The following is a 124,550-nucleotide window of genomic DNA, read 5'->3' on the forward strand; positions in this document are numbered from 1 at the left end:
GCATCATTTCGGTGTTCCAGATGCAGCGAGCAAGTAATTGCAATGCAGTGATATGGGGTAGTTGATCATAAAGTTCCAAGTCAATGATACTTGTATAGGAAGTAGAAGAAAGAAAGGTCATATCAACTTAAAAGAGTACTTCATAAAAAAGAGTCTGTTTATTGCAAACAAGTTTACTAGAGAAATTACGACCTCAGTTCAAAATATTTTCCCCCAATTGGTTGGGGATTGAGGGGAGGGGGGCTTCTTAATTGTTTAGCAATCTAACACTTGTCTCTTAATTTTAAGAAGTTTATTCATAAGGGATGTAAATCCCATTTTTTTTCTAGAACTTGTGTTTAGTTTTGAATAAGGTTGGATTCAAATCGAACCGAGCTTAAATAAGGTGAAGCTTATTTTCGACTCGTTTTCAAGTAGGCTTGATTCGTTTTCGGCTCAGGCTTGTTGAGCATGGAGAAACACTAGTTCGGGTTTAGCTCACTTCGCGATTTAAGAGTTCCTGATCAGTTTACACCTAGCTTGAATTCGTGTAGACAAATTGAACTTGGCTCGGGTTCATATGACATGTTCGACTCAGCTCTCCTAATTGATGTCGTTCCTTTTAATTTTTTTTAATGTTGCGAGTCATGCTCATCTTGTGAGTCAAGCACGACCTCTATTTGGGTTTGGGTTTGTTTTTCCTACTACTTTCCAACTCATATTTGAGTTTGTGTTCACTTACTTTATATTTGTATTCGGGCTCGTTTCGAGCTTAAACAAACTCCTTTCAAATTCAACCTTAGTTTTGAACATTGCAACCAAAAATGGATGAATTCTTTAGCAAAATGGCTCTCAAATGAGACAGAAGCAACACTTCTATGACTAATAAAATCTTTAATCCAATGCATATAGATATGTTTTTTTAAACTTTTTCCATCATCCATTGTTTAAATTTAACCTAGTTATAATAAATCAAATTTAGCTGGAGCCAAGCTAAAAGGAAATTTAAAAATCATGATGTTTTCTAATAATAAAAAATTGTTATACAAATGATTAACAAAAAAAAAAAATTTTGCACCTTGAAAAGAACAAATGTTCTTATTTCCCATGGCATAATCACACAAACGAAAAATTTACCCTTTTTGTTGAAATGTAAGCTAATTAAAAAGAAGGGCAAGGGGTAATTTCAAATAGTTTGTTCTCAAAACTTATCTTGGTAAAATTTAAAGCTGTAACAAAATGGAAAGGTAAAACCAATGTTTTTATAATTAGAGTAGATATCAATTAGGAGAAGGAAGCGATTTGATCTAATCGGTGGTTTGACCAACTAATTATTCAAAAATAATATTAAAAAATTATAAATTTATAATTAAATATGTAATTTGACTTATTTAACATTAAAATAAGTTTAGTTAAATGGTATATATATTAAAATATAATAAATAAGATCTTAATTCAAGTTTTCATTATGAATTTTTGAAGAAAAATCAATTTTTTATATTAACCAAGTCAAACTCAGTTTTATGCATGATCAAATCAATTTGGTTAACGGTTGATGGTTCAACCAGTCAGAGTAATTGGTCTAATCCGATTTTTAATAAAAGTAATCAATGAAAATAACAAGTGTATTAGAGTAACAACTCTCCTGATACTAAAATGAAAATTCTTATAATTAGTTTAAAGGCCTTAGAATCTGAATTAATAAAATAAGAGACAATTTAAATACATGAAATTAAAGATTAATTTTAATCATTTAGTGATAAAGAAAATATTTTGAGCATGTAACCCACTAAATAACTTATATCAAGAAAATGAAATTCATAAAATCCTTAAATACAAATCGATATGATCAAAAAAATAATAAAATTTTAGAGTCAGGGATTTCACTTAAATGTACATCATCACCTATAGGCTAAAGGAATTGAGTTAAAGGAAATGAATTCGTGAAAACAGGTTGAAGGAAATGAGCTAGAATAACCTATACTTTTCAAAAGTTTTTGAGTTTTAAGGATAGGATTAGGCCTATCCTTAATAGGGTTGGTTCTACTCTTGTTTCATATATCTACAATTTATCATGAAGTAGTCTTTAAATTTTCATCTTGAAAGAACCTTCTTCTTACATAAACCTTAATTTCCTATTTGAAACCCATGGATTCCACCAAAAATCACAGAGACTAAATCTAAATATGATCCAAACCATAAATCCAAAGGTTTAGAGCAACTGACATGACTTATTCAATAACTAACACAACAAATTAAAAAAATAAGAATCTTAGCTTAAAATTGGGGGAAAAAAAAAGATCAATATGGAGATTTGATAAAGATGAGAGGATTAAGTAAAGATGGAGAGAATCGAGTGAAGATGGGATGAATTTAGAGATTAATGGAGAGGGAAATGGTGTATATTAATAGATTAAAGAGCACTCTTGGTGGGTGATAAGACTAATCAAAAGGGGAGAAATGTTATTTGCTAAAGAGGAAAAGTTAAAAGTGTTAAAAGTGGTTAATATACTACCATTAAATACACCAGCGAGACGAAGGTTAAAACCATGTATATTTACAAATGATATACCAATATGTTCAACTCATACCATATAACATATATTTATATGTTACACCTAATTTCCAATCAAACATACCATGTATATTACATGCAAATTATTGACACAGAAAGTTGTCCAAGCACGCTAAAAACAAACAACTTAATGAAGAAAATCAAACCACAACTCATACAAACAGTATTACAAGTGAAATCCAACTTCCTTTTTGCATAACTATCTCCTCTGTTCTTTTTACCATAACACTGCAACCACCATCATGCCCAATATTTTTGCAGATCTGCTACAATTAAAATTTGTCAAAGATAGGTAAAAGATCCGAAATTTCTGCTCATTCCACACTATTGACATTACATTTAAATAGTAGAGGATGCGGAGAAGTTACCTTTGTGGATTGATGGTTGGTAATTGCAGCTATTTGAGAACTCAACGGACTGGAAGTGGGCCTCCTTGCAGATATGCATGATTGAATAAGATGTCGGGAATGTGGGAGATCTTTTTCCAATCCTCTCCTGTTCCCTTTCTGTAACATTCTTCCAAAAGATCACTTTGAATAATCTCCAAATGTTGTAGTTTTTTTGCCCCTTGGAGAAGGCCATCGGGCAGTGCACGTAATTTTGGACAAAAATGGACTGACAAAGAAGCAAGGCATGGCAAGATTGTATTCCCATTATCCCACTCTTCGCATTGGCTTATCCACCTCAAATCAAGAACTTTCAACTTGGGAAAGAGAATAACTGATGTAGATGATGAAAATGCACCATTGCCTTCGATTCCCGTAACTAGTTTTTTCACACTCGTTTCTCCTATCCATAGTGATTCAAGTGATGGCAATTTTCCCAAGGGAGACAAATGCATACAATTTCTGCAAAAGAGAAGACACAATTTCATCAGCCCGGTTAATGACATGAACCAATCAGAATAAAAAGTGCTGCCTCTGTAATCTTCTATATATAATATCTCCAAATTTGGATGCGGTTGCAAAGCCTCAAGAAGTAACTCATCATCATCATTTTTCCTCTCTCCTTCTCCGTCCTTATCAAATCTAAGCCATAAATGGAAGAAGTTTTCCTTATTGCTGAGAATTTGCATTCTTTTAACCTCACTCACATTGGTCACATTTCCTAGCCCTCTAATATAAAGCTCTCCTCTTAAATGTTTCAAATCTTTCAAGCATGCAAGAGTACTACATGCTTTACTACCATCACTGCTCCTGCTATTTTCGATGAATGCACTCAACGTTCGGAGACAAGTTAATTTCTCAATTCCCTTGGGCATGTAACTTAATGATATTGTGAAATAATTAATCAAATGCCGCAAGTTTTTCAATTTCTCCATCCCTTGAGGCAGTTCTTTAAGCTTTTGACACCAAGAAATATCTAAAGTTTGCAAATTGTATAACTCACATAAAGTTTCCGGAAGTTTTCCACATCTTGACCAGACAAATTCAGATATTTCAAATGTATCAATTTTTTTACCTCTTTTGGAATCACTGCAATCAAATTTGCACTTACGAATCCTGCACTTATGTGTAATGCTCTTAAACTTGTCAATTCAGCAAAGAGATTTGGTAGAACATCATCAGGCACCGAATACTTAGAATCTTCACAATCAATTAACAGACTCCGCAAACGTTTGATGCTAGAAATGGAGGTGGGAAATGTAGCCCCGACGTGAAGCGTTAACATTGAATGCTGGGCTTTCTCATTGGAAGTGTTTATGACTAGGTCTTCATTTCTGATTCCCACAGTAAAACATTCATTCTTAGTGAGAAATTGAGTAAAGTCATGAACTATATCATGCATCTTATGATATTCTCATTATCGTCTTTTTCAAACTCTTGGAAGAATGATCGAGATGCTAAATGATCAAAATACTCTTGACCTATTACCTCCATCTCTGTATCAATGTCTAACCCAAGATAACCTTGAGCTATCCATAATTTGATCAAGTTATCCTTATTTATATTATGATCTTTTGGAAAGATAGCACAATATGAAAAACATCGTCTTATGCTCGAAGGCAAATCATTATAACTCAACATTAAAGGTGATAAAAGACCTTTCCCAATCTCTTCCAATGTCCAAATGTCACTATCTAAAATTCGTTGTCATTCATCTCTAGTTCTCTTAAATCGCAAGAGACTGCCAATAGTTTTTGCAGCAAGCAGCAAGCCCTTGCACTTTGCAACAATTTCTCTTCCAATTTTCTCTAATTTTTCACACTCCATAGAAGGCCTACCAAAAAATGCCAATCGTTTAAACAACAACCAACATTCCTCCTGAGGTAATTGCTCCATTATGATAAGAACAATTGACCCCATAATCGATGCAACTCTTTCATTCCTTGTTGTAATCAAAACTTTACTACCATAGGAACCATTCTTTAGACAGTGATAAAATGGTTCCCATTTGTTGTAATCTTCTGACCACACATCATCTAAAATGAGAAGAAATTTTTTTCCTGTAATAGATTGACGAATACATTTGAAAAGAGATTCCAATTCAACAAAATCATTGGTAGGACATTTCAGTCCTTCGATGATTGCTTTGGCAACCCTAATCTCATTAAAAGGATCTGATACACACACCCATATTTTTATGTCAAAATGGCTCATGACCTTATCATTATTATACGCTAGTTGAGCAAGAGTTGTTTTCCCGATTCCTCCCAACCCTACAAGTGAGATGACAGAAAGGTTTTTTTGTTCTTCATTTCTCTCATCTAACAACTTACTCACTAAAGAATTCTTCTCAGATTCTCGACCATATATTTCAGCCACATCAACTAAAGACGTAGTTCGAACTCGTTCAAATGTTTCAGTGCTCGTCTCCTTGAAACTGTATCTATCTTTTTCTTTGGCAATAATATCTAGTTTTTCATTTAATTCTTTTATCTTTAGTGCTATATCACGGCGCAAAACAACTTGTTTGATACCAAAGCAAGAACAGGGGAAGAAGGAAGTTACCTTCTGCTTAGGAGCAGGAGCATCTTCAAGATCTCCTTCAACCTGCAACCTCATGATTTCAGTATTCCACTCATCCAACACATCTTCCATGTCATAGGATGTGTCTTTGAGCTGATCTAACCAATGTCTCACAGCTTGGTCCTTCACTTGCTTCTCCTCTGCATCAAGTAGCACAGCTTGAATGGCTTTAAGATTTCTCCGGAGTTTTTGCACTTCATTTTTGACATCACCAACTAGCCTCACCTCTTCCTTTTTCTTTTGAGCAGTGATTTGAAGCAGCTGCTCCAAGGCAAGATTAACAATTGCATCAGCCATACTCAGAGATGGTAAACAATATTGAATAATTTTCAGAAGAGGAGAAACTGGAATACTAGTTTTATGAAAATGGAGCTCTGTGTTTGGTAATAATCGACAATCCACCGTCCACGCGCCAACTGCTCTTCAAAATGTAAACAAAAAACAAAGTAACACGGAAACTCACAATGGGTGCATTTCCATGTTTCAGAAATGTTTTCGTTTCCGAAACTTGTACAAAACATTTCGCATTGTTTTGAAATTTTTTAAATGCATTTTTTTTAAAAGAAAAATTATGAAATTGATTAAGCACACATCTTTTCTATTTTCAAGTCTGAAATGTCTTTAAATCTCATATTAAATTCATCTCTTCTCTACTCTTCAATGTGTTGTTCATCTTCTCCTCACATGTTATATAGATTGGTATACATTTTTGCTTTTTTTTTTTAAATATCTACATATGTTTACTCAAGAACAATTTATAATAAATTCTATGATTTTATTTTATAATATTATTTCTCTTCATTATTTTTTTATTATTTATTTTTATACTATACAAGTTTATATATTTTTGTTATAAAAAATTTTAGTATTTATAAAAAAACACTTATATTTTTCATATTTATACGTTTTTTTATATATTTTTTTTTAAATACGTTTCCGTTTTCACACAACATAGACAAAAAATAATAATATATTTTTTTTATTTGTCAGCGGAAAGTTATGTTCCCTTTTTCATTCAACTTGATATACAATACCCCTGTAAAATAGTTGTATTTTCGTCTGAAAGTTCCAAGCAGAATAGCTTTACTAATACTTAATTTGAATGACATAAAAATGATAATTAAAAATTCAGTGATTACCTCTAGATATTTCTAGTGGTGGATTTGAGCTATCTCGGTTTGAATGAGTTGCTCTTAAGTTAAAGCTCAAATTCAATAATTTGACTTTAGATCAATTTATTTGTTTATTTGATAATACTATTTATTTTATTAATGATACTGTGCACTTCTAACTAAGTCGACAATCCTCTAATTATATTGCATCAATTCAAACATGTTTGAGCCAAGTATTATAAATGCAATCGAATCTTGAGCAAGCCTCAGGTTGGATCGAATCTATCCCAAGATATTTCAAGTAGGCCAAAGGGCTATTTCCCACCCAAGGTATAATAAAACTTGAAACTCTCACTCTCCAAATTTCAAAAACTCAAACACTCACCCATAGTCAAATTTCTGTTAAAAATCTCAACTATGGGTAAAGGTAAAATTGTCATTTATTTAAAAAATAAAGTTTTATCATATTTTTCTTTCCATATTTAAAACCTTACATTTTCTCCCAAGCCAAAGTTTAAAAAGTGAAAAAACCCCCTAGAGTTTGTTCCTCTTCCTCCAATGTCAATTTCTCCTTCTTCAGATGTTGGTCATCCTCCCTTCCCTCTTATCTCTCCTCCAATCTCTCTCTCTTGCCTCTTCGGTTAAAAACAAAAAGAAACTGTCTTTAGGTTTTATTCCTAATCTTAATTGAGATTTTTAATATAAATTCGGTTATAGATGCATGTTTGGATTTCTGAAAATTGGAGAATAAAAGTTTGAGATTTTACTATGCCTTTGATGGGAATAAGTCTTTTGGCCTCTCAGGTATATAATCAATTAATTTCCTAGGTCAAGTTAACAGGAAGCAGAGGTATCCAATGGAGCCAATCAAATTAACACTATCAAAGAAAATTGGTATGTAAATGACGAAACCAGCAGCCGTAACCAACCAAAGTCTTTGTCGTACGTGTGGAATAATTTGCCTCGTCCAGTTTGGTGTATAAAATGGTTTGGGTTGGATTAGAGTTTTTCAAACGTTTCTTTCTCCGTTCAGATTATAGTTTAGATAATTTTTAAATTGAATCAAACTATAAATTATATTTTTTTTAAAATACACAGATATTGTTAAGTTTAACAAAACTTTTTAATAAATAATTAGGTATATAATTTGTTTTTTTTATATTTATTTTATCATTTTTTTCATATGTATATTATATATATTTTATATTTATTTTTACATATGTATACTATGTTTTAGAAAACTACAATTTGATTGATTTTATTAAATTATAGATATGTATTTAAAAATTAATGATTTTAAAATACTCAAACTATAAGAGTCAATGTGTTATATTATATATTAAAAACTTAATTTACCATATCTTGTATCATATTATATAATACGTCTTTTAAAAATTAAAATAATAAAATATTATAATTGATATGTCATTATTTTAAAAAATATCATAAACATTTTTAATATTTTAAAATTTTTCATATACACCCTAATGCATTATCATTTTCTCTAAAAACATGTATTAATTCATATTAATAATATGTATTATATTATATGATATATTTATTATATAATATTAATTTGATATACTTTATAATATATATTATTTTTTATCTATATATAATACAATATGTCTCATATATTTTAAGATATTAATAATTATGATTCAAATTATAATCTAAACTAGACCGAATCATATTTTGTCAGTTTGGTTTGAAAATTTTTTAAATTATTTTTTAAATTTAGTTTAAAAAATTTGTCAAACCGTATCAAACCGGATGTGCACACCCTTAGCCGTTATTTGTAAGTGTTGACAAGGCATAATTTGTCTGTTTGCAACACCTTTCTTCGAAATTAAAATCGAAAGCACATCGAGATGAGAAGAGTCTTCGCAGGCCCATACACTATGTCAAGGGGCAGGTCAACAGCAATATTTTTCTTACCTACTACTAATAAATTATTTTTTATTATTAAATAGTAAATCTAAATATGTAAAGCTTAACCTATGGGGGTTAATTATTTTTATTACTATAATTTCGTTTGAAGCAGAAGGTACTTAAACTTTTGATGGAAAATATATTTTCAAGATTCAATTGACAGTTTTGATAGAATAAGAAACTAATTTACATTCTTGCACCTTTAATGTTTGGTCAAAATTTTAAACCATTTATCTAAAAATTTCATTATTTAATAAAAACTTTAATTATTTGATAAAAATATTAAGTGTTCATTCAAATTATCTTTTTATTTTTTAATTTTAATTTTTAATTCTACTTATAATAACATTGTCAGAATTATATGAGCGTAGCTTTAATTTCTCAAAAAATGTGAAAATCCACTTCTTGACCTTAATTATTTTATTTTTTAAAATTATTATATCCTCTCACATTAACAAATTTGTCGTATCATCACTTTAAATATAAATTTGTATAAACACACTCTTACCACTCGCACTAACACCATCCACTTTACCCCAACTAATAACCCCATTCCGCCAGTCCTACAAGCCTACCCTTTCTTCCCACCAACCATCTCTTATCTTTCTATCGTATGCCTAGTCATCCAATACCACCATTTCTATTGTCCTCGTGTCATTGTAACTCTTATAGGCCTTAGATCCTTTGTTCTCACTAAAATACTAATGTTTTTTGTTGCATTCTCTCCAAAAAACTCAAATGCTCGGTGGGAAGCATCGCTTGTCGACTAAAACAGAGGAGATGGGTAGAGAAGAGAAAAAAAATCCCTAGAATGAAATGCTAACTTTTCAAATTTTGGTTGGACAAAAATTCTTTGTTTTTTAAATTAAAAGAGGGAAATGAGATAAAATTTTAATTTTTCTTTTTAATTTTTTATCCAAACTTAGTTAGAGTTTGGATAAAAAGAAATTTTAATATCATGATATTTGCTAATAATAAAAAAACATTACACAAATGATTAATAAACAAAAAAATTGCCCCTTGAAAAGAATAAAAGTTGTTATTTCCCATGACGTAATCACACAAAGAAAAAATTCATTCTCTTTATTCGAACAATGAAATTATATATACACATTTTTTATATACGAATGTGTACACATATAGATAAATCATAATATGATTAATTGATTTTAAATTAATGGTACACTCAATCATATAATGATATATCTGTATATGTGTATATATATTTATATATTAAAAGTACGCATGCATAGCATTACTCTTTGTCGAAATGTAAACTAATAAATATAGCAAATTAAAAAGAGGGGCAAGGGGCAATTTCAAAAAATTTATTCTCAAAACTTATGTTGGTAAAATTTAAAGCAGTTACAAAATGCAAAGACAAAAACAATAAATTGATAAAAAATTTTAAATTCCAAAGTAGGAAAGTATAAGCATGTTTAATATCATATACAAATTTAGAAGTTCAATTATCCAAGTTTTTTATACGCAATTAAAAGTTTTTTAGTTTTATTCTACTCTGTTTAATTTTATATACAAACACTGATATATCATTATGTGAATATATCATTGTTTAACCTAATCACTTTGTGATATAACATTGTTTATATATCAAATTGTATTTATTATTTGTACACATACTCTTATTGTTTGCTAAGAGGAAGAGTTATTAAAGTGGTTAAATATATAAATCCTCTTATTTTATTAAGTGTTTTCTTAGCTTTTTTCTGTGGCATTTAATTTAAAAATACAAGTATGTTACTGAACAAAATTACTACTTATAATATATAAGAGCAGTCAATGTTAATTTCTATGATCTATTCAAAATAGTTTAATTTTCTTTTTATCTTTTTAAAGTGATTAAATGGAATTACATGATGAAAGTTCATTCACTAAAAATATTATACTAAACATAACAATCTTCTAAACATAAGTCTTCGCAGGCCCATACGGACAGTTTATGCCAAGAAGATTCCCAAATCCAGAAAGAGCCAAGAATATATATATTAATAAAACAAGCAGAAAAAAAAAAAAAAAAACAAAAAAAGATTTTCAACCACCAACTAACTTTGAAATTTGATTAAGTTGAAATAAAATAATTGTAAATAAGGATTCATTTCATGGTAACATAATTGTAAAATAATTTAATGCGTAATACATGGTGGATTTTTTCATCACATGAATTTGACTTTAGCCAAATGATAATGAGAAGGCATTAAATACCTTGAAAAATTAGCTTGAAAAATTGTCTTTTTTTTTTTACTGAAGGGGCAGCAAAATTCATAGACAATTTTTCATATATATTTATTTATTTATTTATTTGATGTGTATCATCATATGATTGGATAATTTTGAATTAAAGATACAATAATATTCAATTATACAATGACACATATAAATATATACTTATTTATGTATTCAAAGTAGATATGTATAATATTACTTATATCATATTACAGTTACAAGATTTTATTTGTGATGGATGGACCAATTTTGCAGTACAAATTGGGTTCACTTCCATGTACAGAAAGCGAGTACGAGCTAGACCAGTTCAATTCTGTGATGATGTTCCTCACACCAAAACCTATAAATAAAATGCCAAAACATGTGCTTTCTAATTGGATTAACAGCTCCATGCTTAACTATATCATACCTAAATTCTGTCTAATTCATCATAATTTATTAATTGCTCAGGTAGTTCAAAACTGATTCAAGGGATTTCAATTAAAGGAAATCCAATAATTAGAGTAAAAAGCATGCATGCCAGCGCAAGTAAATGATGTGAAGAAGAGGAAGAGGGAGAAGAAGAAGCAGCAGCAGCTCAGGTTACTGTCATTTCACAATTGTTCTCAATCAGGGGTAGATTTTCTCCAGTGAGTCAAGCTTCCCAGATTCCACTTAAATTTTCTTCAGCTCCAACTGGATTCATTGAGAGGAGATGATCAACTTGTTTGTGGGTGACATTGTTCATTGGTTTGGGCAATAAGCAGCAGCAGGGACCCATTACCTGAGCCAACACCTGGAACTGATAAGGGTTCGGACCCCACCACAGTCCTATTAACCCCACTTCTCTAAACAAAACTTAATCATTGATGCAGTAAACCTTGAGATTCATGGCAGATATTAGAAATCACAAACCCTTCAAAAGATACAAGTAAAAAAAATTTGAATACCATCAGTGCACTGCTGTTTCATTTCTTTCACTGCACTAGTTTTCTTGCCTTTCGTCATAAAAAGAGCAATAAGGTTCAGATCTATATTCCGCTGAAATAAGTCCAACTTGAATTGGAATAAAAAATTGTAGCCTGTGTTACTGTTCACTTCTCCAATCTTTTATTATTGTTTAAATTTCTATTCAGCCCCCATACAAACCAAAAAAATTGCAGAAAGAAGATGGATCCAGACATCGTGCAAAAGAAAATTAAAATGAGGAGAAACCCAAATAAAGAAAAATCCTGGGAAATACCCATATGTTGAAAATAAGTAGTTGTTGAAGTAGAAGTAGAAGAAAGAATTCGAAAGAAGAAGAAGAAGTAGTGCTTTTCTTTCTTTTCCTTCAAACCCTAATAAGAAGCCGTACCCAATCAAACTTCACGTGTGTTTCCCATAGATCAAACTACACACAAAGAGATTAAAGGGTTGCTCTTTGTTGTTATGAGTGATGACATTTTGTATCATCTCCACCACCGTGATGGGAATGTGATCCACTTGCTTGCGACTCTGATATTCCGGTGCTGGAAATCGGTCTATACGGATGTAATCCGGTTAACATGTTCAACTGACCACCACCTCCGCCACCGCTGCTAATACTTGACCCTAATTGTTCACTGGGCAATAAGGCCAAAGGGGTTGAAAAATTCATAAAATGTAACCCACTTGACATGGTGCCTCTATACAAACCACTACTATTGACGGATGGAAATGTCCATACTGAGTCACCGCTCATAACTGGATTATTCGAATTTGTAACCATCCAAAAATTAGCCGGAATTTGACCATGACTTGCCGGAATCGCACCAGCACTTGACTGAAACAAGTAATTTCCCATTTGATTCTGTGGCGATAACTCTTGCAATTCCAGCCTTCTCTTTCTCCCTAAACCGTCCTCCGCCTCTAATAACTCCAAGGAATTGTTTTTATCATGATTAGACTGAAAATTGAGAAATGTTGGTGTGGTGTAATCGAGAGGAATGCCAGGAAACAAATTCCGACGTTGTTGCATAGAGAAGTTCGAGTTGTAGCTTAAAGATCTTAACTGAGATGGAACTGAGATGCTGGAGCCGGAGCTACGTAGTGATATATTAAGCGACGTGAAGTTAGCAGGGATAGTGCCAGTGCCGGTGGCGGCAATCACAGCAGGCTCAGCTTGTTGAAGCAACCACTGGATGGTTTCACCGTCCGTTTTGTGACCCAGCTCACGTGTAAGCTGAAAAACCCTAGCTGCACACAGAGCAGGCATGCGAATTCTGCGGCCACGTCCATCAACCTTGGTGTGTCTATCTTTAGTAGAGGCTCTTTTAGAAGGAGATTTTTTGGAAGTGTCAGGAGAGATTTGAAGAGTAGAAATGGGACCACGGTTAGGATGAGGTGAAGCAGATGAACAAGGTTCTTCTTTCTTTTCAAGTAGCTGCAATGGAAAGTTATGAAGATGGTGATGGTGGAGTTGATGATGATGATCATCACTGCCTCCTCCTTCCATGATAGCATCAAAGTAGTAGGTTTTTTTTCTAATGGCTTTTTATGGGGTTCTTTCTGTTCAAATTATAATATAGAAAGGATAATGAGTGGGAAAGTAATTATAAGGGTGAGCTTCAAAAAGAAGATTTTCCGGGAAAAGGAGAGAAAATGGAGGAGAAAATAAATGTTAATGAATGAGAGGGTTTCTTTTTTTTATAATTGTGGTTAGACAGACAGCCCCTTTGGTTCAGAATCCACGTGAGGTGCTCTTTTTATCATTCAAACCATAAAGACAATGGTGGCCAAGATGGACCCAATCCCAAGTCAAAAAATTGAGAGATTTATAAAGGAAAGGTTATCGTTCGGGTCCTATCGTCATTCAGGTAATCATTTCATTTTGCCTTTCTCCTTTGCCTTTTGTTTTGCAGCTTGCTCGGAGGCTTTGGAATTCCTCTTGCCTTTGCCTTTGGGTACCTAATTATAAATTTAATGTTAGGAATCCCAAATTAATTGGGAATTAATTGGTTTCAGTATATGAATGTGAAGAGAGGGTCAGAAACCAATCCCATAGGTATTCCGTATCATATAATGTCAACTCCAACTTTGCCCATCGTGGATGTGGTTTATTTTACTTCCTTTAGGATGTGTAAACTCATGTTTGATCTGGACTTGAGAGTGGATTTGCTGTAAGTAGTGGTAGACCGACGACCCCATGTGTAATTAGGGGAGGATTGTTGGGATTCCCATATTAAATGGGAATTGAAACCTTTATACAATTTACATGACAAGAGGTGTAGGAGATAATATAAATACATAATTGTATATTAAAACATTAGCACAATAAATCTAGACAAATTTGGTTGTTAAAAAAAAAAAGGGCAATTGGGTGCTCCCAACTTAATAATAGGAAGTGAATGCTATCCTATATGTATGAAATAATCTTGGTACTTACACTGAAATGTGATCCCGTAATTGCATAAGATTAAGTTGACATATTTGGGAGATCATTGAAACGGTTTAATTTGTCAACTCTCACTCTTCCTATTATTTTTAGATTCGTATTTTAACTTAACTCGTTTGTAGATAAAATGGTCAACTAATATTTTGTATAACCTGTTCTCTCTTTTAATATTGTTTTCATGAGTTTGAATAATGTATATTCTAACCAAACAATATTATCTGTTAAGTTTTGCAGATTATTTTGGATCATATGAATCTCATAGTTGAGCCCAAAATCCCATTTAAATCACCTTATTATTTATAGGTTTTAAATGATTTAGTCCCTTCACTTGTCTACTTCCTCATCTTTTGTTTCAATTCACTTCCTATGCAAGTAAATTACTCTTTGGTGTTGCTTCATGAGTTTCTTCAAATGAATACTTTTTTATTTTTTATTTTATTGTTCAAAGGAAAATTATTCCTAGTCTTCTTATTCGGTGGATTGATCAATTTAATGGACAGACATTTTCTTATTCTGCATTTGGTAAGGAGTACGTTGTTCAGTTAAATGATTGTGTCAATGGTTTGTCTGATTTAATGGTATGTCTGATCACACTTGTACATCAATTTAGATACATTTGATCTTGTGTTGTACAAATTAAATTGATTGAATCAGTAACCCACATAAATATCCATTTGAAAAGTACAATATATGATAATAATTTAAATTAGGGAGTTATAAACTTCAATTTCCCTCCTATATGCAGGTGTGATCTGGGGTGGATTCGAGTTAGTCAAACCCATACTTACTAAGGTTAGTTCGAGCCCGGTAAGAATTTGGAACAAACGAGTTCATATTAAAGTTCAAATTATGAACAATATGATATTAGAGAAGATTACAAGTCATGGTTGAAGAAGAAGAAAAACCACTAATGAGTCACCGAACTTAAGCTTCAATTTAATCTGCTTGTTGGAACTGAACATAAATTCACTTTGTACTCTGAAGGGTTACTCTTCTCTCTCTCTCTCTCTCTCCTTCCGTTTAAGGGATGAAAAAACAAGTGAGAATAGAAATTATTCTTCTCTGAATGGGTGTCAGATCTACCAGTTCCAGGCACGAAGATGCATGGAAGGGCAACAAGGTTCAGCTTTTCTCATCATTGTGAGAAAAATAATGTTAAAAATGATTTGAACCAGACCTGCATGTAATCGTGATTAAGGTTGAGTGTTGAAAGATGAACAATCTACGTGCATGGGGCGTTAGGTGGCGACAGCATACAGAGACCGATAGTTTCTGTTTTGGTGTCATGCAAGTTGATTGTGGACCTCATCCATCCACCCATCCATTCGCTCAAATTTGGTTGCCATTTCTCAGACCACATCTCATTGCTCTTATGTCTTCCGATACCAAAAAGCCACTGAATTAATGAAGAAGACAGCTTACCATCCTATATGCCCAACACCTCATGGTTCAACATAATTCATCCAATACAGTCCACCGGATTTGACATTAGTTTCCGATTTTGCCAGTCTGAGTAAATATAGCCATCAATCAGTGCCCCCTAATATCCATAAATCCTTTTGGATTATGATATATACATATGTGTGTGAATAAGATGCCCAAGCATCTTTACACCACATAGTTTAACTGTGGTTTTTCCTCATTGTTGGAGCTTCAAACAAAATTAAAAAGAACAAAAATAGTTTAACTGGGTTTTTCCTCATTGGTGGAGCTTCAAACAAAATTAAAAAGAACAAAAACACCACCAGCTGACAAGCATATCCCAAAGGGAAGGGAACCCACAAAAATAAACTTACCAGGAAAACATGATAGAAGGGCCTTTAAAATTAAATAACAGTGAACCATGGCCTGTTGACTATGGATGTTGCTTACACAATAAAGAAAACTATCATGAAAAAAGTCAAAGTTGGTCACCCTCCCCATCACTTTACTAGAGAAACCACTAGAGACAAATTTACAATATGTTGGTACCCAAGCAAAGAAAGCTCATACAAGTGACTGTTTGATTCGACTGAAGATTAACTCAGTCGTCATCCTCGTCACCATCTTCATCATCATCATCTTCTAGATCATCCTCATCATCATCAGAGTCATTGTCTTCTTTTCCCTGTCAATCGATGGAACCCAGAAATCAACAAGGATAATTGTCTGTAATTCAACAAGTTTCCCTCACAGAGGTATAGGGCCTCAAAAGTTATTCTTTGTATGCAACACAAGATTGCACTGTTCCAATGTTACAAGAGATAAACTTCACTTACACCATTATAGAGATTTATAGAGGCATAATTTCTTTAGGCCTAATTGGAGCTCTATACCTAAAGCCCATCTAAAATACTAAACTCAAAAATACATCACATGGATACAGATATCTTTAAGCTTTGATTTTTACTTTGAAAACCAGAGATCAGTAACATGGCTTAACGATTCAGATTAGTAACATGTACCAATTAAACCTAATTTCTTAATGGAGAGATGTTTTAAGATTGAAAAAGGTCCATATTTCTACCTCACTTTCAGTTCTTAATTCTTCAATAACTTGTTAAAGTGCTACAAACATACACTCAATGATGCTAGAAAATATGAATTGAACTTGATAAACAATGAGAACCAGGCTTTATTTAATCTGTTTAAAAAAATGAAAGTGAAGAACTATGAACACTGACTCATAATAAGGCAATACACCAGGCATCTTCAAATGGAAATTCAGGGGAAAAAAGCACTGGTAATATCTTCTTGCTATTCCTATTTTATTCAAAGAGACTTTTCATTTACCTCTTCATCGGCTTCATCCCCTTCAAACTCTTCATCGGCTTCCTAAAACACATAAATTACAATTAGAGAGGGAAGCAGAACAAAATTTCAGGTCGTAATCAAACTTCAAATAACACAAAGGAAAAGGGGAAAAATTGCCCTTAGGAAAGAAAAGAATGTACATTGTTGAAATAATTAAGAGGATTGGGCCATAAATCCTCTTTGATGATCTCTGCAACCTGCAATTTTAGAGGAAACACAAACTCAATTCAAGAATCTCTATAATCAATATAAACATTTGTCATGGATCTCTACAATCAATTTGTAGACGGTGATGGAACTTACATCATCATGCATGCCGTCCATGGTCTCCTTCTCCTGAGTATCACTAAACCAGCTAAAGAAACTGCATCCACAGTTGCAATATCAAAGGTAAGATGCTGAGTACAGATGTGCAAATGTCAAATTCAGAATGTAAAGGTTTGACAAAAGAGATACCAAAGTTATGTATATTCGACAAGAAGAATGTTGCCAATGCACAGCATTCTTAGCTTGACACATACTTTGAAAGCATGTTCTCAATGCACACCATGCCACAGTTATTTCTAGCTTTAAAATTCAATTTACCCATATAAACAAATGAGATATAATAGAAAGATAGACAATAAAAACAATATTTCTTCTCCACAGAAGTGCATGACCAATAAAGCCTATTATTCCATCAACATTAGGTTTATTGATGAAAACATAACCTTAGACAAACATTAAAACCTTGATAACAAATAGTACATACTACATAACTAGTACATTCATTAAGTTAAGGAATGTACTCATCCATCAATGTTCAAGTAACTGAGAAACACAGAAACCTAATCAGACCATTAAGTTAATATCTTAAACCCCTAGCAAACTATTCTCTGCCACATAAAACATTTCTAAAAACTTTGAAATCGCCAAATCAGAAGAGTAATCATCCTTCATCAAACTTACTAAATTCCAATTATAGAAGCAACTAATTACACATGGTTGAATATGTCTTGAGAATGAATCCTTAATGCAGGAAAAACAAACAGAAACTAGAACAATGAAATAGAAGTTCTGAATTAAAAATAATTGCCAATGAATAATAATCCAACCTTTCTTCAGCAAATGGCCGCTTGTTTCCTTTCTTCTCATGATTAACTCCATTTGGTAAACCCTTTATACAGAAGGAGCATAATCAAATCAAAATCAGAGCAGAACAACAAAAACACTTTTCAGAAAGCACTGAACAGAAAAAACACTCACCATTCCTTCTTTCCACTTGATTGTTGTAGCAGTAATTTTCACTGAACCTTCATCATCAAGGAAGGTGAAAGTCTTAGTAAGTTTGGTATCCTCAAAATAAGGATTAGGGTTGAAGTTCTGAGGAAAAAAAAAAACAGATAAAAACACATCAGTACATCCAGCAATCAAGAAAGTGCATGAATTGACATTGCTACAATATAAGCTAACTCAAAAGGTGAGTGTTTAATTGTTCGCAAAGTTAAGAAGGATAGTAGAAAGAAACTCACAAATGTAATAGAGTATCCTGATTTGACATCTTTAAAATCCTCCACCTCCAGAGAGCTCAAGTGCCTAAATATCTATCCAGGTAAAAAAGGTAATGGAAGAAAAATTAAAATTCTTTAGCAGAAGTACAAATCATTGAAGAAATAGACAATTACTTTTCAGGCATCATGGTTAAAAGCTAATGTGCTCAAATAAGTCTAAGAACATAATAGTAATTCAACTTCTTAAGATAACAAAAACCGAAGCCGAAAAATAAAAATTGCAAAAATGCAACATCAATTCATAAGAGAGCAACATTCAAACCTTTTGATCCTCTTCACTCAAAAGTTCACCAAGAGCCGGATGACTAATAAACTGCATAGAGTGAGAAGCAAGTCAGTCAAGCACAACAAACTTTTTATCATGACAGTAAATGAGTTATAGTTCTCCCCAAGTGAAAAAAAAAAATAAGAACAAACTACTCACAGCAGTTAACCAGAAGTCAGGAATGGATTTAATGATGTCATTCCGCTTATCATAGACTGGCTTGCGTATCTCACTATATTTCTGCTCCACCTCTAAAACTTTCTCACTTGCCTCTTCATTGATCTAGATAATGACAGAAAAAAGAAACATTTATAAGATTAAAATTTAAATAGTAATTTTGTGAGTGAATATGTTCATACTCAAAACACATTCCTATAGAAATGGATGTTAACCTGAAGTAAATTGAAACTTCAGGCAATTAAACATATGACAGTCGAGAATGAATAAATGCGATCAATTAGCATGAATCAATCAAAACGTTTTCAGCCATATTATGACATAAACAAAAACCCACTACTGTTTAGGCTTAATGCATCCTAGATGACCAAATCAAATCCACACTCTTGTGTATAATGCAGCAGTTATACATCTTTTCCTCTCAGCACTGCCTAGAAACGTCAAATCAATTTATTTCACAGGCCCTCTAAAAAAGAACTGGCATAGCTAGGCACTTCAAATTATGCTCAAATAAAATAATTTTGTTTCATTCTGATTCACTGAGCGGTTTCATCGGTAAAAAAGTAACTTATAGATCAATCACAAACAAGGCAGAAAGAACCATATACATCTGACGGATAACAAATAAAATGTAAAACAGCAACACATTCAAATAAAATTTCAGAAAAGAAGAAACCAAAACAGTAGCATACTTAAAAAAAAAAACATAAACAGGGGAAAAAAAACAAACGTTAGCATATTTTTGCAAACATATAACCTTTTCAAGCTCATCCTGGATCTCCTGAAGCTTCTCGATGGAAAGAACAAGTTCTGAGTCGATTTGCTCGGCGTTTTCTTCTTCTAGTCTGGTCTTCTTGCTCTGGTCTGCCACCATGCTTTTCTTGGTAGCTAATAACAAAAAAACCTAACTCTAAATCCCCCTCCCGCTCTCTATGACTGTCTAAAACCCTAGTGGGTTTGCTTCACTTTACTCTCCCTTGCCTTTGTACGTGGGTGGAATGAGAAAGTGGACTGAAAAAGTACAAATGGGTCAGGGCTTTGGAAGTTTATATAAGTTATGTGACAGTTTCAGGCAAGTGCAAAGATTCAACCAACCAAAACCTGACAACTGTGAAATAAAGGATAGTATTGTCATCATTGATTCTAAATTAGGGATATTTGAGTAATTTAAATTTGAGATTCTCTTAACATTGGGCAGTATGCCTTTTTTAACCCTTCGAACTTCAAACGGATGAAGTGAAGTAAATTCAAATAAATATCAATTTAAATTCAGTTTTAAGATAAAATGACAAGCTGAAATTGGCTCGAATAGTGAATTATAATATCAAATAAATAAAATTATTGGAAAATAACAAAAATTATCAAAAAAGAAGCAAAAGAAAAAGAGCTGTTGGAGAATGAGAACTATTAAATTAAAATTTTAATTTAAGTTTAATTTATTCAAATTAAATATAAATTCGAACTCTAACTAGTTTAACTCGAGTTCTAACCCTAGGCCGGAATTTGTTGGGAAATGTATAGTGTTAAAAAAGAAGGGCATGCATGAAATTTGACTAAACTTGGGTTTTGCCAATTGGGCTTTAAGAGATATCAATTAGGCTATTACTGATAAGATGCATTCTTCAATTGGTGAGAGGGGCCAATCACAATTATTACATTTTAATATTTAAAGCATTTTATTTAAAATCAATCCAACTCTGTTGGCTCCTTCACAATATTTTCAAGATTTGTGGTTTCATGTAGGGAAAAAGACAATTTTCCATTCAAATTTTAGGTTATTTTCAAATTTATACTTATAAAAGATAAAAAACTCTAACTCTCACTCATACTCAAACTATTGTCCAAAATTTCAGTTAAAGATAAGGATAAAATTATCGTTTTACTTATAAACTTTAAAATATTATCATTTACCCCCTCTAGGTTTTAAAAATTAACACCTCAACTCATCTTCAAAGTTTGAAAAGTTTAGATTTTATCCCTAGGGTTTGCTTCCTTCTCTGACCACCACCGACAACAAACGTATTCTATCGATCTCTCATTTTCGACTACAAAGGACGACCTTTTATTGTCCAAATCTAAATAATGAAGCATCATCCAGATCTAAAAAAACAAACGAAAGACGACGTGACAAAGTGTCATCCTTTGTCGTCTGGGGTGGTACGACGAAGAGATCTTTGTCTCTTTGTCGCATCGTGGGACGAGGAGATAGAGATCTTTTTATCGCACCAAGAGAAAGAAAAGGTCGGAGATGACATTGAATGATAAAGTTGAAGAATGGGGGTGAAACTACTATTTTGAAAATTATGGGGGGCAACTAAGTTTTAAAAAATATGAAAACCCTAGGTTTGGGAGTGAAAATGTTACTTTTTAAAGTTTAAAAACTTTAAGTAAAGGTGAAATGTTAGTTTCTAAAACCTGGGGGGGCGCAGGGAGTAATAAACTTTATAACTTTTTAGTATAAATAGTAAAATAACTATTTTGCCCCTCCCTTTAACAGAAAAAATTAACAGGAGTTTGGCTATGGGTGAAAGTTGGGGTTTTTCATCTCCCGGGATATAGGTTTGAGATTAGTCTAAAATTTGGGTGGGAAATAGTCTTTTTCCTTTTAATGTATTACATCAAAAGTAGAGATTTTATGTAGTTTAATTATGGCAATAACACTTATTCCCGCCTAAGTTTTAGTACATTTCCAAACACTTACCTAAAGCGTTTCAAAAATCCAAATATCTATATATCATCTAATTTTTGTTAAATTTTTTAGTTAGTTATAAGAGTAAAACTATTATTTTACCATTAATATTAAAATTAATAGAATTACGTCTCATTTTCCCCCGTTAGTTTAAAAAACTAACAAATTCTCTTACTTAAAAGTTTGAAAACTTGCAATTTTTCTCCTAAAGTTTGATTTTTTCAAATCTAGAGATTATTCTGGGAAGGTTGTCAACCAACCTTCCCACCACCTTCCTCCTTAATGGTTTTCTAGCGTGGGAACCACCAAAAAGCTAGTCAAATGGGCAGCAACATCACACAGATTTGTGCTATGTCCAGTTGTCTATGTGATGTCCAACCGTTTGTGCGACGTTCAATAGTTTGTGCATCAACCGATGACACACATGTCTATATGTCATCTAATGGACACATAGACAATCAAACGTCCTATAGAGCTATGCATCATTTGTGCAATGTCGCCAACCATTTCAATTAGCTTTTTGGTGGTTTCCACAGTAAGAAACCATTGAGGAGGACGGTGGTGGAAAGGCCAGCCGAGGGCCTTCTCAGAGTGATTATCGAATTTGAAAAAATCAAACCCTAGGGAGAGAATTGTAAGTTTTCAAACTTTTGAGTAAAAAAAAAAATTATTAATTTTTTAAACTAAGATAAGAAAATGAAATATAATTTTATTAATTTTAATATTAATACTAAAATGATATTTTTACTCTTATAATTAACTAAAAAAATTTAATAAAAATGATAAATAGATATTTAAATTTTTAAAATCCTACAGATAAATATACGAAAAAGCGTTAAAACTTGGTTGGGAACAAGTCCTTTGGCCATTAATTATTGATTAGTATCCATCTTAGCTCTCTCTTCATTTTGCATTGATGGCTTAACTATTGCAAATACTTCACAAGACAGATTTTATATAGTTTAGCTATAATAACATATTATTTAATAATTTAAGATTGTAAAATTATATATAAATCTTTTATTATATTTAGGTTTAATTCTCTGTTCTCAACCCTCCGCAATGGTGTTGCCCCATTAACTCATAATTGTTTATTAGATAATGAGATTTAGAGGTGTGTGTAGTCCAATTTGATACAATTTGAATATTTTTTTAAATTAAATTATATATATAGATACAGAGAAAATAATAAAACAAATATTAAAAAAAAAAACAAATTATACCCACAAACCCCCTTGACCCGGGTTGCAATTATGCCTGACAATGACACAATGTGATGGATGGGATAAGAGCCTAAAAAATAGTATTTGTGGAAAAGAAAAGAGAAGAAGAACAGATGGGATCCACCTGGGCTAGAAGATGGTTATAGAATTGAATGTAGCTACCAAACTTGCTCATGGGCATGTATTATCACGAGAACGACATCCCTAAACAGTTCTCATTGTCTTATTTATAGCGCTGCTGAAAGTTGCCATCATTCATTAATTTCCACTGAAATTAAGATAAAAACTAGACTCCGCAATGCTTGCTTGAACTTGTGGCGCTGCTTGACATCCACATGGAGATTGTTGTTTCAAAGTGTGACTCGACTCGAATTCAATAAGTGGTGGTTTGAAATGTGAATTTCCAATGAGTTACGTGCCATCAACCCAATCCCTAAGCCTATCACTAATCTCATATGGGGTGTTGAACTTCTCCGAATACAATTAAGTAAATGCAACAGTTATGACCTTGTTCACTTGATTTAGTCGAACAAAACGGGTATAACCAATGATGAAGCAAGATGACCTGTGTGAGAGGTGCAACCAATAAGTGGCAAGCCTGACTTTGAGCAACCATGGAAATCTAGTCGAAGAAGAGGCATAATACTCATGTCAAGTATCTCGTACTAAGGTGTATACAAAAAAGTTGCACAAGTGTAAGACAGAAATGAGAGCACAGTGTTTGCCAATGACATAAAAGATTCTTAAGCTTAATTGCATTATTATCTAAAAATTCAAAGTGAAAAGAAAATTTTCAGCTCGGTTTTCACCGAATCACCGTCCATTACACTGTGTTGCTTCATGTAAACAGAAAGTATAGCTTCACCTTCCCATAGGTAAAGCCATTTTTTGCTAATGGGAAATCAAACCTTGCATCAGTGTCAGCTTGTAGCTTCCTCACTGGCATGTGGGTGACTGGCCTGTGAGGCTCTTGTGGATGAAACTTGTTCTTCTCAGTTCTGTAAGCGTCTTAAGCAACTAACTGCTTTATGACTCTTGCAATCCAGTAGTTTGATTGAACAGCCAGTTTTCGCCTCTATCTCCGTGGCAACTTTACTTGCACCAGAAGTGGTTCTAAAATTTTCTGAGAGCATTGTTTCATCATAATCTGATATAGCTGAGAAATCAGCAGCACTCGCACTGACAACACTCTGCTCAAGGCTAGTCTCACTTGGCGCATAAGGAGTCTGACACATGCAGCCAGAGACACCATCAGATGTTCCCCTTGTGAAGAATGCCTGTCCACTGCCCGGTATGTTCTCTAATTCAAAAAGATCAGAACTATCATCACTCTCTATATCTTCATACTCTTGACTCCTCATTGAAGATGTTGGGAGCTTTGGGTTCTTTGGAGTTGCATCACAACTTGACAAAGACAATTTTCTCTCGAGACTCATTTCTATCACTTCCTTGTTCAGCTTATGTGAACCAAACACCTCTAGCGATTTTTGTGACTCTTCAATGGTTTTCTTCTTTTCCAACTGTCTTTTAATGGCCAGGTTTTGAACTGGTTTATGGAACTCATCTTTCACCTTCAATCTTGGCTGTAGCTTTATTCCATTCAACATGATAGGACTGTGAACAATTTGAGTAGCTTCTTTTCTGTGTTCTCTTCCCTGAATTGCCACTACATGCTCAACACTTGAACTCACATAAACTGATTTCTTACCAGAACAAGATCCATGGCAGCTAAGACCAGCAAGAAAACCACTCTTTCCATGTACCCTTTTTGGCTTACTTTGAGCTCGAGGTAGGCTTGTCTGATATGATGGCAATGGAGCAGTTTGGCCATTCAAATTTGCTTCAGAAATTACACCTGCTGTACCTGGCTTGCTCTTCGTTTTAGCATGGAGAAGTTCAACCTGGTTTGGTTTCCGGTAGCCATGAGCAGTTGCAGTATCTACAGTAATTGGACCATTATCTAATCTCACATTGCAGTATTTCTGAGCTTCAAAGATGCCAATTTCAGCTTCCTTGGACTTGCTTCTCTCCAAGCTTATTGAAGATGGAATGTCTGGGCTTGAAGTGATAGAATGATGCTGATACTGAACTGATTCTGTAATCTTTTGTATGAATTTATCTTCTGCTATGCCAGAAAATAAGACCTCAACAAGATCATTACTGTTCCTTCCACTGTCCATAATTATGGCTTAACTTACAAGAAGCCACACCACCAGATTTTTGATGCTGAGAAACTTGAGATGACAATCAAGAAATTTTTGAATCTAATACTTATGAACCTAGAACAAACACAACTTTTAGTTCTGAACCGACACAACTTTTGATTCTGAATAGACACAACTTTTGTCTCTAAACGGACACAACTTTAGATTCTGAATTAACTAAAAGCTATATTGGTTCTGAACAGATACAACTGTTAAAAATGAACAGTTACTACCACACCCAACAGTTGTATCTTGGTTTGTTCCAAAATAGATAAATATAATATTAAATCAGCTCACCTCCTGTCTAAATAATATCATTAGAACATACATATACATGTGTGTGTGAGAACCTTTCAAAGTGGGATTTTGGGTTTTATTCATTTCAAAATACAAAAACAATCTTACTATATATTCCTAACACAAACACAGAAAGGTGCAAATAACTTAAAGAAAAAACTTTTGATACTGAGGCTTGAAGATCATTTGGCTTCCTATGAGTAAATTTGTAGGGCTGCATGTCCAGTGATAGGAGTACAAGGTCCTACATGCTTGAAAGCAAGCCATCTTTTTTTTTTTTCTCCTCACTTGAAGAAGTCCCATGTGGTTTTCATTCTCTAACAAAATTTCATTATGAGATTTTATTATAAAAACAGGATCTTGCCAGCGCCTGAAGTATGAATCTTTATAAAATAATATATCCTACCTAGATATTCTATATCTACCTTCAAAAACACAATCAGATCAAAATTAAATGCAGTAGAAGCCATGCTACTGGGCCACTACTGCCGGAGAGACCTATGGTTAACTTCAGTAAAAATTGTTCCCCTGTGGAATCATACCACATCATTTCTCATTTCTCTCAGAGGATGCAGTACTGTTTTCTCCTGCAACCCAGTACTCCTTGACAGCAAATAATATCTTTATGGAGGCGAGAGGGCCATTCTCATGATCAACCATTTTTGTCTTCCACCTCATTGCTTTCACTAGATTCTTCACTTTAGTTAGCACATCCACTTGGTCACGAAATATGACTGCTCCTTCGGGCCGCAAAATTCTATCCATTTCCAGAAGAATATCTTCAGCATTACACCTGCACCAGTTGCATGCAAATATAGGAACCTTAAAAAAAATCTAACCAGCCACAAAAGAACAAAGAGAAAAAGATAAGCTCGTGAAAGTAATTTTGGCTACTTTCAAGGGTCTAGGTAGTTCTGAATGCATAGCATATGTTAACCAATTCTGTGTTCTGCCAATATGCCATGATATTAAATTGATTTGACTTCAATGTTTAATTTCCTTGTGTTATGATGATTAACACTAAATCATTCATTTCAATCAGAAAGAAGATGCTGTCTCAATAAAAGACTTACTTATCCTTATACAAGCTGAAAACATCACTTGCATGAATAAGGTCATATGTCCTGGGGTATGTGGAGAATGCTTCACACCTAGCAAAAGATAAAGTCAATTAACTATCAAAAGAAAAAACAATATTGATGAAAACAAAATAGTGAAAATCCAAGATGCCATAATCTTAAACAGAAATGTTGACTATAGTGGCCATTTATCATGACAATCAGAAATGTCGACTACCAATAGTACAATCATCCAAATCAGCTAAATACAGGTAAAGGCCGAATTAGAAAAGAAAGCCATTACTACCCCAAATCAGCCAAATGTTAATAGCATAAGAAGTAACTATGATCGTGAATTTCCTCCTGGAAAACTTTCTAGAATGACAAAAGCTCAAGCAAGTGTGGCTAGTGACCAAAGAATTTCATCAATGATGAGATAAATAACCCAAAAGATAACAAAATGATCAAAGTAAATATGAAAACTGTGAAAATCAAGGAAAAATCATATCAAAGTGCCAAATTAACAGTTGCCAGCCCCGGAAAAATATTTTTCTTGTATTTTTATCCTTTGACAGTTTAGTGTGAATCTGTCAGAATGAAACATTTTCTTCTTTCCAAAAGAAACAGATGTTGTGGGTTGAAAGAAATGCATGCTTCAATTAGATTAAAACAAGGCCTTTATGAGAGGCAGAATGGTACGAATAGGACTAGTACATAGTTGGCAAACATTAAAAAAAAAAAAAAAATACAAAGGTCATCCAGATGAACAAAATCAGGCCATATCATGTCATTCACATCCCTTGGAAACCCAAATAGTCCGCAAGAACCACACAAGTAGTGCAATGGAAAAAAAAATATGGTCCTTGTTCTTTATAAGTTACCAATCATGATATATGCCAATCAATCCCCGCTCATAAATAACACCAAGAGTGTCCTTCTCAGCTATTGTAGGCATAACATTCATAACCCACAATTTGGGAGATTCAATGGCTGCGGCAAAACTTCCTAAACCAGCATTCATATCCATTATGTTGCGATACCTCCCTGAATCAAGGATTTTGTTAACCCTCTTGTAAGCATTTACATGCTTCTTCCACAACCAATTGTCCTCCTTGTATACCTCAGCAGATACTCCTGGAATAGATCCACTATTATTCTGAATGGAACAGCATTGAGTCTTTCAGGAAATGGTATCCATTGTGCCCCAGCAACTTCATCTTGCCCGGTAGTCTCAGGAAAAGGAGTCAAACAACTCTCAATCTTCTTATACCTACACAACAGCAGAACATTGATATGCAACAAAACAGAACATACTCTGAAGCAAGGTAAGGAATCACAATATATAAACTAATTGATCTCCATATCCTCCCAAGTAAGTTGAAATCCTTTACCACGAATGTACACATAAATGAAATCCAAGAAATGGTAGGCCTTAAATCAGATCATTACTTGGTTCCACCAAGTGGCTAACAAGACTTGAACCCAATTCTCCTATAATTGTCCCAGGATTGAATCCATTTTCATAATAGCTGGGTTCATGCAGTGTCTCTTGGAAACAGATGCAATTAGTCAATAAACGTCTGTGAGGCAAATAAAGTAATTACCAGACATTTTCTGCATTCGTGGGGTGACACATGGTAGGTTGATAATCTTTTTCCTGGCAATTTGCGTAATTTTTTCTTTTTTGCCAGATGGCAGTTTCACCCTTTTCATACTTCTTTTCCCAGCAAAGAAGTTCAGCAATCTCTTCAATCTTTCTTTGTTCCACCTCAAGCTCCTCTTTAGGGCGTTTCCATGCTTGGAAATTAGTCCTCCAACTAATGGGAGGACCAGAAAGCACCCAGTAACCACCTGGTCTAAGAACTCGATCAACTTCCATCATGTACATTCCATCTGCAGAAAGAATTCCCATCCATGTGTTAAAAATCCCTAAAATTAACAGTATTTATGAATCAAATAACAATAATTGCACATGGCTCTTCATTGAATTACTGTGTATTCCACTTTTCAGCTTCGGTTTGCATATAAACTGCCTTATCTATTAATCTGTAAAAGTTATAGTACTCACTATTTGAACTCCAAGGAATCAAGCATCGAGAACAATGAGCCATGTCAAAAGCCCTAGAAGGATACGGTAGCTTTATAGTTCCAAGGACACCAATAACTGCAGGTACACCTCTTTCCAAAGCAAATTGAACCTGTGCTTCATGAGAGTCTCTTGGTGCAAATGACATTGTTATAACATTTTTTTTAAATAGGTATGCACCCAGCTTGCAACCTACTCACCAACCATAAATCAGTTGAAGTAAATGAAACGCTGAATCCATTAATTGTATATTAACTTCACAGACTAAAAATGAGCAAAAGATAAAAGTGGAAAAACAATAAATTCTAAAATCGGAAGAACAGGTCCATAACTATGCAAATTATTCTAATAAGAAAATCATAAATAAAAGACAAATTAATAAAAGGTGTAAAATCCCAACAAGGAAACATGTGTATCTGTGCTGAAGTGAACAACCTTGTTTATAGAATTGAACTTACCCCACATCCAGTATCAAGAGCTGTTCTAACCATCCTATTATCCATTGGGATCACAGATGCAAGTTCATTTATATATGCATCTGCCCCATGAGGAAACTGTGTTCCTCCACCAGGAAATTTAAATATATTGCCTTCATACTGAATCCAGTTCTGAACAGCCTTCTCAACTGTCAAGCTCTTATAAGGTGCATTTGCGTAGGTTACATAGTCACGACTCTTTGGCCAAGGAAATGGAGTTGAATATCCTTTGGGAGCCGGAATAAGACAATTTAACTTCTCTTGTTTAGGAGGACAATGCCGTTCCCTGTAGTTCATGTTTTCCCGGGGAAATGTCATTGCCCTCATTTGATCATGACAGGGTGTGTAATCAGTGTATTGTTCATCACATGGCTTGAAATCCTGGACCATAGATTTTGAATCACCTGTTGCCTCATCATCTCCATCATGATGAGTTTCATAATTCAGATTGTTGAGAATACCACAATCTGTCTGTCTGGTGATATCTATAGCAATTTTGTCACCTTTCCCAAAACCACTTCGCTGCCATGCACCCAGGATATAGAAGAAACAACATAACCCAAATATAATGAACAATGACAGCGAGCTCCCCCTAGTTCTACTGTCTCCTGAGTTTCCTTTACTTGCCACTGTGTATCTGAAATTTTTTTTAATTAAATAATCCCAAAAAGTACGTCAAAGTAAATGACTATAGACATGTGTATAATTCTAACATGCACAGGTAAACGAAATCTCAAGATTCAGTACAAGGATGAATGTTTATACAAAAATGACTACATCAAAATCTCGAAACTCTAATTTTGAAAAACAATTGCAATGTGTCAAGTCAAGAAACCACTCTCTTTCAAAACATCATAACAAGACAATTATTCAATCTTTCGGCATATATAGCATGAATCGATTCACATATGGCTAATCAAATGAGAAAAAAATACATCTTTCCCTCCATTTTAACAATCAAACATGAATCCCATCTCTATAGAATCCTAAGCTAAGATTTCAATGTCACCCGATGATGATTTTAAGATTCTGAAAATGAATAATGCTATTATTCCAAGAATAAAAAAACAACCTTTGAAACTAATCACTGCAAATGTTCAAGATGTAAACCACTCAAACATGGCATAACTGTAAATAAGTCAAGCTCTGCTGTCGATTTTTTATACACAAAGCCAGAATTAAAAAGAAACAAGAAAATAAAATTCCACTTGCATGGAAATGAAATGAAGCTTTGAAAATCGATTCAATTGATGAAGAAGAAATCAAGACATTGATGATGAAAAACGATTCAATAGATCTAAATTAATATTTGAAAAAACTCTTACTTGTTGTAACGAGAAGAGAAATCAAGACATTGATGATGAAAATGAATCAAAATTCTTAGCGCGAAGAAGCAGAGAGTTGGTTGAAAGGTACGATGTTGATGCTGCTTCTTCCAATCAGGAAACGCCACGTAACTTAGAAGTTAATCACCATTGCCCACCCAAAATTTAGCCTGAGATCATTTTTACCAATTAAATATAAAAATTACACTTTCCCACCCAGAACCTAGGAGTGAGTATACACACCGGTATGAACCGGAACTAGTGATGGCATCGGGAAAGGGTGGGGAGGGGATCTAGTTCTGTCTTCAGCTCATCCTCATTATAGAGATGAAAATGATTTATCGTCTTCTCCATGTGAATAATAATCTCCTCCCCATCCTCTCCGTTCTTGCCCCAGTGCCCGTTTTTATCTTAATTCCTATAAAAAAAGAAAATTTATTTCTCATATCCTATAAAAATAATATAAATATATTAAATAATAAAATTAATTAAAATTAAAACCAATTTATTATTTTAAATATCACAAATATTATATATTAACTACTTTAATATGTATAACAAAAATATAAATAAATTTCAAAAACATAAATAATATAAAAAGTATAAAGATATGTTAGTATTTTAAGTAAAGATATTAATATAAATGGATAGAAATAGAGACGAGGGCAAGACGGTAATATATATATATCTTCGTTTTCGATTGTAAAGATTTTTTTTGTTCATATTTTCATCCCTTATTATATTTTTATCAAAAAATCTTTTTTGTTAGGATTAAAAAGCCTAAATTCAGACTAAAATTCTCATTTCTAGCTGAAATACCCAAATACACTATGTTTCAATTTTGGCTTCTACCTCGAATTTGTTTTTCAAAAACCGACCCGAGAACTAGATCCAAGACCATTTTAATTTATTCTACAAACAAAGTAATTTTGTTCACCGATCGTAATCTTTAATCCATATTTCTGAATCCTCTCACGTAAACCAATAACTGTAAATTTTCTTGACTTTCGCCTGTAATACATGAACCCGATTTCTTGCCCTTTGCCCTAGACTCAAGTTCTCGGCTTTTGTAAACCAACTTCATTCAACTCAACAATTTCTCGAATTTCTACCGAGAAACATGATAGTGGCTCTAATACCAATTTTGATAGGTATCCGGTTCTTCTCTTCGTTCTGGTACTACAGCCGAAACAGTCTCCTCTCCACACAATTTTCCTTACGGAGGAAATTGACATGATAACACCAACAGGAACACAAAAATCTCCGAGTAATGAATGATTTATTATTATGAGGCTGAAGCTGCCCAAGCTTCAGTAAACTCATTGGGCCGAACAGATTAAAGCCAACTTTAGCAAATTAATGGGCCTACATTGAATTTTAATTAATTTTAATAAACGATACAAAAAATAAAATAATACATATAAATTATAATAATAAATCAAAATATAAATTTAGAGTTTAAAAAGTTAATTTTATATGTGAAGTGTTGAATTTAGGGTGGAATTCCATTTGAACTATTCAAATTCGGTGTGTTAAGTTTAAGCCAAAGATTGAACTCGTTTTAAAATAAATCGAATTCAATTCGATTTGAACATTTGAATTCAAACTTAATTTAAATTAAATTATTTTCAAACTGAATTTAAAACTTAACTCGTAAATTTTGACATGATATTTAATTAGACCTGATGTATGTTTGATCTGGAGTTGGATAGAATTGAAATTGTATAAATATAGAACAAATTGGCCTGTAGAAAACCTGGCCTTCCCATTTAGAATAAAATTTTCAATAAATAATGAGGAAATTAAATCATTATTCCATCTACAGGAATGGAGTTCTATTGAAGCCAAACTGAGATGGATTTGATTACTTAGATGTGGCTTCTGCATCTTGTGTTGATTTTGGTTCGGGTTCTGGTTCAGATTCAGGTTTTGCAGTGTCTGGTATAGGAGGGACGTCCATTTTCTTCGTTGAAGAACACTTGTTGAGATGAGTGTAGGAGCCCTTCTCCTTGAACAACTGTGTAAAGTGGGGCTTACAGTAAAGGACACCGTCCAAGGCGGCGTAGTTAGAAGTCGTTAGAAAGCAACCACCGTGAGAACACCTGAAGCATGTCTTATGGTAAAATTCTCCTTCCACAGTCACCTTTTGATTACAATCCAGAACTAGAAGCGTCAGAAATCAATCATTATGACAAAATTTACTAATTTTGTAATGATGTGTCTCAACACATGATTGAGCGATTAAAAAAACAAACAATCATATCATCCAATAATATGGTGCATATGAGTTTGTTTAGGCTCATATTCAGTAATTAACAAGCTCTGACCAACCGACCTTCTCAAGAGGGTATACTGTTTTCTTGCATAATGCACACTTGTCTTGAGTTCCAGAGAACTTGAAGGAAAGTTTGCTGGGGCTTTTTGTCTGCAGATTCAAGCAATTAATATTTGAGTTCATACATGCATTAATAATGGGTATGAACAAGAGACAATTTTGATGTGTCATCATGTGATTCTAAATCTAAAAATACATTCGAATTGAACTCAAATCATCTCAAATGAGTTGAACTAGAGTTGGATTGCCCAATCTCAAGTTTGAGTTAACTTGGGTCGCATTTTTTCCAATAACTTATAATCTACTATGATGATTTTTTTTTTTTCTCTATTGATTCTTCATTTCCAATTACTCTTCTTCTCTTGTACTTTTCAGCAACCTTTTTATCACCTCATTGCTAACTCAAGCTAACTTTTCTATAGTCAAGCTCGAGTCGGCCCTTAGATAATATTTATACTCGTATTTATATCTATTGTTAATGCATGAGATATTATAATACAAATATATACAACATATATGAAGTAGTGGGTAGAATTTAAATACCAGGGTTGGAGTTTTCGCGGCTGAACAATCATTTAAAAAAAAAAAAAGGTAGATGTATTAGCCCAAGAATAAAAGAATTGGTGAAAATGTAATCTGTGATGGTACAATTAACAAAGTTAGTTCTTTCTGACCTTGAAATTTATTTGTAAAACTCCCAGTCTCCTTGAAAAGTTGCTCAAAATGAGGCTTGCAGTACAAGATTCCTTCAATGGTTGAATATCTCCCCATCTGTAACACAAATATACATTTTCAAAAATCATGACTGAAATGGAAAAAAACCAGTGTTTTATTTTATAATCCAACCACACCCCTCGGTCGAAACGGTTTAACCAGGACCTGGAATGGAGCGTCATCGTTAGACTGGGAAACATTTATTGTTTATCATCAGCCTACGTTGATTAAGACTTGGACTGGCCATTTGACCAGGTCAATGCCATGGTCTGTTTTGGAAAACATTGGAAAAAAAGGATAAGAAAGAAGAGATTAAGGTTAAACCTGAAGAACTCCATTGCAGTGGCTGCATTTGAAACAGGTTTTATGGTAAGGAACTCCATCAGCTGTTATCATTTCAGCAAAGTAAACAGTCTTATCACAAGCCTTGCACTTGGGATGAGTGCCATTGAATGACATGTTCTCTTTTCTTATTGTTTTATCTAAATTTTTCTCTGAGAAAAAAGATCTAATCCTTCAGGATCATATAGGTAGAAAATTTGACGTCCGAAAGAGATGAAACGTAATAGAAGGTAAATATTGCTGAACATGAATGGAGAATGTGAATTACAGGGTGTGATGTAACTAAGAATAGATTTGAAGAAAAAAGGAAAAGATGATTGAAGATGATAGTATTTCGGGGACAATCCAGATATATGAATGAAGACCAAAATTACAGCCACTTTTCTTCCGAGTTTTATGCATGAAATTAGCTTGACTTCAATTAGAAAAATTACCCTTCTGTTATTCAATTCGGTATTTAATCATAGCAAGACTAAAAAATTTCTATGGCTTCACATTTATTACCCGCAAATGGGCAAACCACTTCAGGCAAAACAAATTTATTGGATGTTAGAAATTTTTATACGAGGATTCAACACAATCAACTATTCCTATAATCCATAATTTTAAATTCAGTATTCTATGATTTATATGTGGATCCTATGAAACTAAATAAATTATATTCATGTATTTTACATGACTCTAGAAAGCAATAAAAATTTATGGATGAGGAAATAAATAACATCACACAAAAAACAGACAATTCCATCGAGTCATAAGCAGGAGTCCTGTACATAAGTTACAGCCACAACATCATCTCATATTCATCCTTTGAATGCAACCTTAGAAGAAACTCAAAACCCTCTACAAACATTATGTAATGTAATTCTATTCCAAGAGTCTAAATTATTCCCCAATATTCTTGTATTCAAAGTCCGCAGTCAAATGAAAACAAGGGCAGATTTTGATAAATAAACACTACCGTCCCAATTATCCCAACAATCCAGCCAAAACCAACCCATCCAATAACTTTGTGAAAGAATATGTGTCAAAAGACCAAAACCCCACCACCTCACGTGTACAGTAAATCAGGACCATTTCGGCTTGTGCAACTCCGTGGTCTGCTTTATAGATCCAGAAATCTTTTCGTCATTGTCTTGAAATTGAGAAGTGAGAACCATGTATATGCCGTTTGTGTTAATCAAAGATTTATTTCGACTTCATTTTTCTCTTATCATCAAGCATTAGCATTCCTCCTATTTTCGAAGATAGAACCCTCTCTCAGAGTTGTCTGTGCCTCATTTTCCCTCCCCGATGCAAAAAGAGCAGCAGCTTGTAAGTAGGCGGCGATATGCCAAACAGGAGATATCACCTGGGCTTGTAATGCATCATTAAGGGCTTCCTGTGGCATGTCACTCATCAGATAAGACAGACTGCGACGTGCAAAAACCGTGGGGGATACCATTGTTCCAACATCAATGAACTGCAAATATCATAAACTGCCAGCTCAACATTGGAACTACTATATTACTGTAGAAAAAAACATGTCTATTGAAGGGCCAAAAAAATATGCTATAATAATCATCAAACGAAACTTGTTGTCAGGACACTAATCTTTTCCCTTCAATTCTATTTAACTTTGAGGGGGAAAAGAAAATAACAAAACAGAACAAAAGTAACTGTGCTGCCACCACCATAACACCTACCATTACTATTTAACCTTTTAACTGACAAATACATGTATAGTGAAATTCTCCAACAACAAAGGACTTAAAGTAAATAAAGAGAAAAAACAATGATGCAAAGATAGAAGCAAATGAAAGGCACTTCTACAGCATGTGAAATAAAGTTTGAAGCAGTTCTTTCCGTTGGGGCTTTACTGTTTGTGTGAATTAGAGCTAAGGTAGGCAACAAAATAATTGGTTAATTTTCGCTGTTATTACTTGGAAAATTAAAGGGCATGTAGAAAAAAGAACAGAGAAACAATTTAACCTGTGTATAGCATTCAATGGAGGCTCTGAAATCTTTGTGCCTAAAAGCAGCATCACCCTTTTTCTTTGCATTTAATGTTTCCTGCATCTGGTTGGTCCACATCTGGAAAGAAAGCTGAAAAAGGAATACAACCACAAGCAGACACCAAAGGCAAAACGAAGTTCATTGATACCAGAGAAACATATATTAGGCTTAGATTTTAAAGAATATCTACATTATGACCATATTAACAAACTGAAATACCAAAAAATAAATTTTTGGCCAAACTGTGGGAACAAACCTCTGTAGCTGCACCCTCATCGTCTTTATATCCAAGCTTTTCCAAGGTCTCATGAATGGCAGTCAAATCCATTCTTAAGCAAGCATCACCAAGTGGTGATAGAGATAAAGCTGCAGCATCATGCTGTATGCCCATCAACACGTGAGAAGGGGCCTGCAAAATGACAATTCCAGTAACAGACAAGTATCATTTGAATTTTAAGAGTCAACAAAGCCAATGAACTATGAAAAGAGAGAGAATATTATATCGTTTTTGGGGAACATTAATATATTCTGGAGCCAGAAAGCTCATAACATTAACCAACTGCCTTTTTGTCCTATCAAGGACCAGTTTAGACAAACTCCACAGGCAGATGGCAGGCCACATAAGACAATATTAGTAACAAGAATCAATCATAAGCTTTTCATAATAATGGCTATACTTCATCATCTTAATGGTTCTAATGACTTTAACAAAGAAGAGGCAGTGTCTTTGAATGTTGAACTGACTTAAAAAATTATTTTAAAAAAAAAAAAACCCAACCTCAGTATCCTTCTGAAGAGGAACCAAAGCAGCAACTAATGACCTCGGATTCGGCCGTTCTCGTGGCTCATATTGTAAACATCTTGAGGCTAAACGCACTAAGTCAGTTCCTTCATCATGAGAAAATTCGCCTTCCAAACAAGAATCTGTCAGTGTCTGAATGTTCCTGTCCCGTATTAGGTCCAACGCCTAAAGGAAACAATGTAGATGAATGTTATATGTGCAATTTTAAAAGCCCTTCATGCTTGCATTAATATCCAAGCAACAAACATAACTATAAAATACATTCAAGTTTATCAGACAGGACTACAATCAGGATGACTGTCACATATATAACTTCTGGAATTGTTGTTAAAATCACATTCAAATCAATAGCCATAGGAATTCGGATTAGTCATTCAAGTACTGCACTGACTCTTAACAAAGATCTGAAAAAATAATGTCTATATACAATGGCAGTCCAAATTTCCACAAAGGCACCGAATAGAACTAAAAACAAAAGAAAATTACATTTCTAAAGCAGAAAGAAGTTTACATGCAAAATCATTAAAAAGATAAATAAACAGTAACTGACAGTTGATAGCCAGTAAGAATATGCACAAGGAATATGTGCAAGGAGAGAGGAGAGAGATGTATTATGTTGTATGTAATGGTCTCAGCTGGAAAGAACTTACGTGACTTGGAGGAATATGTTTTCCACTGAGAAGGTCAAGCAAAAGGGTGCCAAAACTGTATATTACACTTTCTGGAGTTACTCTTCCTGCAGAAAGAATGCGATATAGGGATTATATAAGGCACAAGAAATCAATGGGAAACAATCAAAACAGTAACAAGGATATGAGATTAGATATGCACACAGAATCCATGAATCGCATACAGTTAAACAATCATATAAGCTAAGGAATTTAAAGCGGTTAATAAACTATCAAATAGAACTCCATTCATTATCCAAGATATCAAGATGTAAGAAAGTGCCAATACCTTTTGACCACCTTTCCTTTTTTCTTTCCTAGTACCCATAAATATCTCCAATTTTCCAATATTCATACAATTCAAAATTAGGGGCTACTTGGAAACCTATAACCTTAACAACCAGGAAACTTACAGTATAATTATATCCAAGTAAGTGTCCCAAAGGTTTGAACATCTAACCTCTAAGTTATGGGGGCAGCAAGAAAAAAAATTATTACATCAGCATCAAGACCGAAATACAAGTGTAAGAATGTTAGAGACCTACAGAAAATTATCTGGCAATATCGAGGAGAAAGTTCCTCCCTGATTACAGCCACCAATTTCTAAATTCTTCTCTGTCTTCCCTTTCTCCCTTTCGTGTCTTATTCCCATTTCCACATTGTGCCCACACTCCTTCCGGTCTCCTTTGTTTCCCATGTGTCCCCTTTTTCTGTTATAGTCACTAACATTTCCACCTTACCACAATTTAACATTCCCATGCTTGCACCCTTATGCTTACGTTTGTAGACCTTAGTGATGGGAGGTCTAACAAAGAACTTATGGGGGCAGCAAAGAGAGAGAGAGAGAGAAAGAAAGAGAGAGATTATTGATGACTGTGTTAATAATTGACTAAAATCCAAGCTCAATATGATAGAAATAAATTTTTTGTTTTTATTCTGGAATAAACATGACCAACCCATTTAATAAGCCGTCAAGGTCATATAATTTCCATACAAAATAATAATAAAGTTGCCAAAGTGGGGCAGAAAAGTGGCACAGGCAGGAAGCATATTTTAACAAACTAAAATACTTAGATTATCAGATCTAGAACCTGGTATTCAATTGCCAGTACCATAGATATACCAAGATATCCAAATAGATGATAAATGAACAGAAAATATCTATGGGTACTTTTATGGTTACCAGTTCGCAGGTACTCAGGTGGAGTAAAAGCCAAGTTTGTACTGTAACTTCTTCCATCTCTGCTGTTCTTCATCAGGCCAAAGCATGAGAGTCTAGGGTTGCCATCCTGATAAATAAAACAAAATATGCTAAATCCTATTTAGAAAATGAATGATATATTTTATAGAAGTAACATACTTACATCATCAAAGACAATCCTATATGCATTAAGGTCATGGTATAAGGCACGCCCTTTACTGGTACAATACTCTAGAGCTTCAGCAAGATGTAAAGCCACCCTTAGGCGCATAGCCCATTTCATTGGTTGTGTTTCCCCTGAATAAATTGTAAGTGAATGTCAACTGTAAAGTCAAATAATGTAATTTATGATTGTTCAACTGAGCCAACTGAAAAATGCAAAGGAATACAAATGGAAGCCCAATTATATTTCACAAACTCCATATTAAGGAAGTCTCATGTACTGACATTAACAAACAAAAACATAAACAGAATATAGCATAAAAAATCTGATTGTCAAAAAGTCCAACTATACCGAGAAAGTCATGGAATGAACTTTTCCCTAATGTAAAAAAGTGTTAAAAATAGAATGTATCACAGAATCTTTCCAAGTAAGAAAACCACTACCATATGGCCCTCCAAATATCATAACAAAGATTGTATCTACAATAGAGTGAAGTGAAGAAGAAAGGCTATATGAAGAGTAAATTATTCATCTTTTTATGCAACTGACATAAACCTTATCCGGAAAAGCAAAAGAATATTAATGCTAGTTGCTTCATAAAATGCAACTGTAGTGACAGAGTTATGATAACTGCCAGATCATACATAAGAATGAGCATCATAATAATAAATTTCTCATAGAAGGAGATAAAAAACCAAACTTACAATGAAACAAGTGCTTTGCTAGTGTATCATTAGGCATATATTCAGCAACAAGTAATCTTTCATCACCTTCACAGCAGCAACCAAGTAAATTTGCCAACCTATGATTTCGAAGCTGACCAACAGATTTTGCTTCTTCCTAAAATAATATTAAGTCAAATGTTAACACACTAAAAGATTTATGCAAGGACAAAAAGATAACTACAGAAGCAACTATTAATACCATAAGCTTTCAGTCAAACATGAAGAGAACTATTTTGAATGACCGTTATTTATGCAAATGATAGAATCTTTTCAATGTATCACAATAACCATACAACAGATAAGAGTTCATCTTGAACTACTAATTGTTATAAAGTCCATCAAATAAACATAAAAATGGCAATACTTTATGCCTCAACACAGTAGAGTCGAGAAGAAAAGTGGGTCATTTGTGTAGAAAACTTCAGACATGCCCTATACGATAAACACAGAGTAAAGACCACAGTTAAGCAACATAGTGAATTATGAGTACTCAAAATTTTCAACCTAAAACATGACAACGAATATACAGACTGGGCTAGCAAGGGGATGATGAGAAATGATGAAGCTCTAATATCAAAATGCTATATATAGAAACATGTATTTACCAAAAATTGTCGAGCATCAGGCCACGCAGACCTATTAAACCGTTTAACAGCAATCCGCCTTTGATTCTCCAACTTGCCCTTATAAACCACATTCGGAGCTTTTTCTCCATGTTCAGAAACTATATTTTCTACAGCAAATCCAGATGTAGCCATCTTGAGTGTCTCAAAAGAGTACTCAAAAAACACTGGCACATCATCGGCTTCACCCTGCTCCTCGTTTTCTGCAAACCACCAAAAAACTCAAAACTAACAATCAGTCCCCTAGTAGCAGAAACAAAGAAACCAGAACCAAATCCCCAATTCACTTACCATCATCATGATCTTCAGGCCTTGCTCCGCCATAATCCAAACAACACGCGGAGAGCTTTGAACACTCACAGCCCATCACAGTACCAACAATTCAACTGCCAAACCCAGCAACCTTAACAACTTCAAATAAGAAACCTGATCTCAAGTTCTACACTACTGACACGATAATTGAAAATAGAATTACAAACCCAGTTTCCAAATGCCATTTAAAGCAACCCCAATTGACCTGTGAAATAAAAATTGACTCAAATATTCATTTCAGAGCTACACGAAGCTAACAAAGAAGTAACAATTGTTAGAATCCTATTGCAACATCATTTTCTCTTCTAGCGAAATAAAACCCAGAATCAACTAAACATAATTAAATCAATACGACAACTATATCGCTTATTTAGGTGAATTTCAATCTTGTTTCATAAAATCACTAAATAAAAATTTGAAAAAAATCACACTCAGAACAAAATATTCAAAACACTACTTTCATTCAGTTTCCTCAACTTTCTCACCTACCAAACACGGAGATAACAACTTTTAGTCAACTCAGTAGCTGGTCAACAAACACTTATCACTTTCCCACGGAAACTTCAGGCAATTATTATTTTTGTTCAGTCAATTCAAACTAATTTTAGCTCCAGAAAGAAAAAGAGATAGAGAGAGAGAGAAAGCAAAGCAAGAGATAGTATATGCAGAGAAAAATTCAGAACCTGAAATGAACCAAACCGATTCCTCGTTGTCGATTCGGTCAAAAGAAGTTTCAAAAAAAAAAGTGAGAGCTCTTTTCTCTTTGCTTTTTGTTGGTTTTGGAAAATAAATTCATTTGCGATTTGGAATTTTTTATTAATTACAATTAATACATAAAAATTAATCATATATATTGTTCTTGCTATGATGTTGATATAAATAAATATTTTTAAAACTGAATCAATCATCAAATTACTCATTTTATTAATTTATGATTTAATTGATTCAATTACATAATTAATCAATTTAATTTATTTTCAAATTATTATATATATTTTTAATAGAATAAATATTTATTATATTTTTTTAACATAAAATATGTGAAGCATAATTTCAAATAGATTAATTAAATAATTTACATTTTATTATATAAATTAAAAAATTATAAATTATTGGTTTTAAATATTTTTTTTGTCCAACAAATTTATCAAGTTCTACTGAATTTCAAATAAGGCAATATTTATATATATTGTGAAATCAGATCAGAATATAAATTAGTTTATGATTTAATTGATCGAATCAAGTACTCTAATCTAATTTTAAAAACACTGATATAAATGAGAGAGTTCCCATCATCGTGGACATTTCTCATTTCCCTAATAAATTATTGTGGTTTTGGGTATAAATGAATGTTAAGCTAGGGGAAATTTCAGGTGAGTCGAGCTCTAGCCTCATTAAGTTTGAGTTCAGCTCAATTTGAAATAGTTAAACTTTTTCCAAATCAGTTTGAGTTCAGAAATATTTGGAATTCGGCTACAATATTATAGTCAAGCCAAAATTGATCAAAATAAAATTGTTTTTATGCGTATTGATAAAAATGATATTATTTTATCGATTCGAATCAAATTTTTTTATATTTGTAAGTTTGGCAAACCAAGCACCCCCAAACTTAAACTTAAGCCCCACACTATAAAATCCTTAAGTTACAGCTTAAACTAACTTAAATCAAGCTCATTTTAAATTTATTTGAGTTGAGCGAACAAACGAGTTTAAACTAACTTAATTTGAATTTGCCTTTAATGTTGAGATTTTTTTTGATTCCATGAAGATACCAATATATATAGCTAAATTTTGGAATATGGGTATCATGAGATTGATATCATTTGGTATTAGTTCAACTATCATGTCTCACTGTTATAATCATATAGTGCGGATGATGATGTCAACATTTTAGCATTCCCTCAACCTTAACTCATGTCTCTTAATTACAAAAGTATAATGTCGATGATGATGTTTAGGGATATAAATTGAGGTAAAGATTTGTGAGAACCTCTTAACTCAACTCAATTAATGCTTCAACATAATATTGTTGTTGATAAATTAAGATTTAAATATAATTTTTTGAACTGAATTCTAATTGAATTATTCTGCATTGAGTTTGAGCTGATAATTCAATGTCTCAACAAGCTTGAGCTCTTCTATGCTATCAAGTTGTGAACATGATTTAGCCCAACTTAACTTGATTACATTGATTATAGTATGGTTGTGTCATTCCTACAAAGTTTTGTACAATATTTTTAGAAACAAATTAGACATCTATTTGATGAAAGGAACGGTTTGATTCAATTAGTAATCGAGTCAAACTCAATCTTATACCTAATCTACTTGGATGGTTTGAATGATGTTTAATCTAATTAAATTTGGTTTAATTATAAAAATAAATTTTATATAAATTAAAATTAATTTAATTGATAATTGATAATTTAACCCATCAACAAACCAACTGTTATGATTTTTGGCTGAATTTGTGAAATGGGCCAGAAGAAGCGAGACAAAGGGGCTATACGAAGGCGAGCAGGAAGCAACAAAAAGATGTTTACAACTTACATTATTATGATTTAAAGTGGGTAATTTCAACTGTGGTTTCTGATACTGACTTACTGACTGAGCCAATCACGGAAGCTAAAATCTGTCTGTTGTGGTCAAAACGTGTGAGGATTTGTCGTTTTAGTCATTTCAACATTTACTTTATTCAAAACCATTTAGCATCTAGGGTTGACAAGTGTCACCTCCCACTCAAATCCCAGATCTTCCAAGATCCAATTTGCCTGTAGAGGTTCAATCCGACTTGACCCGATACATTAAATGGCAAAGTGGGTTGTTGGTGAGCCCAACTCCTTGGCTTTAATTCGGGAAAATGACTATTTCCCACCCATTTTTTAGTTCTATCTCAAAAGCATATCTCCATCTGATGAAAAATCCAAACATTCACTCATCTCTAAACCGTCATTAAGTTTTCAGTTAAATAAAGGGATAGAACCATCATTTTACTGTTTATATTTTAATTATATAATTTTATCGTATTTTCCCTTATCGATTTTAAAAATTAACTTTTACCCTCATCCTTGAACTTTGAAAAGTGACTTTCACCCCCCTAAATCCCTAATTTTTTTTTTTCACTTTCCCTCTGGCCACCGGTGACGACGTGGTTGGAGGGAGAGTGACGAGCGTTGTCCAGAGGTGATCGACCTCTGGATGAAATCTTCTTCATCGTTGTCGAAAAAAGTGGTTGCATTTCAGGGGAGAAAAGTGAATTTTTTAAAACTTAATTCAGGGGATAAATGTTAGTTTTTTAAATTAAAGATGGGGAAATGAGATAAAATTTTAATTATTTAATATTATTGATGAAATGACAAATTTGCCCCTTAATCTAACAGAAAATATGTGGGTGGGTACAAACAAATTAAACTTTGGATAAGTATTTAGGTTTTTCATTAGACATGGGTATGTGTTTGAGATAAGGCTGAAAAATGGGTGGGAAATAGTCCTTTTCCCTTTTAATTCGGTACGGCTTAAAAAATAGATTATACTGAGTTTGATTAAATGTAGCTCCAATGCCACTCGATAACAAAGTTAAGAGTTTAATTTAATTTTGAGATTAAAATTGAATAAACTATTTAATATACAAGTTAAACCAAGTTATACTTTTAATACAGGAAATAATTATATATATTTAATTTTTATTGTTAAATTAAATATTTAAATAAAGGCCAAATGATTTATTTCTATTCAAAATATATTGTTTTTTAAGTTTTTTTTTATTAACTTTGAAAATTCTATTTATCTATCCATGAATAATTAAAATTAATTGAATCCCTCCTTAAACCCCAAAAACCAATAATTTTCTTTCAACCAAAGTTTTCAAAAATCGTATTTTTCTCCTAAGGTTTCCAATTTTTTGGACCACGAAAAGACTTCTTCGACGATCTTTAAACAATGTCTTTTTTTCTTCGATGCATCCTCTTTCCAACGCTTTGTGACATCATCATCATCATCAAAGAATGAAGACAACTCGTCTTCATTCTTTGATAATGATGTTACACAACGTTAAAAGAATGATGCATTAGAAAGAAAGAAACGTTGTTTGGAAATCATCGAAAAAGTCTTTTTATCATTAGAAAAATTAAATCTAAAAAATTAGAAACTTTAGAGAGAAAATACAATTTTTAAAAATTTGAATTGAGAAAAATTATTAGTTTTTAAGGTTTAAGGAGAAAAATAATATAACTACGAAATTTAATTAATTTTATTACTTATAAATAGATAAATGAAATTTTTAAAGTTAACAAAAAAAAAAAATAAAAAAATAGTATGCTTTAGATGAGAATAAGTCTTTTGGCCTCTGATAAAATATAATCATTATGAGCTTAATAATTCGAGCTTTGAATCGGAGAGCTAACTAAACCATAATATAAGCCAAAGGACTATTTCTCACCAAAAGTAAGGTGATTTGTCAAATTTTTATTTATTAATTTTAAAAATTTTATTTACTTACCTATAGATAATTAAACTTAATGATTTCAAAGATAAAATTATTATTTTATCTATAATATTAAAAATAAATTTAAATTTGATTTTATTTTTTTTTCTAAACTTTAAAAATTAATAATTTATCTATAACCTAAGTTTTCAAAAATTGTATTCCCTTTAGGGTTTTTAAATTTTTAGATCTAATTTTTTTGATAACGATCGATGATCTCTAAACACCATTTTTTTTTCTCTGACATCTCCTTTTTTCAACCGTGTGACCTCTCTTCCTTTTCGGTATTATTGTTGACGAAAATAACTCGTATTTATTGAGATAAAGATGATTTGTCTTTGTCAGAGATAAAGACAAGTCATCTTGTCAACAATGATGTTGAAGAGAAAGAGATGCTGCATAGTCGGAAGAAAGAAGAGACGATGTCTGAAGATCGTTGATTATCGTTAGAAAAATCGGATATAAAAGTTTAGAAACCTTAGAAGGAAAATATAGTTTTTAAAAATTTGTGTTGAAAGAAATTATTAATTTTTAGGATTTAAAGTAGGAAAATGATATAATTAATAAATTTAATTTCCTATAAATACGTAAATGAAAATTTTAAAATCAACAAAGAAAAACTTAAAAAATCAGTATATTATGGTGGGAAATAGTCCTTTGGCCTGATAATAATAATAATAATAAAGTTTTTGAAATAACCTCCGATGCCATTGCACAGCCTCAAAACCAGGTGCCTTCCATATCTGCGCCGTGCCTCGTCGCCCCAACCTCAATCTTCTCGAAGGCCGTGCATTTGATAACCAAACCCACGACAGTTGCGCCTCCCCTCCTCCTAAGCCACCCCTTTACCAACTAACAAACCATTACTCGAAACCATTCGCGCGCCTGATTGTGTCTTCAGGAGGACAAAACCGGTGGTTGCTGCTCATATCGAGTCTTCCGGTGCGTTTTCTGTTCTTTTCTTTCTCTTTTTTTATATGGGTAATATATATTGTGGTGTTTTTAAAATCTTTTTTTTGGTAAAACGTTGGCAGTATGTGGTGAGTAAAGATATCTCTGATTGCTTTTTCTCGGGATTGTTGGTGGAGGTAGGTTTGATTACGAGTATTTGGGTATGGGTTGGTTGGCTGAGGTGGCTCGCTGTGGTGGTGTGTTTGTGTTTGCTTATTCTTTGAGTGGCTTGGTGATGTACAGTGCTGGTGGGTAGGTTTTCAGGTGGCCTGATAATTGGTAGTGTAGGAAATTTTGTCATTTGATTAAGTTTACTGTTTAATGGCTTTTTTTCTGATTAGTTTAATTTGCTCTATTGGATGTGACTTATTTTTTTGGTTATGTTAATAAGTTGGGTTGAGGTTGAGGAAGGGCTGTTGTAGTGGTTTGTTGGTGTCGGAGAGGTGCTGCTGTGGTGGGTAGGCCAGTAGTGGCTTGGAATTTTTTCTTTTGTTTTTATTTGTTAACTATTTCTGGAAATCTCACTCTGGAAAAACGAAACATTTATATAACTCTTACCTCCAACTCTAGTTTGTGTGTACTTTCGTTTGATAGAGTTTATGAAACTTTAAATATATTACATTGTTTATGTGTGTCTGCTTAAAATGCAAAATTGAATATTAACTTGATGAGTGGAATTTTAGATGAAGTACTTGAGGCCTTTGAATTTGTTCCATGATATCCTTAAGAGAAAAGTTTCAGAACGAGGTCGTTTGCTTGGTTTGGATGTGGGTGATAAATTCGTTGGGCTGGCTGTTTCAGACTCAAATAATAAGATTGCCTCACCTTTAAGGTATGAGATTTTTTTGTGTACGGATGATAAACTTTTTTAACCAATATTTAAATTCCTGTGTAATTTAGTGGTGTAATTTAATTTATTTTTTTTATGTGGATGTTAATATATAGGAATTAGTTACTTTTGTTTTGTGTTCTTGTTGATTCTATGTTTATGTTTGTGAGTGTACGATGTGGGTTATTGTCAATGTTGCAGTGTTTTGGTTAGAACGAAAACAAATATTGATTTGATGGCTGGTGATTTTCAATGCCTGGTAATGTTTCTCATCACTCTATATTCTTTCATCTTTTTCTTTAACCATTTAATACCAATTAGTTTGGCATGATATTTAGTGAAGAACATTGTTAGGGTTTGTCTCAAATGTTTTGAATGATATGCTTGGAACCTAACATTAATCTGTAGGGGTTTTGTTTGTCTACTGAGCTACCATATCAGATATTTTATTGTAGATGAATCTTGGTGTTTTATTGAGCAGGCTGTAAGTTGGATTATCATAGATAAATTAGCAAGCCAGCTTATAAAATGTCTTTATGCAGATCTCAGAATATAATTTAAAAGGCTTCATCATTGGCCATCCTTTCAATAGACGACAGAGCTCTGCTGACGTGAGTTTTCATGACATGAGTATTACTACGTTCTCTTATTAACTCCCTAATCTCATTCTTCTTCTTCTTTGATTAGGCTATACAAGTGAAGCTTTTCATTGATGAGCTCTGTAAGACAGGAAAACTTGAAGGTTTAGAGTACACATATTGGGATGAGTCCTTTACATCAAAGGTGAGTGCATAAAATTTGTACAGAAAGAATTGGGAATCTATGAATTTTCCCACATCAACACAGCTATCCAGCAGGGTAAGACATTAATTGTTAGATGGTATCTGTAGTTGTAAAATTTTATTGCTAAGTAGAAGCCAATATTATTAAATTAGATTAAAAAATTTTAGATGTAACATCTGACAAAAACAGGGCCTATGAATTAAGTTAGTTGAAACTGTTAAAAGACTAGGTTTAGCCAATCATTTTCAAGTGCCTATTTATGATAGTCTTTGACTTTAGTAATTAACATGACTGAATGTTGTAATTCATGTTGTTCACAGAATGTGGAATTGCTTTTAAAGCCTTTGAATTTGCATCAAGTTGAGACAAAGACATTGCTTGACAAGTTTGCTGCTGTTGGGATATTGCAGGTGACTTCTTTCGTATCCCTCCCATGTAGTGTTTGATTTGGTTTTATTCTAGAAAATAGTCTTCAATAAGAAGCATTATGAGTCCCTTTTAACTTTCAAACAAAAACAAAATATATGGTTGATTAATGATTCCCTGTTAGGATCAAAGATTTAAAAATGGATAATTTGTAGTTTAATACAATTGAGCCAACAGGCTAGACTAGAGAAAACTGGTACAATGTGTAACTTCATATGTCAAAGTTATTACAAAATTAAAAAAAAAAAAAATTCTTTATTTACAGCTTTCGTTGAACTTTCAATTAGGATATATAAAGTGTTCAACTTTATGTTTCCCTTTTTATTACTTTGCACAGGGGTATCTAGATTATGTGAATAGAAAGGTGAAATTGGAAACAAACTAGTGAAGATGAGACTAATTTCCAGATGGCTGTATGTGGAGGATATTGCATAAATGCAGAATGGGATACCATTTCAAAGCTAGCAGATTCTGTTGATCAAATTACATATGTGCTTACAGGATATACTCAATTGTTGTACTACAGCTTAATATTTTATTATTTGTGAATCAGGAAATTGTGGTGACACTATTGACATTTGTTCTGGTTGAAATATAATTAATTACACATCTCACCTAGGAAGAAAAAATTTAACTGAAATTGCTCCACTTATTCAATGCATTTGTTATTGAAATTGACAGTAACAGGGCAAGCCATAAGTTGTTTGATATTCAACTTTTTGCAGAAATTTGTACCGTTAGGAGCTGTTGCAATTGGGGTGTGGGCACTAACAAAATAAATGTACCTCCCAGTTTCCTAGCAGGGCTACTTCATCTTATTAATATGATAATAAATAATGTTCAATTGCTCAGGAAAGAATTTATTATTGGCAATGCTCCCCAATAGGAATAGATTTGAGCCGAGACTAGTTTGAGTCTTATATAATCAATTCAAAATCAAATTCAGTTCACTTCATTGGTGAGTAAAATTATTAAAAGAAGAGCTATCAGATAAAAAGATAAGGGTAAAATTATTGAAAAAGAAGAATAGTTTGAATTTATAAGAGTTGTTGAAGGAGAAGAAAAAGTGTTGGCTAGGTGAGCTTAGATGTGACAACTCTAATGAGATATTAAACTCGAATTGAAATTATTTTTTAACTTAAATTTTATTCAAATTAAATCAAACAATTTGAGTCCGACCTTTGAAGACAGCCACCCAGACTCGACGACAATTATTTGAGTGGGCTTCAAGGACCTTCACAAACCAACCAAGACTGATACTGTTTACAAGTCACATGACCTATCTATGGCACCATTTCAGTTCTCTTTCTCCAATGGCACGACGACCATCCAAAACTAAGCCAGAAAGAGTTTCTAAGTATCAAAACAAAGCTACAGAGAAAAGACAGTTCCCCTCCCTTCCCTATGAAATAATAAGAACTGGAATTCTGACCAGGGCATGGTATTGTCATGTAATGTCACAGGTTTTTTTTTTTTTTCTAGTAAGGAAAATTTTCATTCAAATCGGATGATCTTTCGAATATAAACTTAACCCTCTTATACGTTAAAAACATTCATTGCTCACTCTCTGTTAGACTCTAGGCTTAGCTTTCCTTCACTGACTACATGCCCACTCAACAACAATAAAGAAACAAAAAAGAGGTCTTCACCTTCACACTTTAATTCAAAGGCTCTTTATTAGCCAAGTCTATTTTTCTTTTTCCTGTCTTTTCTTTCTTTCTTTCTCTCTTTTCTTTTCAAAACCCTAGATTTCAAATCCAGGGTTTTGTATTGTCTTTTGTATTTCTTCATGAGTTTATTTGGCCATCCTGCGAGAATTGTTCTATCTTTTGTTGTTGTTGTTGAGATTCTCTATATGTACTTTTAACTGTGTTCATTTCATGCATTTTTATCCTCATAATGAGTTAAGTTCTGCCCTGTGAGACCTAAATGTACAACCTTTTAACTGTATTTTGTTTCTTTTTTATGTGGGCTAAATTTCAATTTTTGTTGAGTTGTTAGATTTTCTTCCTTTTTAAGGAAAACCCCTGTAAAACCTCTGTTCTCTTTTGAAATTGAGCAAGCTCTGTATTTTTCATGATTTATGGTTAAAGGGTTTTGTTTTCTTTCACTTGACGCAAATTTCATTGGAAACGAATCTATTGTTGTTGTAAGATTTTCCCCGTTCAGAGAAAAAACCTTGTAACCCTTTGGGTGAAGTAACCTTTCGAGTCTGTACTTGGTGTGTTTATATAAAGAATCTTTTATTCTTAGTAAATGCATGGATGGAAGAGAAGCCATGGTTGTGGCCGGTGGCTCAGCTCCCTATTACATACAACATAGAGGAGTGGCCAGTAGTGCTCAATCGGCAGCACAAACTGTTATATTACAAACACCGCAAGGGTTTAGACCGTCATCAAGTCATAACATTTCAGCTCCATCAACTATGGGATCAACATTTTCAGTTGACCCTAAACCTGCCAGTTTTGTCCACAACATGGGGGTGCCATCTGGGGTGTCTCTGAGTGAGCCTGTGAAGAAGAAAAGAGGTAGGCCTCGGAAGTATGCTCCTTATGGGCAGGTCTCCTTGGAGCTTTCGCCTTTGCCACCTAAGCTTACGTCTTTTCCAGCGTCAGATTCTCAGGCATTTAAGCGGGGGCGAGGCCGCCCTCCTGGGACCGGGAGGAAGCAGCAGTTAGCAACTCTTGGTTAGTCTTGTACTGGATTTTTGATATCTCAGCTATAATGTAGCATAGGAATTTAGGCTGGATTAATTCGTTTGTCTTACATTTTGTAAAGTTATTTATAGATTATAATATATATCCCAACATGCAATATAGCTTGTTTAGCGATGAACTATCGGCTACAATGTTTTGATTGTTTTCAAGGGGCTGTTCTGTGATCTTAATTCAATTGATGAAGTATAATATATATTATGTTGATATGCTGCATTTTATTATATATTTCTCATTTTGAGTGAACTTAATTGATCACTAGCATGTTTTGATATTTGCAACACCTAGTTTTGCTATAGTCTTTGATTTGATGTTTGTTGTGGAATTACTGAAGGAAAATATCCACATTTTTTAATGGTATTCCACTTAATATGGCCTCTTCTTAAGTGAGTTGAGAGTCCTGGATATCTTTTTACCTCTTTCTTTGTCGCACAAGAACTTTGGGCTTTGCTGAACCTTTTATTTTTAATCTAATTTTTTAATGTTTCTGTTAGGTGAATGGATGAACAGTTCAGCAGGACTGGCTTTTGCGCCACATGTGATCTCTGTTGGAGCTGGAGAGGTGTACACCATTATTTCAGGCTCTTGATTAATTTTATACTCTTGCACCTTGTGTTTACTGACTTCTTGTTTGCATTCAAGGTTGCCTGAATTTATACACATCTATTTGATGTGGCTTGGTTGTAAAGAGTCATGAACTTTTTCCATCACTGGACACTCTTTTTAACAGCGGTCATATCTTTGGTCCTATAAAATATGCTGTACAATTCATGAGGTTCTCTCATACATAGAAGATACTTAGATACTATTATATAATTTTATGACTTATTTAGAGAATACAGATTGGATAATAAGTGCAGTACCATTGATATCGCGGTATATTCATATCAATGAAACTTAATTGTATGATAAAAAATGAATAAAGATAACCATACTTTGTATACAATCATGTGGATCCACTGCTTGTGTATGGGTCTTTCTTGTGACACCGTCCCTTAGAGCCTCTGATGTTATATCGTGCTGCAAACTGTGTCTTGTGATGTTGAAAAATCTGTTATGGTATTCCTATCAGAAAAAAAAAAAATGCATAATGATAGCTTGTCAGAATCATGCTTCATACTTACAGTCCATTTGGCATGGCTTATTTTATTTTCTGAACAGGACATTGTAGCAAAAGTATTATCCTTTTCACAACAGAGGCCAAGGGCTGTGTGCATCTTGTCTGGGAGTGGTACTGTTTCATCAGTAACGCTGCGCCAGCCTGCATCTTCAGTGCTGACGGGGACTTATGAGGTTGAAGCATTCTAGTATTTTTCTTCACTAGAAACATATTTTTTCTTCGGGTTCTTGAAAATTTGGTTGAGAAATTATAATATGAAGGCAACATTTTGTTTTCCATCTTAGTTGGATCTCAAGAAATCTATATAAGCTGAAATCACTTAATTTTATTTTATTATATTATTTCAGTGTGATCATTTTGTTAGTTCTGCCTCAGATTTAATGTCTGGCCCTATTACGCCGACTTTGAGTGGAACAAGGGTGGGTTTAAGTTAGAAATGGCCAAATAGAGATCAGCAGGGTGAGGCTAACATTGGTCAATTTCAATGAGAGCAATTAAATAATCATTTTTTATTCTACTTAAATGATCTAGATTAATTAGGGAGGTGGTGAGGGTTGCCTTTCGGTAAACTGAGATTTAATTAAAACCCTCAATTGAGCAATTGTATTTATCTAATCCATAGCTTTGGCTACTAAAACATTGGAAATGCATTTCCCTGTAAGAGTTGTGTGAAATGGTGTTATTATTGTCAATATGTTTAACAGTACTTCATATGTTCTTTATGCTTCTTAGGGTGGCGGTATTTTAAATAGTTTGGAGGTTTTATTTGATTTATTTAACTTGTGTAGGGTCATTTCGAGATATTGTGCTTGTCAGGTTCATATTTAATTGCTGAAGATGGTGGTCCTCGGAATAGAACTGGTGGTGTAAGTGCCTCCCTTTCTAGTCAGGATGGTCATGTTTTTGGTGGTGGAGTTGCTGTGCTTATTGCTGCGAGCATTGTTCAGGTAATTCGATTGTTCTTTATTTTGCTATGTTGCATTCCTTATTGCTACTTGTAGTAACTATGTAAGGTGTTTTCTTTGATCATCATAATGTCTTGCTAAACTCATTTCCCTTGCTACTAGTAGTATGATATTGAAGGACCTGAACAAATAAGCAGTTATTTTCACACTATTCTTTAGTGCAAAGTCTTGCCTTTTGAGAATGCATTTGCGCACATGCTATGTGGTATAATGTGGTTAGTTTGGAAGGGATTATATCATACAATCGGCTCTGTGCATGTATCAAATATGCATCTTAATGAAGGATGTCTTACTTGTGTCCATGTATGTGGAGTTAAAAGTTATTTGGAAGTCCCTGATCTCGGTTATCTAATACATTATAAACTTGGTGCAGGTGGTTGTATGCAGTTTTGTATATGGTGGTTCCAAGACCAAGAGCAAGCCTGTAACCATGCCTGAAAGTGATATGAATTCCGCACCCCAGCCTAATAATAAATTAAGTACCCCGATTCGCGAACCCGTCTCTCAAAATTTCTCCTCCACTCCAATCAATGCCTGGACGGATTCTAGGCTGGTTGATCTGAGAAACCCTCATACTGATATTGATTTGACACGATAATTTGCTGCGACAAACTTATGGTGATTTGTACAGATGTGTAGTAAATGTATTGAATCTGTGAAATCTATGAACTTCTGAAATCCAACCTATTTGCTCGGTAGGGGCACCGGGTTTGTGCTAACTTAGTTTGTAACAAAGTCATCATCTTTAGGTTCTCAAATAACGGTGAGAACTTGTTGAAATTCTTTTAGCAGGTTGGAGTTAAATGATGCTTAGGAGAGGAAAAGTCTGTTGTCTTCAGTCTTTACTCCTGGGGGCCCCTAGATTTTGTTGTATCCTTGTCTTATTTCTATTTTCAGTTATAGTTATTGGCTGTACTGATTTACACATCTCCCGAGGATTCGCAGGTTACAAAATATGTTCTGTACAGATGTAGCTAGGTTAAATTAATTACAAAAGAATGAGGTGAGTTAGGGTGGATATATGCTAAGTCGGTTTGAACTTGAATCTATATTCAGTTCAAACAAGATGAATTTGAGTTCGATTTACAGTTTGATAGTTCAGTCTGAATTTGGTGTATTTTTTTCTCTTGAGTAATATTGTTTATCTTTTCAATAATATTATACTTAGATTGAACAAGTTTGAATTGAACATTATAGATTTAAGTGAAGCTTGGATTAACTTTTATTTGGGTTGACTCAAATCTGTCTCTACATAGAGTTTGAAAGTTATAAGGGGAGTTGCAATCAAGCAATAATTAGACGAAAAGGTAAACAGTGTTGCCATGGGTTGCCTGGAATATGAGAGGCTGAATAACATGAGGCATGGTTAAAAGTTAAAAGCAGATCTTTTAAACACATTCCCAAAGTTAGTGCTCAGCTCGAAATTAGAACATTTAACTTGAGATCAAGTTCAATTTGTTTGATTGGTGAACATTATTGTTGGAAAAGAAGAAAACGAGTTGTCAAAAAAGAAAAAATTAAATTGTCAGATAAATATAGAAAAATAGCTTAAATAGAAAAAAAAATTGTTTAAAAAAAGAATAATCATTCAAATTTAAAAATTTAGTTGAAAAAACAGAAGAATCACTAGGCTTGCAGTGACACTGGCGAAATGTTAATCTCGAATTGAAATGTCTTCAATGATACCTGAAATTGGTTTCTCACCCCACTTTTTTCTATTCACCCTCTCAAGCAGATTGTTCATGGTAATTGAGAATGCATCCTGAAACTTGTCAAGCTTAGAATCTAAATCTCCATATACCAACCCTGGCAATAATTCACACACTATATACCTTCTCATATTCTCTCTATCCTTTTCTGAAACCTTCATCAGCCTCTCTATCACATTCACCTTCATTTTCCTCACCTCATCTTGGCCTATAAACACTGAATATTTACCTTGATCCTCTAGTGAATGCCATGGATGTTGATAATAAGCAGTAAAAGGATCAAACAGAACAGGAATACAACCTGAAATAAGTGAATCAAAGACTGATTTTCTCGTTGGACTATCCCCAGAAGGCTGCAGGCAGAATTCAGATTCGATGAAGAGATCCATAACTGGTTTGGGTTTGTGACATAAACCTGAAGAACAATTTAAGAACTTGCAGGTTTCATTCTGTGAAAAAGTGCATTGGGTTATCAAAATGGACCTTATATACTCTGGATGGCCAGGCCTTGCTCCCCGGGCAACATTGACCAGGCTCTTACGTTGCGACTGGGTAACTTTGAGTTGCCACAGGAGAATGTCGTCGTCTGACTGAGGATGGAAGAAAGCAGGATGAGGAATTCCAATGTCATTCACATGCCATGGCCGCTTTCAACCAAAAGCTTTATTGGATTTTGCATTTGTGCCCCATGTAGACGCACCTCCTCTCCTGAAATCCCAAGAAATTTTTCCCAAGACAATTACATGATCCTTACCAGAATGTTGAATCCATGGCTTTTGGGACTCAAGCCATTTTATCAACTCTACTGACAGAATCTTTAACATCATCGGAGACATTTTTGAAATGCCACCATAGTGTATCTAAGCCACCATAATATAAAAAAGTTTGGCTTCATTTTTATTATAAACCCCGCAGGGATGCTTCAAAACTTTTTCATGAAAAATTAGCTCTAAAGCATACTGATGAGTGTGGTAACAGGCATGGCCAAGCTCCGGAAGGGCTTCACCGAAACCACCATTATTGAAAAACTCGCAAAAACTAGACCATGGCATCATATCAACACATTGACCTACCAAATCCTTGCTGAACTTAGCAGGCAAATTATACACACAAATTCCTCTCCCCTCACAATTTGCAACATTCTTTTCTGATCTCCAGGCTGGATGCTCCCGTAACAGATCTTCAACGACCTTCTTAGCCAGTTCAGCCTCATCGTTATTGGAATTAGCCTTCCTATCTCTTCCAGCCTCTCTGTGTGCACCTTTGTCAACATTGGCTTTGAAAACCAGACCTGTCTTGTGTTGAAATAAACAAACACGAATAAGATTGCCCGACATGATGGCAGTAGAGGAAAACAAAGAAAGATAAGGATCAAAAGAAAAATTTTAAAAGGGGGTCGATACAGAATCTTGAACAAATAGGAATAGCAGAAACAAGATCTGGGAATTTTTTCCCTGGCTTTTGCTCAGGTTTTCCAGTGGGAAAGGCTGCAATTGCACGTATTATGATCATGCAAGCTCAGGAATTTGAGAGCAAGTTCCACTACAAAAGGAGGATTTGCCCCCTGGGTATATGCCCTCAAAGAATCTCAGCCAAACTGTGAATGTGTTTCAAAGCATGAGTAGACTCCAAGCTTCAACAACCCATACATTGAGAAATGTATTGGATTAACATTGGAGCATGAAATTTGATTATGCCTAAAGACATCTTCACAGGGTTGGTCAAAGTCATTGGGGGCATGTAGCCTCTACAACCAAAGGCCAAAGGGACAAAATTATCATAATTTCTATATAAATATATAATTATATTTCTATGTATGATTTTGATTTCTAGTTTCCTTTTCACTTGATTCGTTTCCTAGCAGTTACATTTACCCTGCAGTGTCTATACCTATTAGATGCTTGCAAATTGGGGTTGAGGGCTCCTTCAATATATCCATTAGCATAAAGTCTTGGTCTCAATGTAAGAAAACAATAATATCTCCGTTAATCCATTCTCTCACTTCTCACTTTGTTCAACTCTCTTAACTTTAGCATATTTGGATTATATTAAAAAATGATGTGTCATTATTTAATTGAGCGTTATTTATTTTTTAATTAAAAATCATTCAATTATATAATGACACATCATTGTTAGTATTTAAATTGATACATAGTTGTATTATTATATTTATATCATCTTATTTATTGAATTTATTCAAATTTTTATTTGCCTTTGACAAACTTATAGTTTGTTCTTGGTCTACTAATTAGGAAACAACCATGTGTTTATCTCCAATCTTAGGTCTACTTGATATACAATTGGCATTCGGTTTATATTTTGTCGATTGAAAACCTTATTTGATGGAGTCCAATGATCAGCTAATAACTCTCAAATAGACTAGTTTAACAACTTAACGGTAAAATCTTTTACTTTAATACGAATCTATTAGAAGATATAAGTGTATATTCAAATTCATTTAAGAGAGGATGAAGTTGAATATAACCCAATTATAGTTCGGATTCAATATAATATGATTTATTAAAAATTTAATTTTATGTTCGACATATAATATATTATATTATTTTGTAAGATATAATTTTTTTTAAATAAAATGATAAAAATAAATTATATCACTGTGTTATCATGTAAAAAAAAATTATAAATACAATTAAAATTTTGAGAATTTTTTATACACTTCAACCATATCATCACTTTTACAAAATAGTGTATTAGTAAAATTAATTGATGGTACTAATTTTTCATACATTAAAAAATAAATATTATTTTTTATTTATATCATACGATACGTATATTTTCTCTTCCTTCCATTAAAATGAAATTTTGCTGTATAAATTATTGTCATAGATCAAACCCATATTATGCTTATTAATATTTATTTTCTCTTAATTTATGGCATTTTAATTAGAAAGAAATAAAATATTTATCTCATTCACTGGGAATTTCAAAGTAAACAACAATGAAAATTATTTTGGTAACTTCATCTTTTTGAATCTGACCATGGTAGACCACTGCTAAAGAAACCTATCAAAGAATCTTAGAAACGGTCAAATTCATCCATAGGCTACAGAAATGTAATTTCCTTAAATAATCATTATTGTAAATTGTAATTCTTCAAAACCAAATAGCCAAATGTTAATGGTGTTCATGGTCTATCTGATGACCATGACATCTTACTAAGCCTGAAATGCAGAAAGAAATAACAATAGTGTAAAGAAATTGGCTGAAGCACTAACAAATTCTGATACCCCAGCCAATGTTATCCGGTGTTGAGTTTACAACATACTATCTGTTCTGGCAGGCAGGCGACGGAAGAAGTTGATGGGCACTGATGGCAACCTATGACGAAATCTTGGATGCCTCATCACCCAGAACCCAGCTAATGCTGCTATCACCTGAAATGGTGTCACAAAAAAAACCAGGGCAGCTACAAGGCAGAATGTGACAAATATGGCAGTGGCACGTGGGTCTCTCCAGCTTAACAATGCCTGACACCGCTCTCCTTGGGTTGCCACATCACCAACCACAGTTTGAATTCTACCAGCCACACTTCTCAATCGATCGTACCTCATTCTCACCAGATCAGGGCTTCGGCTGGTAGGAAATGAGTCGAATTCCTCATCAAGTTCATCAGGGTGAACTGCCTCAGCTTGTGAGATCTTTGTGTTCATGTGGGGAGGGTACCTTGGCCGGTACCTGAAGTTCCAAATCCCTATTAGAAACATGTAAAGGAAAACTGTGGGTAGAATCAACTCAGGGAAGCAAACAAGCATAAGATAGAGCACATGGACGAGCACGGTTGTTATAGGATTTCTCCACATGCATATTTCGCCAAACCATCTACCAACAGAGAATAATCCTGAGAAAACTGTCATAAGCCTGAAGAAATTTGCCTTGCTGCGGCGCATACTCCAAAGATGTGAGTCCACATCAGACATGTACTCTACCACCTCCTTCCGAAGTGGAGGTTCTGCACGACCTAATCTTGCTGCCACTATGTTCACAGCTTGGTGGCGTAATACGTCTAGCTGCATCAGGGAAAACGGTCTCACATAGTGCATCTTTGGCAGCAGTGGTCGGGAGTACAAATAAAGCAGGTTTGCAAAAGATGTGCACGAAAATCGTATTGCCAAATGCAATTCGCCCATCTTTTTAACTCCAGTAGGATGAAGGACTAGTAGGGGATAAGAGTGTGTATAGATGCGGCCAGTTTCAAGTGTGGAGATGCGAATCCGAACCTTGCCAATCTTCAGGTCCTTATTACCATTTGAACCCTTATCTCCAAGCTGGCTGTTGTCAAATACACCCACAGTGAGAACTGTAGCTGGATCAAAAACCTCCCATGTGTACTGCTCGTTATATTTTGGAGACAAGTTGTCAACAATGGTTCGTGTCCTGACCCATTTGTGACCATATTTTGCCACACAATATGTATCTGAAGTTCCCCTCCCATCTCTTGTTTTCATGGGGTGAAGTCCCACAGCGTTAAGAATACCAAGCTCTAAAATCCCAATTGATGGTCTCCAGAGCTGTTTTGCAGTTGGACGGAGATCACTGCTATAGTGAGTTGATTCATCAAGAACATGGTAACCTCCATCCAGACAGATTCTGACATTAATCCGGCTTGAGAACTTATCTTTCTTCAACTGATCAACATCAACAACAATTGGCTTTTCCAAGTTGAACCAGCGGGAGTGGATTATTCGATCATCAGCACGCCTCTCTACAGCACTCAAGGGTATGATGGCCCTCCCAATTATTTCATCCTTACCAGGACCCACATGATCCTCAACTGAAAGTACTAGATGATCTTCAAAAGGTTCTGCAGCAACAAAGACTAGATCCTCATTCCAAACAGCATTCATTGTCCTTGCCTGACAGGTCTTTGTTTTCAGGACCTGGTTTCCTATGTGGGCCTTAACATAAACATCTGGAAAACGATTCCTCTCTGTTGGGACCAAGTCTTGTGCCTCAACAACATTAACACGAACGTACCACAACCTTGGCGCATGGTAGACTTTGGATCGTAACACTGTGGAGATAGCTGGTGTGCTATCGACAGGTGTAGCTGCATCAGAATGCCATGCATCAGAAAAGGCTTCATCTGCTTGGGTGCCAATCCAAACTGCAAGCATCAGCTCACCCTTTATCTTCTCTCCCTTCTTATCCTCAAGTCGGTACCACTCTGGAGCTAGAGGACTATCTGGAGGGACTCGCAATGGAACCTCATTGATGTCAAACCTCACGATGCCCACAAAGTCATCTTTTACTAGATCCTTGTCTTTGATTACGACTTCTAGTACAGAAGCTTGCATTCGGTCCCTAGAAAAGGCAAACACCTGGTTCCACTCAGGATTTTGCTTTTTCTCGAAATGTTTTGTGATTCCTTTATAGTTTCCAATTCTTACTTCAACAAACGGATCAAGGCTACCGGTAACATCCATCGCAGGAAGTTCACGAGCCTTAACAACTCTTACATAGAGAAAATACATCCGTTCAACAAGATCATATGTGCTTGCAGTCTTATCTCCATGTATAACACGACCCCCAACTACTCTTCCACCTCCAAGGTAAGGGCTTGTCTCTTTAAGTGCAAAGTCAACTGGTTGTGATGATGCAGCTGAGTACATGTGAACTAGCTTTGGAGGCTGTGGTTTGGATTTCATCTCATCAATCTCATACTTCGGTAAATGGTGGGTAACTACTGGAGGAGAAGGATCATGCTGACGTTCATGGTGAGTGGCGTTAGGAAGGTGGTGAAAGGTGTGTCTTCTTGACTCAACTTGGTCAGGGTTCATTGTATTTGGAACAACTCTGGCATGAGCTGCTGTGCATTGATCTGCTGGAACTGCAGTAGAAGACTTTATTGAAGAGTCATCAGTGATATAGACTTTTAGGCCAAGCTCTCCTCTTACACGAGAGAAAATGCCACGCTTTTCTAGTGGATAGTGCAAGACAACAGCATCTGACTGAGGCACGAAAGAATTGCCAGTTAGGCTAACCTTTCCAAGGAATGATCTGGAGTTAGTAGCTTTAATATTATTGTAGACATAAACATCAAGGGTTAGATAATGGAGATTGGAAGCATCAGAAATGTTGAAGTAGAAGCTCTCATTCCAAACCGGGTTGAGATCCTTCTCTTTGATTGTGGTTCGGAACCTCTGACCATCAAAGTATAGCTCCACAAAGGCACTGGATGAACCTGTTCCATCTTTTGGCAAAAGATTATGAGCACTAACAAGTTCAACTCCCAGCTTAAGGTTCAACATCATAAAATATGTGCAGGTGTACTTTCCGAAAGAGTTCCAAAACCTTAGACACCTCGAAGACAACTACAGGTACCTGAAAAACAAGAAGGGAGAAATCATAGTTGCTAGTTACTCTAACTACCAGTGAAAATCAGGTGGCAGTCTAGAAAATCAGAAGACTACTTGCAGTATCAAAAGCAGATGGGCACATAAAAGAAGGAAAACAAAAACAAATCCAGTCCCTGAGCAAGCTATAACACATCTGCAAAAATTCCAGAGGACAGACAAATCACAAGAAACCAACACTGCAAGTAAGAACCATGAGCAAGCTAAAATAGCACATATCAGGAGATAAAATATATCAATCTCCAGAGCTAATGGGAAAAGAAACAAATCTCTTCTCAAATTGTTTTTACAGGGCACATATGAATATGTCATCCAATTTAAATAATGTTTTTTTGCATACAAATTCAGCAAACAAATTATGCATCTAATAAAGACAAAATACCCACCTAAAATATAATAAGAGTGCACCAGAATCAGGAAGATCTATATCATTTCATCATCTTTTATTACTACTAACTGAAAACTTAGGAGAACTAGAAGCAAAGAGAAATATTTCGTGTACCAATGGATGGTACTAACAAGAACTAATGGATAATCAGATTACTCAATTATATAGCGATACTAACTTAAACTGCCAAAAAAGGGGTGTAATTTGTAAAGAGATAAAGCAAACAGGTCAACACTGCATGTGCAAGACTCCCTCATAAGAAGATCTAAACACAATATAATATAATAAGCATATAATAGTCCATGCTTCATGCTAAAGATCCTTAAAGCACGCTCAAGACATGTGACATGAGCTCCTCACACAGAGCATTCCACAGAACAAACACTGAAGATCAAAATGTTGTCTTCTTCTTCTAATAGAAAAATGAATCTGGTAGGAAAATCCGAATCTTTTTTCTTGATGATTCATAGATTTTCCCAGCATCCAAACAGAGGCGTAATCAAAGTCTATAGAACTGTTGCTTAGCATAAAACTCAGAAGAAAAAGTACTGACTCTGAGGAAGATAAAAAAATTTCCCAGTTCAGATCATGAGCCATTAAAACCATCTAAAAAACTTTTTGTTTTCAATGAAACAACACATTTCACGTCAAAAATGTAAAAAAAAAAAAAAATCACCTTTGAGTAGCTAAAACCAAATTTAAAAAAATAATAATAATAAGAAGAACAAAAGTTCACCTTTTTCCAGGAAAATCTTCAGATTCCAGTCAATTCTTTTGGAGAGGAGTGGACGAAGAAGCTCCTAAGTTTAGCAGTTACGCCTTGTTCACAGAGAGAAAGAGCATTAAAGACACAGAGCGATATAGCGTCATGGGACTGCCATCCAAGAGTGGGCACGAACAACGAGGAGAAAGAGGGGAAAAAAGCAATAACAAATTAAGAATCATTGCAGGTAATGGCATCGGTATGGAGGTATTAATGAGAAAACTGAAATAATTTTTTTTTTTGTTCAAACTTATTACCACAATGCCGCCATTGCTATTACTAGTTTTCTCACCATGAAAGATTTATTATAGGGACGCGGCCGACTTCAATTGTTAGTTGCATCTGCTCTATAAAACTTTAATAATTGTATACCTTTTAATTATTATTTACAGAATACAAAGACAGCAATGGTGTTTTATAATGAAATGATTCAAATCCCATCTGGGTTGACTTTGGGTTCTTTCAGTTCATCAAATTATGCTTCGGGTCTCATGATGATGACTGATGAGAAAGATGGGTGAAGGTGGTGGCCATATCATGGACAAAGACTGCCCTTATAAATCATCATTATCATCACTCTCCTTCTTAAAATTTTTGGTTTTACATGATATAGATCGAGGTGAAGAAAGAAACTTCGAAAGGGTTCACCATTTTTATCTTTTGACTGATTGCATACAGTAAGATACTGCAGAGAGCTAGCATTGAGTATGGAGTAATTGCGGCGTCAGATACGTGGACCGAGGCAGCTTAATTTGCCAGGCAGGCAGCCTGTGGGCTACGCTTTCTGGAAGCGCATTGCAGGACTCACTAAAGACAAACGGGGCAAGACGAAGACACTGAACGCTCTAGCTTTATATGGCCTCCTTTAATTAGTACGCCTAGAGATGCACCAACTCCGGTACCAACCATCACAGCAGTTAGTGTCGCTAGGCCTAGAGCACATGGACTGGCTATGACAATGACAGAGATTCCAAACTGAAGAGCAAGCTGAAAGCTATCCATTGAAGGTGATATCCAGGATTCTGGGTAACCAATGAACTTTCCGGCTAAAAACCAGGCAAGCTAAGTTGAAAATGAAAGGATGATCACCTACCAAAAGACACTAGAGTTGTCATTATCACTATATATTTTTAGGCGTTATTAGGTCTATTCCACCCCCAAAAACTATCTGGAGTGGTAAAAATTTTCTCTAACATTTATACACTAACACGTAATCATTTTTCCAACAGTTGCAAGACAACCCAAAACAGTGACTCACGGCTCCTTTGGTTGGTCGGTTATGAAGAGTATCGAACCATGAAACAATGTACAAGGAATGGTTGTTGGGTTATCCCACGTTAATTGGGAAATACGCTAAATGTTAGTAATAAGTGTAAGGGAAAATCCGAAGGAAAATATAGATCAAATTCAGAATGTAAAGCAGTGATATTATTCACTAACCGTAGGCACAAAGTACTTTTAAATACGGTCAGCAAACTTCTGAACTGGAGTTTTAGCCATCTGGGCAGACTGTGCAAGTCGAACAATTTGTGAAAGAGCACTCTCTGATCCAACCCTTGTTGCCTTAATTATGTAAGGTTACACCCCGTTCTTATTCATACTGCCTCCAATCGCTGTGTCACCCTTCCTCTCGCCCACTGGCCTTGCCTTTCAGTGTTATCATACCCTCATTCACATGGCTTTGTCCCCACAAAACATAGCCATCAGATGCTACTTTTGCACCAGGAATAATTTAATTACATCATTCTTTTGTATCAACCTACTATCAATTTCATCTTCATTTGTCAGATTTCTCTCCTCGTCCAAAGTTAACAATGTTGATGTCACAGGTGCCAAGTCCATAAGCTTCGCAATGGCCTCAGATGTCTTTCCCTCGGCTAAAACCTCTAGATGTTTTCCAAACAGAATACATGAAATAAGCATTGAAATAGTCTCGAAGAAATCTGAGCTCTGAAAATCTGGAGAAGTAGCAGCTCTTAACACTGCGTAAACTGAATAGAAATAAGCTGCATTTGTTCCCAGGGCAATCAAAACATCCAGATTGGCAGAACCAAGGCGCAATGCTTTGAAGGAACCAGTGTAGAATGTTCGTTCTATGAAGAATTGAACATGAGTGGCTAGCATATTGACAATTTTAATATCGAGTCCATGCTTGACTCCAGGTATATAAAGGAAGACCTTGGAAGTTAAAATTACAGGAATCGTAAAAACCAAACTCTACATGAATGATCCATAGTACTGCTTAATCTCTTCACGTTTATGCGACTCTTCCTCCCTGTTAAAAATTGATGCAAAGTTAACTTTTATTTATGGCTTGGGTTAGTTAAATGTGTCCTAATATTTAGTTTAATCGGTATTGTTAGTGGATTAATTTTATCCTAATCTTTAGCTTAATAGGTATAGTTAGTGAATTGAATTTATTTTAATATTTAATTTAATAGTGTTGTTAGTGGGTGTTAATAGTCACTGAATCATAATGTGACATTTTTTTCTCACTTGTTTACCTATATATATGTGTGTCTTGTTGATAGATTTAATGGAGAATTGAAGCTGCATTTTTTAGTATCTTATTCTTAGTTCATTTCCTTTGCCTACAAATTATATGATAAAATTTCTGAGATACTATATTTATTCTTAATTCTCTTCATCTGCCCATATTTCATTACTTTATTCCAACACTTGTGGTATCAGAGCTAGGTTCCGATTAGAGTGGGCGTATTGTGTGATCAAGATTATTGCTGAAGCAAGTAAAGAGATTTGTATTCAACATGTCTAACGGTGTGAATACTTTGAATGTTTCTCAAACATTGGTGCCCATCTTCAATGGAGAAAATTATGCTTTTTGGAGCATAAAGATGAAGACATTTTTCATTGCCCAAGAGTTGTGGGATCTTGTAGAAAATGAGGATACAAAATCTAATATACCTGAAAGGGAGGTAGAGATGAGAGAATGACGGAAGAAGAATGCGAAGGCGTTGCTCATATTGCAGCAAGCAGTGACAAACTCAATTTTCCCTCGTATTGCTAATGCGACAAAAGCAAATGAAGCTTGGACCATTCTGCATAAAGAGTTTCATGGAGATAATAAGGTAACAGTTGTGAAACTCCAAACTCTTCGTAGAGAATTTGAGAATCTGTGTATGAAAGGTAATGAGTCGGTTCAAGATTATATTGGTAGAGTTTCTGTCATTGTGAATCAAATGAAAACTTATGGAGAACAGATTAAAGATCAAACAATAGTAGAAAAAGTTTTAAGAAGTTTACCTTCTAAATTTAATCATGTTGTTGCTGCTATTGAGGAGTCAAAAAATCTTTCTACTTATTCTCTTAATGAGTTGATGGGTTCACTCTTAGTACATGAAGAGAGGATGAACAGGTTTGAAGAGAAAAGCATGGAGCAAGCCTTTCAGACGAAGATAGAGATTTCTGACATGGATAAAAAATACAATGATACTGTTTTTACTGGCAGAGACAGAGGAAAAGGTAGAGGTGGCTATCGAGGTAATGGTAGAGGTCGAGGAAGATCATATTTCAATCGCCAAGGAATTGAAAATGGTGACAAAGGCAATCAGAGGCCAAGTTATAAGGGTAAACAGTGCTATTTTTGCAAGAAGGTGGGGCACATAGAGGCGAACTATTGGAGAAAGGCAAAACAATAAACAAATTTTGTTGAAGAAAAAGAAAATGAAGGTAACCTGTTTTTGACTTGTATGAATCCAAAGGAGATTAACTGTGATATTTGGTTTCTAGTTAGTGGATGTAGTAACCATATGACAGGAATTAAAAGCCTTTTTCAAAATATTGATGAATCGGTGAAGTTGCAAGTTTGCCTCGGAAATGACAAGCAAGTGCAAATTGAAGGCAAAGGAACAGTAGTAGTGAAAACCAAGTCAGGTATCGAAAGGTTGATTCATGATGTTTATTACATTCCTAGCTTGACACATAATTTACTTAGTGTGGGGCAGTTGGTTCAGAAGGGATATTCAATTTTGTTTTACAATGGTGTATGTGAAATCAAGAGCGAAAAATTTGATGCTTTTTTTGTTAAAATTCCTATGGCTGAAAATAAAATGTTCCCTCTTGAAATTTCATGTTTGGATGATTGCGCACTTGTTGCTAGTATTAAAAATGACTCATGGTTATGACATTTGAGATATGGGCATTTGCATTTTAATGGGTTGAAGCTATTGAGTCAGAAAAATATGGTTCATGGGTTGCCTTCTATTTCTTTTACTGATGAAGTTTGTGAAGGTTGTATTTATGGAAAACAACATAGACAATCATTTCCAATTGGGAAAGCATGGAGAGCGAAAGAACCTTTAGAGTTGGTGCATGCAGATATTTGCGGGCCAATGAACACCCCATCCTTGAACACGAGTAGATATTTTTTGTTATTTACTTATGATTTTACTCGGATGAGTTAGGTGTTTTTTCTTGTTTAGAAATCAAAAAGAATCTGGTCATCAATTAAAAATTCTTCGAACTAATAGGGGATGCGAATTTTTATCTGATGAGTTTACATTATTCTGCAAGCAAAATAGGATCAAGAGGCAGCTAACTGTGAGAAGAACACCAGAGCAAAATATAGTTGCTGAAATGAAGAATCGAACGGTAGTGGAGAGGGAAATAAGTATGTTAAGTGAGAAAAAACTTTCAAATGATTTTTGGGCTGAAACAGTTGCTACATCAGTTTATCTTCTCAATATCTCACCAACAAAAGCAGTGCGTAATACAACTCCTTATGAAGCATGGTGGAATCGCAAACCCAATGTAAGTGCTTTGAAGATTTTTGGGTGTATTGCTTATGTCATGTTAGCTATTAATGATCGAACGAAGATGGATAAGAAGAGTGAGAAGTGCATTTTTGTTGGGTATAGTGATGAGACAAAAGGATATAAGTTGTATAATCCTATTACTAAAAAGCTAATCATTCGAAGAGATGTTATTTTTGATGAGAATAGTTTTTGGGAGTGAAATGCAGAAAAAATTCAGCATCTTTCATATGGAGAAAATAAGTCAAAAGGCTTACAAGACGAAGATAATGAAGTGACACAAGAAAATTCTCCTACATCTAATTCTCCAAGGTTGTTGCCGCAAGCTTCTTCAACTCCTCAGCCATCAAGAATGACTACTAGAAGCTTGTCTGGGGTTCTTCCAAAAAAGGTAAAACCTTGGGAAAATGTTTATGACTCTAATACATTTGCTCTTTTAGTGACAGAACCCATGAGTTTTGAAGAAGCATGTGGAAAAGATGATTGGGAGATAGCTATGAAGGAGGAAATGACTTCTATTGAAAAAAATAACACTTGGGAGCTAGTTGATATGCCAAAGGGAAAAGAAGCAATTGGTGTGAAGTGGATCTACAAAGTGAAGTATCATGCAGATGGAAGTGTGCAAAAACATAAGGCAAGGTTGGTGGCTAAAGGATATGTTCAAAAGTATGATAAAAATTTCTTTGAAACCTTCTCTCATGTTGCTAGATTTGAGACTGTAAGATTGATATTAGCATTGGCAGCTCATATGAAGTGGAATGTATTTCAATTTGATGTGAAATCTGCTTTTTTGAATGGTTACTTGGCTGAAGATGTTTATGTTGAGCAGCCACAAGGTTTTGTTATTGAAGGAAAAGAAGATAAAGTGTACAAGCTCAAGAAGGCCCTTTATGGACTCAAACAAGCACCACGAGCATGGTATGGTAGACTTGATTCTTATTTGAATGATAATGGTTTTTATCGTAGTAGCAGCGAACCCACTTTGTATGTTAAGGGAAAAGGAGACGATATTCTCATTGTTTGTGTTTATGTGGATGACATTATTTACTCTAGTTCTTCTGAAATTCTTATTAAGGAATTCAAGAAGAGCATGACTAATGAATTTGAAATGTCAGACTTGGGGTTATTGCATTATTTTCTTGGGTTGCAAATTTGCCAAACTGATTATGGTATTTTTGTTTCACAAGAAAAAATATGCTTTAGATTTGTTAAAAAAGTTTAATATGCAGAATTGTAAGATGTTTTCTACTCCCATGAACACAAATGAGAAGTTGACAATGGATGATGGAACCTCAAAGGCCAATGAGAAGTATTTCAGAAGTTTGGTTGGAGGGTTGATGTATTTAACTCATACCCGTCTAGATATCATGTTTCCAGTCAGTTTAGTCTCAAGGTTTATGCATAATTCCTCCTTACATCACCTTGGGGCAGCAAAGCGAATTCTTCGCTACAAGCAATTTTGGAATTTGGTACAAACCAGTTCCTAACTTAAAACTATTTGGTTTCACTGACAGTGATCAGGCAAGTTTTGTAGATGACAGAAAGAGTACAAGTGGCTTTATTTTCAATTTTGACTCAAGAGCTATGTCATGGAGCTCAAAAAGGCAAGCAAACACAACATTATCATCTTCAGAAGCTGAGTATATTGCTGCAACCTCAGCTGCTTGTCAAGCAATTTGGATGCGGAGGATTATGGAAGATTTACACCAAGCTCAAGCAAAGGCTACAAAGATTTTTTGTGATAATAAAGCAACAATCTCAATGACTAAGAACCCAGTGTTTCACGGAAGAACAAAGCACATTGAGCTTCGTCATCATTTTATTCGAGATGTCGTGGCAGAAGGGTTGATTGTGATGAAGTACTGCTCAACAAATGATCAAGTCGCTGATGGCTTTACTAAAGGACTTGGTTACTCCAAATTTGTGAAGTTTCGATCATCACTTGGAGTTGCTGACTTTGCATCAAGGGGGAATGTTAAAAATTGATGCAAAGTTAACTTTTATTTATGGCTTGGGTTAGTTAAATGTGTCCAAATATTTAGTCTAATGGGTATTGTTAGTAGATTAATTTTATCCTAGTCTTTAGCTTAATGGGTATAGTTAGTGGATTGAATTTATTTTAAAATTTAATTTAATAGTGTTGTTAGTGGGTGTTGTTAGTAGGTGTTATTAGTGGGTGTAGTTAATAGCCACTAAATCATAATGTGACATTTTTTTTTCACTTGTTTACTTATATATATGTGTGTCTTGTTGATAAATTTAATGGAGAATTGAAGCTGCATTTTTTAGTATCTTGTTCTTAGTTCATTTCCTTTGCCTACAAATTATATGATAAAATTTTTGAGATACTATCTTTATTCTTAATTCTCTTCATCTGCCCATATTTCATTATTTTATTCTAACACTCCCCCATCCTCCGAAATTATGTAGACCTTAGAAAGTTGAAACAAGAACCAGTTGAGCCATTGTTAGAAAACTTTCTAGCGACATTAATTATAATTTGATTAGCCAGGCTGACATTAATTATAATTTGATTTGATAAAACAAACCAATTAAACCCCATTCTAAAATCAATACAATATAGTTTTTTTTTTTATTAAATTAAAAACTGTTATTCAAGAGGATTCAGAAGTAAAAAACCAATCACTTCAAGAGATAATTCAGTAGCTTTATAAATCCAAATTACTTAAAGTTCCAAGTGTTTTTATAATTCAAAAGAATTTAATTTAGTATTTTATAATTTATATGTAGATTCTTTTGATTAGGATTGCATGATTTTATATAATTCATCTGGTATAAATCTTACATCCAACACTTCAATGAAGTCTTTTGGTTCTGTCAAGGCAGATTTATATCAAAGGGAGATCTTGTGGAGTTCAGGACCCATGTCGATGCCTTGAACTCCAGGGAGAGCTTGAAGTGACTTTCCAATCATTCTCGTGGAATTATGAGTTCTTGTACCATCAACCTGGAGATGAATCTTGTTCATGTCCTCTCCATTTCTGAAAACTATGCCTGCAGTATCTTCATTGACGAGCAAGAAGGGCAAGCCATTCCATTAATGCACAACTTTAATGCCACTGGAAAATAATGATAAGCAAACAAAAACACAGAAGCAAACTTTAAATCATATTTCTAACCAACAAAAATGGATCCAAACTGGCTTTATAAGTTTGCTCAAATCATGTTTTAGTTCTTGAATCACAAATAGGGCAGATACAATCTGTACAGAATCTAAACAAGTTTCAATTTGAGACTGACAAGTTATAACTCAAACTTGACTAAAAGCAATTCAATTTTTAATTTGATTTGAGTCGGTTCAAATTCGAATTTTTAAATTGATTCAAACTTATCTTGTTTATAAAAATAAATCAAATCTTTAATTTAAACTTGACTAAGTCAATTTGAAATTGAATTTGAACACGAATAATCATAAATAACAAATTTTAAAAGTTGATTACTACAAGTTTCTTCTGTATCGAAGTTTAATATATAATTTATAATAAAATTAGGAATATATATTTGGATTATAATCACATGACATGACTAATAATTTTAATAATTTTGTACCTTTGATTTCCCAAGTAAAGCCTTTACCAGATACTGCCTCTACACCTGCCTTCAAAAGCGTACAACTCATGGGCATTATATTATGTCACTATAGACAAACAACTTAGGTATGAGTGAATTTCACACCTGGAGCCAACTTCACATGCCATGGTGATTTGCTGACTGGTGTCATTACCATACAATTCTCTAGGTAAGGGTTTGGATTGTCCAAATTCTGTACAGAGATGATAATTTCAATTCAAATTTGTGAATTGAATTGAATAGAATCCCACTTGGTCACTTTGTGAAATAAGATCCTACTAAGCATAGACCAATCAACAGCAGCCTTACGTCCAAATGTGTAATAATACTTTTGACAACACGATACCGCACACTCATACTGACTGTCCATCCATCCCCTCTCTGCCACGTGGCACCTCTACCTGCCCGGCTGCATCCACTATGTTTCCGCCTCCCCTATATATATACACTCCCCGCATCTGTCTTTCGGCACCACGTTCCATTCATTTGTTTGTTGCTTTGAATCATTTGTATTTTTTTTTTTCTCTGGAAAAATGGAGAATACCAGTCTCACTGGATTGTTGAAGAAAGCTGCAGCCGAGTTCCCGAACAAGAGAGCTATTTCTGTTTCTGGAAAACTAGACCTCACACACGCTCAATTGCAACAACTCATCGATTATGCTGCTTCTCTTCTTATCGCCGCCGGCATTAAGCCCGGCGATGTTGTCGCTCTCACTTTCCCTAACACCGTCGAGGTGGGTTGCCTTTTATATATATATATATGCTCTGTTTGGATTATCAAAAAAATAGTCCCAAAAAAATTTCGATCTTTCACCTACCCATCGGAAGAAAAAGGAAATTTATGATGTTCGTGTGTTGCCTTATTTTAATTTGTTTTCTTGGCCTAAAAAAAATTTGTATTTCTGCAGTTTGTGGTAATGTTTTTGGCGGTTATTCGGTGTAGAGCCACCGCAGCGCCGCTGAATGCGGCTTACACAGCGGAGGAGTTTGAGTTCTATCTCTCCGACTCAGAATCGAGGCTTCTCTTAACACCACAAGATGGCAATAAAGCAGCTCAAGCCGCGGCTTCCAAGCTCACCATCCCTCACTTGACCGCCACCCTTCGCGACTCTGATTCTAAGATTAGATTATCATCATCCACCGACGCCGAGCCAAATCCTGACGCCGTCGCTCAGCTCGTCAATAACTCGTCCGACGTGGCACTCTTCCTGCATACCTCCGGCACAACAAGCCGCCCGAAAGGAGTCCCCTTGACTCAATTCAATCTGGCTTCCTCTGTTTTGAATATTATATCGGTGTATAAACTCTCCGACTCAGACTCCACCGTTATCGTGTTGCCCTTGTTTCACGTGCACGGTTTACTGGCTGGATTACTCAGCTCACTCGGCGCTGGAGGCGCCGTCACTCTCCCCGCAGCAGGCCGTTTCTCTGCTTCAACGTTTTGGTCAGACATGACCTCATACAAAGCAACATGGTACACGGCGGTCCCCACAATACATCAAATCGTCCTCGACCGCCATGAAAACAAGCCCGAGCCTACTTATCCCAAGCTGAGGTTTGTAAGAAGCTGCAGCGCCTCTTTGGCGCCGAGTATATTGTCCAGGCTAGAGGAGGCGTTTGGGGCGCCGGTGCTTGAGGCTTACGCAATGACTGAGGCGTCCCATTTGATGTGTTCCAACCCGTTACCCCAAGAGGGTCCTCACAAGGCCGGCTCAGTTGGGAAACCAGTGGGACAGGAAATGGCTATTCTGGATGAGCAGGGTCATATACAAGCGGCTGGTGAAAAAGGGGAAGTCTGCATCAGGGGACCAAATGTGACCAAGGGTTATAAAAATAATCCTGAAGCCAACAAGACGGCCTTTCAATTCGGCTGGTTCCACACAGGAGATGTGGGGTTTTTTGATTCTGATGGATATTTACATTTGGTGGGTCGGATCAAGGAGCTCATCAACCGGGGAGGTATATATTTCTGTTATTGATTCTTGTTGATTTGTCCCATATTGATTGGAAACTGGGTAGGTTGTCCAACCAGTGGACTGACGTGTGAGGGATAACCCACATCCTTTCGTAAAGTGGCCGGTGATGTGAATATAAAATCAGGAGCCTGATGTGTGGGGGTGGGTTATGGGTTGTCTTACATCCTTTCAAGAAAGTGATTGGTTGACGAGATTGATTGCGTGACATGAAAGTCAAACCAATAGCTCAATGGATGAGAAGGAGATTGGAAGTTGTTCTATATGTCTCTGAAAAGTGACTAGTTGATATGAAGGCCGAATCAATAACCCAACATATGAGAGGGTCCTATATCCCTTTGAAATATAACTGGTTGATATAAAAGTCAAACCAATAATCCAATGTTTGAGGGGGAGGTTGTGGGTTGTTGAACATCCTTTAGAAAGTGAACACTAGGTTAAGGGTTGTCCCACATTTCTTTGAAAAATAACTGGTTGATGTAAATGTTCAATCAGTAACTTATTATTCATCCAAATAACTGTTTGAGAGAAGTGTTGAACCAATGATCTAATGTGTCCTACATCTCTTAGAAAATAGGTTAGGTGTGTCAAAAAATTGTGGGTTATTCCACATCACTTAAGAGGATACGTACTAGTATATAAAACATATGCTCATTCATTTTGGAGTGGGATAGGAAATTCAATATCTAACAATCCTGCATAATCACTAGTTAATTGCAGTTAATTCAAACATTCCTTTTAATTTTTTCCAGGCGAGAAAATATCACCTATTGAAGTGGATGCAGTTCTTCAGTCACATCCAGATATTGCTCAAGCTGTTGCCTTTGGAGTTCCTGATGATAAATATGGTGAAGAGGTAAGCCAGAGCAAGCAACCATCCTTTTCACTCGGCCAAACCCAGATTGCTAATTTTCTGATCTCCATGTTATATGCAGATTAATTGTGCAGTGATTCCAAGGGAAGGATCAAACATAGATGAGCAAGAGGTACTGCGATTCTGTAAGACAAATCTCGCAAGTTTCAAAGTCCCCAAGAAGGTTTTTATCACTGAATCGGTTCCAAGGACTGCTACTGGTAAGATCCAGCGCCGTATTGTAGCAGAGCATTTCTTAGCTCAAGTCTCCACAGCTAAGGTTCCCAAGTTTGGAGCTTAAGCAACCAGTTGTGTAAAAAAAATTCAATATACTAGAAAGTTTATTATAAATGTGGTATAATTATTTTGTTTTCCAAGATATTGATTTAGTGACTAAACTAAATGAGAAAATCTCTGGGTCTGGTAATTTTCTTTCTCACATCAAGTGCTACTACAGGGTTAACAAATTATCCATATGGAACTAGAATTGTCGGATACTTGACTATTAGTTTTGATTTTTACCTGGAACCGATTTATATCAGGTAGGCTCCATTCTAGGTTCAGGGAAACTGGTCGGTACGATTTATATCAGGTTTGGTTTTTATTTTCATGAACTAGTTGATTCGGTTCTTTTTTCTGACAAGATATCCAAACTTGCTCACTTTTACGCTCGCTACTATTGTCTGCCCAGAATCGGAACAGTTGGGTATCCAATTGTCATTTTCAATTCCTACCTAGAATTGACTGGCATCGGATAGGTTTCGGACGGATCAGTGCCAGCTCAAATTCCCTGTTTTTTAACAAAGTATCTAGACTCCGTCAGTAATACTCTTTTTTCCAATTAAACAGCTGGTATGCATTTGTCCGAATCAGCGAATAGTTTGGTTTGGTTGGCTGATTGATTATGACCTTAACTTGAATGTGAAGGACAAGCAAGCAAAAGCAAAACGACAGGAAGACGTTTGCCTTGCAAACTTGTGGCTGAGGGTGGTAAACAGACATACATCATCAAGGCGGAATCTTTTCTTTTAGGAATTTGATGGGCCGAAAATGATGGTGCCTGGTGGTAACAACTCTCTCATCAGGTTGCCGTTTTGGTCGGTTACTTTGTTGAAAGACTAATAAGATGTTCAAGAAATCTACATGTGCGACCATTTGGCCAATGACTTTGTTTGCTAGCTTTGGCAACATTATATGGCGGTCCGAGTTGTTTAAGCTCACATTTAAGTTTAGATAGAGTAAATTACATACGAATATAAGAAAAGATTAGACTCACCTAATAAATAAATTGGGTTTGAGTAGATTCATAAATTTGAATTCAAGTTATTTAAATCAAATATAAAATTAAATCATTTTTAAACTAAGTTCGAATAATATCAGTTAATATTTAACCCATTTTACGTTAAATCATATTTAAGTTTGCTCAAATTGAATCCAAACTTGCAAGTCGCAAAAGTTGAGATCTCACTTTTATTAAAATCTTAAATTAGATTTTACCATCACATATGCTTCGTAATAAACTGTTTTAACAATGTTTAAATGAATTATACTATTACATTTTCTTATTTTGAAGGGATGAAAATTTTGCCTTTTTTTTTTCTAATGAAAAGAATATAACTTTTAAATTATTTCATTAAAAAGATTATATTTTTAGATTATAATTAAATTTTTAATATTTTATATCGAAATTATTAAATTAATTATATCATTTTAAAAATAAAATAAAATAAATAATTTTAATTGTATTTATTAAATATTTTTAATACCTGAAGAACCTATGGAGTCATTTGATTACAAAAATTTAAAAATTATCTTAGTAATATATCTTTTATTACTTATATTACCTTATTTGATTTGTCAATAATAAAATATTATAGTAATTTTATATTACCAATATTGATGTGACAGATAATGTAAGTAATAATCTGATTATCATATTTATCTTATATATTAAAAGATTATTAAAATAATCTTGATTTTATTATAATTATATTATTATTTATTAATTTTTTAAGATAAAAATACATTTATTTTTAATTAATATAAAAATATTTAAAAATAATTATATTCAAAGACATTTAAGTAAAATAATTTATTAGTATTTTTTATTTTAATTAATCAAACACAATAATTATTTATATTTATCAAATTTTATCAAAAATAGTAATCATTTATATTTAATAATCCTCTAAATAATTTTCTCTATTTTAATAATAAAATATTATTCAAACCAAATACCTCCTCTAAGTTAAGTCTGAAAGTTAATTATTTTTATAAAATAAATGCTATATTCGATAATTCAAGATAATGTTATACATATATATATATTTATGTGTGTGTGCGCGCGCGTGTGTTTGGGAAGGCATGGCTTCAAGGTGTTTACGAAACGACGTCGTATCGGAACCCCAGTTGTGTACTCGCCATGTCTGTTCCTTAATTTCCATCGCAGAGAGTGAAGTCCAAAGAACTGTATATAACTGCAAGAGTCAACGTTCTTTTCTCTCTTCTGGGATCCAAATCATTTCCAAATACTGTAAGTTTTTGTATTATATCATTTTTTCTTTTTCAATATTATAAGTTCCTTCATTTGAGCTCGTTTTCGCATGGATTTGCTCTATTTGAGCCTGCTTTCTGTTTCGAACTTAACTTCTAATATTAATTTTTTAAATTGTTTAATTTTTGCAATTCTGATATTCAAATTTCTCCAATATTGTGAAATTCAAAATCATCTATAAACCCTTATGTAGAGATGGAAGTGAAGGAAGAGAAGAAGTATGCCGCTGATATCTCGTCCATAAAAGAAGCACATAAACGCATCAATTCATACATACACAAAACTCCAGTTCTGTCCTCCGAGTCTCTAAATGGAATATCTGGAAGGAGTCTATTCTTTAAATGTGAATGTTTTCAGAAGGGGTGAGAAAAATGAACGATTTTGCATTGAATTAATCAGTTTTTATTATTTTTGTAAGATTGATTCTTAAATTGTGCCTGATTAGCAAACCTTATGATTATTGAGCTATGATTATAGGAATAATTTGTTGTGTGATAATCATTCATGCATGTTTGCTATAATCTATGACTGTTAGATTTCAAAAAATCACTAATCAAATTGTGACAGATTAACAAATAATTTAAAAACTGATTATTTGTGTTAAAATGTTTAAGATAAGATTGAATTTAAGTTAAATCAAGTTCGAGCTTAAGCCAACTTGCATTTAGCTTAGCATAAGGGAGTTGAGCTCAAACCTAGGTTGGTGCTCGACATGCTCTCCTAAAATCAAGCTCGAGTTCGACTATAGTAAACGACACTGTTTTGATGCATATTAGTCAAAATAATATCGTTTTAACTGTTTCGAAATCAAGCTCCTCCAAGTTGATGAACTTGACAAGCTGAACACTTCTCATGCTTAAGCTTGACAAATAGCACCCCCAAAGCTTAAACTTAAGCTCGAGCTCACCTAGGGGAGCTTATATTGAGTTCAATCGAACCGAATTGGTAATCGAACTCAAACTAGCTCGACTTGAATCCAGCTCGAGTTAAATATGTCTAATTCTTTAGCTTGTGGTTTAAATATGTAAAAAAATTAATTAAATTTTATAATTGAAAAAATAGCTCGTCCTACTAGCTTTTAGATTATGTTAAATAATTTCAAAATGTGATTATAATCTACAATTAGATTATTCTCATATGCTATCTTAAACATATCATAATTGATTTAATCCAATAATCTAATAATATTGGTCAAATAAACTGGACTAAATGGGCACATTTTATTGTGACAAATTTAATTATATTTTTTTTGTTTCATTTGATAGTGGAGCCTTCAAATTCAGAGGTGCTTGCAATGCAGTATTATCTCTTGATGATGATCAAGCTGCTAAGGGGGTTGTAACCCATAGCAGGTTTTTACTGAGCTTATTGGATGCTTTGTTGTTAAGGTTGTTGAGATGTTTGAATGTCTCCTGATTGTATTTTTTCAAAATTAGTGGTAATCATGCTGCAGCCTTGTCTTTGGCCGCGAGATTGCGGGGGATTCCAGCCTATATAGTTGTACCGAAAAATGCTCCGAAATGCAAAGTTGAGAATGTTATGCGCTATGGTGGTCAGATTATATGGAGTGAAGTCACACTACAGTCAAGGGAGAGTGTTGCATCCAAGGTGTTGCAAGAAACTGGTGCTGTTCTTCTACATCCATATAACGATGGTCGCATAATAAGGTACAATACTGAATCTTACCATTTTACTTATTCCTTGGCAGAATTCTAAACTATTAAGTTTTAAATCAAATAATGATCTTAATGCTGTATTGATGGATATTGTTTATTCACAAGTCGCATTGTTTTCGGTGTCCATCTGATTTTATTTGCTTATTCCAGAGTACATTTTGTATCTTAGTTCAGCTTTTCTTTCCTTTTTATTTGGGAAAATCGTGTTTGGTTAAATTGAGGAAAGGATGATGCTTGTGAGCAGTGGCAATTTCTTCTGCCAATAAATATGTATAACTCGAAGTCTGTCTTGTGGTTTGCCCTATTAGTAACAGAATCTTAGGATGACTTAACTTGTTCTACTCAGCAATAGCGTAGTAAAATATCAACTTTCATTGTGCTTTAGCTGCAGCTTTTATCAGTGTATGTATTGAAATAAATCCTTTATATGGACTCTGACTTGTATTGTATTCTGTATTTCTTGTCCTGGAGGGAACTTTCTTAATATATCATGCAGAAATGTTTGTATGCAGGGAAGTCTGTGAATTTGAATACATTATGATGTGTTTGATTTCTTTTTTCCTTTTTTTTATGGGTGCAGTGGGCAGGGTACCATATCATTGGAGCTTCTGGAGCAAGTCCCTCAACTCAACTGTATAGTAGTTCCAATAAGTGGTTTGTTTGACAATATTTTAGGGTCAAATTTTCACTAGTTTTTTTTTTCTTTTTTGGTTTTTTATTCTTAAAAAATTCGACTGTAGGAGGTGGCTTAATATCAGGGGTGGCACTGGCAGCTAAGTCCATCAACCCTGCTATTCGAATTTTGGCCGCTGAGCCAATGGGCGCTAATGATGCAGCTCAATCTAAAGCAGCTGGTAGGATTGTAACATTGCCTGAAACCAACACAGTTGCTGATGGGCTCCGAGCTTGTCTCGGAGATCTTACCTGGTAAGGACAATCTCATCACTGTCAATCGATGCACTGAGAGTTCATTTTTTGTCAAGTGTTTATTTCTTGCATACTGACTAGAAATTTGTTTCTGCGTTTATTCTTTTCTTGTATGTATTTGTTCATGAGAGCTGTCAGAGATATGTAGGACTGCATTTGTACCTTTGGTTGTGTTTAACTTCATTTGCAAATCAATTTTCTTTTTATGATATCAACTTCTCATCTATGCTGGTATGCATTCCTCTGCAGGCCAGTGGTAAGAGATTTTGTTGATGATATTATTACTGTGGAAGACAAGCAGATAATTGAAGCCATGAGACTATGCTATGAGATTCTGAAGGTTGCCATAGAACCTAGTGGAGCCATAGGTCTCGCCGCTGTTTTATCCAACACTTTCAGAAATAATCCCACTTGGCAAGATTGCAAAAATGTAGGAATTATACTTTCAGGAGGTAATGTTGATCTAGATGTGCTTTGGGATTCATTCAGAAAGTGAAATTAAAACGCCTAGCACATAGAAGATATCCTCCTTCGTGATGATATCAAATTCTTGTGGATAAAACCCCTATTTGTAGATTCATGGATACACACCAAAAACATCTTTTTAGTCTGCAGAAACAAGTGTGTAAGGTCGTATTGCAGAAAAATGTTACTAATTCCTGAGATTGTTTTTGTTTCCCAATAAACAAATGATTTGTGATGCTCTGCTGTCAATTTCCAGGATGGAGCCCTGATCTGCCATAGGCATTAGAAATGCCAAGTCAAATGCTTCCTTTGTGAAACAAAAATTCCATTCTGGAACTACTAAGATCTTGTATTGTTAAGCACCCACTCATTAGTCTTTGCTACCTTCACTGTCCAAATCAAATGACTGAGCCGGATCAGGAAAACAACCAAATAGGGTTAGATTCAAGTTAAATTGAACTTGAATAAAGGTCAGCTCAAGCTTGACAGGAATATAGAATGGTTAGCTCGAGCTCAAACTTGATTCGATTGAGGTGGTGAAGAGTAACGTCAAAGAATGAGAAGATTTGTTGGAGAAAAGAAAAAAAAAATTATTGTCGAGACAAACTTTGACATCAACATCAATGGAAAGTTGAGTTCAGCTCAATAATCTAAAATTGTTTTAATTTGAGTTTGATTTATTTGAGTCAAATCAAATCCACCTCTTCAATTAAAGTGAACTATTGTTGTTTTTAAAATCTAAATACTTCATATGATTTTAAAGGATGATATCCGAAAACTTTCTTGTGCATATCATAACCATGACTTTTTAAAGTCAGAAAATGGTGTGTTTATGCTTATTAGCATCAACGTTTTCACACTCCGAACTGAGCACTGACTTGGTCAAACAAAATTTTAGTTTGATGGAATATGTTATATATTCCTTATTAAATAGATTTAAAACAATATATTGACATCACTATATTAGTTTAACTCGACGGTTGAATTGTGATTTGGTGTGATTTTCAGGTTCAATCTTAGGTCACTCCGGTTTAATGATTAAAGTAGATTTAAATATTAATCCGAATTAAACTGATAATATCAAACTGGTCTTGTTTAAGTTTTAAAACACTGATTAGTATAATAAATTAAAAATAAAATAATATTTAAACATATAGTGGTATATCATTATTAATATTTAATTTGGTATTACTTAGGCCATGTAATCACCTAAATTTACTCTCTTGTGACAAAGAGATACTACCTATGACATTGGTCAATGGTAACAACAATCATAAGTTCATCAAAATTAATATTATTATTTAAAGACAAAATTTTGAACCCAAATTGGGATAATTAATCTTAGTTTTACGGATATTATCTCCTTAATGAGTAATTCCTTTAATTTTTTACCTCAAAATTATTTCTAGTTCCCCAAAGTTTCAGCCTCATTGAAATTTCTACCTCTCTTAGCCCCAAAAGGCAAGGAGCTTCAATCTCCTTTGTTCTTGCACATCTCTCATTTTGTCTCTTTCCCCCAACTATTCCCTTTTTTATCCCTTCTTCTTTCTGCAATTCACAACCTCCCCGATCTCTCGTTGGTGGCAAAATGGTATGCACCTCTTTCTATTTTACTCGTTTTTCAAATAATTGTATTGTGAACACTGATGAAAACTTATTATCTTCATAGTTGTAAATGAAAATTTTGCATGGTTAGTAGTGTTAGTCCTATCAACCCTTTTGACATTTGTGTAATCCGGTTGATTGATTTGAAAGGGATATATTACGATTAAGAATGAATTTGATCCGAATTATCCAACTCAAATCGAAGTTATAATATTTTATTCATACTTATTCGATTTGATGCACAAAATTCTTAAAAAGTTGTTGATAAAAAATATATCTGTTTTTTATTTAGGAAAAAAAAAGATCAAATTAATGTGTCACATGTAACATTTGATCCAATAATATGACTCATTGTCAATATATGTTCATAATACTTTTGTTTACAATCCAAAAAATGTCTTAATAGTTTATAAAATCATATGTTATATAATCAATTATCTCTTATTATTTCTAAACAAGATACTGATATATTCTCAATATTTCTCATGAGTTTTGTAGATTTGGTATTTTAATATCAATTGTCACGGGCAGAGACTACCTATACGATGCCCACAGTAATCCTACATTCTTGAAAATCAGCCTTGCATACATCCATATTCTAAACTTAGGGTCATAGATTTAGTCCTATCATTGACTCATCACGAGTACAATCCAGCTCTTGGCTAATTTTCGTAGAGTTGGCCTAAGTAGTCCCCCTTTTAATATCGCACCCTAGCTTCGTTGACATGCGCCCGTCCTGGAGCAACTTCCTACCCATGAAAACATATACTTCCCTTACTTGCCATGCTCCACAAACTTAGGGATGTTACATTCATCCTCCTACGGCCGGGAGTTACATCACAGCCCTTAATGTAAATATTAACAGTGAAATCAATGAATAATGTGAATGTTAATAATGCAGGCGAATTCCGCATCTGGAATGGCTGTAAATGATGAGTGTAAGCTGAAGTTCTTGGAACTAAAAGAAAGGAGGAGCTACAGGTTCATTGTGTTCAAAATAGAAGAAAATATTCAACAAGTTACAGTTGAGAAGCTGTGACAACCTGATGAAAACTACGATGGAACACTGCTAGTTTGCCTTCTAATGAGTGCCGCTATGCCGTCTATGATTTTGATTTCACAATTCAGGAGAATGTTCAGAAGAGCAAGATCTTCTTCATTGCCTGGTACGTAAATCAATCAATTCATCCACCAAATCGAATAAAAAATATATTTACAAAACGATCCCATTTCTGAAAATTGCTTACAGGTTCCCTGATACATCAAGAATAAGGAGTAAAATGTTGTATGCCAGTTCAAAAGACAGATTCAGGCGAGAACTGGACGTTGTTCAAGTTGAGTTACATGTCACTGATGCCAGCGAGATGAGCTTGGACATCGTCAAGGCACGAGCCCTCTAAGCAATTAGGGCCATTTTTCTTCTTTGAATTGCCACGCATATGCATGCATGCACGCATGCCTTAAGCTTCAAGCCTTGAACATTATTTGCAGCTTTAATGGCGGGGCTCTATCTCTCTGTCTGTTCATGCGAGTCATGAAGGCTTGATTCCTTCATTTTTCACAACAACGTTTGTACTTTGTTCAACAAGGATTATTATCAAATCCTTATTCTCAGCACAATTTTTTTTTTTTTTTCACTTTTTGCTTTTTTCATATAATTTTTGCTGCTTCTTGTAATACTTCTTATTAAGGAACTTTGTCATTTCCCCTTATACATTTATAGTACTTTTAAAGGTAAATATTTCATTTTTAACCTCACACTTTTCCAATATCTTAAAACTCAGTTTGAGCCAACTGGTTAAACCAGTTCAACTATAACCCAATGATGATCAGTTTAATCCAGATTAATGTTTAAATTTATATTAATCATTTTGTTATTATACATCATACTATCATGTCATAATTCTATTAGTATAGTCAATTTGGTCTAAATTGATGTTTAAACTTAATTATATTAACCATTTTATTAATATGCATGAAGACTAACAAATTTTGTGATTAATGAGACTCCAACTAAGTTCATTTAGTAAAAAATATGCATTACATACCACCAATCTTACTTATTTGTGCAAGTGAGGCCTACTAGACTGTATCACGTTAAAGGAGGTTCGAATGATTTGATTATTTGCTATGAGATAACCCTAATAATAAATAAGTCACTCGAGTTTTGTCCCTTGATTTGCCTTTATATTATCTTTATTAAATATCGTTATACTTTTCATTTAATTGATTAAATCATTAGTCAAATTAATCAAAACTCAAACTAACCTTAAGGTAATGTTTGATACAATATAAAAACATTCCGTTTTTTTGTGTGACTTTCATAAATTAATGATATTTTTATTTTTATTTTTTTCAATTTTGATTGAAAAAATACGAAAAAAAAATTGATAAAACTAAACGACGCGGTATCTAGACAGTAAAATCAAGTTATAACGAATTGATGATGTAACATTTAAATGTTTTGTAGTCTCTGTTATGGTTGTTTTAGTGTTAATTAAGGTGGTTTTTAAGGTTTTTGTTGCTCTTTTGTCTCTTTGGAGGCGAATTTTTTACTTTACTCTTGGGTTCTTGTATTCTTCAATATATATAATTTTTTGTTGCTGTCTTATCTCCTATCTTGCAAACACAGAGATAGTACGATAAGACAAGCTTAGTTAAGATAAGAAAAGTTTGGGTTGTTTTGTTTTTTTTGGGTTTTCCCTTTTTATACATTTACTTACCAAAAAATAAAAAATAAAAAGTAAAAATTAACGATGCAGCATGCAAGTTGAACGCGCCACTTCAGGGGGGGATACAAACGACATCGTTTTTCACTAGGGTTTAACAAACAGTATATAAAGTATATCCCGTCTGCTTCATTCCTTGCTTCTCGCTCTCTAAGCCTAACAATGGAGGACTCAACTGCGAAGTCCAGTCCATGCTGGAGTACTATAGTGAAAACACAATCGCTACAAAGCGCTGAAACGAAGAGCCAAGCCCTACCAGCGAGCCAGCTCTTAGCGCAAAGCTGCAAGTCCACGCATGGATTATCCATGGCTGTTATTGACGCGAATGCAATTATTCAAGGTGCTCATAATCTTTCCGATTTAGCTGAAAAATTCGTCACCGTTTCCGAAGTCTTAGCTGAAATTCGAGATCCCGTTTCCCGCCACCGCCTTAGTTTCACTCCCTTCACTATCGAGTCCATGGAGCCCTCCCCTGATTCCCTCAACAAAGGTAAACAAGATACAAGAAGTCCTATGAAGCGCTTTTTTTTCTGGAATAATTTGAAATATTTTGTAGAATAGAATAGTTGTTGAAGGAAAAAAGTTTTTTTTTTTTTCTCTTTCGTTGCAAAAAAAGAAAAACTTGAATATTTTATCGGAGATATTTTAAGATATTAACATTATTGAGATACAGCTTAATTTTTTACATGAATCTTAGTATTTAAAAGTTTTTTTTTTTAAATAACAAATGAAATGCCCCTTGGATAATATAATTTGGGTAATATGGTTCTCGAAGTAATTTTGCTTATTGTTTTTGTTTTATTTGGATAGTTATAAAGTTTGCAAGGGCGACGGGTGATTTGCAGACACTTTCTGATGTTGATTTGAAATTGATTGCTCTGACTTATACGCTGGAGGCCCAGATCCATGGAACTAAGCATTTGAGGGATGCGCCACCCCCTGTTCATACTGTTAATGTGAAGAGATTGCCTGAAAAGGATATGCCGGGTTGGGGGTCTAATGTTACCAATATAGAAGAGTGGGAAGCCTTGGATATTGATGTTGAGGATAAGTTAAATACTGACTCAAGAATCCTTCCTTTGAAAGACTTGAATTTGAATATCGTTGTTGCAGATGATCAGTCTGAGAATGGTTCTGCGGGATTCCAAGGTGAAGCTCATTCTGAAAATCAAGATGATGGTGAACATGGTTTGAGGAGACCTAGGAGATATTTGCCAAACAAGAAAGAGATAAAAATTGAAGGCAAGAAGATGGTGGCAGATGGAATTGATGCATCGCAAGGACAATTTGATGATGATGCTGGTGATTGGATGCCTGCTGTCAGCCGAAGTACTCATAGAAGATATCTCAGAAGAAAAGCTAGACGTGAATATTATGGGACATTGTCTGAGAAAGATAGTCAGCAAGAAATTGAGATGAATAATGATAGCAACAATCTTGAGGAAACTAGCAATGCAGATCAGCAGCTGCATCTGGGCTCTGAAGGGACACATGGAGGCAATGGGATGTCTGAGGAGAGTGGCAGTGAAGAAATTTCCTCAATTTTAAAGCAAATGAGGCTTGAAGAAGATTCATTGAATTCGATTCAGGAAGAGAAAGATACAGATGTTTCTTCTGGTAGGCTTGATTCTGACAGTTTCCCAGTTTTGGAGGCAACATGTGATGTTGATGCAAATATGATTGGTGAAGCAGATGAAGTTGATAGTATCAATGAAGATTTAAATCAATTGGAGTTTTCAAGCCAGACCAATGAAACTGTTGATACTTCACATAGGGATGATGCTAGCAGTGAGCAGAGTTGGATGTTGAGATCCTTGTCTGAGTCAAGTGTAGGCTGTGTAACTGGTGACTTTGCCATGCAAAATGTTATTCTGCAGATGGGCTTACGACTGCTTGCACCTGGAGGGATGCAGATTCGACAGTTGCATAGGTATATTGTTCATTTGCATATTCTTCTAACTACTGATGACATCTTCTGTTATATTCCACTTGTTAAGGTCTTCTTATATAAGCTTGATGTTTCATGAATGTATCAAGATTATGCCTTTCTGATAAATTAATGAAACATATATTATCAAGTAGGTTAGGCATGCTTCAGAAAGGTGTTTCAATAGCTGAACAATTTTCCTTTTTTTTTTTTTTTTGATCTCTCAAAGATGACCCCCCACCTACCCAAGGAGCTGAAATGCATATTTCTTTTGACACTGTTTTCATCTGCAGGTGGATATTGAAATGCCATGCCTGCTATACCCTCACTGCTGAAATTGGGAGGATATTTTGTCCCAAGTGTGGAAATGGTGGCACTTTACGTAAGGTAGCTGTAACAGTTGGGGAAAATGGAATCATGTTGGCCGCTTGTCGCCCACGCATTACATTGCGTGGTACAAAAGTATGTATACCGTGACAAACTAGCAGCAATGTGGTTGTGTTATCTCTTCTGAGTTTAAAATTGAGTCTCTTGGGCCTTATATTTACTTTATGTACCATGTTGATATTGTGATTTGATACCAATATGCCTGTATACATGCACAGGTGTTCACTTATAAGTGTGCTCTTTGTGTGTTATTTTTCTATAATTTCTTTTTTAACCATTATCACCCAAATGTAACATTTAAATTGGGTTTGGACAGTTTTCTCTACCTTTGCCTCAAGGTGGAAGGGATGCTATTACCAAAAACCTCATATTACGTGAAGATCAACTTCCACAAAAGTTTCTCTACCCTAAGACAAAGAAGAAAGTGAACAAACAGGTTAATTTTTTTCATCATTGTGATTGTCTTCTGTTTGAGCTCCTCCAATTTCCACATCTGTTAAAATCAAGTTTTTGGGTTGAAATTACCCTGACATTGATCTTTATTTCATAACCCAGGGCGATGAATTCTTCACTTCTGATGATGTCTTCAGAAGTCATACTGATAAAAGAGCTCCTCTCCAACCTCCCATTAGAAAGGCATTAGCAGTTTTCGGTGGAAAGAGGAATCCAAATGACAATCATTACTCCCGTACTATGCACTAAGTTTGGCTTAATTTTTGTTGTTTATCCGACTTTGGTAATTTGGTTTGGCAAGTTTTGTCCTACCTATAATGAGTGTATTATAAAACTTTTTTTTTTCCCTGAAAATTGAGAGCAATTCTGATTTTATAATATGCTGTTATTATTATGGTTGGCCTAGGCGAAGCAAAGTGCCTGTGTTCTTGTTAGCCCTGAACGGCTAGAAATGTTACCTTTTGAAAGTTAGGTATTGAGAGGACATTGCCCTCGGCATTTTTCATTGAATGTACGCTTAATAAGTGTGCCAATGAATTGAACAGCTACGATAACCTTGAACCTACATCAGCATGACATTTATAATGGCTCGGATTCAGACTTTTCATTTTAACTTTAAGATATGTAGTAAAACGATATCGTTTTGTACTGTTTAAGAATATAACATTGATGCAAAATGATACCATTTTGAATGAGCCAAAGTGATTTCGTTTTATCCATTTGAGAGCCTAATGAGATAAGCATCTCCATAGCTTGAGGTCAAGCTCCATAGTATTGCATACCCACAGTTTGAGCTTGAGCTCAAACTTATGGCTGTCTGTTTAGAGATAAAACAAGCTGAGTTGGCAATTGAACTCGAATCAATTCGGTACAGATACACTCTTAGATGAATTCTATGTTAAAACTTCATATAATCTTTTGATAATAAACAAAGATATAATAACACTGTCATACTGTTACAGTAAAAAGCTTTGAGTCTTTCTTTTTTGTTTTAATGAAATCTTATATTTGGATCACTAAAGACTACAAAAACAGTGAAAAATGTTACATACGAACTCTAGCTATTTAGACTTTCCCAGTATTTCTCCTCCCAATTCTGCACATGCCTCATTGCATCAACATTTCTCGTTCTGAAAGAATCAAGACATTGAGTCTCATAAGGAGGCAAAATGGTGCATGGATTTGTAATAGAAGGACCCTTCACCAATGTTTCAAACATCAACTTCTCCTGCAATCCAGTGGCCGGACAAGCCATGGTCTCTGAGCATACACCAACGGCTCCTCCAGGTACCACAGCCCTGAACTTCAAAAGCTTTGCATACTCGTTAAGTAAATGAAGCATGTAATCATATACCAAGTCCATTTTCAGTTCTTCCTGGATAAAATTGCTGGTTGCTTTTCCAATCTCTTGTGCCTGCAGCAGAATCATATATATACATGGGTATGGCATCTATTTCTTTATAATTATAAGCTCTTGGTTATGCGTGAACAAGAACTTCCACGATGGAAAGTATAAGTTAAAAGTGGATAAATTATAGGGTCCGAATATAAATAATATAAATTAACAAAGTCAGAAAGGAGACGAGTAGAAGTCCTTTTAATTGCATCATACTTTTTATAATCATTTTCTTATAAAAAATTAAGTATTGTAGATTAAATTGCAGCTCATGTAAAGGAGCATGAACTCACTGTTATTGGAGATGTGTATGCGGTTTTTCTGTAGCTAAAAACCTCAATAAAATAGGACAATTTGAAAATAGTCAGTGTATTAGCGGATAGGTACTTAGGGATAGATTCCAGTCTGATAATTCAGTTCAAAGTTTAAAGGTTTCTTAACACTTCATCTCTTCAATATTACTCTTATTCTCTTTAACGATATTGTTTATTAGCTCGAATAAACTCTGACTCGAGTAATCTAGATTTACACTAAATAATATACAAGTAATTATTAAACTCTGTCATTAAATATCTAATAATCTAACAACCTACATTGAACCTGTTATTCATATCATAACTCATAATATATATTGGACAATCTTGTATGAATACATTAAACTCATTTTTACAAATTTTTTAACAGATAAATCATACAAGAAGAAAAGAAAGGAAATAGCGTATCTTCATCTTAAATAAGTCTGTAGAGATCACTTGTGCATAGGAAAACATCAGGTTGGTTTGTTTTTGCGTGTGTGTGTGTTTTTTTTTTTTTTTGAAGGGATCTCAAATCCAATTTTGTAGTTGATTCAAGCCAAAACAAGTTCAAACAAGAGCCAAATCAAGTTCAGTGTAAATCCAAAACAATCAATTCAAGATCAAGTTCAACTTGCTCAATTGACAATAAATTCATCAAAGAAACCACTGGAAAGCTATTTTAAAAAAAAGAAGAAAAATTATTATACATGAAGAAGAGAAAATGAAAAATCACTAAAGAAAATGAATTTATCAAAGAATTTTCAATGACCGGATTGAGTTAAACAAGCTCGACTCAATCTTGAGCTGTGACTATCCTTAACTGAACTTGGCATATTCAAGCCAAACATCGATCTGAGCTGAGCTGCTAGCTCAGATCGAATCCACTGCTATTGTTATGAGTAAATAGTGAATAGCTTGCATTGAATACCAGGAAAAATGAATGAATATATACAAATGATAAAACTTCACATTTCAACCAAAGGAAAAAAGATACAACATGAATAAGACAATGAAGCACAATTACCTATGGAAACTACAAGGTAAACTTGTATAGGATTTGTACAATTTGATTTATTCACTCTGACAGAATCGCCATGTCTATGTTTCTTATTTCCTTCAGAGGGCATGCATGCACAGCTGCTGCAACGATACGTATATTGGTTTCAGTGTATAACAAGGAAACAGTTATTTGCTCTTCTTGGCATTCTTGAGGTTCCGTACTGTCATCACAAGCTTTTGTCTTTCACCTTCTACCTCAGCAAACTTGAGACTTATCTCTGAATATCTCTCTTGCATATCCTTCAGCTCACTTTCCATAGTTCTATTTTGTTCCTTCAGAGACGCTAGTTCAATTAACAGATCGTTGTGGTTGCTGTTTTTTTCATTCATGGTATATGGTTCGAGCTCTTCCTCTAATAAATTATCATTGTTGCTGCGAAGAACAATAATGATCAGTATTTTCCCATAAAAAGATACAACTTTTTGTTATCATAATATCAAAACAGAGATGCAGAAAGCGGTTTTTCATTCCTCAAGTCCTTACCTATTGAATGGTGGCCTGATATTTCCATTTTCTTTGATCAGGCATGATGAACTGCTCAGAACTTCGGCTGAGCTTTTCATTTCTTCAGTTACCTGTGTCACAAGATCAAACATTGCACAACTTAATGTGGAAGTTTCACTTTGTAGCATTAATAAAGCATGTATAAGAAGTTCAACTTCAAAATAAACTCAGGACTGCAAAGACATTTATCAGAAAGGAGATTGCTCAATCCACGGGATATGAAGATTTAGACAAGCCCTTAAACCATGACAAAAACAACTGAACAGGGTAAACATATTTTGTCATGATTTAATGTTATAGAGATATTATTAGTTCAGTTTGATGTATGTCCCCCAAAGAGCATACAGTGATTGCAATTACTGTTAAATTTTCTGTTTTATGCTCATATGCATGCTTCTGAAACATTAAATAAGTTATAAAATTAACAACCTTTTCAAATGATAATTTGCAGAAACTGCTATTCTGACTGAACTCTTCCACTCTGGACTCCAATTCTTCAATTTTGTTCTTAAGATCCTTTTCCTTCTCTAAAAATGAATTTGTTGAGGTCTCCAAAGCAGTCTCCTTTAATTTTATTTGTCCCTGCCAAACAAAGTAATTATCAGTACCCAGTTCACCATTTCCATCACAATTATAGTAAAAAGTGAAGAAACAAATTTGAAAAGGTTGTGCAGGTAAGTGCAGCAATGCCAGGATCATCTATTTGTTGTGATAAACATTGATAAATTTAGACGCCCACACAAATTTTGCAGTTAAGACAAACACAATCAACAAAAATATTCAGATTCATATAAACTATTTTGAGTAATACATTTACCTCAAGTATTTTAATCTTTTCTCTCAAACTGGCAACCTCTTTACATCCTTGAGCAACTGTAGCAGGTTTATTGTTTCTTAGAGTACTTCTTGTTACATCAGAAACTGATCCTCTTCTGTTGCCATCCTTCACTTTTTTCTCTAGAATGGTGAATGCATCTTCCTTCTTCTTAAGGTCACCCTTTAACTGAAATACCTGCTTTCTAAGCTTTTCTTTCTCTAACTCATCCTCATATAAAGAATGTTTCAAGTCATTACACTGAGATTTGTGCAGTTCAAGCTCTGATTTTAAGAGTTGAAATGCTGCCTCCTTTTCATCCTTGAGATGACTAACTCTCAGTAGCTCCTCCTGTGACTTCTCTGCTTCTTTCTTCACCAAAGCAATTTTACTTACCAGTTCATGTCTCTGCATATTCCCTTTTTGTAAAAGCAGCTCACTTTCCTCAACTGATGTCTTCATTTCTTCCAGCTCAATTCTCAAACTTTCTTTCTGTTCTGCTTTTTCAGAGAGAAGATCATTATTTGTCCTGAGTTTCTCAATCTCAGATTTTAACTGCAAAATCTCCATGGTGAGAGTCCCACAAACTTCTTCCTCGTGCTTCTTTTGATGTTCAAGCTGCTTAGATATATGGTCAACGTCCCCCAACAACTGCTCTATCTGCTCTGTTTTCTTATTCAACTGGTCAGAAAGTTCATAGAGTTTTGTCTCATAATCATCTCTAGCTGACAGAAGCTCTTCACATGAATTCTTGAGCATTTCTTCAAGTTGGCTTTTCTGCATGCGTAATTCACTAGCTTCTGCAATGGCTTTCATGGCCACCTTCTCGTTTGCATCAAAAGTAGAGGCCATTTGTGCAGAGAGCCTTCTAAATTCTTCCTGTAGCCTTTCAGCTGTGGTAGCATTTTTCGATCTTGTCTTTCGCAAGGCTTCCTCTGCTTGAATTGCTCTTTGCTCCTGCTCAACTTTGGCACGTGTCACAGCTTCCAGATCAGCTTGGTATGCTAGTCCCTGCTTCTCCAAGTCTTCCTCCAAGTCCTTGATATGGGCTTCAAGTTCTTTTATGGTAGTCAACGAATCAGAGAAATCTTTTGATTGCTTCTCCAGTTCACTCTCCAGATTCTCAATTTGGGTTTCAAGTTCACTAATATTAGCGAATGAAGAAGAGCATTCATACTGCATCTTCAGTTGTTCTTGCAGCTGACTTTGCTCTAATTTATATGAGATGTCATGATTTTCTTGCTTCAGTATCTCATAGTCAAGGGCAAGCTGCTCCATTTGCATCTCTAGTTCATCTTTATCTCTTCTAGATATCTCTATTTCACTGTAGAGGTCTGTTACCTTTTGTTCCAGCAGGTATGTCTCATTGGCATCTCTGTGTCCCTTAACAAGCTCTTCCAGCACCTTTTGCTCTTCATCATCATCACTCTCACTCCTAAAGATGTTTTCCCTCAATTCTTCCACATTATCATGGGATCCTGATTTTTTGGAAAGATTGGATGTCTCCATGTTCTTCTGCTCCAACATTTCATCTAGGTCTTTTACGGCAAGCATTAACTCAGAATTTGATTCCTGTGTCTTCTGTAGTTGTATCCGTAGATTTGCATTGAGGTCCTTCTCATATTGCAGTTCTTGTCTGATTTCTTCAACAAGAACCCATGGATCCCTGCCCTCAAACTGCAACTTGTTTTTAACTTTAGCTTCATCCATACGCTTCTGAAAAGCCTTTAATCTCTCACATTCTGCCATTAGTAGATGTCTCTCCTCTTTCAAGCTGACAACTTCCCTGGATAGATCATGCCCCCTTTTGCTTTCTTTCACAATTTGCTTTCTCAGCGTCTGTAATTCCAACTCTGACAAATCTGCCTGCCTTGTTAAAGCAGCAAGCTCAGACTTGAGTTTTTCAATCTCATCATCTGACACTTGCTGAGACCTTTCTCTTAAAAAAGTGTCTTGAAAACCATTTGTGGAGTCATCAGTACTTATTCCATGATCTGAGCTGACTGACCACTCTGATTGTGATCTCTGATGCTCTTCACAGATTGTTGTTTGGTTATTTTCTGTTGGTTTATTTGGCACTGCAGTGTGGCTCAGGGATGATAGAAAGCTACTGGGGGCCTGGTCTCGGGGGGTATTGAACCCAGAACCACTCTCAGAACTTGACAATGTAATGTCAGATCCACTGGACACTCTGAAGTTGCCATTCGATTCAGCATTGACGACAGTTTTACTTGGAGGTTTATCCTATGACACAAAAAATAACACAGAAGAAACATACTTTTATCACTCTTTTTCATCAGAAAATATAAGGGGAAAATAGTGCTAGTTCCCAAGAAACAAAACTAACTGTCAGAATTTTCAAATCCCACAGCCACCAATCCACCTCTTGTCTTCCTCACTCCCAACACATTGCCCCTTACAGAAAATATGCATTACAAAATAAATAAATAAATAAAGAAAAGAAGAAAAGAACATAGCACAAGATGAGATCTTACTTCTGTAGAATTGTTGTTATTGCTTTCCTCAGCTTCACTATTGCTTAATTGGTTCCTCAGACTCCTACTTTGGTATTTACCGCTTGCATCTTCACTTTCCTCTGTTTCTCTGAAAAGGTCCTCAACAAGACCAAAATTTGCAATCATAATCTATAAACAGCTTGGGATAGTAAACAATGTAAATACGATATTCAGTTTACCTTTGATCAACATTTTCTTGAACCCTTTGTATTGAGACCTGCCAAAGGAAAAAGGCAGAGTTCAGTTTGGCACTTCGCTCAACATTGCAAATTAGCAACATTAACATTCAACTGTAATGGCAAGCAGAGGTCACATGATAACTTTTGAAAATCTTCCAAGGTTATCTCCTGTGAATGACATAAATATGAGAGAGAGAGAATACTAACATGCAAAACTGCTTTTGACCGTGAATTATTTAAGGGAAGGGATACAGTAGAAACTTTAGTTGCCTCAGCATAGTCAGCAAAATCGATCGAAACTTCCCCAAGAAAACCAGCTTTTGAGGATCCCTTCAACAACAGACAAGTTCAAATCTCATAAACAACCACTTGATAAAAAATTATACAATTAAACATAGAAATTTGGCAATATCTCTTACAGTTGAGAGAATGAAATTGTATATTCTTTCACTGATCTTCCCGGTTTTGAGCTCCCTAGTAAATTTAACAGTCTCATACATCGGATTTTGCCATCGACAACATCCATTTTCGATTATAGCCTTCTCTGATCTTACCATTGGCTTTCCCACATCCCCAGGAACTACAGATATCATCAATGCATTTTCCCCCAACAATGCCACCTGTTTATTCAAGAAACCACATTTAACATTCCTTTGATCAATTTAACATATTACATAAATTAAAAAAAGAAAAAATCTTTCCCATTCTTCTTCTACACTCCATTGAATTGCCATTACAATCCATCAAAAGAAAAAGAAACAAAATTGACATTCTCCTTTTTCAAAGTCGCTCTGTTTTTTCCCCCCTTTTAAATGCCAGCAAGATGACAATTTCCGATTTTCTTTTCTTTAGCCACATTTTCTCAGAAACCAACCAGAACCCAATTCAACTTAAAACATCCCCATTATCATTATTAAAAAAAAAAAAAATCATCTTCAACAAGCTCCAAATCTGAAACCAAAAACATATAATATTAACTGGTTCGAAAAACAAAATTTTGGCCGTTCAGAAGCATGTTACCTGAGTTGCCTGAAACTGCAACTTGAAGACAGCTTTGAACCTGTTCTTGTCGGACCTCCATCTAGCTGACTTGAACATCTTATCCGGAGCTCCACCGTGAGACCCCAAAACTCACAGGAGCTCCGGAAAAAACCGCCGGAAAATCACCATTTACAGTATCATTCGATCAAATGCTGACCACTCACAGCAATCAAACACAAATCACAGTATAAAAAATACAATGTAGCGGTCGAGAGTCGTTGGAGAAAAACTACAATCTGAACTCGGCGAGCGAGCCAGAAGGTCAAAGAGTAGGAAGTGTGGAAGATAACACTGAAGCAGATCTAAAGAGAAAAAGCTCCTATATGTAACGAAGACGTTTTACAGATAGATGACACGTGTTTTTATTTTATTTTACTTTTAGGCAAAAAAAAAAACAAAAAGAAATATAATAGTTGAGTGAAGCTTCTGAGGGAATAGTAAATGTCTGCTCTCGATTTTACATGTATACCCCTTACACTATAATATTTTTTTTATAATTTAACCAACCACATCAGATAATTAAAATTTTTAATTTAATAATTTATCTCATAATATTTAAAAAATTAATAATAATATATGAAAGATATTTTAAATTAAAATTTAAATAAAAAATAATATTGTGGCCAAAATTTTATTTGAATTGGCTTTTTTTTTTTTTAGGGTTTAAAATTTGAATTGATCACATTAAATAATTAAAATTTTTAGTTTAATAATTAATTTTATAACTTTTTTTTAAAAAATTAATAATAATATATGAGATACATTTCAAGTTAAATTTGAACTGTTGCTCGTTCCTTTTTCCCCGCAAATATTGATGCATGAATGAATGAATCCACCATAACGGCAGATTGTACCTTCCGTTTTGTTGTTGGTGGTGGTGGTGTTGGAGATTTTGAATTTTATTCAACTATTTAATGCAGAACCTCAAGGAAAATTCAAAATCTTAACTTGGCTTTGAAGGAGATGATGATCACAGGGTGGACGGACGTGAGAGAGAGAGAGAAAGAGAGAGAGCGTCCATGTGAGTGAAGGCGTGCGTGTGCAGTTACCAGAGTCGGCACCACCAATTCCACATTCTTCATAAAACTCCCACTTTTATTGGTGAGGGAACATCCCATCTGTCAAATGTTTATTTCTGTTGATGCTTAAAATTCTAATACAGGACAAGAGATAACGTTGTAATTATATAAAGATATATATTTTTATTGTAATTATGTTATCCTCTTCGCCTTTGTTTGGATGATAACAAGCCGTTCAAATGAAAATGACTCATTTGAACAAATAATTTGTCATCTAAATGAATAAATAATGTTGAAGGAGATAATTAAAAAAGAGAGACATCATCAGAAAAGTGTTAAAGAAGTCATAGATCGTTAAAAAATTCATTAAAAAACTAAAATCCTATAGAGATATATGTAATTTTTTAAAATTTAAATCTGAAAAAAAAATTAATTTTTAAAAATTAAAGAAAAAATAAGATAAAATTTTATTTTTAAAAATTATTAATTTTAATAATTTATGTGTGGGTTTTTGATTTTTAAAAACTCACACTAAACTTTGGGCGGAAAGAAGTCCTTTGAGCTTAATGATATATATCTTATCTTTACATATTACTCCCGTAACTAATCGCTTTCTTGGCAAGTTCTGTCGGTCGTACATTTTAGTAATGTAAGTTTAAGGGCACAGCGATTTCCATCTATAAATGTCACAAGAATTTTGCAACGCCCAAACCTAACTGGTGGGTCCTTTGCCAAATTAATAGAAACCGCATTTATAATTACAAAAGGTTGGTGGGTAATTTGGTTTGGACCAAGAACTTCATGGGTACTGTCTTCTTCTTCTTCTTCTTCTTCTAATGTCGTTAGTATTTTTTGAAGTCAAGTACATGCAGATTGCATAAGCATGACAGATGGTTTGATCCATTTGAGTTGGTTGTGCCTCAACTAGCAATATCATGTATGTTATAGGACCTCTGTTGGTAGCCATGGCCAACTACATAAATGGGATTATCAGCCTCCCACCATAAATTCAGGTGAATGGCCTATGCAACAACCCCTGCGTTGCTGAGGACCAGCAGCAACTCTGTCAATAGCACGGGCCTCAATCAAGTAAAAAGACAGGTTGGTATATTAAAAATAAACTAGCAAGTCAAGTCATAATCCTGATAGTAATGTGCTTTTGTAATTTTGCCAAGACTATCTGTAGGGTTTAATTCTTTGTAGATCAATACTAACTAAGGTCTTAGTTTAAAATTGATTCTAATTTAATAGAATTAGTTCGAGATTAATAAGTTGCGGTGCAAACTCAATTAAAAAATAATTTTACTATTGATTTAAACTAAGCTGATTCGAACTTAAATGTTCAAATCCTTAACTTGAATTTGACTTGTTTTATGGAAATGGATTTAATTTTTAGCTTAAACTCTATTTATTCAATCCGAGCTCAAAAGTAACTTGAATTGAATATAACATTGAGTATCTACGTGCATTGTGTTGTGCAGTATTATTCAATGAAAAGGAATGACAGCAAATTAATTCCATTCTAAGCCAGAAAGCTAGGAACTCTTTGTCATAACACCAACTTAAGTGTTTTGAAGGAACAAATTAGGGCAATTATTTTAATTGGACTTATCAACAAAATAAACCCTAATTTTGTAAACAAAAATGGTGATGATGGTTTTGAGTTGGAGACAAGACAAGCCTCCTTCATAGAAGGAAAAGTAGGAACCATAAAGATGTCGATGCTTTTTTAATTGGGACTTCTGTGTTTTGTGTGGAATTTAGAGAGGAACAAGATGGTCCTCTTCAACCTAGCCAACTTGGTTTTGAGAGGGACCCTGAATCCAATTCATCATCTTCAATCACTAAATTTCATTTTTAAGCTAATTGGTTCACATCATAACCATATTGAAATTCTGGGCACCCAAGGCTTGGTTCATTCCCAAAGCTATATGTCTAGTTTGAGCTTATTTGAATTCGTGTATAATGTTAGCAAAAGATCGGTGAATATTATCATCATAAGGATAAATAGTATAGTCAACGTAATAAACAGTATTACCAAATAAATAAACGAGTCAATTTTGATCTAAACAATCAAGTTAGAGCTCTAGTTCGAGATCAATTCGTTTGAACCTAACCAATTTGAATCAAATCCACTTATAAGTGTTCACACTAATATCTTCTTATTTGTTTGTATTAATGTAAAAAGACCCTAATCTCCCCAAAATTTACTGACTTAGTGGTTGGATTCTATTTCAAAGAGTGGTCGGACTTTACCAAAGAGAGAGACTAAAGGATATTTAGATTGAATTTCATGTAAGCACTAAACTCCAAAATATGTTAATTGAATTGAGTGAAATCAATGAATTGTGATACCCTTTTTGTTAATATTAATTGATCCTTAATTAATATTCAATATTCTAGAGGACTCAAATTGACTCCCTATGGCAGCATAGGTAGAGAGATCCTTGAGTTTTCTTTTGTTCACGTGAAGACAGGTCCCTTGTATTTTTCACTTTAACTTTTCTTTAAGATGATAGCATCCAAAATAAAGCCGAAAATGTGTTAAATTTGAATAGAAAATAGAAAAGACCACAAAGAAGAAGATAGAAAGAAAGAAAGAAAGAAAGAAAAGAGAGTTGAAATTGAATGATGAGCACACATGAGAGACAACAGAAGGTGCTCATGTGAAGATGGTCGACCCCATGCGTGGAGGCTGTAGCAACACACTCATGTGAAACTTTTTATAATCACATATATGGAAGTGTGGTGGATTTAATCCGAGTTGAACCAAGCTTGAGATTGATTCGAGGTCAAACTAAAACCATAATGTTAAATTTGAGTTCAATAAGAGTTTATGTACAATTTCATCAGAGGGTCATGAGAAGTGAATAATGTTATTAGAGATGGATAAACAGTATTATTGACAAGACAAACAATATCATCGGATGAGTAAACGAATTGATATTAAATTGAAACTCTAACTCAAAATTAACTTGTTTAAACCGAACTCTAAATTTAATTCAAGCTAATTCAGATCGGATCCTCTAAATGAAAGTTGGCAAACATGAAATTTGCTTTGCCTCATTTATCTCCTTGGCAAACTCATCTTCTTTAGTTGAAAAAGTAGCGACAAGAATAGATGCAAAGGCATCATGTATTTCTAGCTGATGCAGAAAAAGCATGTTTAAGTGCAACATTGAATCAACCAAAGGACTGAAAAATCTTAAATAGGACTAACTCGAGCTTAGAAGTGATCAAGGTGAACAATATCATCGAAGAAGTAAATAATATCGTTAGACAGTATCACCAAATAAGCAAACGATTCGATGTTGACTCGAACTATCAACTTAAAACATCAATTTGAAATTGATTTATTCAAATCAAACCACAAATTCAATTCAAGTACTTGGATTATATCCACCAGGACTACCCCTGCTCATGTGCACAGATGAATCCTCCTGAAGGCCAGCCCATAAGGTTGTCTAATGGGCTTGTAGATTCTGGCCCTTCACAACTCATCACTCGATAATTTTTAAGGGGGTCTTGAATTTTTCGTTCACTTAAGCTTGGCACAATCCGGCACAAAGAGATGTGCAATTTTTTTTTTTAATATTTCATGCTCTCTCTAATTGGATGGAATGCACATTGATGAAGAAATAGTTGGCTGTGAAAGCCACATAGAACGCTCCAGATTGCTATCAAGAGTATCCAACTAATTAAGAAATATTTCTCTCCAATGGGGTGAGTTTTGACCATAATTGTTTATGGAATTAATCTAGACCTAATTAGGTCTAGATTCAATCCAAGTTATTCAAACTTGAATTTGGGCTCGGATTACACTAGTTCAAAATATAAAATAAAACTATTTTTGAATCTACTTGAGTTGGGCCTTTGCTGTAGGGATGGATTCAAACCAATCCAGTTTAGCTTGAATTGACATTTGGTTCAATTCCAATCAAATTCAAACTAGAGATTTAATTCGGTAGTTCAACATGAATCCCCCTTCGGTGATACTATATATTCATCATATTAATAATAATATTTATCCTATTAATAATATTATTCATTCTATTGAAGACCTCCAACAATATCTCTGACTAGTATAAATGAATTCAAACTCAAATCTAGTCATTTAGTATTCGAACTGAACTTGAGTTATCTCATGTTCGGGTTCAACTCGACTATCAATTTCAATCCTACTTAGTATGTCAATCTTGACTTAACTTTTTAAAATTCAAATCAATCTTAAATTGATTTTCCTTTGGAATTGATTTGAATCGATTCCAACCTTATACCTAATGGGTACATAATCAACATTCATTAATTGAACCAATGACCTAAATCCAAATTATATAATGCATGAAAGTTAGACCAAATCCCAAACGAACCCTTATTTTGGACAGTTTGATTGTTCGTTTGCTTTAATAATATTAGATGCCAAAAAGTATTAATTTGTCCTTATTGATTTTCCCCAGCACAATGTCAACGATTCGACACTGTTACATTTCAACATGACGTTGAAAGACAATAAAACATTTTGACTAAAAAACGATCACAAGGCTTATCTTTTCAGTCTTCTTATTGGGATAACATTATGATTTTAAATAACATAAGAAAGTATATACTAAAATTAGATTAGTTTCATCCAAAGGTTTGGTGACGAGATTCCCATAAAATCTAGCATTACCCTCGAGGACTCTCGTTCTTCCCAGGACACTTTCATGTAAACTCTACACATATATCACCTTAGTAGATATCAGGGTATATCGGTTATGAAAAATCATCCCAGTCTCAAAAGAACTTATTACTGCATGCAGCCAGTCGCTGAAATGGCTGAAATTAAGATAGTAATTGAGATTTTTAATTGGATTTTAGCCGGCCTAATTATCATTAATTAGCAGGCTCTTGGCCGGCACCGACTTCCTACTTTTTTCACATACACTTTTCTCTCTTGAATTAACTTCACACCCACCAATCTCTACATGTATCTTCTTCACCCACCAATCTCCACTATATATATTCTCAAAACTTCACATCTCTCATCCTCAAAGAGGCCACATTAGCATGAGGCAAGCTGGAGCATATTCAGGCTTAGTCTCTGCAAGTCTGTCAGGGAGACTGGGGCCTCACTCATTGCCCCTGGCGAGGATCAAGAAGATCATGAAGAACTCAGGCGATGATGTGAAGATGATTTCTGGGGAGGCGCCGATTGTGTTCTCCAAGGCTTGTGAGCTTTTCATTCAAGAGCTGACAAAAAGGTCTTGGATGGTGACCATGCAAGGAAAGAGAAGGACACTTCACAAAGAAGATGTTGCTTCGGCTGTTATGGCTACTGATATCTTCGATTTTCTTGTTAACTTGGTTTCTGATGAGACCAGTGATCATCTTCTCGCCGAAACCCCATTGGAAGAAATGGAAACATTCTCACTAAATATATAAATACTGTAAGGATTTTCTATAATAACTAAACCCTAATCAAGATACTGTATTTTTCTCTTTTTTATCTAATAAGATGATGAATTATCCATTTGTTCTTGTAAGGAAAATCAATTTTATGTATTTGTTTCTTATTTTTCTTCCTTCGTTTACATATGTCGATATGACTAATAAACTACAACATATTGAAAAAAAAAAAGTAAATCTAGTTTCGAATATTCAATTGAGTATTCAGATAATTCGTTATCATATAATTGATTGGTTGATAATTGAATCAAACTATTTAAATAAATATTCAAAATAATAATTAATTGTTAAATATAAAATTTAAATTACACCAACATAAAAATGCATATGGTTTGATGAAATCCACCATTCATTAGGCAAACCCAAGTACTCTAACTATATATGCAAGGACAACTTCCTAGGATTGGTCAGACCAGCGTTGAGGGGTCAACGGAGCGAAGCCATAGAGGAATAAAATTATATGTATAGTTTTGCATTAAAACAAAACAAAATATATTATTAAATATTATTTTATTTTTAATTAAAAATATTAAATTATAAGATGACGTCACTGTATACATCTATATCTTAAATTCGTATATTAAAAAAAAATGCAAGTCAAACCACGTAAACGTAAATCTGTGGGTGATTAATTTTGCTACATTAATTTAGGAAGATAAAAGGGCAACCATATAGCTCATCTAAGTCCAGGGGGCGGTCAATTATATCAGGCTGATGACATGCAACTAAAGACTACATTTTCACCTAGGCAACCAGACACCAAAAAATCACTTTCTAGCCGGCGGAAATTTAGAGATTGGGACTTCTCCTTCTCAAGTAATATTCTTTATGTTACCTGATTATGGCAGCCGCTTTATTTTCACTTCTCCCTAGTGTAACACTCTCTTCAGGCTCTAACTCAGGCCTTCTAGGGGGAAACCTTAGTTTTGAGTCTTTAGGTTCTTAGAATCCTAACTTATTTAGTACAGTAATTGTGAGTTTAGTTATTATGTTTTGAGTTTATTGATCAATCAATCCAGACAAAAATTTCTAATTATTTAGAAAAAAAAAAAAAAACATAATCTTCAGGAATGAATACATTCATTAAATTGATATTTTTGTATTGTTTAAAAGAACAAGGGTGAATTTGATTTGAGTTGAATTGACTTACTTCATCGTTTGGCTTCAATAAATCAATCATGAGTAAAAACTTTATTCGATAATACTATTTATCTTATTGATGATACTGTTTAATTATCCGATAATATTATTCATCTCATCAATAACTTTCTAATGACACTTCAAATGAGTTTGAACAAATTTAAATTCAAACATAAGTAAGATATTATGAATTTAATCCGGCTAGGATAGAATCCGCCCATATGAAAACAAATATACCATATGAAAGAATTAATTGGTGAGAGTATTGACTTAGTGAATGCAAAGTGTCGTAAATTGGAAGGCTAGTTGTAATTGGATTTATAGGAGAAGGGAGGATACCATGGGCGTTTGGTGCCATGTCTTCTGTAAGCAAGATGCCCTTCTCTCTATCTGCTTATTATTGATGTGTGATTGGATTTCACAAAAGTTTCTCATAAAATGGGTGACATATGAAGATTAAATTCTTAAACTATTTAATAAAGTGATTAAAGGGTAATCACAAGTTGATAAACTTAGAAGGTCTGTGCGAATGCCACAGAAAAATCTAAAATATTCGGCCGCGGATTACACGACGTGATGTGTTGCATGAGCCATGCAACATGCACAAAAAAACGCACTTCAGTAGTGGGTAAAGTAGTAGGGTCCAGTGGTTGCCATGCAACATGCACAGAAACGCACTTCAGTAGTAGGAGAAGTAGTGGGGTCTAGCAATTTTTTTAATAATTCCGCTAAATAGCAGTTAGGGTCCTAATACTTAGGGAAATAATTCAGGTAGTGGGAAAAGTTGTTATGTTCTTTTTTTTATTTAAACTCCTTTTAGCAGATGTACTCGCAACTTGATTTTTCAAAATAATATTTTGGGTTGTTCTCACCTTAAGCTAAACTCTATTTTATTAAGCTTTGATTGGGACCTAACATTGGTATCAGAGCTTGGCACCATGGCTACGAATAAAGAGCGGATCGAACACCTCGAAGCAGGACTCGATAGACTGCAAGATAGTTTTTCCCATTTGGAACTTAGCGTCGCTAATCAGTTGCACAAGTTGGAGGATGCCATTAGTAAGATGTCTGAAGTCCTACTTTCTAAGCAAGAAACACCCACCAAAAACACCAATGGTCGTCGTGGGAACTCTTCCAGTGGCCGTTTTCATGAGACAAGAGAGGGAACTTGGGACACCAATGAAGGTGGGCGACCCTTAGTCTCCTCAAAATTAGCCAAACTCGACTTTCCCAGATTCTCTGGTGACGACCCTATCGAATGGTTCACCAGAGTGGACCAATTCTTTGAATATCAAGGCACCCAAGAAACACAGAAAGTGTCATTGGCTTCCTTCCATCTAGAGGGGGAAGCAAATCAATGGTGGCAATGGCTACGTCGGGATTACACAGAAGAAGGTAAAGAAGTAACGTGGGAACTATTCATTGAAGAATTATGGGCTCGGTTAGGTCCCACCAATTGTGACGACTTTGATAAAGCTTTGTCAAAAATAAGACAAGTCGGCTCCTTACACGAATACCAGAAAGAATTTGAGAGGTTAGGAAATCGGGTGCAAGGTTGGACACAAAAGGCATTGGCTAGAACATTTATGGGCAGACTCAAGGCTGAGATAGCTAAAGGAATTCAGATGTTCAAACTGAAATCCTTGAAGGAAGCAATCAGTCTTGCTCGAATGAAGGATGACAAGTTAACCGCCAGCGTCGATTCAATAAGCCATTTGCTCGAGCACTAGCTGACTCGTCTTCCTCAACACTAATCAAACCATCAACTTCAATCAAACGATTGACTTAGGAGGATATGTAGAAACGACGAGCACAAGGGCTTTGCTTTAATTGTGATGAAAAGTTTGCACCAGGCCACAAGTGTCGCAACCCTCAACTTCTTTTGCTAGAAGGTGGTGATGATCATTTGGATGATGAAGCAAATTTGGATGCTCAGCCCGAAATATCTCTTCATGCTCTCTCGAGTTGGTCTACCTTTCAGACCATGCAGGTGATCGCAAATATTGGACACCATGAATTGGTTGTGCTTATTGATAGCGACTCTACCTATAATTTCATTAATGAGAAAATGGCCAATGTGTTACAATTGTCAGTCATTCCTACAAGGCCTTTCAATGTAAAGGTGGCAAATGGAGAACCATTAAAATGTCAAGGGCGCTTCAAAAATGTTTCTGTTTTAATTCAGGGCATTCCTTTTGTCCTTACCTTTTATGCTTTACCATTAAGTGGATTGGATTTGGTGTTAGGTATCCACTGGCTGGAGCAATTGGGTATTGTTTCATGCAATTGGAAACAATTAACCATGGAATTCACATTGGGAAATCAAACTCACATATTGCATGGCATCAACAACCAAACGATCCAGTCTATCTCCATGAAAGCCATCTCCAAAGACATTTGTCATAGGAGCTCAGTATTTGCCTTGTGTTTTCAAGCCACAACACAACCATTATCGCCACAAATTCATCCCGAAATGCAACAATTATTGCAAGCATTTGAAGACATATTTCAGGAGCCTAAGCAATTACCACCTATTCGAGTAGTAGATCATCACATCAACCTGAAAGAAGGGACCGAACCCATTAATGTAAGACCATATAGGTATGCTTACTTTCAGAAGGCTAGAATTGAAAAACAGGTTTAAGACATGTTACAGTTGGGACTCATACGACCTAGTACTAGTCTTTTTTCATCCCCGGTCTTATTGGTAAAAAAAAAAGATGGGACATAGCGATTTTGCACGGACTATCGAGCACTTAATGAAGTGACCATCAAGGATTGATTCCCTATTCTTACTATGGATGATATGCTTGATGAACTTCATGGGGCTTCCTATTTCACCAAACTTGATTTACCAGCGGGATTCCATTAGGTACGAATTCATCCTCCACATATCCACAAAACAGCGTTCCGTACTCACAATGGTCATTATGAATATTTAGCTATGCCTTTCGGACTTTGCAATGCCCCATCTACCTTCCAAGCAGTTATGAATTCCATATTTCGTCCTTATATTTGAAAATTTGTACTAGTTTTCTTTAATGACATTTTAATATATAGCCCAATTGGAATCTGCACCTTGAACATGTTCAGAAAGCTTGCGAAATATTAAGGCAGCATCAGTTTTATATTAAATTGAGTAAGTGCGTTTTTGGTCAACAAGAGTTGGAATACTTGGGCCATATTGTGACTCCACAAGAAGTTAAAGTATATCAAAGTAAAATATAAGTTATGCTGAATTGCCCTAGGCCTACTAATGTCTTTGAGTTATGTGGATTTTTAGGCCTTACAGGTTACTATTGGAAGTTCGTTTGTAATTACAGTGTCATCGCTCGACCTCTCACTAATCTCTTAAAAAAGGGGCAATTCAGGTGGACGGATGAAACGGAACATGCATTTCAGAATCTTAAACAAGTCATGACTACAACTCCAATACTAGCCATGCCAAACTTCAATAAACCTTTTATCATTGAAGCAGATGCATTCGATGATGGCATAGGGGCAGTTCTGACTCAACAAGGGAAACCTATTGCCTTCATGAGTAGAGCATTAGAAACCACTAAACGGTCTTAGTCCATCTACGCTAAGGAGATGCTAGCAATCATCCAAGCAATACAAACTTGGAGACCTTACCTGCTGGGCTGAAAGTTTTACATTAAAACAAACCACTAGAGCTTCAAGTACCTACTCGAACAATGCATTGCGACACCGAAACAAGAAAAATGGGTTTCTAAATTGCTTGGCTATGACTATGAAATCACATATACACCAGGCAAGGAAAACCATGTAGCTGATGCCTTATCATGCATATTAGGTAGCCCAAGCCTTGATGCTCTCACCGTTGCTCGAGCTCATAGATGGGACACCATCAAGACTGAAACTAAAACCCATCCTTACATGCAAAGACTCCGCCAGCAAGCACAAGACAAACCAGACAGTCATTACATATGACATAATAATTTGGTTTATTTTCATAATCGGGTCGTCCTTCCTCCCTATTCAGATGTCGTCTAACAATTATTGCAAGAGTTTCATGATTCCACCTGAGCAGGCCATTCGGGTGTACTTCGCATATATAAAAAATTAGCTTAGCAATTTTATTGGCCTACCATGTATAAAACAGTGAAGGAATATATTGCTTTTTGCCAAGTATGCCAAAGCGTTAAGGCTGACACCTTGTCACCCGTCGAACTCCTACAACCACTACCGATCCCATGTCAAGTATGGGATGATATCACCATGGACTTTATCGACAGACTTCCACCTTCAAATGGCAAGCAAGCTATTCTGGTTGTCGTTGATAGATTAAGCAAATCAACACATTTTTTAGCCTTGTCCCATCCATATACCGTGAAGATAGTCGTCGAGAAATTCGTTAAAGGAGTTGTTAAACTACATGGAATGCCACGGTCTATCATTAGTGATCGAGACCCTGTTTTCTTTAGCCATTTCTGGTAGGAATTTTTTAAACTATCTGGCACACAATTGAAGATGAGCTCAACCTATCACTCTCAAACCGACGGCCAGTCCGAAGTAGTGAACCGTTGTGTGGAACAATACCTTCGGTGTTTTGTTTATCATCAACCATGAAAATGGTATTCCTTCTTGCCTTAGGTTGAATTTTGGTACAACACTACCTATCATTCCTTCATTGGAATGACTCCTTTTCAAGCCCTTTACGGTCGACCACCACCAACAATTCCACCGTATCAAGAAGGAACCTGTTCAGTACATGAAGTGGATCAAAACCTGGTTGCCTGAGATAATTTACTAAAGCAGCTCAAGGATAATTTGCATGCTACCAATAATCGAATAAAGCAGCGGATTGATTTGAAGCGCATAGATGTCGAGTTTCAGATCGGTGATTTGGTCTTTCTCAAGCTCCATCCTTATCGTCAACAATCAGTGTTTAAGAGAGCCTATCAGAAGCTTGCAAGTCAGTTTTATGGCCCATATCTGGTGGAAGAACGAATTGGCAATATGGCCTACAAGCTCAAGTTTCCTCCGTGCTCTCGTATACATCCAATTTTTCATGTTTCCATGCTCAAGAAACACATGGGTGATACTCATGTTATCAGTTCTGAAATGCTGCCTATTTCCCCCGATGGTGACTTCATCTTGGAGCCCAAAACCATATTGGATACACGTTGGATAAAATGTGGCTCAAAATTTGTGGAAGAAAGTTTAGTTAAGTGGAAATGTCTTTCCGTTGAAGATGTTACTTGGAAAAATTTGTAGGACCTGCAGACTCGCTTTCTAAACCTTGAGGACAAGGTTCCGCGGAAAGGGAAGGGCAATGATAAACTCAGAAGGTCTATGCGAGTGCCACAGAAAAATCCAAAATATTCGGCCATGGATTACACGACGTGATGCGATGCATGAGCCATGCAACATGCACAAAAATACGCACTTCAGTAGTGGGCAAAGTAGTGGGGTCCAGCAGTTGCCATGCAACATGCACAAAAACGCACTTAAGTAGCGGGAGAAGTAGTGGGGTCTAGCAATTTTTTTAATAATTTTGCTAAATAGCAGTTAGGGTCCTAATACTTATGGAAATAATTTAGATAGTGGGAAAAGTTGTTATGTTCTCTTTTTTATTAAAACTCCTTTCAACAGATGTACTCGCAGCTTGATTTTTCGAAATAATATTATGGGTTGTTCTCACCCTAAGCTGAACTTTATTTTATTAAGCTTTGATTGGGACCTAACACAAGTTTCTCTTACTTGGTAATTTTATTCAAAATCTTGGAGGACTTAGAAATTTGGGATCAGCCAAGCTTAATTACCCACCCTAGTAAAGTTCCTAGGGTGAGAAAACGCTTTTCAAGTGTCATACTAACTAGCCTCACTCCCATAAAAGGGTTCATGATAATGGTATTATAATCTCGTATAAAAGTAATTCAAATTCTACAAAAAGTTATTCGAATCTAGAGAACTTTGATTCGATATAAAGATTTTCAAGAAAATTTAAAATGGGTTATGAGGTTAAGTTGTGCCGAACTCAAAATTAAATAAATGTAATAAGATTTGCCTAAAAGTACCACGTATAAAAGATTTCCAGAATTTATTTCAGTTTGGCATATCATGCTGACAAGCAACTAAAAACTACATTTTCACTAGTGCAACTAGAAACCAAAAAATCACTGTCTGGCCGGCGGAGTGGTGGTGGCGAATGAGACTTCTCCTTGTCTAGTAATGTTCTTTTACCTGCCTCTGACACCGTGTCCGACGTTTTCTGGGCTACGGAGGCCGCTTTTTTCTCACTTCTCCGACGTGTAACATACTCTTCGGAAATGAATACATCCATGAAGTGTTATTCCCGGATTGCATGAAAAAAGATTTCCCAGCGGAAAGAAATTTGGTTAATTTGGCGAAATCAGGAAGGAAGGAAGGGTTTTATAGGAAAAGAAAAAGAGGAAACCATGGGCGTCTGGTACCATGTTTTTCTGTAAACAAGCTAGCTAGCTAGCTAGCTACGTGGTTACCAATGGGCATGGTTGCAAATTGCAGTTGGTTGACAAAAACTTTTTACGTACGGAAAAAGAGGCAACTTAGAGAAGTAGCTTGCGTGAAAGCAACTATTTTCTTACTTGACAAGTGTGTGATGTGAAGCTGATATCAGATTCAGTTTTCATTCTGTATTCTCTGCAAGCTTCTCTCCCGAAAAGAATATTCTTTTTCTGCAGTTTGTCCAAAACATAGGTAGAACCAGGGGATTCAGGGTCAATTTCATACTTCCATGTTAGATATTTTCGTAACAAAGTGAAAGACTTATAGATTACGTTAGCTTGAATCACAACTCATATTAAAAATGGTATGTTTTTTCAAAATTGAGTTGCATTATGAAGTGAAAGACCCATTAGTTACTCAAGCTCGAATTGCAATTCACATTGAATAAGTTAGAGTCCAAGTTAAGGAGAGTGTTTATTTTTAGACTGAATGAGATTTTTTTTCTTCTTCTTTGATAAATATTTTTATTTTTCAACAATTCTCTCACTTTCATAAATCCAAATATTTAAATTTGAAGCCAAATTCTGGCATCAACTTTTTTATCTCGAGTAAAAGTCTTCATGAAGCTGACCTTAATTGAATTCATCCCTGTATTTGTGTTAGGCAAAACTAAATCAAAATGCCCAAAATCTATTCGCAGAGTACTTGAAATCAAATATAGTCCTAGTGTTTTCAACATCAAGCTTATGGAAGACATTTTACTATCAATATTCTCCATTTTCTGTACTTGTTTGTGCTGTGTATAGGTGGATTCCATCCAAGCTGCTCAAGCTTGGATCGCTATTCGGCTCAACATGAAACACTGCTCTCATTGTTGGCAAATTGTCTTCTTCTTTTTATGTGATTATTCTTTTTCTTTGATGATTTATTTGAATTCAAATAATTTTTCATCTTTTTTAATGATTCAAACCAACCGAACTCAAGTTTAATTGAAATTAATTTTATTTGGATTTCAATTCAAATATACCCTTATTATTGTGTATTCTTCTGGTTACTTGTACACAAAGAATATCATATTATTTATAAATACAAAACTTACATAGATACAGCAAAAACTCCTCACAATAATTCAGCAGAAGCCTCCTTATTCATCACCAAAGCACAAACACAATACAACCAAAAACAAAACAAGAAGAAAATCCAAATAAATAAAACATGTTCCAGGCCAAGCTCAAAGCCAATTTAACAACTTAATATCCTATCAATTCTCCTCTGCATCTTCCTCATGCGCCTCTTCATCCGCTGCCACAGCCTCCTGATATTGCTGATACTCTGATACCAAGTCATTCATATTACTCTCAGCTTCTGTAAACTCCATCTCATCCATGCCCTCTCCTGTGTACCAATGCAAAAACGCCTTCCTCCTGAACATAACTGTGAACTGCTCCGAAACTCGTCTGAACATTTCCTGGATCGATGTAGAATTCCCCATGAATGTCGATGACATTGACAACCCAGTTGGAGGAATATCACAAACACTTGATTTGACATTGTTGGGTATCCATTCAACAAAATATGATGAATTTTTATTCTGTACATTGATCATTTGCTCATCAACTTCCTTGGTACTCATTCTGCCTCTGAACATTGCTGAGGCAGTCAAATACCTTCCATGGCGAGGGTCAGCAGCACACATCATATTTTTAGCATCCCACATTTGCTGAGTGAGTTCAGGAATGGTTAAGGCACGGTACTGCTGTGATCCGTGAGAGGTTAAGGGCGCAAAACCCACCATGAAAAAGTGCAGGCGAGGGAATGGGATTAGATTTACTGCTAATTTTCGGAGATCTGAATTGAGTTGACCAGGGAAGCGAAGGCAGCATGTCACTCCACTCATTGTTGTTGAGATCAAATGGTTCAAGTCACTAACTGCGCATCATGTAATATGAGGGGTATATGCTATTAGAAAATTTTATGACGTAGGTTAACATTAATATGATTTGATTTAATTAAAACTAGGTAATTGAATAGTTCAATAAAAATTTACAAGCATTATTGGATCTTTACTAGAATAGTTCAATAATCTCTTTTGTATTGACTTGGTTCTTTCTCTAAAACTCTAACACAACAATTTCACGAATTAAAAGTCATTCAAGAATGTTTCAAGAGAAAAAAACTAGTCACTGCAATCCAAAGAGCTTTACATATTCAAAAACATGGCTCATTCAAGTTTTTCTATAACTCTAATTAGTAATCTATACCTATTTGTGAATTCAATGGAATTGTTGATAAATATTATGCATGATTTCGAAAGGAGACCAAAGATGTGAATGAAGGACTCAAAAGATGAACTTACAGCTGGGATTTGTGAGCTTGAGAGTTCGGAAGCAGATGTCATAGAGAGCTTCATTGTCAAGCACCATACACTCATCAGCATTTTCAACAAGCTGGTGAACAGAAAGAGTTGCATTGTAAGGTTCAACCACTGTATCAGAGACTTTAGGTGAAGGAAAGACTGAAAAAGTCAGCATCATTCGATCTGGATATTCCTCTCTGATCTTTGATATCAGTAAGGTCCCCATTCCTGATCCAGTCCCACCTCCCAGAGAATGGCAAATCTGAAAGCCTAAACATCCATGAAAGATACATATAATTGCAGACTTGGAAATGGCAAAATGCATAGAAGGAAGAAGTAAAGTAACCTACCTTGTAAGCAATCACAATTCTCAGCCTCCTTTCGAACAACATCAAGAACTGAGTCAATGAGCTCAGCTCCTTCTGTGTAATGGCCCTTAGCCCAGTTGTTTCCAGCTCCATTTTGGCCAAAAACAAAATTATCAGGTCTAAAGATTTGACCATAAGGTCCTGTGCGTAAGCTGTCCATGGTGCCTGGTTCAAGGTCCATTAACACAGCTCTGGGGACATAACGTCCACCACTTGCTTCATTGTAGTAAACGTTAACTCTCTCCAGTTGAACATGAGAATTGCCAATGTAATTTCCTCCCGCATCAATGCCATGTTCATCACACACAACTTCCCAAAACTTGCCTCCGATTTGGTTGCCACATTGACCAGCTTGAATGTGAAGAATTTCTCTCATTTTGGTACAGGGTACTGATTATAACTGAAAGTGGACAATTTTATAACTAAGAGTGATAAAGAGTATGTGAACTAGGTGAACTGAATATATATATATATATATATATATATAAATATATATAAAGTAGAAGAGAGGTAAGAGAGAAAGAAGATGGGCATGGGGGAGGTGTTTTGGAGGATGGAACTGAAGTGTGACACTGACATTTTTTCTTTTGCAAAAATGATTATCTTCTGCCCGCACTTTAATGAAACTACGATTTTTCATTAGTTTAAAAAATCTATTTTTTCACTTATTTATTAAACTTTTAATAATGAGATAAATTCTTTTATAAAGCTGGTGAAAAGATAATTATTTTCTGTTTTTATTAAAGTTAAATGATCGTTTAACCCCAAATTTTATAAAAGACTTTACCTAATTGTAATATGTCCAATTCTTCTCTTTCCTTTTTTCCCCCATCTAGTAAGTTTAGAACATTTCTTTTCCTTTCACTAGAGATGGTAATTTCGATTCAAATTTATAGTCTCCACTCCTCTTTTATTTTATCAGGAAAACAATTTTCCAATAAAAAAGAAAAAGAAAATAGAGATAAAAATATCTTTATAATTGAAAACAAGATACATATGTCTTGTCTCCACTTTTTTATGTTAATATATTTATTTAAAATACTAATATATCTTTTATAGTTTTAGATCATTTATATTTTTATTATACGCATTAAAGTGGTTAACATATATTATTTATGATATTTGAAATAAGATATTCGATCATACCCATCCTCATTATCATCCCTACCTCTCACTCTTCTTCTCCTCCATCTTCTCTTCCAACTTCTTTTTGTTTTTCTCCTCTTCATTTCCCTCGGTTCTTCAACTTTCGCATTCATCAACTCTTGGTTCATCCTTGCCTCTTTCTTCTCCATCAATGTCTGGTATATTTTAATTGTCTATATTGTCACCACTAACTTCCCACCCTCTTCGGATGCCGCTATATATATTGTATAAAGTGACAAAAATACTTTTTACCTATTAAAATTAATATCTGATTTTGATAGATGTGTAAAAATTAAGACTTTTCAAATTTAAAATATAATAAATTGTTGTTTTCTCAAAGTTCGGGTGAAAAATAGTTATTCAACCTTTTTTTTTTTTGGTTTTTGGGGAGGAAAAAAAAAAAGAAATATGAATAAATAATAACGTGTGACTTTGTTAGGAAGAAGACATGTCAAAGTCTAACAAGAGTTTTGAGCTGGATATGAATTGAGAAGACAAGATGCATGCTACTTGCTTTGGTCTTATTCGGTCTTAAATGACCAACCTCTGCATCCTCTAATGTGATTTTCCAACTGTCCAAAATTGCCCACTTCATTATTTGCTTTGCTTAACACCCACATTATGATATGGTTGGACTAAATAACTACATTCACATTCATTGAAACTCAAGTTAAAGCTTTTTTCTTTTTTCTTTTTTTTTGGTAATTAAGTTAAAGCTTTTGTATAAGCCAAATTCAAGTTAAAGTTTGAACCAAAATAAATCAAATCCAAAATAAAATTGTTTGAGTTTAAGTTCAAGTCTTAACTTATTAATCTCGAGTTAACTCTTTTATATTCAATCAGTAGTTATTATAACAATTAAGATTAGATTTGATTAGAATTATTCGAATTAAAATTTAAGTTTAGATCAAATGAGTCAAATTCAAACTACTGATTGAACCCATTTTCATAAAATAAGTTTAAACTAGCTTGAATGAAATCTAAAGTAAAATTATGTTCTAACTAAGTTTGAGTTTTAACTTATCAATTTTGAGTCATCTTAAACCAACTCTTTTAAATTTAAACCAATCTCAGATTGAATCTTGTTAAGTCTTATTCTAAATCGAAACCAATCCTTACAACAAAACTATCAAACCTCTATGTAGTGATTTTAATTATCTTTCAGACAACTTTGTCAACCTGATAAAATAGCATTTAAAAGAAAAAGAGAGATATGAGTTGAGATTTGCGTATATAGTTTAGGAATCAAATTAGTTGGCTAGAGACATGAGAGGTGGGATATGAGAGATAAGTGAAGAAAGAGGAAGAGAGGTGGGATGATTCAATTATTGAAGGCATGAGAGTCCTGTCAGCACGTGTTCCAAATAAGTACACTTTCTAGCACTCTCAGTATAGAACTAGTTGGCTACTTGTAGGAATCCAATGTTTTCGTAAAAATTAACATTAGAATACGAGATCAAAACACTTCTACCCAGGTTGGCTGGAGCTCGATTGCCAGCTTGGCTTCTTTGAGCTCACAATGAGCATCCATAGATCAAACTCAAATCATAGAAGTGATCAACTCGATAGGCTTGCAAACAATTCATGTATACAGATAAAACAATGTCATTTCAACCAATTCAAAATGACATCATTCTATGCCAATGTTACATACGTAAGCAGTGTAAAACAACATTATTTATATAACTTAACGCCGAAATAACATTATTTTACTCTATGTTTATCAAGCTCGGTTTGCGTGGGTTCAAGTTTGTCTACGATACTGTGCCCATACACGTCGAACTTGATCATCATCCACCATATCAAGCTCAAGCTCGAGCACTCGAATCCAACCCTACTTCTACATTCTGTGCAGTACTGCTCATGACTTACTACTCTAACTACTGTGCACCACTGCAATATAGAAAGACCCAGTTTAACCAACTCTCACCAGAACAAATGCTCTAAATTAGTGGTGATGATAGACAGATCTGGAAGAGGAGAGGTGGGATGGGATGAGAATGGGACATCAATTAAAGGATTCATCAAGTGTTTAGCTTGAGCATTGTTTTCATGTCAATGGTGTGTGTTTGGTGCCGACAGGTATGGCTGAGGATAAGATGTCTTCATCTTTTTATCATCACATAATAATGTTAAAATGTCTCCTCCATTGCAATCACACACTTGCTAATTTATTCCACAACTTGCACTTGACTCTTATAAAAAGATGAAATGCTAATGATCTGATGGGGCACCAACCTGGAAAGAAGCACATCAGATATGTTGAAACTCACACCCATTCAGCCATTTGACAAGTGAACATAACCTAGGAAATCATCAAATTTGAAAGATGAAGGAAAAGCCTCTAATTAAGCAAACAGTTACTATGCTAAGACTTCAACAACTTGAATCGGTAAATTTATTGCAACAGAGTTCAACAAAAGTTTGCTCTGGTTAGATTCAATGAGAGTTACATGAGGATCCTCATGCAAGAATTTACAAGACCCTTTATTCCTACGACTGTAAATTGATAACGGTTCAGCAGAAACAGAAGGATTACCCCAAAATTTAACCCTGGATACAAATAGGTCATCATTGAAATGGCAGAAAACTTATTCTATTCTAATAGAGCAGCTCCCCAAAAACAGGATCCACAGACTGTTCCCACTTTCCATTGTACATCTCCAAAAGTTTCTCAGCCGGTGATATGCCTGTCATAAAGTAATTTTTCATCATATACAGCTTAAAATGTATCATTTTCAAAACGATAAACGCAGCTTTTGATTTTAACTACATGATAAATTAGGTAAATGCCTCACAAACTCACAGCAAAACAAACACATTAGACATAATTCACATGAATGCAATAATACATGCGTTGCACATCATGAGCACATTACAAATCTAACAAAAAAAGTAATCCAAAGCTGTGTTTAACTTGCATATTCAACCTCAGGCATAAACTGTACATGGACAATAAGGAGAAACAAATAATTGAGTAAATATAATATAAACTTTAGATGATTCACCTGTTCTAACTATCTCAGCTACCTCATTCAAGAACCCTGATTCTTTATAGCCTCTTCTTTCCAAACCATCCTGTAGAAGAAAACTGTTTGCTTTGAACAGCAACAACAAAATAAACTATAGTCGAGGCAGAGCAATGTCAAGTTACCTTTGCCAACTTCAAGACATCTTCCGCAACATGCCTCAGCAAACCATCTCGAAATGGAGTCTTAAGACCAGTCTTTGGGACCTATTACAAAGGTTACAAAAATTAGATTTGAAATCTTGACCCTAGCAGAAAGATGCAACTAGGCAGTAATCAATGTCATATATTATATGAGTAAGACCATATGCATTAATAATTAGTACTAATTTGTATAAAATTATCCTATCACATAATGATACATCATTATTAGTATACACATTAGCATTTACAGTTAGTACATATAGTTTTATCGTACTATATACACGTTCGACATGAATTATCTTGCAATTCAAACTACAAACGATCATTTTGTCATGTTATACTAACTCCACAAGAAAAAAAAAAGAAGCAAATCTACAGTCATGCGAAAATTACACCCATGTTATACCATTTTAAACATCAGTGCATCATATTATCATGTAAAGTTTCACAAGCCCGGAAAAAAAAAAAAAAGAACAGCTGAAGACTTCAGGTCAGAAAATATTTCAAATTTCGGTGCTGTAGCTCCCCATATTGTGGTTCAACCGCTTGATAATATTCTCTATAGCCGGACAATAAAAAATTTCAAAATTGAAAACTTGAATGCTTGATAATGTGTCTTCATCCTCTTATGCATTTGTTGACTGTTAATATGCATTTACAGTCAACCATTCACAGTATGTTCCTCTCCCAAAAAAGCTAACTACATAATTATTAAGCCACTATATGTCTGTATGCTTCACATGAAGTTTTGCACAATTGAAAGGAAAAATAAGAACACAAAAGTATGTCATTGCCCAACTTTGCAAGAATATAAACATCATATATTCTAATGATTTTTGTTTTATCAAGTTATACGGTTTTTCTGCACATGTAGGGTGTTAATGTTACCTTATTCCTCAGCATTACTCTTTCTTCCGGGGTCCAATCAGCTGTCATATCTAGAATATTTTGAAGTGAGACCTCATCATATAATAAACCTACCTGGAATTAGAAAGAAAATGAGAATGAGCAAATTTGCTCAAATGGAGCGAATTTGGGTCCTTCTACTCTATTTGTATTTATTTATACCTTTTTTATTCCTTCTTTTATTTTATTTTATTTTTTATTCCTTCCACCCTCACAAATTGCAAATGCTAATTTATTGAGAATTAATAAGATTTAAGCTATAGCATCATCATTAGTCACATAATTGATATAAAACAAGGTCATGCGAAGCGAGTTTTATCATTAAGAATCCATATATGAATTGGGAAAATGTAGCTAAGACTCAAAGCCCCATATAAAAGCATTTGTTAGAAACATAAAGATAACAGAGAGATCATATATCCTTGTGCAAAAGTTCAAGAATTAGCATATAACAAACATATAAGAGACTACATCTTATAATTGATTTAAAGTATCAGTGTGTTTCCAACTAATGTTGAATTAACACCAAGATATCCTTTTAAGTCTCCCACCCTTCCTACTTTTGAGCATTTTCGAAGTCTTTAGTGTAACTAGAACACCAATGTTGATCTATTCAAATCATTTCCACTGAATCATGCACTATGGACTAGTTATGCATAAATACATTAAGGGCCAATTACCCAAAATGCCGGCAAAGCACATAACCTCCTCCAAGGCCCTCCGTCAGCACCTCTCATCTCCAAGTATCTCTTGAGCCTAACCTGAAGGTAAGAGTGTCATATGGTTTAAAATAGGCAGAGGAATTGGAAGAAGAAATTTTAAGTAAATTGATCACAAATGCATGCAATAAACCTCAGGAAATATTGTTGTCAGATGATTCTCCCAATCATTAAGAGTTGGCAATTCACCAGGAAGACATGGAAGTTTTCCAGCCAAAAAGTCCTGCAAAATGACTGGTGTTATTGCTCAAAGAACAAAAAGGCTGAGATAGAATGTCAAGTCAGGATTAACGTAAAGGGCTACATAAAAGGTCAGGATAAAGAAGCTGATTGAGCAAAAGGATTGGCTATAGAAGAAGCCATAAATTACAAGAGTATAAAAGATAGATGGAAACCCGGAATGACATCCCCGTACAATCAACATACTCCTTTTGGCGATAAACAAAATACATAGGAACATCAAGAGCATAGTCAACATACTGCTCAAACCTGTAGCAGAGGAAAAAGAATACTATTAACTCAATCATTAAAAATTGATGCTGAACTTAATAATGAATAACTACCTTCCAAAACATATCACAATAATATCCAAAGTTCAACGTGAAGAAAGATTAAGAATAAAGCAGATGAGCAATAACACAAGCCATTTTCTTACAAGTAACAAAAGCTAACTTACCCAAAGGAGTCATCAAAAACAAAGGGAAGCATACCAGTGCGATTGTTATCAGTATCTGTCCAAATATGGCTGTTCAAATAATGAATAGTTAGTATGAAGCATGAAGTGAGAGATATAAGAATATGAAGACAAGACTAGTCACATCTAAACACCTTCTCATGCTCAGATAACCATTTGGCTTTCCTTCAGTAAATGGTGAATTCGCAAATAGAGCTGTTGCTATCTGTTTCAATTTCTATACCCATTAGATGCCTCATAATAAAAGAAAACTCCAATAAAATAAAAGGTAGTGAAGTTTCTTACGGGCTGTAAAGCAACACCAGCACGAAATTTGCGGACCATGTCAGCCTCAGAACTGAAGTCCAGATTAACCTATAATAAATGAGCTATCTATGCATCAGTATAGTTCTACATTCAAAGAATCATCTTCTCACAAGGTCAAGATGAGACTAATTATTTAAAAGATTGTTAATTTCAACTTTACCTGAACAGTACATGTTCTAAACATCATATCAAGCCCAAGTGAGCCCACTTTAGGCATGTAATTCCTCATTATCTTGTATCTTCCCTGAGCCAAAATACCATATCATTGTGCAAGTTCCCCCAAAAAAATGAAATACCAGTAGGTAAATGGAACTAATAGAACAAGAAGTTTTGCAGAGGTACGCAATACAATAGTTACAGTTAATATGTATCTTGTCTAGGGCATATTGAGGAAGGAAATTCCGATAACAGAGTTAAATTACTACAATTATGATAGAAGTTGAACATGTAGAATCAGAAACTTCTGCCTTTATATGAAACTATTGCATAATAATCTATACCACAGCTATTAAGGAAACATTAAAAAAAGAGATGAATACTCTTAGTTCAAGAAACATTATTGGAGCAACAAAATTAACTACCCTTGAGATAATGAAATCAATTCACAGAAATGCTAAGAGGTTTGGTCTGTCTTATTACATGGACACGGCAAGCATAAAAGTATTACCACTCTCCATCCAATCTCAATAGTTGAAAAGAAAGATGATCAGTACCTTAGGCATAACAGGTATATCTTTGAGTCCCCATTTGGGTTGAAAACCAATTCCTATAAACCCAATTCCCATTTCCTCTGCAACAGCTTTCACCTGTTACAAAGCATAAAAAGTTTAACTGTGCCTAGCATATATTATTCATGGATCTAAAGAAAAAGGAAAATGCACTGAATTCACGTATTGTGCTTCATTCTTGCATAGATCATAATTGATTAACAGAATTCAAAGACAAGAACCAAGACAATGCAAGAACACCACCACAAAATAAAAATATATAAATATACATTTACATCATTATATATTGTGATAACACTAACATCATTCTAATACATATACCTTAACACCAGTCCCAGAAAAAAGGGAGACAGTTCACTAGTAGGGTCCAAGTAAAAAATATATATACTACAAGCAACAAGCTTGCCCATTCCAGCATATACAACAGTATTAATGAATGCATCTGACCTGATAGAGGTGCGAATTAACCTCAGCACAAGTTTGATGCAAAGTTTCGAGAGGTGCCCCACTAAGCTCAAACTGACCACCAGGTTCCAGTGAGATGCTTTGCTTCCCCTGGGCAATTAAGATGTTAAGGTCTACCATATAAAAAGCTCACCAATGACAAAAGAAAGAAATTCCAATAGTTACTGTAATACAGACATATCTATGAAGAGAAAATTAGGGAGATCTCTAAGAATATAAATAATCAGCTTACTTGTTTGAGTCCTATGATGTTGTCAACTTCCATTATTTTATCCCAATCAAATCTCTCAGCAATGCCATCAAGCAACTCAGCTATCTGTTCATACTTCATTGGACGTAAAGTTCCAAGCTCAAAACCGAACTTCTCATGTTCTGTACCAATTCTGCAACAACCCACATTATAAAGTTAACTGCAAATGAACATGAACACAGAGAAATGAAACAAGAAGTTTAGCTAATCCAGAAACAAAAATTAAAATAATCCTCCTTAACAGAGCCTATTCCAGTTATATAGAGATAATAAACAACCAAACTACCAGTAGGATTTGCATGATATATGCAGAAAAAGAAGTGAGAACAAAACCTATACAAAAAAATATATATATCCATAACATTGCTTTAATTACTTAATTTCAAAAAAAAAAAAAAAACTCTAAGAAGAACTTCAAAATCAGGTGAAAGAAATCAAGACAAGCATATAAATAAATTAAAAGAAATTTGTGTGAGATTTCTTTTAAGTTTATACAAGATTGTGTACAATGGCATGGATAGAGCACAGAAGAAGTTGATAAATAGAGTCTAACAAATAAAATGGCACATTAACACATCAATCATAAGGCAATCAATAAGCTATAGCATAATCCATTAAAAAAATGGCAGCATGAAACAGACAAACAAAGTGTAATATTATGTTCATTTAGAGAAAGCACGTAAAAAAACATGTTCACATAAAGGTGCGTTCCCAAAAAAAAAAACTAAACAGAACACCTAAGATCTGCATCTTAAAGTTATATGAAAGGCCCAAAAATAATACTATTATCAAAGTAAAAAGTACCTCCATTTTTCCTTAGACTTGCATCCTGAGGCAAGGTAAGCAACAAGATCCTCTTTGGTGAGTGGTTCTGTCGCAATCACAGCCTCCTCAGTAGGAGGGCTAGCAGCAACAATTGCTTGATGCCCTCTTCGAATTCCAGGCCCTGTGTTTTCTAGATGTAAAACTTGACCTGCCTTGGCAGAATAGCATGATGAGGAACAGAAACTAACACAAGTTTCTTTCATCCTAGATGCCTCTACATTGCTTGCAATGCTAAAGACCCCATTATGTCCATTTGTATATCGTGTTATATCAACACGTCGAACGCAATACGATGAACCTGTCTGTGAAATGAGTGCCATGTTGCTGCAAAAAAGCATATTTCAGCCTCTAAAATGCATAGCAATCATCCAAATGAAAACATTGCAGATTAACACATTAATTGTCACCTAATAGTAAAGAAGTAGAAATATTAACTACGAAAACGATTCAGCTCTACTCCAATTTGTTTAAACTCTCCATTGACCATCGTATATAAAGAACTAATATTATCTTCTGATACGGACTTTGAGATAACCAGAACCCAAAAGCTAGCGGCTGAGAGTTGGGAGCCAAAAGTCATATAAATCTCCCACAAAAAGCATATACATCCAAGCCTCATACCTTGCACTTGGTTTTGTAACATCTTCTTGCTCTTTTCTAATTCTAATTTGATAAAACATAAAATTACAAATAAAATATGATGGAGACACTCTAAACACACTCAAAATCATAAAATCGAACACCAAGTTTCCAACTTTTCATTGAAATACACACTCAGACACAAAAGAGTACATGTAAATGTTAAGAATCAGAACACAAAACATGCAATAATAATATGAAAATGAAATTAAAAAAATAAAAAAAAATAAAGGTGAAAAAAAATTTACTTTACCCTGCTTGAATCTGCGCGAAATGAAACAAGTGGAATAATAGAAATTAGGTTTGAAATTGGGGATTGGTTTGGTGATGTTCACAAGATGAGAATGCCGTATACACTTGAAGAAGAACCAGAAGCACAAAAAAGGACGGTCGCTTTTTAAAAAGCCGTTTTATAGGAAGGCTAAATCACTATGTCCCACCCAAACTTTAATGACTGGACCAATATTTAAGTTTAAAAAATTCATTTAGCTGCCATCATTCACTTATATCAATAAAAACCCTTGCATAGAGTAATAAAAAGTTCATTTTTTTTTTTAATTTCTATTTTTTATTTTCCATTTACACTTTTTATTTTAACTTTTTCCCGTAATTTTTTTCTATTTTATTTCTTTTCCCTTTATTTCATGTCTTTTCGTTATTTGTAGTAGTTACAATAATGTCTTCTAAGATTAGATATAATTTGAATCAGTTTTTCAAATATTAAATATAAACTCTAACAATATTAACAAAGTTTATACATGTATTAAGAGTATGAACCGAGTCTCTACGATATCTTAAGGTTAGGTTTCACCTCTATGCATCAATAGAGGTTAAATTAATACTGATCAAAACTTTATCTTATCTTGACGACTATTAAAAGGTTAAATTTGATCTCAACAATTGCTAAGATTCTTTATTTGGGCTCAGTCATTGCCATGAGGCAAAAGTCTCCTCGGGTTTAAAGCAAATGACGACAAAACCATGACAACCAACAAAGTAGGGTGGATAAATAATTTTTTTAAACTTAACGGGTGAAATAATAATCTCATAAAAGTTCTATTCAGCCTGAATGGGGACGGGCGTACAATAATGCGGCACTGTATGGTAATTTCATGATCCACTTTTTCCATTGCTGCCACGTTAATGTTTTTCTTGTGGGTGAATTCATTAATCACCCAAGGTTTGGAGAATTGTCTTATCACCCCTTAAATTCTTAAAAAACAAACTAACACCTAAAACTAAACTCATTTAAAAGAAAATAGTAATAACAAAATGTCAAACAAATAAATTATCATATTATTAAAGTGATACTGCATGAATAAATAAATTTTATAAACTTATCTAACAATTGAAGTGATAACATCTGAATAAGTGATTTTGAAGTGAGAAAAAAAATAAACAATTATACCACTTAATCATAAGTTATCACATCAATTTATACAGATAAATTTGTATAATTTATTTATATAGATAGTTTTATTCTTAATTTTTATGAAACTATCATATAACCTCTAAAAGAAATTATCGACAATCAGGCTAAATCTAGCTTGAATCACATATATATTGGTGCAATCCTGCAAAATTGTTTCTAAAAAAAAGGCAATCCAACAATTGATAATCGTAGCCAAGATGCCATCAAACAACCTAAATCACAACTAAGGATAGATTTTGTCAAACCGCATATTGTCTAGCGTGATTCTAACTCAACCACATCTTTCTAGATACAATTCGGTTTGATCATATTAGACGTATAATTTTGGTCAAATCTACTTATTGAAAAAATTTTGATCAAATCACGCATTTCTTGATGTGATTTGATGATCAGATCTATTTACCAAAAAAATATTTATTTTATTTTTATTTTCAAAATTTTGGAAAATTGAAATTGAAATTTTAAATGGCATTTGCAATTTAAGAATTGAAGAGGTAAAAATGAAGTGTTCTCTACTCTCCTCTTTTTAATTTGTTTTATATTTGGTTTTGGGATCAGTCCGTAATTTTGAAATTTATTGATAGGCCAAAGTCACACTCAAGTTTAGCTGGGTTTTCGAAGTTGTATTTGCAAAGTTTAAAAAGCCAAAGTTTCACCTATTTATTTAAAATATTACTTATGTTTAAGGAAAAAACTGTTATTTAACAAAAATTTAAAAAAATTAAAGTTTTATTACTTTTATCCTCCTCAATTTGAAAACTCACAATTTCTCTCTACCCAAAGTTTGAAAAATTAATATTTCCCACAGGGTTTGCAAATTGTCATCGGAGATGGTGAACTTCACCATTTCTGACTATGTTGGCTCTTCCTCCTAGTTTAACTCTTCCTGCCAATCGCATCTCAATCATCAGGGAAATCTATTTCCTTCAATAAAGATGTCATCTTCATTCAAGATGAAAACGATGATCAAAGGTCTCAGACGACCATATCGTCTTCATATGAAACCTCTGATAATAGTCTTCGTCTTGGATAGAAACGAAATCATCTTCGTCTGAGACGAAGACACTCTGATGAAGACAATTTCATCTTTATCAAAAGAAATAGGTTTTATTGGTGGTTGAAATATGATCGCCAGAGAGAGTTAAGTCTAGAAGGAAAGTCAATGTGGTCGGAGATGACCATCTCTGGTGACAATTTGCAAACCTTAAGGGAAAATATTGATTTTTCAAACTTCGGATAAAAGAAATTATGAGATTTTTAAACTAAGAGGAGCAAAGTAATAAAACTTTAGATTTTTTAATTTTTTATTAAATAACGGTCTTTCCTATAACTTTAACTAAGATTTTAACTAAATTGGTGAGACTTTTAGCTTGTTAAATCCTGTAGATATGAGTTCAAAAATGCCCCAAAACTTGGGTTGGACTCCTTCGGCCATATTAAGAATTATAAATTAATCTGAAGACCATGGGCATAATGGTGTAAGCCATGACGAATTTTGATGACCCCCACGTTTTATATATGGCCAAAAAACTTATTCCCACCCAAGGTTTAATACAAGGATAACCACCATTCTCCGACCACAAACATGATGGATCGTCACACATAATCCAGATCTAATGCATGATGAACGCATTTGTGGTTAGAGAATAGGTGTTCGTCGACCATCGTCTAATCTGAAGCTAAATCGATAAAAAACGTGATGGATTCTCACCATCTAGAGTTGATTCAACGAAGCCTCTTTGTCTTCAGGCTTCGTCTCAATCACAACTTCATCGACCTTCATTTGGCGTCATCAATGATAATAGAAGGAGATGCATAAAAGGTGGTCAATGTCAGAACTGATTGGTTGCCACTATCACCGAAGTTTTCAACAAACCCTAGGGATTTGGAGAGGGAAAAAGTTACTTTTCAAAGTTGAGGGTAACGGGTGAAATGCGAGTTTTCAAAATATGAAGAGAAAAATGAGATAAATTTATATATTATTGATAAAATAACAATTTTACCCTTAGTCATACTAAAAAATTTTAACAACGGTTGATTCATAAATAGGTGTTTGAGTTTTTAAAACCTCACAAGTGTGTACTTGTCTTTACATTAAAATTTGGATGAAAATATTAATTAAAATAGACAAAAATTTTCATCTAAACCTTTTTAGACCAACTTTAGATGCACACTTTTCTAAGCAAACTGATCATTTATTTCAATAATACCCTTTCTAATATAGCTTTCTTTTAATTGTGTTCTTTCTCAGCATACCCGATGACAATGGACTTTAACAATACATCATTACATTGAAAATAAGTAAGTTTGATAAATTATATTATAATAAATTGAAACTTTTATTGAAAACTTATTGTGAAAATTTTCATTGATAAAGGTTAAAAACATTGACTGCTGATTTTTGAAAGAGGTAAATATTTTTATTTGTTTGTTGGTAGTTACCAATTACATTATTTGCAGATAGTCAATATTTATTATATTAGTCAAAGTAGAACTAGTTCTAATTTCCAAATTAGAACAAAAAACATAAACACAATTTTCTGAAAACGAGAACGTGAATGCGTGAATGCGGTTGCTTATGTGAAAGTGAATCTAGGGTTTCCAAGTTTAGAAGACATTTTGTGGGATCTGCGGCCGTATTTCTTTCGTGTTTAAGTATATAAATTCCAAAACCCTAACGGGGTGTTTGGTTTGAGTTTTTTAAGATTACCTTGATAATCTATCTTTTATTCCCTTGTTTGATTTGTCAATAAGAAAAAATTACAGTAATATTCTATTACCAATACTGATATGACAGATAATATAGATGGTAATCTAATTACCACTTTCACCTTAGGTATTTAAAGATTACCGAGGTAATATTGATTTTATTATAATTATATTACTATTTATTAATTTTTTGGGACATAAATAAATTTATTTTTAAGTAATATGACAAATAATATAAAAAATATTTAAAAATAATTATATTCAAAGGTATTTAAGTAAAGTAATTTACTAGTAATATTTTATTACCTTTAACCAAACACAATAATTATTTAT

General features: G+C 34.4%; 18 protein-coding genes and 4 pseudogenes across 31 annotated transcripts; 8 read left to right on the top strand and 14 right to left on the bottom strand.

The window, feature by feature from the left end:
* LOC123204725 overlaps positions 1-328 on the top strand; it is a 3,760-nt pseudogene extending 3,432 nt beyond the window's left edge.
* A 2,263-nt stretch (positions 329-2,591) lies between these two features.
* On the bottom strand, positions 2,592-4,339 carry LOC123204761 (putative disease resistance protein At3g14460). The gene is made up of 2 exons (XM_044621563.1): positions 2,923-4,339; positions 2,592-2,817 (listed from the first exon to the last, which is right to left on the bottom strand). The coding sequence occupies exon 1, from the start codon at positions 3,873-3,875 to the stop codon at positions 2,964-2,966; it is 912 nt and encodes a 303-aa protein (XP_044477498.1). The 5' UTR covers positions 3,876-4,339; the 3' UTR covers positions 2,592-2,817; positions 2,923-2,963.
* Positions 4,340-4,647: 308 nt separating this feature from the next.
* Positions 4,648-5,820, bottom strand: LOC123204741 (putative disease resistance protein RGA3). The gene has a single exon (XM_044621544.1). The coding sequence runs from the start codon at positions 5,818-5,820 to the stop codon at positions 4,648-4,650; it is 1,173 nt and encodes a 390-aa protein (XP_044477479.1).
* Positions 5,821-12,010: 6,190 nt separating this feature from the next.
* Positions 12,011-13,467, bottom strand: LOC123204276 (transcription factor TCP14-like). Its single transcript, XM_044620880.1, has one exon. It carries the CDS (start codon positions 13,264-13,266, stop codon positions 12,220-12,222), a length of 1,047 nt encoding a protein of 348 aa, XP_044476815.1. The 5' UTR covers positions 13,267-13,467; the 3' UTR covers positions 12,011-12,219.
* Positions 13,468-16,011: 2,544 nt separating this feature from the next.
* LOC123203879 (NAP1-related protein 2-like) lies at positions 16,012-20,001 on the bottom strand. Its single transcript, XM_044620344.1, has 10 exons — positions 19,748-20,001; positions 18,973-19,095; positions 18,811-18,861; positions 18,510-18,581; positions 18,244-18,360; positions 18,093-18,154; positions 17,302-17,362; positions 17,139-17,195; positions 16,978-17,019; positions 16,012-16,312 (listed from the first exon to the last, which is right to left on the bottom strand). Exons 1-10 carry the CDS (start codon positions 19,862-19,864, stop codon positions 16,229-16,231), a joined length of 786 nt encoding a protein of 261 aa, XP_044476279.1. The 5' UTR covers positions 19,865-20,001; the 3' UTR covers positions 16,012-16,228.
* A 3,629-nt stretch (positions 20,002-23,630) lies between these two features.
* On the bottom strand, positions 23,631-25,345 carry LOC123204093 (protein PHYTOCHROME KINASE SUBSTRATE 1-like). The gene has a single exon (XM_044620645.1). It carries the CDS (start codon positions 25,080-25,082, stop codon positions 23,895-23,897), a length of 1,188 nt encoding a protein of 395 aa, XP_044476580.1. The 5' UTR covers positions 25,083-25,345; the 3' UTR covers positions 23,631-23,894.
* A 362-nt stretch (positions 25,346-25,707) lies between these two features.
* On the bottom strand, positions 25,708-29,147 carry LOC123204092 (annotated as a pseudogene).
* A 2,963-nt stretch (positions 29,148-32,110) lies between these two features.
* LOC123204094 (LIM domain-containing protein WLIM2b-like) lies at positions 32,111-33,856 on the bottom strand. Its single transcript, XM_044620646.1, has 5 exons — positions 33,722-33,856; positions 33,358-33,454; positions 33,227-33,246; positions 32,684-32,773; positions 32,111-32,491 (listed from the first exon to the last, which is right to left on the bottom strand). Exons 1-5 carry the CDS (start codon positions 33,854-33,856, stop codon positions 32,213-32,215), a joined length of 621 nt encoding a protein of 206 aa, XP_044476581.1. The 3' UTR covers positions 32,111-32,212.
* Positions 33,857-34,457: 601 nt separating this feature from the next.
* LOC123204090 (serine/threonine-protein kinase BSK8-like) lies at positions 34,458-41,045 on the bottom strand. 8 transcript variants are annotated; one of them, XM_044620638.1, is made up of 12 exons: positions 40,912-41,045; positions 40,396-40,433; positions 40,208-40,302; positions 39,899-40,119; positions 39,273-39,408; positions 38,569-38,702; positions 38,388-38,493; positions 37,187-37,272; positions 36,513-36,701; positions 35,991-36,143; positions 35,711-35,824; positions 34,458-35,201 (listed from the first exon to the last, which is right to left on the bottom strand). In XM_044620638.1, the coding sequence occupies exons 3-12, from the start codon at positions 40,281-40,283 to the stop codon at positions 34,956-34,958; spliced, it is 1,461 nt and encodes a 486-aa protein (XP_044476573.1). In that variant the 5' UTR covers positions 40,284-40,302; positions 40,396-40,433; positions 40,912-41,045; the 3' UTR covers positions 34,458-34,955. The 8 variants fall into 8 exon arrangements, with proteins under 8 accessions (XP_044476573.1, XP_044476576.1, XP_044476577.1 ...); XM_044620641.1 differs by having other exon boundaries at positions 40,208-40,319; XM_044620642.1 differs by lacking the exon at positions 40,912-41,045 and adding an exon at positions 40,718-40,887.
* A 4,322-nt stretch (positions 41,046-45,367) lies between these two features.
* Positions 45,368-48,337, top strand: LOC123204026 (putative pre-16S rRNA nuclease). 3 transcript variants are annotated; one of them, XM_044620556.1, is made up of 8 exons: positions 45,368-45,650; positions 45,743-45,796; positions 46,343-46,491; positions 46,690-46,747; positions 47,031-47,099; positions 47,176-47,271; positions 47,592-47,681; positions 48,035-48,337. In XM_044620556.1, the coding sequence occupies exons 3-8, from the start codon at positions 46,343-46,345 to the stop codon at positions 48,080-48,082; spliced, it is 510 nt and encodes a 169-aa protein (XP_044476491.1). In that variant the 5' UTR covers positions 45,368-45,650; positions 45,743-45,796; the 3' UTR covers positions 48,083-48,337. The 3 variants fall into 3 exon arrangements, with proteins under 3 accessions (XP_044476491.1, XP_044476490.1, XP_044476489.1); XM_044620555.1 differs by having other exon boundaries at positions 45,743-45,748; XM_044620554.1 differs by lacking the exon at positions 45,743-45,796 and having other exon boundaries at positions 45,371-45,650.
* A 614-nt stretch (positions 48,338-48,951) lies between these two features.
* On the top strand, positions 48,952-53,423 carry LOC123204937 (AT-hook motif nuclear-localized protein 5-like). Of its 2 annotated transcripts, XM_044621752.1 has the most exons (5): positions 48,956-50,384; positions 50,906-50,973; positions 51,573-51,704; positions 52,320-52,478; positions 52,870-53,423. In XM_044621752.1, exons 1-5 carry the CDS (start codon positions 49,958-49,960, stop codon positions 53,092-53,094), a joined length of 1,011 nt encoding a protein of 336 aa, XP_044477687.1. In that variant the 5' UTR covers positions 48,956-49,957; the 3' UTR covers positions 53,095-53,423. The 2 variants fall into 2 exon arrangements, with proteins under 2 accessions (XP_044477689.1, XP_044477687.1); XM_044621754.1 differs by lacking the exon at positions 51,573-51,704 and having other exon boundaries at positions 48,952-50,384.
* Positions 53,424-54,131: 708 nt separating this feature from the next.
* Positions 54,132-55,542, bottom strand: LOC123204742 (xyloglucan-specific galacturonosyltransferase 1-like). Its single transcript, XM_044621545.1, is given in 5 exon segments — positions 54,132-54,854; positions 54,857-54,885; positions 54,887-55,018; positions 55,020-55,080; positions 55,083-55,542. Coding segments are annotated over 5 exon segments (1,386 nt in total). The 3' UTR covers positions 54,132-54,150.
* A 1,741-nt stretch (positions 55,543-57,283) lies between these two features.
* Positions 57,284-62,010, bottom strand: LOC123204196 (FT-interacting protein 7). Its single transcript, XM_044620785.1, has 2 exons — positions 61,704-62,010; positions 57,284-60,547 (listed from the first exon to the last, which is right to left on the bottom strand). The coding sequence occupies exon 2, from the start codon at positions 60,475-60,477 to the stop codon at positions 57,481-57,483; it is 2,997 nt and encodes a 998-aa protein (XP_044476720.1). The 5' UTR covers positions 60,478-60,547; positions 61,704-62,010; the 3' UTR covers positions 57,284-57,480.
* A 155-nt stretch (positions 62,011-62,165) lies between these two features.
* LOC123204743 lies at positions 62,166-64,538 on the bottom strand (annotated as a pseudogene).
* Positions 64,539-70,544: 6,006 nt separating this feature from the next.
* LOC123204590 (probable CoA ligase CCL9) lies at positions 70,545-73,358 on the top strand. Its single transcript, XM_044621332.1, has 4 exons — positions 70,545-70,827; positions 71,002-72,052; positions 72,819-72,922; positions 73,002-73,358. The coding sequence occupies exons 1-4, from the start codon at positions 70,627-70,629 to the stop codon at positions 73,218-73,220; spliced, it is 1,575 nt and encodes a 524-aa protein (XP_044477267.1). The 5' UTR covers positions 70,545-70,626; the 3' UTR covers positions 73,221-73,358.
* Positions 73,359-75,292: 1,934 nt separating this feature from the next.
* LOC123203952 (serine racemase) lies at positions 75,293-78,776 on the top strand. Its single transcript, XM_044620448.1, has 7 exons — positions 75,293-75,452; positions 75,667-75,835; positions 76,739-76,825; positions 76,910-77,140; positions 77,730-77,803; positions 77,890-78,076; positions 78,326-78,776. The coding sequence occupies exons 2-7, from the start codon at positions 75,669-75,671 to the stop codon at positions 78,570-78,572; spliced, it is 993 nt and encodes a 330-aa protein (XP_044476383.1). The 5' UTR covers positions 75,293-75,452; positions 75,667-75,668; the 3' UTR covers positions 78,573-78,776.
* A 2,256-nt stretch (positions 78,777-81,032) lies between these two features.
* LOC123204910 lies at positions 81,033-81,546 on the top strand (annotated as a pseudogene).
* A 1,422-nt stretch (positions 81,547-82,968) lies between these two features.
* On the top strand, positions 82,969-86,053 carry LOC123204676 (RNA-binding NOB1-like protein). 2 transcript variants are annotated; one of them, XM_044621460.1, is made up of 6 exons: positions 82,969-83,365; positions 83,686-84,474; positions 84,568-84,805; positions 85,096-85,264; positions 85,506-85,625; positions 85,745-86,053. In XM_044621460.1, exons 1-6 carry the CDS (start codon positions 83,038-83,040, stop codon positions 85,889-85,891), a joined length of 1,791 nt encoding a protein of 596 aa, XP_044477395.1. In that variant the 5' UTR covers positions 82,969-83,037; the 3' UTR covers positions 85,892-86,053. The 2 variants fall into 2 exon arrangements, with proteins under 2 accessions (XP_044477395.1, XP_044477393.1); XM_044621458.1 differs by having other exon boundaries at positions 83,686-84,805.
* Positions 86,054-88,254: 2,201 nt separating this feature from the next.
* Positions 88,255-93,750, bottom strand: LOC123203828 (myosin-11-like). The gene is made up of 9 exons (XM_044620273.1): positions 93,428-93,750; positions 92,827-93,027; positions 92,615-92,737; positions 92,408-92,445; positions 92,208-92,316; positions 89,716-91,956; positions 89,328-89,480; positions 88,878-88,969; positions 88,255-88,766 (listed from the first exon to the last, which is right to left on the bottom strand). Exons 1-9 carry the CDS (start codon positions 93,503-93,505, stop codon positions 88,520-88,522), a joined length of 3,282 nt encoding a protein of 1,093 aa, XP_044476208.1. The 5' UTR covers positions 93,506-93,750; the 3' UTR covers positions 88,255-88,519.
* Positions 93,751-99,454: 5,704 nt separating this feature from the next.
* On the top strand, positions 99,455-99,976 carry LOC123204871 (nuclear transcription factor Y subunit C-9-like). Its single transcript, XM_044621675.1, has one exon. The coding sequence runs from the start codon at positions 99,514-99,516 to the stop codon at positions 99,886-99,888; it is 375 nt and encodes a 124-aa protein (XP_044477610.1). The 5' UTR covers positions 99,455-99,513; the 3' UTR covers positions 99,889-99,976.
* An 8,581-nt stretch (positions 99,977-108,557) lies between these two features.
* On the bottom strand, positions 108,558-110,684 carry LOC123203901 (tubulin beta chain-like). The gene is made up of 3 exons (XM_044620375.1): positions 110,209-110,684; positions 109,859-110,128; positions 108,558-109,431 (listed from the first exon to the last, which is right to left on the bottom strand). The coding sequence occupies exons 1-3, from the start codon at positions 110,600-110,602 to the stop codon at positions 108,764-108,766; spliced, it is 1,332 nt and encodes a 443-aa protein (XP_044476310.1). The 5' UTR covers positions 110,603-110,684; the 3' UTR covers positions 108,558-108,763.
* A 3,063-nt stretch (positions 110,685-113,747) lies between these two features.
* On the bottom strand, positions 113,748-120,483 carry LOC123204691 (glutamate--cysteine ligase, chloroplastic-like). 3 transcript variants are annotated; one of them, XM_044621478.1, is made up of 16 exons: positions 120,330-120,483; positions 119,417-119,761; positions 118,595-118,745; positions 118,345-118,452; positions 117,883-117,975; positions 117,330-117,413; positions 117,149-117,217; positions 116,998-117,068; positions 116,846-116,914; positions 116,565-116,658; positions 116,303-116,392; positions 116,131-116,211; positions 115,433-115,525; positions 114,527-114,607; positions 114,381-114,450; positions 113,748-114,062 (listed from the first exon to the last, which is right to left on the bottom strand). In XM_044621478.1, the coding sequence occupies exons 2-16, from the start codon at positions 119,755-119,757 to the stop codon at positions 113,974-113,976; spliced, it is 1,584 nt and encodes a 527-aa protein (XP_044477413.1). In that variant the 5' UTR covers positions 119,758-119,761; positions 120,330-120,483; the 3' UTR covers positions 113,748-113,973. The 3 variants fall into 3 exon arrangements, with proteins under 3 accessions (XP_044477413.1, XP_044477414.1, XP_044477415.1); XM_044621479.1 differs by having other exon boundaries at positions 120,325-120,458; XM_044621480.1 differs by lacking the exon at positions 120,330-120,483 and adding an exon at positions 119,845-120,004.
* Positions 120,484-124,550: the final 4,067 nt, after the last annotated feature.

The sequence above is a fragment of the Mangifera indica genome, chromosome 20 (assembly GCF_011075055.1).
Source record: "Mangifera indica cultivar Alphonso chromosome 20, CATAS_Mindica_2.1, whole genome shotgun sequence".
Classification (NCBI taxonomy): Eukaryota; Viridiplantae; Streptophyta; class Magnoliopsida; order Sapindales; family Anacardiaceae; genus Mangifera; species Mangifera indica.

What these genes read in the sequence shown, in the direction of transcription:
- LOC123204761 (XM_044621563.1), bottom strand. Translation starts at nt 3,875, where the DNA reads ATGGAGAAATTGAAAAACTTGCGGCATTTGATTAATTATTTCACAATA.
- LOC123204741 (XM_044621544.1), bottom strand. Translation starts at nt 5,820, where the DNA reads ATGGCTGATGCAATTGTTAATCTTGCCTTGGAGCAGCTGCTTCAAATC.
- LOC123204276 (XM_044620880.1), bottom strand. Translation starts at nt 13,266, where the DNA reads ATGGAAGGAGGAGGCAGTGATGATCATCATCATCAACTCCACCATCAC.
- LOC123203879 (XM_044620344.1), bottom strand. Translation starts at nt 19,864, where the DNA reads ATGGTGGCAGACCAGAGCAAGAAGACCAGACTAGAAGAAGAAAACGCC. An exon ending in CAGGATACTCTATTACATTT is followed by an intron (nt 18,361 to 18,509) that starts GTGAGTTTCTTT and finishes TTTTTTCCTCAG; the next exon opens with AACTTCAACCCTAATCCTTA. An exon ending in TGGACGGCATGCATGATGAT is followed by an intron (nt 17,196 to 17,301) that starts GTAAGTTCCATC and finishes CTAAAATTGCAG; the next exon opens with GTTGCAGAGATCATCAAAGA.
- LOC123204093 (XM_044620645.1), bottom strand. Translation starts at nt 25,082, where the DNA reads ATGGACAGTGGAAGGAACAGTAATGATCTTGTTGAGGTCTTATTTTCT.
- LOC123204094 (XM_044620646.1), bottom strand. Translation starts at nt 33,856, where the DNA reads ATGTCATTCAATGGCACTCATCCCAAGTGCAAGGCTTGTGATAAGACT. An exon ending in TTTTACAAATAAATTTCAAG is followed by an intron (nt 33,247 to 33,357) that starts GTCAGAAAGAAC and finishes ATGATTGTTCAG; the next exon opens with CCGCGAAAACTCCAACCCTG. An exon ending in CAGTATACCCTCTTGAGAAG is followed by an intron (nt 32,492 to 32,683) that starts GTCGGTTGGTCA and finishes TGTAATCAAAAG; the next exon opens with GTGACTGTGGAAGGAGAATT.
- LOC123204090 (XM_044620638.1), bottom strand. Translation starts at nt 40,283, where the DNA reads ATGGGCTGTGAGTGTTCAAAGCTCTCCGCGTGTTGTTTGGATTATGGC. An exon ending in CTGATGCTCGACAATTTTTG is followed by an intron (nt 39,409 to 39,898) that starts GTAAATACATGT and finishes ATATTATTTTAG; the next exon opens with GAAGAAGCAAAATCTGTTGG. An exon ending in ATAGGATTGTCTTTGATGAT is followed by an intron (nt 38,494 to 38,568) that starts GTAAGTATGTTA and finishes TTTATTTATCAG; the next exon opens with GATGGCAACCCTAGACTCTC.
- LOC123204026 (XM_044620556.1), top strand. Translation starts at nt 46,343, where the DNA reads ATGAAGTACTTGAGGCCTTTGAATTTGTTCCATGATATCCTTAAGAGA. An exon ending in CTGGTGATTTTCAATGCCTG is followed by an intron (nt 46,748 to 47,030) that starts GTAATGTTTCTC and finishes GTCTTTATGCAG; the next exon opens with ATCTCAGAATATAATTTAAA. An exon ending in GACGACAGAGCTCTGCTGAC is followed by an intron (nt 47,100 to 47,175) that starts GTGAGTTTTCAT and finishes TTCTTTGATTAG; the next exon opens with GCTATACAAGTGAAGCTTTT.
- LOC123204937 (XM_044621752.1), top strand. Translation starts at nt 49,958, where the DNA reads ATGGATGGAAGAGAAGCCATGGTTGTGGCCGGTGGCTCAGCTCCCTAT. An exon ending in TGCTGACGGGGACTTATGAG is followed by an intron (nt 51,705 to 52,319) that starts GTTGAAGCATTC and finishes TAACTTGTGTAG; the next exon opens with GGTCATTTCGAGATATTGTG. An exon ending in TTGCTGCGAGCATTGTTCAG is followed by an intron (nt 52,479 to 52,869) that starts GTAATTCGATTG and finishes AACTTGGTGCAG; the next exon opens with GTGGTTGTATGCAGTTTTGT.
- LOC123204196 (XM_044620785.1), bottom strand. Translation starts at nt 60,477, where the DNA reads ATGATGTTGAACCTTAAGCTGGGAGTTGAACTTGTTAGTGCTCATAAT.
- LOC123204590 (XM_044621332.1), top strand. Translation starts at nt 70,627, where the DNA reads ATGGAGAATACCAGTCTCACTGGATTGTTGAAGAAAGCTGCAGCCGAG. An exon ending in CTTTCCCTAACACCGTCGAG is followed by an intron (nt 70,828 to 71,001) that starts GTGGGTTGCCTT and finishes GTATTTCTGCAG; the next exon opens with TTTGTGGTAATGTTTTTGGC. An exon ending in GGAGCTCATCAACCGGGGAG is followed by an intron (nt 72,053 to 72,818) that starts GTATATATTTCT and finishes AATTTTTTCCAG; the next exon opens with GCGAGAAAATATCACCTATT.
- LOC123203952 (XM_044620448.1), top strand. Translation starts at nt 75,669, where the DNA reads ATGGAAGTGAAGGAAGAGAAGAAGTATGCCGCTGATATCTCGTCCATA. An exon ending in AACGATGGTCGCATAATAAG is followed by an intron (nt 77,141 to 77,729) that starts GTACAATACTGA and finishes TTATGGGTGCAG; the next exon opens with TGGGCAGGGTACCATATCAT. An exon ending in TATAGTAGTTCCAATAAGTG is followed by an intron (nt 77,804 to 77,889) that starts GTTTGTTTGACA and finishes ATTCGACTGTAG; the next exon opens with GAGGTGGCTTAATATCAGGG.
- LOC123204676 (XM_044621458.1), top strand. Translation starts at nt 83,038, where the DNA reads ATGGAGGACTCAACTGCGAAGTCCAGTCCATGCTGGAGTACTATAGTG. An exon ending in CCCTGATTCCCTCAACAAAG is followed by an intron (nt 83,366 to 83,685) that starts GTAAACAAGATA and finishes TTATTTGGATAG; the next exon opens with TTATAAAGTTTGCAAGGGCG. An exon ending in CAGATTCGACAGTTGCATAG is followed by an intron (nt 84,806 to 85,095) that starts GTATATTGTTCA and finishes TTTCATCTGCAG; the next exon opens with GTGGATATTGAAATGCCATG.
- LOC123203828 (XM_044620273.1), bottom strand. Translation starts at nt 93,505, where the DNA reads ATGTTCAAGTCAGCTAGATGGAGGTCCGACAAGAACAGGTTCAAAGCT. An exon ending in TGCAGTTTCAGGCAACTCAG is followed by an intron (nt 93,028 to 93,427) that starts GTAACATGCTTC and finishes TTGAATAAACAG; the next exon opens with GTGGCATTGTTGGGGGAAAA. An exon ending in ATCAGGCCACCATTCAATAG is followed by an intron (nt 88,767 to 88,877) that starts GTAAGGACTTGA and finishes TGTTCTTCGCAG; the next exon opens with CAACAATGATAATTTATTAG.
- LOC123204871 (XM_044621675.1), top strand. Translation starts at nt 99,514, where the DNA reads ATGAGGCAAGCTGGAGCATATTCAGGCTTAGTCTCTGCAAGTCTGTCA.
- LOC123203901 (XM_044620375.1), bottom strand. Translation starts at nt 110,602, where the DNA reads ATGAGAGAAATTCTTCACATTCAAGCTGGTCAATGTGGCAACCAAATC. An exon ending in GAATTGTGATTGCTTACAAG is followed by an intron (nt 110,129 to 110,208) that starts GTAGGTTACTTT and finishes ATGGATGTTTAG; the next exon opens with GCTTTCAGATTTGCCATTCT. An exon ending in CAAGCTCACAAATCCCAGCT is followed by an intron (nt 109,432 to 109,858) that starts GTAAGTTCATCT and finishes CATGATGCGCAG; the next exon opens with TTAGTGACTTGAACCATTTG.
- LOC123204691 (XM_044621478.1), bottom strand. Translation starts at nt 119,757, where the DNA reads ATGGCACTCATTTCACAGACAGGTTCATCGTATTGCGTTCGACGTGTT. An exon ending in ATATACCTGTTATGCCTAAG is followed by an intron (nt 117,414 to 117,882) that starts GTACTGATCATC and finishes ATTTTGGCTCAG; the next exon opens with GGAAGATACAAGATAATGAG. An exon ending in GTGCTTTGCCGGCATTTTGG is followed by an intron (nt 115,526 to 116,130) that starts GTAATTGGCCCT and finishes TTCTAATTCCAG; the next exon opens with GTAGGTTTATTATATGATGA.